General features: G+C 41.4%; 3 protein-coding genes across 3 annotated transcripts; 2 read left to right on the top strand and 1 right to left on the bottom strand.

Moving 5' to 3' along the window:
* The first annotated feature begins 37,599 nt into the window (after window positions 1-37,599).
* Window positions 37,600-45,319, top strand: MED4 (mediator complex subunit 4). The gene is made up of 7 exons (XM_075262846.1): window positions 37,600-37,699; window positions 39,045-39,111; window positions 39,346-39,516; window positions 41,076-41,133; window positions 42,474-42,560; window positions 43,728-43,859; window positions 44,699-45,319. The coding sequence occupies exons 1-7, from the start codon at window positions 37,629-37,631 to the stop codon at window positions 44,869-44,871; spliced, it is 759 nt and encodes a 252-aa protein (XP_075118947.1). The 5' UTR covers window positions 37,600-37,628; the 3' UTR covers window positions 44,872-45,319.
* A 2,581-nt stretch (window positions 45,320-47,900) lies between these two features.
* NUDT15 (nudix hydrolase 15) lies at window positions 47,901-52,891 on the bottom strand. Its single transcript, XM_075262845.1, has 4 exons — window positions 52,806-52,891; window positions 50,719-50,912; window positions 48,444-48,640; window positions 47,901-48,098 (listed from the first exon to the last, which is right to left on the bottom strand). The coding sequence occupies exons 2-4, from the start codon at window positions 50,880-50,882 to the stop codon at window positions 47,974-47,976; spliced, it is 486 nt and encodes a 161-aa protein (XP_075118946.1). The 5' UTR covers window positions 50,883-50,912; window positions 52,806-52,891; the 3' UTR covers window positions 47,901-47,973.
* An 8,733-nt stretch (window positions 52,892-61,624) lies between these two features.
* Window positions 61,625-115,957, top strand: SUCLA2 (succinate-CoA ligase ADP-forming subunit beta). Its single transcript, XM_075265499.1, has 11 exons — window positions 61,625-61,753; window positions 75,809-75,986; window positions 85,243-85,342; window positions 86,761-86,923; window positions 91,347-91,475; window positions 93,575-93,713; window positions 98,466-98,627; window positions 104,664-104,806; window positions 105,349-105,469; window positions 111,807-111,895; window positions 114,903-115,957. Exons 1-11 carry the CDS (start codon window positions 61,670-61,672, stop codon window positions 114,975-114,977), a joined length of 1,383 nt encoding a protein of 460 aa, XP_075121600.1. The 5' UTR covers window positions 61,625-61,669; the 3' UTR covers window positions 114,978-115,957.
* Window positions 115,958-144,179: the final 28,222 nt, after the last annotated feature.

Here is a 144,179-nt window from a genome sequence, read left to right as displayed (position 1 = left end):
AACCAGCCCAGTTTGGGCAAATTCATGGTGGAGGGAGCCTCTAAACAGCCCAGTTTGGGCAAATTCATGGTGGAGGGAGCCTCTAACCAGCCCAGTTTGGACCAATTAATGGTGGAGGGAGCCTCTAAACAGCCAAGTTTTGGGAAATTCATGGTGGAGGGAGCCTCTAACCAGCCCAGTTTGGACCAATTCATGGTGGAGGGAGCCTCTAAACAGCCCAGTTTGGGCAAATTCATGGTGGAGGGAGCCTCTAAAAAACCCAGTTTGGACCAATTCATGGTGGAGGGAGCCTCTAACCAGCCCAGTTTGGACCAATTAATGGTGGAGGGAGCCTCTAAAAACCCCAGTTTGGACCAATTCATGGTGGAGGGAGCCTCTAACCAGCCCAGTTTGGGCAAATTCATGGTGGAGGGAGCCTCTAAACAGCCCAGTTTGGGCAAATTCATGGTGGAGGGAGCCTCTAACCAGCCCAGTTTGGACCAATTAATGGTGGAGGGAGCCTCTAACCAGCCCAGTTTGGACCAATTAATGGTGGAGGGAGCCTCTAACCAGCCCAGTTTGGACCAATTAATGGTGGAGGGAGCCTCTAAACAGCCAAGTTTTGGGAAATTCATGGTGGAGGGAGCCTCTAACCAGCCCAGTTTGGACCAATTCATGGTGGAGGGAGCCTCTAAACAGCCCAGTTTGGGCAAATTCATGGTGGAGGGAGCCTCTAAAAAACCCAGTTTGGACCAATTCATGGTGGAGGGAGCCTCTAACCAGCCCAGTTTGGACCAATTAATGGTGGAGGGAGCCTCTAAACAGCCAAGTTTTGGGAAATTCATGGTGGAGGGAGCCTCTAACCAGCCCAGTTTGGACCAATTCATGGTGGAGGGAGCCTCTAAACAGCCCAGTTTGGGCAAATTCATGGTGGAGGGAGCCTCTAAAAAACCCAGTTTGGACCAATTCATGGTGGAGGGAGCCTCTAACCAGCCCAGTTTGGACCAATTAATGGTGGAGGGAGCCTCTAAACAGCCAAGTTTTGGGAAATTCATGGTGGAGGGAGCCTCTAACCAGCCCAGTTTGGACCAATTCATGATGGAGGGAGCCTCTAAACAGCCCAGTTTGGGCAAATTCATGGTGGAGGGAGCCTCTAAAAAACCCAGTTTGGACCAATTCATGGTGGAGGGAGCCTCTAACCAGCCCAGTTTGGACCAATTAATGGTGGAGGGAGCCTCTAAACAGCCAAGTTTTGGGAAATTCATGGTGGAGGGAGCCTCTAACCAGCCCAGTTTGGACCAATTCATGGTGGAGGGAGCCTCTAAACAGCCCAGTTTGGGCAAATTCATGGTGGAGGGAGCCTCTAAAAAACCCAGTTTGGACCAATTCATGGTGGAGGGAGCCTCTAACCAGCCCAGTTTGGACCAATTAATGGTGGAGGGAGCCTCTAAACAGCCAAGTTTGGACCAATTCATGGTGGAGGGAGCCTCTAAAAACCCCAGTTTGGACCAATTCATGGTGGAGGGAGCCTCTAACCAGCCCAGTTTGGGCAAATTCATGGTGGAGGGAGCCTCTAAACAGCCCAGTTTGGGCAAATTCATGGTGGAGGGAGCCTCTAAACAGCCCAGTTTGGGCAAATTCATGGTGGAGGGAGCCTCTAAAAAACCCAGTTTGGACCAATTCATGGTGGAGGGAGCCTCTAACCAGCCCAGTTTGGACCAATTCATGGTGGAGGGAGCCTCTAAACAGCCAAGTTTTGGGAAATTCATGGTGGAGGGAGCCTCTAACCAGCCCAGTTTGGACCAATTCATGGTGGAGGGAGCCTCTAAACAGCCCAGTTTGGGCAAATTCATGGTGGAGGGAGCCTCTAAAAAACCCAGTTTGGACCAATTCATGGTGGAGGGAGCCTCTAACCAGCCCAGTTTGGACCAATTAATGGTGGAGGGAGCCTCTAACCAGCCCAGTTTGGACCAATTCATGGTGGAGGGAGCCTCTAAAAACCCCAGTTTGGACCAATTCATGGTGGAGGGAGCCTCTAACCAGCCCAGTTTGGGCAAATTCATGGTGGAGGGAGCCTCTAAACAGCCCAGTTTGGGCAAATTCATGGTGGAGGGAGCCTCTAAAAACCCCAGTTTGGACCAATTCATGGTGGAGGGAGCCTCTAACCAGCCCAGTTTGGACCAATTAATGGTGGAGGGAGCCTCTAACCAGCCCAGTTTGGACCAATTAATGGTGGAGGGAGCCTCTAAACAGCCAAGTTTTGGGAAATTCATGGTGGAGGGAGCCTCTAACCAGCCCAGTTTGGACCAATTCATGGTGGAGGGAGCCTCTAAACAGCCCAGTTTGGGCAAATTCATGGTGGAGGGAGCCTCTAAAAAACCCAGTTTGGACCAATTCATGGTGGAGGGAGCCTCTAACCAGCCCAGTTTGGACCAATTAATGGTGGAGGGAGCCTCTAAACAGCCAAGTTTGGACCAATTCATGGTGGAGGGAGCCTCTAAAAACCCCAGTTTGGACCAATTCATGGTGGAGGGAGCCTCTAACCAGCCCAGTTTGGGCAAATTCATGGTGGAGGGAGCCTCTAAACAGCCCAGTTTGGGCAAATTCATGGTGGAGGGAGCCTCTAACCAGCCCAGTTTGGACCAATTAATGGTGGAGGGAGCCTCTAACCAGCCCAGTTTGGACCAATTAATGGTGGAGGGAGCCTCTAACCAGCCCAGTTTGGACCAATTAATGGTGGAGGGAGCCTCTAAACAGCCAAGTTTTGGGAAATTCATGGTGGAGGGAGCCTCTAACCAGCCCAGTTTGGACCAATTCATGGTGGAGGGAGCCTCTAAACAGCCCAGTTTGGGCAAATTCATGGTGGAGGGAGCCTCTAAACAGCCCAGTTTGGGCAAATTCATGGTGGAGGGAGCCTCTAAAAACCCCAGTTTGGACCAATTCATGGTGGAGGGAGCCTCTAACCAGCCCAGTTTGGACCAATTAATGGTGGAGGGAGCCTCTAACCAGCCCAGTTTGGACCAATTAATGGTGGAGGGAGCCTCTAAACAGCCAAGTTTTGGGAAATTCATGGTGGAGGGAGCCTCTAACCAGCCCAGTTTGGACCAATTAATGGTGGAGGGAGCCGCTAAACAGCCCAGTTTGGGCAAATTCATGGTGGAGGGAGCCTCTAAACAGCCCAGTTTGGACCAATTCATGGTGGAGGGAGCCTCTAAAAAACCCAGTTTGGACCAATTCATGGTGGAGGGAGCCTCTAAACAGCCCAGTTTGGGCAAATTCATGGTGGAGGGAGCCTCTAACCAGCAGAGTTGTGGGAAAGCAGGGTGGAGGGAGCCTCTAACCAGCAGAGTTGGTGGAAATCAGGGTGGAGGGAGCCTCTAACCAGCAGAGTTGGGGGAAATCATGTTGGAGGGAGCCTAGTATTAGCAGAATTGTGCAACGCTTATGGTGGATGAGTATGAGGATGCGGAGGAATTGGAGAGGTTGAGTACAGACATGGAGTTTCATGTTGGGGTGCTTTACACAGGTGGGCACAAAAATGAAGGCTCTATCCAGTGGTGGTTCATTTTTATCAAAGTGAGCCGGTCGGCACTCTCAGCTGACAGACGGGTGCGCTTGTCAGTGATGATGCCACCGGCTGCACTGAACACCCTCTCAGATAGGACGCTGGCGGCAGGACAGGACAGCACCTCCAAGGCATATAGGGCAAGTTCAAGCCACAGGTCCAACTTCGACACCCAATACGTGTAGGGCGCAGAGGGGTCGGAGAGGACAGGGCTGTGGTCGGAAAGGTATTCCCGCAACATGCGCCTATACTTCTCACGCCTGGTGACACTAGGACCCTCCGTGGCGGCACTTTGGCGAGGGGGTGCCATCAAGGTGTCCCAGACCTTAGACAGTGTGCCCCTCGTTTGTGTGGACCGGTGAGAACTTGGTTGCCTACTGGAGGAACTGCCCTCCCTGCCGCCAACGTCACATGCTGGAAACATCTCCATCATATTCTGCACCAATTGCCTGTGGCAAGCATTGATGCGATTGGCCCTCCCCTCTACCGGAATAAAAGACGAGATGTTGTTTTTATACCGGGGGTCAAGGATAGCAAAGATCCAGTACTGGTTGTCCTCCATGATTTTGACAATACGCTTGTCGGTTGTAAAGCACCCCAACATGAACTCAGCCATGTCTGCCACAGTGTTAGTTGGCATGACTCCTCTGGCCCCACCGGAAAGTTCAATCTCCATTTCCTCCTCATCCTCCATGTCTACCCATCCGCGCTGCAACAATGGGACGATTCGAAGTTGCCCGGAAGCCTCCTGTATCACCATCACATCATCGGACAACTCTTCTTCCTCCTCCTCCTCCTCCTCCATTAAACGCAGTGAAGCGGACAGATGTGTGGACCTACTCTCCAGCTGTGACGGATCGGATGCTATCCCTAACTCCTCTGTGTGATCTGAGTTATCCCTGATGTCAATCAGGGATTCTCTCAGAACACACAAGAGCGGGATTGTAAGGCTCACCATCGCATCCTCAGAGCTCACCCTCCTTGTGGACTCCTCAAAGACCCGTAGGATGTCACAAAGGTCTCTCATCCATGGCCACTCATGGATGTGAAACTGAGGCAGCTGACTTTGTGGCACCCTAGGGTTTTGTAGCTGGTATTCCATCAAAGGTCTCTGCTGCTCAACCACTCTATTCAACATCTGAAACGTTGAGTTCCAGCGTGTGGGGACGTCGCACAAAAGCCGGTGTTGTAGCACATGCAGGCGTTGCTGGAGAGATTTTAAGCTAGCAGCGGCTACTGTCGACTTGCGAAAGTGGGCGCACATGCGCCGCACTTTCACCAGTAGCTCTGGAACATTGGGGTAGCTCTTTAGGAAACGTTGCACCACTAGGTTGAAGACGTGGGCCAGGCATGGAACATGTTGGAGTCCGGCAAGCTCCAGAGCTGCTACCAGGTTCCGGCCGTTATCACAAACGACCATGCCTGGGCCCAGGTGCAGCGGCTCAAACCATATTGCCGTCTCATCGAGGAGGGCATCCCTCACCTCGGAGGCAGTGTGCTGTCTGTCCCCCAAGCTGATCAGCTTCAGCACAGCCTGCTGACGTCTACCAACGCCAGTGCTGCAACGTTTCCAACTCGTAGCTGGGGTCAATCTAACAGCGGAGGAGGAGGCGGTGGCGGAGGAGGAGGCGGTGGCGGAGGAGGAGGCGGTAGAGGAGGAGGAGGAGGGGGGTGTTCTTCTCGTGTCCCTGCCAGGAATGTTAGGCGGGGAGACGAGGTACACCGGGCCAGTTTGGGAAGCAGTCCCAGCCTCAACTACATTCACCCAGTGTGCCGTCAGTGAAATGTAGCGTCCCTGTCCGCATGCACTTGTCCACGCGTCGGTGGTCAAGTGGACCTTTGTGCAAAGCGCGGAACTAAGGGCCCACCTGATGTTGAGTGACACGTGCTGGTGCAAGGCGGGGACGGCACACCGGGAGAAGTAGTGACGGCTAGGGACGGCATAGCGAGGTGCCGCAGTTGCCATCAGGTCCAGGAAGGCGGGAGTTTCAACAAGCCGGAACGCCAATATCTCCTGGGCCAGCAGTTTAGCGATGTTGGCGTTCAAGGCTTGCGCGTGTGGGTGGTTAGCAGTGTATTTCTGCCGCCGCTCCAATGTCTGAGAGATGGTGGGTTGTTGTAAAGAAACGCCTGATGGTGCCTTTGATGGTGCAGGAGAAGGAGATAAGACAGGACCAGGGGAGGATGAGGTAGAAGTCAACAAAGTGGCGGAGGCAGATGAAGTGGTGTCCTGGCTCGTCCTCTGGAGTGCATCGCCAGCACAGTCAGCAGTGGCAGTGGCAGAGGCAGAGGCAGTGGCAGAGGCAGTGGCAGTGGCGTGAACGGCAGGCGGCCTTTGTCCTGCCGTTGCTGCCTGCCACTGATTCCAGTGCTTGGATTCCAAATGACGGCGCATTGAAGTGGTGGACAGGTTGCTCTTCTCAGAGCCCCTAATCAATTTCGAGAGGCAAATTGTGCAGACAACACTATATCTGTCCTCGGCGCATTCCTTGAAAAAACTCCACACCTTCGAGAAACGTGCCCTCGAGGTGGGAGTTTTTCGGGGCTGGGTACGAACTGGAACATCTTGGGAGATTCCGGGTGTGGCCTGGCTTCGCCTAAGCTGCTGACCTCTGCCTCTGCCTCTAGCTACCCTTTTTGGTGCTGCACCTGCCTCAACATCCACACTACTTTCCCCGCTTGACATCCCCCCTGTCCAGGTCGGGTCAGTGTCCTCATCATCCACCACTTCCTCTTCCAACTCCTGTCTCATCTCCTCCTCCCGCACAATGCGCCGGTCAACTGGATGCCCTGACGGCAACTGCGTCACATCATCGTCGATGAGGGTGGGTTGCTGGTCATCCACCACCAAATCGAACGGAGATGGAGGAGACTCTAGTGTTTGAGCATCTGGACACAGATGCTCCTCTGTTAGGTTCGTGGAATCGTGACGTGGAGAGGCAGGTTGAGGGACAATGAAAGGAGCGGAGAACAGCTCTGGGGAGCAGGGACAGTTTGGGTTATTGTTCTGTAAAGCTTCGGAATTTTGGGAGGAAGGAAGACAAGACTGTTGGGTAATAGGAGGAGAGGAGGCAGAGTCTGACTGGCTGCTGGACAATGTGCTGTAAGCGTTCTCTGACAGCCATTGCAAGACCTGTTCCTGGTTCTCGGGCCTACTAAGGTTTGTACCCTGCAGTTTAGTTAATGTGGCAAGCAACCCTGGCACTGTGGAGTGGCGCAATGCTTGCTGCCCCACAGGAGTAGGCACGGGACGCCCTGTGGCTTCACTGCTACCTTGCTCCCCAGAACCATTCCCCCGACCTCGCCCACGGCCTCGTCCACGTCCCTTTCCGGGAGCCTTGCGCATTTTGAATTCCTAGTTAGAAATTGGCACTGTATACCAGTAGTAAAAATTGTGGGTGCACGTAACCCCAATATATTCTTTGAATTCCCAGTCAGAAACTGGCACTATATGGCAGTAGCAAGAAATGAGGGTATTTATAACCCCAATATATTCTTTGAATTCCCAGTCAGACAATGGCACTGTATACCAGTAGTAAAAATTGTGGGTGCACGTAACCCCAATATATTCTTTGAATTCCCAGTCAGACACTGGCACTATATGGCAGTAGCAAGAAATGAGGGTATTTGTATTCCCAATATACTCTTTGAATTCCCAGTCAGACAATGGCACTGTATACCAGTAGTAAAAATTGTGGGTGCACGTAACCCCAATATATTCTTTGAATTACCAGTCAGAAACTGGCACTATATGGCAGTAGCAAGAAATGAGGGTATTTATAACCCCAATATATTCTTTGAATTCCCAGTCAGACAATGGCACTGTATACCAGTAGTAAAAATTGTGGGTGCACGTAACCCCAATATATTCTTTGAATTCCCAGTCAGAAACTGGCACTATATGGCAGTAGCAAGAAATGAGGGTATTTGTATTCCCAATATACTCTTTGAATTCCCAGTCAGACAATGGCACTGTATACCAGTAGTAAAAATTGTGGGTGCACGTAACCCCAATATATTCTTTGAATTCCCAGTCAGAAACTGGCACTATATGGCAGTAGCAAGAAATGAGGGTATTTGTATTCCCAATATACTCTTTGAATTCCCAGTCAGACAATGGCACTGTATACCAGTAGTAAAAATTGTGGGTGCACGTAACCCCAATATATTCTTTGAATTACCAGTCAGAAACTGGCACTATATGGCAGTAGCAAGAAATGAGGGTATTTATAACCCCAATATATTCTTTGAATTCCCAGTCAGACAATGGCACTGTATACCAGTAGTAAAAATTGTGGGTGCACGTAACCCCAATATATTCTTTGAATTCCCAGTCAGACACTGGCACTATATGGCAGTAGCAAGAAATGAGGGTATTTGTATTCCCAATATACTCTTTGAATTCCCAGTCAGACAATGGCACTGTATACCAGTAGTAAAAATTGTGGGTGCACGTAACCCCAATATATTCTTTGAATTCCCAGTCAGACACTGGCACTATATGGCAGTAGCAAGAAATGAGGGTATTTGTATTCCCAATATACTCTTTGAATTCCCAGTCAGACAATGGCACTGTATACCAGTAGTAAAAATTGTGGGTGCACGTAACCCCAATATATTCTTTGAATTCCCAGTCAGAAACTGGCACTATATGGCAGTAGCAAGAAATGAGGGTATTTGTATTCCCAATATACTCTTTGAATTCCCAGTCAGACAATGGCACTGTATACCAGTAGTAAAAATTGTGGGTGCACGTAACCCCAATATATTCTTTGAATTCCCAGTCAGAAACTGGCACTATATGGCAGTAGCAAGAAATGAGGGTATTTGTATTCCCAATATACTCTTTGAATTCCCAGTCAGACAATGGCACTGTATACCAGTAGTAAAAATTGTGGGTGCACGTAACCCCAATATATTCTTTGAATTACCAGTCAGAAACTGGCACTATATGGCAGTAGCAAGAAATGAGGGTATTTGTATTCCCAATATACTCTTTGAATTCCCAGTCAGACAATGGCACTGTATACCAGTAGTAAAAATTGTGGGTGCACGTAACCCCAATATATTCTTTGAATTCCCAGTCAGAAACTGGCACTATATGGCAGTAGCAAGAAATGAGGGTATTTGTATTCCCAATATACTCTTTGAATTCCCAGTCAGACAATGGCACTGTATACCAGTAGTAAAAATTGTGGGTGCACGTAACCCCAATATATTCTTTGAATTACCAGTCAGAAACTGGCACTATATGGCAGTAGCAAGAAATGAGGGTATTTATAACCCCAATATATTCTTTGAATTCCCAGTCAGACAATGGCACTGTATACCAGTAGTAAAAATTGTGGGTGCACGTAACCCCAATATATTCTTTGAATTCCCAGTCAGAAACTGGCACTATATGGCAGTAGCAAGAAATGAGGGTATTTGTATTCCCAATATACTCTTTGAATTCCCAGTCAGACAATGGCACTGTATACCAGTAGTAAAAATTGTGGGTGCACGTAACCCCAATATATTCTTTGAATTCCCAGTCAGAAACTGGCACTATATGGCAGTAGCAAGAAATGAGGGTATTTGTATTCCCAATATACTCTTTGAATTCCCAGTCAGACAATGGCACTGTATACCAGTAGTAAAAATTGTGGGTGCACGTAACCCCAATATATTCTTTGAATTCCCAGTCAGAAACTGGCACTATATGGCAGTAGCAAGAAATGAGGGTATTTGTATTCCCAATATACTCTTTGAATTCCCAGTCAGACAATGGCACTGTATACCAGTAGTAAAAATTGTGGGTGCACGTAACCCCAATATATTCTTTGAATTCCCAGTCAGAAACTGGCACTATATGGCAGTAGCAAGAAATGAGGGTATTTGTATTCCCAATATACTCTTTGAATTCCCAGTCAGACAATGGCACTGTATACCAGTAGTAAAAATTGTGGGTGCACGTAACCCCAATATATTCTTTGAATTCCCAGTCAGAAACTGGCACTATATGGCAGTAGCAAGAAATGAGGGTATTTGTATTCCCAATATACTCTTTGAATTCCCAGTCAGACAATGGCACTGTATACCAGTAGTAAAAATTGTGGGTGCACGTAACCCCAATATATTCTTTGAATTCCCAGTCAGACACTGGCACTATATGGCAGTAGCAAGAAATGAGGGTATTTGTATTCCCAATATACTCTTTAAATTCTCAGTCAGACAATGGCACTGTATACCAGTAGTAAAAATTGTGGGTGCACGTAACCCCAATATATTCTTTGAATTCCCAGTCAGAAACTGGCACTATATGGCAGTAGCAAGAAATGAGGGTATTTGTATTCCCAATATACTCTTTGAATTCCCAGTCAGACAATGGCACTGTATACCAGTAGTAAAAATTGTGGGTGCACGTAACCCCAATATATTCTTTGAATTCCCAGTCAGAAACTGGCACTATATGGCAGTAGCAAGAAATGAGGGTATTTGTATTCCCAATATACTCTTTGAATTCCCAGTCAGACAATGGCACTGTATACCAGTAGTAAAAATTGTGGGTGCACGTAACCCCAATATATTCTTTGAATTACCAGTCAGAAACTGGCACTATATGGCAGTAGCAAGAAATGAGGGTATTTGTATTCCCAATATACTCTTTGAATTCCCAGTCAGACAATGGCACTGTATACCAGTAGTAAAAATTGTGGGTGCACGTAACCCCAATATATTCTTTGAATTACCAGTCAGAAACTGGCACTATATGGCAGTAGCAAGAAATGAGGGTATTTATAACCCCAATATATTCTTTGAATTCCCAGTCAGACAATGGCACTGTATACCAGTAGTAAAAATTGTGGGTGCACGTAACCCCAATATATTCTTTGAATTCCCAGTCAGAAACTGGCACTATATGGCAGTAGCAAGAAATGAGGGTATTTGTATTCCCAATATACTCTTTGAATTCCCAGTCAGACAATGGCACTGTATACCAGTAGTAAAAATTGTGGGTGCACGTAACCCCAATATATTCTTTGAATTACCAGTCAGAAACTGGCACTATATGGCAGTAGCAAGAAATGAGGGTATTTATAACCCCAATATATTCTTTGAATTCCCAGTCAGACAATGGCACTGTATACCAGTAGTAAAAATTGTGGGTGCACGTAACCCCAATATATTCTTTGAATTCCCAGTCAGACACTGGCACTATATGGCAGTAGCAAGAAATGAGGGTATTTGTATTCCCAATATACTCTTTGAATTCCCAGTCAGACAATGGCACTGTATACCAGTAGTAAAAATTGTGGGTGCACGTAACCCCAATATATTCTTTGAATTCCCAGTCAGACACTGGCACTATATGGCAGTAGCAAGAAATGAGGGTATTTGTATTCCCAATATACTCTTTGAATTCCCAGTCAGACAATGGCACTGTATACCAGTAGTAAAAATTGTGGGTGCACGTAACCCCAATATATTCTTTGAATTCCCAGTCAGAAACTGGCACTATATGGCAGTAGCAAGAAATGAGGGTATTTGTATTCCCAATATACTCTTTGAATTCCCAGTCAGACAATGGCACTGTATACCAGTAGTAAAAATTGTGGGTGCACGTAACCCCAATATATTCTTTGAATTCCCAGTCAGAAACTGGCACTATATGGCAGTAGCAAGAAATGAGGGTATTTGTATTCCCAATATACTCTTTGAATTCCCAGTCAGACAATGGCACTGTATACCAGTAGTAAAAATTGTGGGTGCACGTAACCCCAATATATTCTTTGAATTCCCAGTCAGAAACTGGCACTATATGGCAGTAGCAAGAAATGAGGGTATTTGTATTCCCAATATACTCTTTGAATTCCCAGTCAGACAATGGCACTGTATACCAGTAGTAAAAATTGTGGGTGCACGTAACCCCAATATATTCTTTGAATTACCAGTCAGAAACTGGCACTATATGGCAGTAGCAAGAAATGAGGGTATTTATAACCCCAATATATTCTTTGAATTCCCAGTCAGACAATGGCACTGTATACCAGTAGTAAAAATTGTGGGTGCACGTAACCCCAATATATTCTTTGAATTCCCAGTCAGAAACTGGCACTATATGGCAGTAGCAAGAAATGAGGGTATTTATAACCCCAATATATTCTTTGAATTCCCAGTCAGACAATGGCACTGTATACCAGTAGTAAAAATTGTGGGTGCACGTAACCCCAATATATTCTTTGAATTCCCAGTCAGACACTGGCACTATATGGCAGTAGCAAGAAATGAGGGTATTTGTATTCCCAATATACTCTTTGAATTCCCAGTCAGACAATGGCACTGTATACCAGTAGTAAAAATTGTGGGTGCACGTAACCCCAATATATTCTTTGAATTCCCAGTCAGACACTGGCACTATATGGCAGTAGCAAGAAATGAGGGTATTTGTATTCCCAATATACTCTTTGAATTCCCAGTCAGACAATGGCACTGTATACCAGTAGTAAAAATTGTGGGTGCACGTAACCCCAATATATTCTTTGAATTCCCAGTCAGAAACTGGCACTATATGGCAGTAGCAAGAAATGAGGGTATTTGTATTCCCAATATACTCTTTGAATTCCCAGTCAGACAATGGCACTGTATACCAGTAGTAAAAATTGTGGGTGCACGTAACCCCAATATATTCTTTGAATTCCCAGTCAGAAACTGGCACTATATGGCAGTAGCAAGAAATGAGGGTATTTGTATTCCCAATATACTCTTTGAATTCCCAGTCAGACAATGGCACTGTATACCAGTAGTAAAAATTGTGGGTGCACGTAACCCCAATATATTCTTTGAATTACCAGTCAGAAACTGGCACTATATGGCAGTAGCAAGAAATGAGGGTATTTGTATTCCCAATATACTCTTTGAATTCCCAGTCAGACAATGGCACTGTATACCAGTAGTAAAAATTGTGGGTGCACGTAACCCCAATATATTCTTTGAATTACCAGTCAGAAACTGGCACTATATGGCAGTAGCAAGAAATGAGGGTATTTATAACCCCAATATATTCTTTGAATTCCCAGTCAGACAATGGCACTGTATACCAGTAGTAAAAATTGTGGGTGCACGTAACCCCAATATATTCTTTGAATTCCCAGTCAGACACTGGCACTATATGGCAGTAGCAAGAAATGAGGGTATTTGTATTCCCAATATATTCTTTGAATTCCCAGTCAGACAATGGCACTGTATACCAGTAGTAAAAATTGTGGGTGCACGTAACCCCAATATATTCTTTGAATTCCCAGTCAGACACTGGCACTATATGGCAGTAGCAAGAAATGAGGGTATTTGTATTCCCAATATATTCTTTGAATTCCCAGTCAGACAATGGCACTGTATACCAGTAGTAAAAATTGTGGGTGTATATAGCCCCAATTCTATTGCTAGGGGACTTGCAGGGTATTTCTGGGGTGAAGGTGGGGGGGCACACCGTTGGAACGGGTATCGGGGTATATATCGGGTATACGGGAATACACTGACAGTGTATTCCATTCAGGATCCTGGGAAAGCTGGGTTGCGGCGATTGAGCCCGTCAGTGCCACGTTACACTGACAAGCTTCTCCCTGGAATTTAGCTCTTATAAGAGCTGTTGGTTGTCTTCTCCTTCCTATCCTAGCCTGTCCCTGCCTACCCAGAATCTAAGCCCTAGCTAGCTGGACGGAAACCTCCGTCCTCGGTGAATTGCAAGCTCAGAATGACGCGAAGCTGGGCGTCGCTGTTCTTTTAAATTAGAGGTCACATGTTTTCGGCAGCCAATGGGTTTTGCCTACTTTTTTCAACGTCACCGGTGTCGTAGTTCCTGTCCCACCTACCCTGCGCTGTTACTGGAGCAAAAAAGGCGCCAGGGAAGGTGGGAGGGGAATCGAGTAATGGCGCACTTTACCACGCGGTGTTCGATTCGATTCGAACATGCCGAACAGCCTAATATCCGATCGAACATGAGTTCGATAGAACACTGTTCGCTCATCTCTAGTCACCATGAGCCTCAGGTCAGGCCTGGTGGATACAAAGAACTTTTTCTGTTCACTTTGACTAGTCCTCTATTGTCCTGAGATGAAAGCCACTGAACCCAATGATCCAGAGGAAGGCAAAACAAATTCCCCAAAAAGTTATACCTCAGGGGGGGCAAAAATTCCTTCCTGAACTTAGATATGACAATTGGATATCTCCTTGTATCATATTTTGCCTGCTGCCTACTGCTATGTGGGTATATGTATTATATGTGTATGGGAGAATCGGGAGGAATAGCTGTTGGCCAAATGCAGGTCCACAGGGTGCAGTAAATCTGATGTAGTGCAAAGAGGCGAAACGGTAAAAAGCCCCACATTAGTAACATGAATGAAGAACAAATTTTCATAGGGGCAGATTTATCATTTCTTGTTCGACAGTTTTCTAGCATAAAAAAAGTCACTAATTTTTTGAAGAAAGCTCGTTTTTCTGAAAAATTTGCAACTGTTTTCTGTTTTGCACTGTGTAGACGGTGCAATAGGTTTATTATCATTTACTCCAGTTTACTGACTTAAATGATACCTGAAATCTAGAAGATCTCAGTGTGCAGGCGCAAGGCCTAGTGGATGGCGCACCTGATTTATGAAGAGGCCTGCACCTCTCCTGCAGGGGATATGAAGGATGGCATTAAATACGCCAGTTTGTATAAATCTCCTCCGTATTGCCTTTTCTTCTTTCCGCAGATTGGCACACTGCTGTATATTATCCAGGTCCTTGGTCATCTTCATCTTTACTGTCCTCTTCAATCTGTCAAGGACACAAGATGGCTCAGGTTAAGAGCTGCACACATTCTACACCAAATGTGCCTACATGGCATAATATCCCCTTTACTGGACTCCACATGGTAAAATACTCCATTTGCTGGCCCTCACATGGTATAATAATTCCCCATTTACACCAGTTTACACAATGTTCCATAGTGGCCCCTCCATACACTATGACGTCTCATAGCGGCCTCTGTACAATATAATGTCCCATAATGGCCCTTTCACACAGCATAATGTCCTATAGAAGCCACTCCACACAGTATAATGTCCCATAGTGATCCCTTCATACAGTATAATGTCCCATAGTGAACCCTTCACAAGGTATAATGTCCTATAGTAACCTCTTCACACAGGATAATGTCCATAGTAGTCCCTATGGTGTGCATTGCAAATATTGCAAACATTGCAGGTTCAGAAAACCCCCAAATTTGGGGGGTTCACCACCCACCAACTATTATTATACTCTGGGATCTCTTCAGTCATGTCGGTCATTATCCATTGTAACGCCACCTTGACCCACATGACCACTGAGGCCCAGGGAAGGTGATGAAAAAAAATGTTTGAACAGCTCCCCTGGGCCTCCATCAATTATACTCTGGAGTCCGAAGAGACTCCAGAGTTTAATAGTAACAGTTTTGATTGAGATGTGTTCAGTCCAAACTAACCTCCAGGCAAACCTTGTGAGATTAACCCTCCAAATACTCTTGCCACAGTCCTACGTACTGACCGCCACTCCTGAACATGGCCTCTTCCCCTTCAGCTCTCCAGCAATGTGATATGAGATGCAAAGGGCCCCCTGGAGGGCTGGCTGTGGGCAGGAACAAGGGAACTTACAAGGATGATCAGGATCAAGAGAATGAATTAGGAAGATAATATCTAGGTAGCAGTCTGATCAAGAAAAGACGTCTGAACCAAGAGATGAGAGATATTATGATAATAAGGCAAAAGGTTGTTATCCAAGAGATCATGTCAGGGCCAGAATCAGTGCACAATTAATATCCAGTAACAATGCCAAAGGGTCGGTATTCCAAGAGTTCACGTCAGAGTTTGAGTCAGAAGACATTAGTATTCTGGTAACAAGCTAAAGTTTGGTTTCTAGGAGATAAGTCTGAAGTAATACACAAAGATTCAGGTCAAATTACCTTAAAGCAGCAGAGGTAGAACCGATACTCTGACAGTACCCCCCTTTTATGAGAGGCCACTGGATCCTTAATCCATTGACCAGGTTTTGAAGGATATTTTCTGTGAAAATTCCTAACTAATGTATCAACATGATCAGATTGAGTTGTCACTCAAGTCTGTTTCTCTGGACCTGTTAAATCTCATAATTTGCTGAACTTAGAGTGTGAATGGAGAAGGCCATGGAGTAGCATTTGTGTCCAGCATGTCATCCTTGACAGATGAAGGGGCTAGTGGAATGTTGGGTGGAGGTAGAAGAAGTCTCGTTACCAACAACAATACGTCAGTGTAGCCAAACTTAGGGCTATGGTCAAACAAGGAACGATCCAGAGTACATGGAAGGATCGTACCTACACTTTTCCTTATGGGGAAAAAACTTGGATGAGGGTAAAGCGTCCTCAGCCTTTATAAGCAGGCTTTGGTAACATGGGGGTAGAGCACTAACTCCACCTTCATACCAGCTCTCACTCTCTTCATTTTGACACTTGATATTTGTCATGCATATTCTATGTTCTTTTAACTTTGTTTAACTTTTGGACTGTAACCTATCTATTCGTTTGAATTAAACCTTTGTTTGCTGTTTTAACCACAAATTGGATTGGACTCCAGCTGCTTCTTGGTATCACCGAAGTACACCTCTTGTCTCATCAGTCAAGTGGTGTGGGACGTTATTTAACAGGACCAGATCAAGCTGTTACCCAAGTGTGTTTCTCTGACCCATACCCCTTCCAATGAACTAAATACTGTAGAGCACCCCTAACTCTCTATGCGAATCAATAATTCTATGAACCTCAAATTCAAGGTCTCCCTTGATAAATATTTATTGAGAAGAGATTTATGAAACACATTATGTATTTTGAAGAAAAGAGGAAGGGCTAAAAAAAAAGATACAGGATTAGCAACCTCAAGAATTTTGTAAGGACAAATATATTTTTGAGACAGGATTTTCAGTTGAAGATTTTTGAGAGCTAGACTATTTCCCTTGCCGCAAAAACAGGGTCTGTTGAGTGTCTTATGTCTGCATTTTTTAAGAAATTGATTGGAAGTTCTTCAGTTTTGACTGAACCTGAGCCCGAACTGTGAATAGTTTATTTGTTTCAAGTTTTACTTCAGGACTATCAGTAGTGGGACACAGTGAACTAAAATGAGGATGAAATTCATGACATTAGAAATGGATGATATTGTATTGAAAGTATTCAGAGAGGAATGATGATGTTTATGGCCAATTCTGCTAAATGCAAATAGGTTACTCACTCGGACTGATGATCAGTAACAGATATTGTTCCAGTGTGTTTTTGAAATGGTGAGCTTGACCATTAGTCTCAGGATGATGAGCAGAGGAAAAGGACAATTGAATCTTAAACAGTACAAAAGGCTTTCCAAAACTTAGAGACAAATTGAACACCTCTGTCAGAAGCTATATTATCTGGAATACCATGTAAACAAACAATATGGTCAATAAATAATCTGGACAGAGCCTTGGCATTCGGGATTTGAGATAATGGAATAATATGACACATCTTACTGAACTGATCTACAACTACCCAAATGAAGACTTCCCTCCAGAAGCTTTCAGATACATAAGGAAATCCATTGAAAGATGGGTCCAAGGTTTTAAAGGTAGTAGTAATAGAAGTAGTTCATCCACTAGATGGACCCGAGGGGTCTTGACCCGGGCACAAGGATCACAGGCAGAGACATAATTTATGATATCTTGAGACTTAGTTGGTCACCAGAACTTACTAGACACCACATAAAATTGAATCAATTAATTATTTCAATAATATTAGTCTAAATTGGTAAGGTACAAATAATTTACCTTCCAGGATATTTTAAGGGGCTAACTGCTGATTCTCTGTGATCTCAAAAGCAAGATCAGAAGAAATTTCAGAAATAATTATGCCATCTAAGATGACTGGTTCACGCTCAGGATCAGAGGTTTGAGAGGGAAAAAAACTTTGAGACAAGGCATCAGCCTTAACATTTTAAGACCCAAGTTTGTGTGTTATCAATATATGATAACCTATGTGATCACTATATGATACACTAAGTGATTAAAAGTATCCAGACACCCCCAAAAACATACGTTTTTCATATTAGGTGCATTGTGCTGCCACCTACTGCCAGGTACTCCATATCAGCGACCTCAGTAGACATTAGACATTGTGAGAGAGCAGAATGGGGCGCTCCGCGGAACTCATGGACTTCGAACGTGGTCAGGTGATTGGGTGCCACACATCACACAGGTCAATGCCAAACGACGCCTCACTTGGTGTAAGGAGCGTAAACATTGGATAATTGAACAGTGGAAAAATGTTGTGTGGAGTGACGAATCACGGTACACAATGTGGTGATCCGATGCCAGGGTGTGGGTATGGCGAATGCCCGGTGAATGTCATCTGCCAGCGTGTGTAGTGCCAACAAGGCGGTGGTGTTATGGTGTGGCTGTGTTTTTCATGGAGGGGGCTTGCACACCTTGTTGTTTTGCGTGGCACTATAACAGCACATGCCTACATTGATGTGTTAAACACCTTCTTGCTTCCCACTGTTGAAGAGCAATTCAAGGATGGCGATTGCATCTTACAACACGATCGAGCACCTGTTCATACTGCACGGTCTGTGGCAGAGTGGTTACATGACAATAACATCTCTGTAATGGACTGGCCTGCACAGAGTCCTGACTTGAACCCTATAGAACACCTTTCGGATGTTTTGGAACGCAAACTTCGTGCCAGGCCTCACCAACCTACATCTATACCTCTCCTCAGTGCAGCACTCCGTGAAGAATGGACTGCCATTCCCCAAGAAACCTTCCAGCACCTGATTGAACTTATGCCTGCGAGAGTGGAAGCTGTCATCAAGGCTAAGGGTGGGCCAACACCATATTGAATTCCAGCATTACCGATGGAGGGCGCCACAAACTTGTAAGTCATTTTCAGCCAGGTGTCTGGATACTTTTGATCACATAGTGTATATGCCCATCTAGACTGTCAGGATTGAGTCGGGATTACAGAGAGGTTAGATTCTTATGGTCAGTAAGAACTGTAATCTTATGTAACGCCCTCCAAGAAATGAGGCCATTCTTCAAAAGCCCATTTTATAGCTTAAAATTCACAATTACATATATCTTAATTCTTCTCAACAGGAGAGAACTTGCAAGAGTAGAAGGCACAAGGATGTAAGTTAGTCACGGAGGCAGAGCCTTGAGATAAAACTATGCCTGCTCCTACTTCTGAATCATCAACTTCAACAACAAAAGGAAATGAAAGATCAGGTTGAACTAGGACTGGAGTGTCCATAAAACTACATGTTAGAGACTCAAAGGACGAGACTGGATTTCATGGATTAATTCAATCAACTCCCTTTTTAGTGAGATCTGTTAGTGGTTTAGCTATGGAATGGAAATTACATATGAACTTCCTAGCAAAAGCCAAAAATCTCAGCAGCGCCTTTAGAGAGGTAGGGCGTATCCAATGCATGACAGCCCGGATACATGGTTGGATACATGCAAGTCACAGATCGAGACAAATGAGTTCCTGTACACCAAAAAAATTGTTCCATTTTAGCATACAAGTGGTTTCCCCTAAGTACACAGAGATCTGACCTTAAATGTTTGACATGAGAACCTTATTGAGAGGAAAACACAAGTATGTCATCAAGATATGCAATAACGAAATGTCTAATAAAATTGCAATAAATGCCATTGACTAAATTTAAAACAAACAGAACATTACTTAACTCAAATGGCATAACCAGATATCCATAGTGACCCATAGTGAGTATTAAAAGCTGTCTTCCACTTTTCCCCCTTATGAATATGTATACAATTATAAGCTCCACGTAGATTGACTTTGGAGAACCCCTTAACACTTAGTAAGTTGGGGAGAGTAGAAGGTACTGTTATTTAACTGTACTTTTATTTACATTATGGTAGTCAATAAATGGTCTCAATCTTCCGTCTTTTGTTTTTATTTTAGCAGAGAAAAACTCATCATCCATTGGAGATGTAGAATGATGATTATGACTTTTGCGAAGGCTATCTTTACCATAATCTTTGATGCTCTGTTTTTCACGATTGGAAAGATTGTATAAGCATCCCTTAGGAAGTTTAGTGTCAAAAAGAAGATCTATGATCTTCTAAGGGTCTATGAGATGGAAGCAGCTCAAGCCCTTACTAAGAAAAAACATCAACAAAATCTTGAATATAAATAGGCAATGATAAAGAAACAGAAACAATGGTCAGAGATATACAAGACTTAAAGATTCCTATTATTATTATTATTATTGTTTATTTGTATAGCACCATTAATTCCATGGTGCTTTACATTTGGGGGTTTACATACAATACACAGAATATACAGGTAGATATAATACTAACAATGACTGACTGGCACAGTGGGGTAGGGGGCCCTTCCCGCGAGGGCTTACAGTCTATGAGGGAAGGGGGGTAGAGACAGAAGGAGAGGGGGAGACTGTACAGATGGCAGTGAGGTGATAGTGTTATTGGAGGTTGTAGGCCTTCCTGAATAGGTGTCTTCAGGGCCTTCTTGAAGCCTGTGATTGTGGGGTCAGTCTTATGTGTCTTGGTAAGGACACAGTTATGCTGGAAGCAGGAGTGAGGTTGAAGTGGCAGAGTTGACTTTAGCAGGAGTTAGTTGTTGTGTTCATGTGGTAGAGACATACCAACAGAATGGAGTGGACAGGATCAGGTCCTTACTTTGGAGTTAGTAATGGAATGGGTAGGATAAGGACTTTACCCTGAAATCAGTATTCTAGCCATTTCATTATAGAACAGGCTAGAATGAGTTGATAGGATGAGGTATATATGTTATGTCATTTTTTAAACCAATTTAAGGTGTGATTCATACCGAACTTGTCTGACCCAAAACGAATCAGGGACCCGAACTAACTGAAGCTAAAACTTAACGAATCTTGAGGTTCATCCATATCTATTCATTATACTTGCCTTAATATGTATAGCTATTAATAACATTGTTCATTATTTTCTTCATTCTTTTTAAGAAGTCCCCATGACCAGTGATAAGTTGGGTGTGTTCAGAAGTGTTGGGTATTTGAAAATCTTAGAGATGATTGAATGTTACTTTAGGAACTGATGTGTATGCATGTTCATGATGTGGATCAAGACCATGGCTGTCTTTTAGGAGGGTCATACAGCTCACCTTAATCTCCAGAGGTAAGCACATTGCATTGTGCCTGTCAAGCTATTTAAAGGGTCCAGCCAGCAGGAAGAGGCAAGAGCTAAGGACCCAGGCTCTTAAGTGTCCTATCTATTGTAGATACTAAGGTGCAGCAGCAGAGTCCTTTGAAAAATTGGTTACTCATCTTTCTCCCCATAGAGACCATGGGACAAGTTCTTTTCATACATCTCTTTTAGTATTGTTTTATTTATACTTCTGTGAATTTTTAATATATACTATAAATATTGTTTCACTAGCTTTTCATCCTCTATCCACAACAGATTTAAGATTTGATGTGGCACACCAGTAAATTATACTGTTCCTTCTGTAGTCAATCTTCCTTTGTTCACTTGGATAAGAAAAACTTGAGTCCTGTAAAGATAAAACTAATTATACTGTATATGTATAGAAATTAGATACAGATTTCTTTGGTTTTTGCTTTTTCATATTATCAAACAAATTTCAATATCAAAGATAACTTGAGTATACAAAATACAGGTTTTCAATTATTTCATTTATTAAGGGAAAAAAACTATCCAAACCAACCTAGCCCTATGTGAAAAAGTCATTAACCCCTAAACCTAATAACTAGCTGTGCCAGCTTTCGCAGCAATAACTGCTATGAAGAGTTTGAAGAGTTTGTAATAATTGGAAATGAGTCTTTCACAATTCTATGGAGGAATTTTTCTTTACAGAATTGTTTTTAATTCAGCCACATTGGAGGGTTTTCGAGTATGAACTGCCTGCTTAAGGTCATGCCACAGCATCGCAATTGGATTTAAGCCCGGACTTAACTTAACTTGGCCACTCCAAAATCTTCATTTTATTTTAGTTTTTTTTCAGCTATTTAGAGATGGACTTGCTGGTGTGTTTCACCTCATTGTCCTGCAACAGAACCCAAATACACATGAGCTTAAAGAGGACCATTCATGTCCTCTGCACTTGATATGTTCTCCATAGTATCCAGTCATCAATCACTCTTGACATTTTCACTGAATACTTGTCTCAGGTGTTTTCACATGAAATAAAAAGTTTCTGGTAACATCTTATAGTATTTCAACCCCAGGCATACTTCCTACGTCTGTTCTCGTAAGCTTAAGGCTGCCATACACATGAGCTATTTATCTGCAGGCCGCAGGTAGATTCCACTAAATTTGTTACAATTTGTAGGTAATCTGATGTCTGCGGCGATCATATACATACAATTAACAACAGATTTTACTAAAATAAGCTATATCTGCCCATGATCTGCCAAAAATTATCACATGTGTATGGCCAGTTTTAGGAGTGTGCAGTCTGTGTGCATGTTCTATTATTATTGAAGATCAGCTAGAACCGTGTTGGTGAACCTACAGTATGTCATGCGTGCCAGAGAGGGCATGCAGAGCCCTCTATGCTGGCACACGTGCGATCCCCTGGATCGCTCACTAACGGGGAATCCGGTACAAGATTCCCAGTTGGTGAGCAGTCGCTGGTTTCAGTTGTATGTGCAAATGCAAATACAGTTGAAAGCTGTAAGTGTAGGTTAACGCGACCGCGGCCTACACTGACTGCAGAGTGAGACCCGACGCAGGCGCGATGACGTAAGTCATCAGCGCCCGCAGTCAAAAAAAGAGGATGCACGGCGGCTCTTCATGGGTAAGTTTAAAGGGGTATTCCCATGTACATAATTATTTTTAAATTTGTAGATAATTAAAAGTTAAACATTTTTGCAAATATAAGTAATTAAACATTTTGCAGAGTTTAAAGATTTTCTCCTAATATCTTGTGGTCACAGCCTGTTGTTTTGATTGGCTGCCAGTGGATATGACCATGAATGTAGGAACCTTCTAAGGTCAGAAAATCAGCCATGATTTCCTTATTGTGGCCGGGATATCTTCTGATACATGTAGTGTCCCTGCCTGATACCCCAGCTACAATAAGAAAATCATGGCTGAGTTCCTCACAAGTCCCAGACCATAGAAAGTTTCTGCATTAGTGGTCATAACCATTGGCAACCAATCAAGATAAAAAAAACTCTCACCACCAAGAAAGTTAGAGAAAAACTTTAAAACCCTACAGAATTTTTAATTACTTATATTTGCAAAAATGTTTAACTTTTAATTATCTACAAATATAGATATGCTTATGTACATGGGAATACCCCTTTAATAGAGAGTGTGAGTGTGTCAGTGTGAATGTCAGTGTCAGCGTGAGTGTCAGTGTCATACTGAAGAGCATATAATCCTGGGGGAGGGGGGGCATACTAAAGAGCATATAATACTGGGGGGAGGGGCATACTGAGGAGGATCTAATTCTGGGAGGGGCGTACTGAGGAGGATTTAATACTTGAGGAACGTACTAAAGAGCATATATTACTTGGGGGATACGTACTTAGGAGCATATAATACTGTGTGTGGGATGGGGGTGTACTGATGAGCATGTAATACTATTTGGGGGGTACTGGGGAGCATATAATACTGGGGGAGCGTACTGAGGAGCATATAATACTGTGTGGGGGAGTACTGAGGAGCATATAATACTAGGGGATGCATACAGTGGAGCATATAATACTGTTGGGGGGTACTGATGTGCATATAAAATTGGGGGCATACTGAGGAGCATATAATGCTGTGGAGGGTGTACTGAGGAGCATATAATACTGTGTGTGGGGGCACACTGAGGAGCATATAACACTGTGTGTGGGGGCATACTGAGGAGCATATAATACTGTGTGTGGGGGCCTACTGTGGAGCATATAATACTGTGGGGGGACTACTGTGGTACTGTGGAGCATATAATACTGTGTAGTGGGCCTACTGTGGAGCATATAATACTGTGTGGTGGGCCTACTGTGGAGCATATAATACTGTCTAGGGGCAACTGCAGAGCAGATAATACTGTCTGTGGGCCACAGCTGAGCATATAATACTGTCTGGGGTCCCCTCACTATTTATTTCACACAGTATCTGTTTTATAGCTGATGTGATATTAGTACAGGCTGTAATAACATTGTATGGTCATGATAAAACAGATCCTGTGTGATGTAAATATTGAACATTAATTGTTCAAAGTACTAAATGCAGAGACCTTTACATTTCAGCTTTACAGTACAAAGTTGTTTGTATTATTGAAAGCTCTGTAAAGCCCCATTCATATGACTGTAATTTGTTGGTCCGTAACTGTCCACTATTGTGGATCCGCACAGTATTAAGTTTAAATTGCCGTGTTGGCAATTTGTGATAATTTAGTGGATTTTGGGTTGCAGTTTAGACACTTGGTCTCTAAAAGGTTCGCCATCACTGACCTAGAATATGCATTCCCAGTTTCATATTTAGCACACAAAGTTCTTGGTAGTCAGGTTCACAAAATGGAGATTCACTCCATAGTTTATTTGGCAGCTGGATATTATTTAGGTATTTATTTGGCTATGTTATTTCAACACTTAAGGCTAATGCCCCACATTGAGGAAAAGCTGCTTTTTTGTTGCATATTTTGCTGTGGCTTTTTTTGAGCCAAACCTAGGAGAGGCTACAAAAGAAATGGAAAATATAATGGAAGTTCTTATACTTTCTTTATACTTTATACGACGCGTGAGGAAATCCGTATTCGATGTGAATCAAATACTTCCACTTCGGTAGCTTCAATTCGCTCATCTCTATTCATGGACATCAGGATTTAGAGTAATAGTCCCTAAGCATGGACAGAATATAAAGGTAAACAGGGACCTCAGTGTATTAATATTCTGCAGGACCCTTCCATCTATTCACTAATATCATTTAGCATTCTGTTGAAACATGCCCAGAAGAAACAGAAGAAAGGAAAAATCTCAATTGCTAAATTGCTAAAATTGACAATAAACAGCAGACTGGTTCAAAAGAACCGCACTTGTCTCACCTTTCTTGAACTCTTCAAAAACTGTCATGTCAGCAGAAATATTGGTGTATATAGGGCATACATGTGTGTAGGGTTGTCTTGTCATGGCCTGTTATTTTACTAATGGCTAAATCTATACATTTAGCATGTTCTGATTTGTCACAACTGTAAAATATATCCCTCTGGCACAAAGGTGTTGAACTGCATATCTTGTAGGAGGACAAGATAAGACTAATTTGTCTAACTCCCACATCCAGCAGCTGTAGCAAACACCTCCATTCATGATTCAACACTTAGACATTTTTTGCTCTGTCTAATTCAGATCTATTTTAAAAAGTTGGTAAACTGCGGAAGAGATCAAAAAGTGTTAAAGAGTAAATTGAGGGTGGAATATGTCAAAAATAAGGTTGCTGGTTTAATTTTTTCACAGGTCCTCTAAAAATGAAAATTGTGCAGCATCCCGAAGCAATGCTGCTATATGTTCTGTGTATGTTACATGTACCCCGGGGTTGTCTTGTGTGTCTTGTCTGTGTATGTGTCTGTGGTGAAGCACATTGTATCCACCATTTTACTGTACATACACACTTATCTTTGGACCTTCTTGTTGTTTGATTGATGCATACTACCTCATGGGCAATCACAGGACACAGGGTGGGGTTTAAGGAAAGGGTTTATATTATCTAGCAGCTGTAGGAAAGTCAGTCCAGCGGTTAGTAGCCCAGTCCAGCGGTTTAGAGGGTCAGCGGTTAGTAGTCAAGTCCAGTGATCCAGCGATTCAGAAGTATAGAAGTTCAGCACCAGACACCTTGCTGAGTGAGACAGCAGGAGAACTCATCCTAGAAGTTAAGATACAAGCCATCTTATTCTAAGGTACAACCGGAGACTGCCCCAGACCTAGTGAGAGAACTTTGGGGGTTCCCGAGAGACATTGTTGTCCGTGCCATTAGGAGCTACAGAGGTAACTTGGAGGCTTAGGACCCACAGCCCTTACAGTCCCCTATATTCTGAGTTAGGGAGTGATACGAGAGGAGGAGAGGAGAAAAGTATGTTAAGTACTACAGTGGGACATTGTGCATTGAACTTTATGCTGTAACCATCCTGCAAAGCTCCTGGATCATCTGTTGGTGTTGTTCAATAAAAGTTCATTTAGTTTACCCCTACAACTGTCTGGACTCCTGAGTCGTTACCTGCATCACCATCAGGGCATCTCCTGAACAACATCCACACAGCTCAGTATAGAGAGGCCCCTCTCCTACAAGGAGTGCCCCAGGGAAAGACAAGAAGTGCAGGCATCCCCGTTTATTGCACAGCATCGTGGAGGATTCGGAGTGTGTGAGTAGCGCACCAGGCACTATCAAGCAGCACAGCCCGTGTCGCCGTATTCCGCACTCTCTGATCCCCCTCCGCCAGGTTGCTGCAATCGGAATCTGATGCGCTGTTAAAGCAGATACTCTGTTTTTCCTGTTCACTGTTTTGATACATCTTCCTTTATGTGATAAATAAGAAACATGCCTATCAAAACAGAAGTGGCGTATGACTTTCTAAAGTAAAAGTTCTTATCACCCCCCCTCCCCAGAATACATGTAAAAGTTAAAAATTACTGTGTAACACATACACATTAGGTATCCCTGTGTCCGAAAATGCCCGGTCTACAATCTTATAAAAACATTTTTCCTGTATGGTAAACACCATTGTGGGAAAAAAAAAAAAATCAATAGTGCCAAACCGCCGTTTTTTCACTGTTTCGCCTCTGATAAAAATTTGAATAAAAAGTGATCAGAGCAATAGACATTCCCCAAAATGGTATAACTAAAAAGTACACCTGGCCCCACACATAAAGATGCCCTATACCTCCCCGTACATGGAAACGTAAAAAAAATTATGGGTGTCATAATATGGCAACCTAGAAACTTTTTTTTTTGCTAAATTTTAAATCTTTTAAAAGGGGTTAAAATATAAATAAAAGTAAATACATTTGTTTTTTTGGAATCATATCAAAACACAGGTAACATGTCATTTTGGCTGCAGAGTGAACACTGTAAAAACGAAGCCCATAAGTCACACAAATGCACTTTTTCTCCAATTCCAACCAATTCTGTTTTTTTTCCATCTTGGCAGTACATTGTACAAAAGAATAAATGGTACCGTTATGAAGAACAATTTGTCCTGCAAACATTTAAGCCCTCACATGGCCTTGTGAACGGAAAAATAAAAATGTTATGGGGTTTGGAAGGCGAGGATTCAAAAATGAAAATTGGACATCAAAAAATGTCACTGGTGGGAATCCATAAGACAGGAAATTAATTTTATAAAAACAGGGGTCTGACTGTTGGGACCCCTGCAGATCAGTTGTTTTCCCCCCGCATAAGCAAGCTGCAGTGCAGTACATTCTGAAGTGCAGTACTCACAATTGTGTCTTTTAAAAGTGCTATGAGTGATCACAGCAGCTTAAACGCTCACAGGTGAAACAGCTGATCTGCTGGGGTCCCAACGGTTGGACCCTTGCCAATCTAAAATGAATGTCCTGTCTTATGGATAGGACATCAATTCTGAAAAAAGCAGATAACACAGGGTCATCAGCACCAAGAACATCATGTAAGAAGTTTATAATGGGAAGATCTTATTCTGTAATACAGTGTTGGCCAAAAGTATTGGCACCCCTGCAATTCTGTCAGATAATACTCATTTTCTTCCAGAAAATGATTGCAAGCACAAACTCTTTGGTGTTAAAGGGGTTGTCCCATCACAAGGTTCCTATCTATACTGCTTGTTAATGTGGATGTAAGACTTTTCCTAAATACATTGCTTCAGCAAAACTGCTTTGTTTGTCCACTATATTACTTTATTCAATTCTTTGTGGCCACAGCCCTGACTCAGCTGCTCATGAGTCAAGTGATGTATCTGCTGCTCTCAGGGGGGAGGGAGGAGTGACTAAGTGCACGGGAGCGAGCCTGGAGGTGGGAGAGTAGTTTACCCTTTGGGGGAAGGGGCTGCCAATACAGGGTTAGACGCCGGCACAGGTGAAGCCAGCAACACCGCTATGCTTCTGCCCTGCATGAAGTCAGCAGCGGCAGAAGCGATGCTGCTATTCCGCTCCGCGGTCACATATGCAAAGCCAAGTGGCGAGATGCCGCCGGCCCTGCGTGCACGCTCATAGACCAGTCTAGCCTTCACAATGCGAATACAGACCCGGCACCCTTCAATGGGAGCCATTTACTTCTTTTTTCCGCTAGCTAGTAGTGAAAAAAAAGTAGTGAGATGACCTATCTTACCGCGGATTCCACCGCTGAGTCAGCCGCGGTGTGAGACTCCCTCCTGATTAGATCCATTAGTTTGGGCCTAATCCAGAGCGGTGTGCTACGCCGGGATGCTGGTGCACTGCATCAGTATTCCGTTGCGCCTACGTGCGCGGTATGTTCACTCGTGGAATCCATTTTCTGCTGTGTGAACATACCCTTAGGCTGAAGGCATGTAACACAGCTTGAACTTGTTTGGATGTTAGTCGAGGTTCTTTATCCACCATCCGCACAATCTTGCGTTGAAATCTCTCGTCAATTTTTCTTTTCCGTCCACATCTAGGGAGGTTAGCCACAGTGCCATGGGCTTTAAACTTCTTGATGACACTGCGCACGGTAGACACAGGAACATTCAGGTTTTTGGAGATGGACTTGTAGCCTTGAGATTGCTCATGCTTCCTCACAATTTTGCTTCTCAAGTCCTCAGACAGTTCTTTAGTCTTCTTTCTTTTCTCCATGCTCAATGTGGTACACACAAGGACACAGGACAGAGGTTGAGTCAACTTTAATCCATTTCAACTGGCTGCAAGTGTGATTTAGTTATTGCCACCACCTGTTAGGTGCCTCAGGTAAGTAACAGGTGCTGTTAATTACACAAATTAGAGAAGCATCACATGATTTTTCAAACAGTGCCAACACTTTTGTCCACCCCCTTTTTTATGTTTGGTGTGGAATTATATCCAATTTGGCTTTTTGATAATTCTTTTTGTGGTTTTCCATTGAAGATAAATTAAATGAAGATAATAATAGCAAAGAATTTGTGATTGCAATCATTTTCTGGAAGAAAATGAGTATTATCTGACAGAATTGTAGGGCTGCCAATACTTTTGGCCAACACTGTATACTGTATTGTCATAGCTTAAGTGGTTTCATGCTTTTGATGAAACAAATAATGCTTTCATATTTTTGGCAGCAAGAATCGCTCTCTAGAGTACACTATTCTTACCATCAAAATTGACAATAGCCCTGATAGAAACATAAAAAAGTTTCTTAAGTTCTTTGGAATGATAACAGCAGTACGGCTCTAGTTTGTAGTGTCTGGATAAAAGTTTTTATATTAAATACGAAAAACAAATCTGTTGTCTCCTCCATCTGCAAAGTTTTATTCAAAGTGTGAATTATGTCATCGGCACGTGCTAAAACTGACAAAAAGACAGCTGTAAAAGAAAGAAATAGGAGGCATACTAAATCGCAAATCTGTCTGGGCACTTGTGATATGATATACATCGCAAGCTGTTCATCTTCCTACAAATATTAGAGTGGAAAAAGCAGCTGCTTATAAGACTATTTCAACCAATTTCTTTGGAGACTGCCATCTTGGAATGGGTACTATGGGTACTATGACCTTTTGGAGCTAGAGTAGTTCCTCACTCAGGGATGGTGGAAAGTCACAGGCAGACATGGATGTAACTGATGAACCATAGATGGGATAAGGCATAACTTGGTGATCAGTGAGGGTCCAACCACTTGAATCCCTACCAGTCCTTAGAACAGGGCTCTCCTGTCCTGATGGAGCGTCACGCCAAGCATGCGCACTGCTGCTCCATTCATTCTCTGTGGGAGTACAGTGCTTCGGTTTTTCCACCTCTCTCATAGAGATTGAATGGAGTGGCATTGCTCAGACTTGGCTTACCGGTCTATCGGGATGGGAAAACTGAAGCCAAGACTTGATCAGACCTAAACCAATAACTTCATAACTTGATACAACCCCTTCAAGGCAAATGGGCTGGCTATAGGAAAGTTGAAGCCCTAGTCTCTGCTGGAGAGAATCCTGGAACAGTTCATGGCAGTCTGACTGCCTTGGGGAGGAAATCCTTTAACACTCAATAGATTTTATTTTTATACTGCCTCTTCTAATAACATATCTCTACTGGGCCTCAAACCCAGGATCTGCTGTAAGAGAGGCAGAAACACTAACTAGACCAACTATTGTTTTAGGGAGGATTTTCTCTGATTCATGCACATGTCCATATGCTTTTTAGTGTGCTAGTTGTGTTTTTCATTTATTTCTAGGGGCTCAATGACTGCAGGAGACTGTAGAGTCATGGGTGGCACATGGATGTCATCCATGTGCCGTCTGTGCCATTTCATCAGCCCGGCAACTTGCCTAACTTTGTGATCATGCAGCCTAAGGCTGCTTGTTTCAGACAGCTATGTTCAATTGATAAAATATGGACTGTATGTTAACAATACTTCCTTCAGTGAAATTACACATCCCTCCCCAGGTGTGCTGTTCTGTACTGTTTACAGTCAAGGAGAGTAGCCATATGGGAAAACTAGTAACTGCTAGCACCATAGATGGCTATGATACTGGGAGTCCAAGCCAATGGGTATAAAAAAGAAAACCTCATGGGACAGGGTGAAAAAGCTCTGTTTGGATCCCCCTCCTCAGCTTCTCACAGTCATCACCCATGCCCCATTTCAGCAGCACTGACATTTCATTTTTCTTCTCTATCTGGTCTCATCCTGTGGATAGGTCATCAATTGGATAAGTCCATTTGGGGCTGGAAAGCCCCTTTAATAGCCTGTCTTTCCCATAAATAAAGGTTACATTTCACATGAGTAGGTTTCTCAAGCAAATAAAATTCCTTTAGTTCCAGCATCAGTAAGGATTCAATATAATTACCTCTATGGTGAATAGAGTAAAAAGTAGAAGTTAATTTGACAGACACGTTTTACTCCCATACATAAGTTGGGATTCAATATAATATATTTAGTAATATTATCACCGGATGATTGAGGTTTCTTTTCTATAACATGTATCATTGTGTCTAATTAATGTCAATTTATTTAAAAGGTCATTTAAATCTAAAAGAAAAGCTGAAAAGAAGAAGTTTCAAAAAGAAGTAGGAAAAACTTAAAGTTCTTTCTGTAGTAAATTCTTCTCATTCTATAGTCAACAAGGAGAAGACAAATGGAATTTTGATGGTTTCATTTTGCTCTTTTTTTTGTTACTGTTTGCAAATGTATTATTGTATGTTCTCACTACCATCATTACAGTCCATTGTCTTAGGCCTCACTCAACCATACCCTATAATGTTCTTACCCCTCGTTCACATCTGCGATGGTATTCCAAACACAAAACCAAACACAATTGCGTGCGGTGTGCAGTGAAAGCACATGGATCCCCATAGACCATAATGGGGCCTGTGTGCTTGTCGCCAGATCTCCGCAGGGAACATGCGGACAGGAAAGTAGTTCACAATTTACTTTCCTGTCTGCATGATTCTTGCGGGCAGCACGCGGCAAGCACACGGACCCCGTTACAGTCTATGGGGTCCGTGTGCTTTCACTGCACAGCGCTTGTAAATGTGTTTCGTTGTCCATTCGGGGGGTCCCCATGCGGATTAAGAATGGATTACCAAATGCAGATGTGAACGAGGGGTTAGTCAGTTTTCTAATAAAGATTTCAAATACACTAAAGGGTGGAAGCGGGGCCGCCTTATTTAGATTCAGGTAAAACTTTCCACCTGTCCTATTGACTTGCAGGCTGTATTAATCCCCCACAAATTGCTTCTGATCAGACTAAGGGAAAGAGGTTTACATTCTGAGCCCAAACTTCTCACAAAATAATCTCCTATTAGCAAAGAACCAAGAGAACCCTGCAATGTGTCAGATATGTTCTCGGCAGAAGAATTTGTTGTAAACATTATTTGGATGATGATTTATGAGCTACACACAGTGTAGGCAGCCAAATATGGCCAATAATTTCTTGTGATGCAGCTGCCTAAAATTTCTTTTGGGCATAGTAAAAATAATATCTAAGGATTTTTTGAGCATACTTAAACCAGGGTAATATTGCGAAATAACATGCAAGTGTTGCATATTAACACCTTTGCTGCCAGGGATTTTAAGACTTTTTGCGCAGGGCAATTTTCACACTTGGATTAAAAAGTACAATCTAAGGAAAATAGATATGTGATTGATAAAGTATTATACAGTCTGCGCTTATTTATCAACATTTTGGCAGGCCGAACACAATTTTAGTATTTTAGGAAGACGTTTTTTACGTTCTCAGTTCTGTTTTGTCTTTAGAGTAACAGTTGTTACCAAATACTTTCTCATAATATGGTGACTTCTCCATAGGTTAGACTATTAATATCAGATCGATGTGGGGTACAACTTGTGGCACCCCTTCTAATGAAATGACTGAAGGGGAGGCACTTAGGCCATTGATGCAACCTTTTCCTTATTTTACAAGCAACAGCACCATCCATTTAGTAGTGGGTGAATCTGGTACTGCGGCTTACAGAAGTACATGTCATAGGATATTGTACAGATTATAGGGTCCGTGCGCTATAACTGGACAGCGCTTGCAGTTGCGCTGATAAAAAGTCAGCTCCCTCATAACAGCAAGCTGCCAGCTTTCCTGACTAGCAAGGACGTGTCTGCTGCAGAACCAGCGTTGATTTGCCGCAGGCTCGTCCTTGCTAGTCAGGAGAGCTGGCAGCTTGCTGTTATGAGGGAGCTGATTCTCTTTCTCATAGGAATGAATTGACCAGCGTTGATTAGCCAATGTACAGCATGGAGACTGCTGTGGTCCGATCTCACAGACGAGCCTCCGGCAGAACCAGCGTTAATTGGCCAAATGCTGTACACTGGCCAATCAACGCTGGTCAATTCATTCCTATGAGAAAAAGTCAGCTCCCTCATAACAGCAAGCTGCCAGCTCTCCTGACTAACAAGGACGAGCCTGCTGCAGAACCAGCGTTGATTTGCCGAATGCTATACACTGTATAGCATGCGGCCAATCAATGCTGGCTCTGAATCAGATCAATGTGATGCCACCATAGTATCATGTCTACACCCCCCCCCCCCCGATTGCTTCAACAGTTTCATGTCCCTCACTGTATATAATCAAAGACAAAAACAAACCTTATTGCTCACCTTTTTCCATTCCCCCATTCACTCTTGTCTATGGTACCAGACTCTTCAAGGAGCAACTCAACGGCATTCGGAGGAGACTGGACCTGCTGCCCTGGCCAGTGGGACAGAAAATACAGGCCTGTCCCGCTGTCCAAAGGGGGCCCCTGCTACCATAAGGCCTGTTGCAAGTGCACTGTTGGCCCTATGGTTAAAGCGGCCCTGGCAGCAGGGATTGGTAATCATCCCTGGTGCCTCCACACACCCACACACGAGGGCTCTTGCGCAAGCAGCAGGGACGACTGCCGATATCTGCTGCTGCTTAGTGTAAGGAATCAAGGCCTGGGAACAGCAGATGGAATGTGAATGTTTCTCCCTGCCGCTGTTAAAGTTGATTAAGTGTGGGGGTATTAATGGGGGATTATACCCTGGGGGGAAGGGGTACTGAGGAGCATACTGTATGTCCCATTAGAGCTCCCTACAATATAATGCTCCTTAATGCCCCACATCCACTGTATAATGCTCCTTAATGCCACCACCCAGTGTATAATGCTCCTTAGTGCTCCCGCACACAGTATAATGCCATGCTATGTTTTTCTAATGTTTCTTGTGCTTCCTATAGTCAGACGCGTCTTTGTCTGAGAAATACTGGACGTGATCAGTTGCTGTTCAGCCTTGTCCTTTGCCCCATCAACAGACTTTTACTAAAAGTAGTTGAGTATCTCTGTCCTACGCCAAACTCATAGCAAGCCTAGGAGGGTGACGAAGTGAAAATTACTCATACTTCAGCTAGTTAATCCAGCCATTATTAAACCTATGTGGTTCATCCAGCTTTTCCAGATTGGGAAATTTGCTCAGTTATACAGATGCAGGGGCACACACTGGTATAATTATATACAAGCATGCAACTTACTCAGGAAACCTGAGGACCACAACACCCTATGGGAGCTGTAATGGTCAGTATTTGGTTTACCACTAAGTTTTCCAGAAACAGATATTGACATGGATTTTGTAGAAGTTGGTGACACAAGGGCATGTACGTGTATACTGGGAGCATGTATGGGTTACTGTGATTCAATAGGATCTATTATACTCAGAGGCATAGCTATGGGGAAGGTCAAATATGTCTAAGTAGACCCCAACTCAGTTATACCGATATCACTATAGGGTGACCATTCAGTGGTAGATAGCGTCTCACAAGTTCTTTTATGTGAATAATGTCCCAGGCCCTGTGGCAGTTGTACCGCTGCAAACCCGGGAATTTATACCATTGTTATGCCCCTACATCCAGCTCTACCTTGTCTTCCCTGTAAGGGAACCAAGCAGCGCCGCACCTCCCATGAGGCGACCTGAAGCGACTGCTTCAGGCGGCGCTATGCCAGGGTCCCGGGGAGGGTGGCATTTTTGCTTACCTAAGCCAGTCCAGGACAAGCTGTCCTGGACTGGCTTAGCGTCACCGTGCGGTGGATTGAGGAGGCCCTGTGGATGCAGCGCTGTTCCAGCGGCGTCCCCTCACACTCAGGCAGAGAGCAGGTCCTCTCCCTGCCTGCTAACGCCGCTCCTTCACGCCCCCTTCGCTCCACCCCGCCTCCCGGGGGGGGGGGGGGGAGGCGGCTTTCTGTCGTCTGCCTCGGGCGGCGAAAAAGGTAGGTTTATCCCCGGTACCAAGTGAGATGTTTGCTGTCTTAGGGGCCGTTTGCAGGGCGGAAAATAGTGGAATTTCTCTATATTTTCCGGATGCCAGCTACCCACCATATGGTTTTATTTCCCCATAAGCAGCTGCTGATTTTTTTGTTCTTAAAAGCTGGATTGTCTTTAAGGTTGCGGTTACTTTTGATGATGCTTTTTAATTTAAATTCTGATACGACACACAAAATGAGGATACTGAGGGGGCATTATATAGTGAGGGACCCACTAAAGAGGTTCCATACTGTGTGTGGACAACCGAGTAAGGATTATACTGCATGTGAGGGGGCTTTTAAGGGAGGATTATACTTTGGGGACACCAAGAAGGTATTACACTATGCAGGGACAACTTTGAAGCATTCACTAACAAGCAAAAGTGTAACAATGTTTTGAACTTTTGACTTTCATACTCCATCTCATTAAAAAATTTGACTTGCAACTATTTAACCTATGATTTACCTGCATTGTTACTGTTTTGCTCCTAAAAATCTACATTTTAATTTTTTTTATAAAGCCACCTTGGGCTTTGAACACCACCTGAATTCTTCTGGGCATGCTATCAATCAGATTCAGGCATGTCTCGACCAAAATCTGATCCCAGGTCTCTTCTACATTTTTCCATTGTTGGTGCATACAAGTGTTGGGTTTGAATACATCTCTACCCACAAGTGTTCAATTGGCTTGAGGCCTGGGGATTAATCCAGCAGCTCTACTTGATTATTATGGAACCATTTCCTTGTAAATCTTGATGTATGCTTCAGGCTGTTGTCCTACTGGAACACTATGTCATCCTTTTCTTACCTATAGTACTCAAATGTACGAAGTAGCTTGTCTTGTAGGATATTAATCACATATAAGTCAGGTCAAGCATCTATCGCCTTTTGCTGTGAAACAACCTCATATCATCAGGCTTCCTCCCTTGTTTCTGACAGACCTACCAGTATATACACCCATCAGAGCCCAGGCTATCGACTTTCATCTCATCACTTCAAATCACTCGTTTCCAAACTTTTACTATCCATTTTTTTTGCAAACTCAAACCACTGCTTTTAATGATGATAGTGAACTTGAGACTTCTCATTTCTTCAGGCCCCCATTCCAGACTTGTGTAATGTGTGTCACATGGTGCTTGTATGAACATGTGATCTCACTGTTACGAAGCATACAAGCCTCCACCACTGGGTTTGTTATGCTAGAACTGATAGACCTAGTGATGAGCTGAATTGCTGATATTCTGCTGGGATATCCACCTCTTGGCTTTTCATTTGATGTATTCTTCCATCTGTTATGGCACTTACATGATGCAGTTTGGCAAATTTTATTGGCCGAGAGACCGCTATCAATGAACTGGATGCTGCTGATTCTCTTTTCTTGGGAAATCTTCTTCATGGCTGATCCTCGATATGAACCAGTGACCTTTCTCTTGGGAATTAACCTAATAATACACTGAACTATTAGGGAATGTAAGAACAGGTTGTAATTTGTAATATAAAAGAAGAAAAAAAATTCTGCACCACCAGGAGCAAAACAGTAACAATGTAGTTGCATGACAAGAATCTGCATAACTAATCATATGATAAATTGTTGCAAGTCAAATTTATATATGAGATAGCCAATATTATTGTCTATAAAATGATGGGAGTCTCATGTTTAAAGCTGTGGTGGATGTTGGAATATGGAGGCTGAAAGTCAAAAGTTCCAAATATTGTTACCCTTTTGCTCATGAGTGTATATACTGTGTGTGGGGGCACTAATGGGACATCATTCAGTGTATATACAGTGTGGGGGCACTAATGGGACATCATTCAGTGTATATACAGTGTGGGGGCACTAATGGGACATCATTCAGAGTATATACAGTGTGGGGGGGCACTAATGGGACATCATTCAGTGTATATACAGTGTGGGGGCACTAATGGGACATCATTCAGTGTATATACAGTGTGGGGGCACTAATGGGACATCATTCAGTGTATATACAGTGTGAGGGGCACTAATGGGACATCATTCAGTGTATATACAGTGTGGGGGGCACTAATGGGACATCATTCAGTGTATATACCGTGTGGGGGCACTAATGGGACATCATTCAGTGTATATACAGTGTGAGGGGCACTAATGGGACATCATTCAGTGTATATACAGTGTGGGGGGCACTAATGGGACATCATTCAGTGTATATACAGTGTGGGGGCACTAATGGGACATCATTCAGTGTATATACAGTGTGGGGGCACTAATGTGACATCATTCAGTGTATATACAGTGTGGGGGGCACTAATGGGACATCATTCAGTGTATATACAGTGTGGGGGCACTAATGGGACATCATTCAGTGTATATACAGTGTGGGGGCACTAATAGGACATCATTCAGAGTATATACTGTGTGAAGGGACACTAATGGGACATCATTCAGTGTATATACCGTGTGAGGGGCACTAATGGGACATCATTCAGTGTATATACAGTGTGGGGACACTAATGGGACATCATTCAGTGTATATACTGTGTGAAGGGACACTAATGGGACATCATTCAGTGTATATACCGTGTGAAGGGACACTAATGGGAGATCATTCAGTGTATATACAGTGTGGGGGCACTAATGGGACATCATTCAGTGTATATACAGTGTGAGGGGCACTAATGGGACATCATTAAGGGCCACTAAGGGGAGAGCAAGCTTGTGTAGCCCACTAATGAGGTGCCATACTGTGTGAGAGCCAATAGGGGGGGGGGGGAGTAACCTAGAAGGCATCATCACTATGTTACAAAAAGAACGGTATTATTACAGTTTGGGAGCACACATGGACTTGGTAGGAATTAGCGAGGTAAAAGAGGGCACAAGCAGGGTAGACTATGACTTTAGCAGATTTGTTGCTTTGCACTGGGGTAAATGTTTCATAAGTCCTATGCCATTTCTGAAATTACCCTGTTTATTTAAGACCCCTAAGTATAATGAAGTGGGCTAGTTACATTGCCCTCAAGCAGAGATGGGAATTCTATCAACAGATCTGGAGTTCCAAGTGCAACCATAATAATAATCCTCATGTTCCATCTCCTCAGAGCGCAATTACAGTGATCCCACCAGTAGGTGGCGCTGCAGTAACCGCTGATACTCCTCAGAGCGGTAGTCTCCTATCTTCCGGGCGGCGATTAGTTGCTGTGCACCCTGGGAGCGGAGAGCTGTAATGGCGACCACGGAGAAGAGCACGAAAGAGAAGCTGCTGTGTGTGCTGGACGATCTGGAGGTGCTGTCCAGGTAACGGGAGGCCGCAGTAGGTCTGTGTGTGGCTCTATGTACACTGTACCCGTCCCTGGGCTATGTATAGCCATAGCTAGGAGCGTCCATCCAGCAGCCCGCGCAGCTCTGGGTTCTGTGCCTGTGTAGAAGTGAAAGGAAGCAATGAATGAAGTTTATTGCAGTCATTAGTCCTTGTAAGGCCGTGTGAATTGTGCCTTATCCATGCAGCTTCTGTAGTTCTGTATAGTAAGGACTGTAGAGCTGCAAAGAGGCAGTGATCCCTGGCATTACTTATCACTATCATAGAAGGAATCCTGGTCTCCTTACTGGGTTTAGACTGGGAAATTTGGCCTTTCTGGTTTGCATGTGTTTTAAATGGGCTATGCAAGGTAAAATAAAGCTTAGAATTCTCTTCACTGGTTAGGCTTTTTTTTTTTTTTGGCTTTGCTGAGTTCAGCTGGGGACACTGAAGTTCTTCTTCCTCTGCCTGACCTGCTAACGCTGTCAGTTACATGACTGACTCAATTGTACAGACCTGCAACAGGTATAGCTCAGAGTCGGTGATGCCACAGAGGGCTAATGCCACAGAGGGCTACTGCAGAGACTTCCGGCATCCAGCTGCATTCTGCACATGTAATAGTCAGGGCTTTAGGACACCACCGTATATAATACTAGTAAGGCCGGGTTCACATCTGGGTTCCACATTCTGCTTTAAAAATGTCCTGCAAGCAGGACTTTTCTCTCCACATTTTTGAAACGGAAACCCAGTGGCCTCCTTTTATAGTTTATAGGGTACCTGGGTAACTGTCTTTCTACTTTTTAGGTCCCCAAGCAGACTCAAAGGACGGAAACCGCAGATGTGAACCTAGAGTAAAGCTTAGCTAGTGCCGGGAATGCACTGGTAAGCTTTATTTTTCCTTGCATAACTCCTTTAAAGGAATTGTCCAGGACAAAAATGGACAAGCCCTTTAACATTTAAATCAGCCAAGGGCAGTGAAAAACATCCAAAAACCTCATACTGTCTCTGATGCTCTGGTGTCCCCCTGTTGCGTTCTGATTCTTCTGCTCATTGTTTTTTTTCTGGAGTCCCACTGATTGACCTTGGCGGTCATAAGACCGCCAAGGTCAGTCAGTGACCTCAGGAAGAGACCCGTGATGTCACAGGTAGACAGGTAGTGACATCAATTGCCCTTCACTGAGGTAAGGGCTTGTTCATTTTTGCCTGGACAACCCCTTTAAGCTGTAGCACTATGTAGGTTGTATGTGTAAACTCATAAACTTTTTTATTTATTTTTTGTAGGGTGGGGGGCGGGTTCTCATGGTGGAGGTTCTTAAACCATTGTTTTTTTAAAATGTCTTTCAGGGAACTGATAGAATTATTGGCACTTTCAAGAAGTCAGAAATTAAGTCAACCTGGAGAAGAAACCCAAGTGAGTATCTCTTAACATTCTGATTGACCCTACATTCATATGAAATGAGTATCAACAGGGTGTCGCACGGCCGCATTCATTTTACAGTGTGTGAATGGGGGCTATTCATGTGACTGATATTTTGACGGTTCGTTGTAACTGCAGTGTATTAAAGCGCCCAACAGATGCAAAACTCACCCAGTCAAAATCATTTGTTTCTGTCTTAACATTTGTACGGGTTTCCTATCATTCCAGATTTTAGAGGTGCTGATTCAGAAAGATGGAGAGTTTCAGGAGCTCATGAAGGTGGCTTTCAATCAGGGCAAGGTTCACCAAGAAATGCAACTCCTAGAAAAAGAAGTTGAGAAAAGAGACAGTGATATCCAGCAGCTTCAAAAACAGTTAAAGGAGGCTGAACACATTCTGGTAAGGGTGGCCCAAACATTCAAGCCCCACTCTGTGAGCTCTATATTCTTCTTCAGCCTTCTCCCATTCATGTCAAAATGCAGTGTGAAACAGCTGAAATTTAGATGAAACCTAGTATTAAAGGGAGGTGATACGTTCCTTTTTTATTAATGACCGTATTGCATCCATCTGGGTTCAGTTTTAACTGATCCCTCATTGACTTGATTTTTGGCAAATCTGTAAACAGGCAAAAAGGACGTCCTGTATCTTTGATGGTCTGCAAAAACAGACTGTCAAAAAAAGGACACATTGTAATCAATGGTTTTGGGGAAAAAAGGCAGGATGATGGATTTTACAAAAACAGATAGCACATGTCTGTTTTTGACATTTGTGTGAATATGGGTTTAAGGAAGACCTTTCACGTCCTCTGGCATTCGCGATTTTATATACTGCTGTAAAGCTTGCAGTGCACTGATTTCAGCAGTACACTGAGCATTGACGTCTGCTCTTTTGATGGTGAAGTGACTTCATTGCCAAAATTAACAGCATCAATATTTCCAGCACCCGAGTGCGTACTGTCAAAGGCCATCAACACACAGCAGTGCTCAGGGAACAGGGATAACACTTCCGGTGCTCTATGCAGGTTAATTAACATATCAAGAAAACCGGGTTAATTAATAAGCGGTTGCAAGGATCAAGGTATGTCTAGAGCAGCCTTTCTAAAGGCTATGTGAATATATGCTTAGTTAAAAGAAACAAAACGATCTAGCTAATGATAGACTCCCTTTAAACAGTGTTCTCTGTAGTGTATACTGTGTGTCTCCCTGAAAACAAACCAGATATAACCCTTACGTAGCCAAGCATTAAATATTTAAAGGGATTCTACCACTAAAACACATTTTTTTCTAGTTAACACGTCGGAATAGCCTTTAAAAAGGCTATTCGTCTCCTACCTTTGGAAGTGCTCTCCGCCGCGCCGTTCGTTCAAAATACCGGTTTGTACCGGTATGCTAATTAGATCTCTCGAAGCGATGGGGGCGTCCCCATCGCAGGAGCAGCGATGGGGGCGTCCCCATTGCAGCTCAAAAACCGACCGCAGCGCCGCCTCAATTGTCTTTGGTATCCTCCCCTTCCTTCTTCAGCATCCTGTCGGACGCCTGCGCAGTACGCTCTGTTCGGCGAAGATTGCCCAACGTACTGTGCATGCGCGAAATTGCGGTGCCCGCACTATGGCTGGGACCGCAATTTCGCGCATGCGCAGTACATTCGGCAATCTTCGCCGAACAGAGCGTACTGCGCAGGCGTCCGACAGGATGCTGAAGAAGGAAGGGGAGGATACCAAAGACCATAGAGGCGGCGCTGCGGTCGGTTTTCGAGCTGCAATGGGGACGCCCCCATCGCTGCGAGAGATCTAATTAGCATACCGGTACAAACCAGTATTTTGAACGAACGGTGCGGCGGAGAGCACTTCCAAAGGTAGGAGACGAATAGCCTTTTTAAAGGCTACTCCGACATGTTAACTAGAAAAAAATGTGTTTTAGTGGTAGAATCCCTTTAATATGGTTGTGTTTCCTCTTTAGGCAACAGCAGTTTACCAGGCCAAGGAAAAACTGAAGTCAATTGATAAAGCGAAAAAAGGTCAGTCAAACTTTACTGAACTTTTTGTGTGTGTGTGTTAAACAGAAACTTGCGTGTCTCTTGTCCAGAATTTAATGGATATGAGTGCTGACAATTGCCCCATGTTTTATTTTATGAGTATTTGCTTACTTATAGACCACTAGAGTCAACATGATCATTGTAGCGTACATTTTTACCCGTGTGTACTAGTGTGATTTAGTTGCTTTACATTTATGTTTTAGGATTTTGTCTGTTATCCACTCACGGCAGTATGTATTGTACACTATTTGCGACCTCTGACTATTTGGTGCACTTTCTGCACTATAAACCAATGTATTTGGCATAAAGCTGCTGGGAGACATTTTGGAAACATCAAAAGTTTTACACTAAATTTTAAAGCGGTCAAACAGTTTGAACAGTTACTTTCATCCTGTAAAGTGATGGCATATTGCTATAGTATGTACATTTTTTATAGGAGGTGGTTTTCTGACATGTGGGTTCCTACATCAGAACTCAACCACAGCGCTGAATTAAAATTCCACTCCTAAAAGTACCCAACCCCCCTCGGACTCCTTTCTACATCAAAGATGTTAAGTCCCTGGAGTTTCTTACTGCCACTCTGAATAATACAGTGGAGAAATTTCGGACCATCTGGGCACCTTGGGACGCGTACTGTTCTATACGTGGTCTCTGATCCCTCCCATCCCCCCTCCCTTTCCTCCTTGTCTCCTGTCTCTAGTCCTGCGTCTCTGTCTCTCTTCGTTGTTTCTGTCACTTATTTTTCACCTTTTGCCCTACTGTAGCAGTGGTTTAATTGCATTATTGCTTGTTTCGACTGTTTTTTGTTGTTCTAGTGATTGATTCTAGTATATGGTGGTTTGTTCTCTTTTTTTGAAAAAATTTAATAAAAATAACAGTTGAAAAAAAAAAACTCCACTCCTTCTGGGTTTTCCACGTTGCCTGCAACTGTGTTGTGGCCCCTTCATTCTCAGGATTGGTGGGGGTCCCACATATCATGAAATGAATAACATATTAATACTAGCAATATAACATTGCTTTATAAGCTGAGGATACCCCTTTGAGGCCAAGGTTCACACTTCTTTTTTTTTTTTTTTTTTTTAGTTTTCTAACTAAAATAACAGGTTAATAAAGTTATTAGAAATATATAGTAATTTGCAAAACTCTACTGCTCATTGATATCTGTGCTAAAAAAAAATTACAGAAGTAAATGACTAAAGCACCCACAAACTATGTATTCAGAAAATGTGTAAATGTAGCATTTGTTTTTGTTTTTTTTCTTGATGAATAGCAATATTTCTTATTTGTGACTTTTGAAACTTTTTTTTTTTTTCCATGTGAAGGCTCCATCTCATCTGAAGAACTGATTAAGTATGCCCATCGGATTAGCGCAAGTAATGCAGTGTGTGCACCTTTGACTTGGGTTCCAGGTAACAGCCTTAACTATGGTTTCATTCTAGATTCTCCTCTATCACATACTTAAAATCCAAAATGAACAGTGTTTTTGTTTTTTTTTTTGATTAGCGACTTTACAAAAATTTGGAAACAAAGGCTTTCTGGGCTGAACATATTGATGATCTTTTGTCTTTATGTCCCAGTATAGGTCATCAATATCAGATTGGTGGAGTTCCAACACCCTCATGGAATAGCTGTCTTGAGCAGCTGATAATCAGAGAAATGAGTAGAAAGTAGGCGCCTCTTGTGTGTAGTGGCCACATCAGGTTACTGCAGATCAGCATATTTAGATGGGACCTTACACTACAAAGACTCCTCTCTCTTTGGGCCTAGGCCTTCACATAAATTCAGGGGAGGTATAGTTCAGCTGTATTGTGTCCTAATTTAAAGCTTTCTTAGGCAGATAGGCGATTTGCCAGTCTTTGTATTGTAGGGTCCTATCTAGAGAGGTTGCTTGGAGATGAGCTCTCATTTTATCAAAATGTGCACTACCGTTACTAACGTCCGTTGCTGTCTTCCGTCATGGGATGACAGCAACGGACATTAGGTGTCACCAAGAACGCTCATAGACTCATTCGGTGTCTGTTCCCATTGAACGATCTTCCCATGTTTTTTTTTTTACCTTTGTAATGGTAGGAATATGCCTGTGTGCAGGACTTTATCTTCTGTTACAAAAGTAAATAAACAACATTTTAGTGTCAAAGTGTACGGGCACAGAATCTGTGTGTGACAGCTAATGTCCATTGCTGTCATCCTATGACTGAAGTCGGCAATGGACATTAGTAATGGTACTGTGAACCCCCCTAAAAACCTATTTATCTTAGGCACATTAGAAATGGTTTTGGTGCTAGCAGAACACTAACAACTTCTTGCTTGATTTGTTCCGTATGTCCTGGCTTTCATGGGGAAAGCAACCAGAGTGAATTACTGAATAAGGTTCACAGGAATCCTCATTCTCCTTCTCTGAAATTCTCCACCATCAGGCATTATGCCAGAATTGTTTACCCCTTTAACAAGTGCTTTGGCTCATGCTCTGTTTCCTTTAGTACTGTGTGTATTATCTAGTATTCTCCCGATTTATACCAGTCTTTGTTCTATCTCTAGAGCTATGAATAACAGAAATATTTCTTTGTGTATTTAAGGAGATCCTCGTCGGCCGTATCCCACAGATCTTGAAATGAGGAGTGGCTTGTTAGGACAGATGAGTAACCTTCCAACAAATGGTGTCAATGGTCACTTACCAGGCGATGCTTTGGCAGCTGGCAGACTTCCAGGTAATTTATTTTTTTCACTTGAGAAACTTTTAATACTGACAGGATGCTTTTGAATGTGGTCTACTTGTTGGCAGTAAGCCCTCGTTTAATCTTAGTGATAATCACTATATGTGCCCCCTCCAAGTCTCATGGTCTGTGGGGGCCACTGTTTATCACAGATCATATGGATTGGTGGACACTATAATACCCTGCCTAATAATTTATCTTGAATATTCCATATTTGTGAAATCAGCGAATATGTAATTTTGACATCCAATAGTGTTATTTTAATTTCCTACTAGGAATAACCTGTTAAGCCCTAACTTATAGCACGCAATTCAAACTTATAGTATGAATAATCAGTTTGGAGCTAAATCCTTTATGTGACCTGTTGGGGTCTGTCACCCAGCTGTTCTAGCAGCCTCCGGGTGACAGAAGCCGGTAGTGGACAGGGAGAATGTGGAGCAGCACTCCTATATAGGAGCAGTCATGTCCACTGCATAGTGCTTGTTCTGGGGATTAGTAACACACCTCCAATTACTTGAATAGAATAGGAGCAGTGCTGTACCCTAGAGGCTGCTAGAACAACTGATCCATGCACTGTCTGGCTGTCAGACCCTGACTGATCACATACTGATAACATATGCATAGGTCATGAGTATGAAGAATCTGTTTGGAGCTGAAAAACCCTTTTAACTATATTTTGCAAGAGATCCACAAAAGAGATATCTGTGCAGGATCTGAATAATATTTGCTTATTTTAGTAAGTATGTAAAGCAATTTTTAGTTGTAGGTAGAGATGCATATAACACTTGTAATATTCTATATCTGAGTTTTATATCTGGCTTTTTACATTTTAGATGTCCTGGCTCCACAATACCCATGGCAGTCCAATGATATTTCAATGAATATGCTACCTCCAAACCACAGCAATGACTTCATGATAGAATCGTTAGGACCTAACAAAGAGAATGAAGATGATGTGGAAGTAATGTCGACAGATTCCTCTAGTAGCAGCAGTGACTCTGACTAATAATTCTTTGACATGTGCTTATTGTCTGTCTCTCAAAGAGGCACATGGAGCTCATCATCCATAATGTGATGTAGTATCTACCTCATTTATGTGGAACCTGCACTTGCTCATACATCCCTATAGACTTAGGATGTATCTAGTTTTGGTAAATTATTGGGGAAACAGGTGTGTACATGACAATAAATGTGTTGTCTCATGTCTGCAAATTGTAATAAGAATAGATTCATATAGTTTTGACATTGGTGTAAAACTCTCCCATATTACAGATGTTACTCACTATATTTTTGTTTGTGCCACTGTTCTGTATATACTTGTTCATGTGTTTGTATGTTTTTGTTCAGGTATGAAATATGCATATGTGCTAAAATATACGTAAGGACATGCATCATACCCATTCTGTTGTAAGACTATATTATGGTGCAGCAATTGCTTAATCTATTAAAGACTTTTTCCAGATTCTGAAATTTCTTTTGCTTTGCTAAGATTGGTTAAAGAGGACCTTTCATGTCCTCAGGCACTAGAAAGCCGACAATGCGCTGAATTCAGCGCACTATTGGCTTTCCAGTTCTGTGCCCCCGCTGAAGAGCTATCGGTGCTGGTACCGTAGGTCTTCAGTGTCAGAAGGGGTTTCTGACGGTCTTGCAGGAACACCTTTCCTCACAGTACTGTCGGTAGTGCTGTACTGTGAGAGGAGGCATTCCTTACTGCCCAGCGATGACGCTGAGCGGTGAAGTATTCCCCCCCAGTACTAGTCTATGGACGAGTATTATCAGGAGTAGGGGTCATATTCCTCACCACTCAGCGTCATGGCTGGGTGGTAAGAAAAAACCCCTTTCACAGTACAGCGCAATAGACGCTACTATGAGGAGGTGTGTTCTTGACTGACTGTCAGAAACGCCCTTCTCACATTGAAAAGCTATGGTAATGGCACCGATAACTCTTCAGCGGGGCCACAGAATGGGAAAGCCGATACTGCGCTGAATTCAACGCATTGTCGGCTTCTAGCGGTGTATTACATGTGCCAGAGGACATTTTGTAATAATGGTTGACCTATTCTTTGGTGCTGATCTGACTTTGAAGTACTTAAAGCTGCTGCTACACTTTGTTCTACAGCTGTGTAGGTGAAGTTGGGGGAAGAAAAAGTCTGACAATAAAATGCTAGATTTTTAATTGTATACAGTAATTACATGTATACTTCCGTTTATAGGAATTGAATTATCTTTTTACTGCTATATGACTGTTAGTAAGTTATGAACACTGTAGGGTCTGAGTTTGTGGTTTGGCGTACAGACTTCACTGCTCTGCTTTGTTCAGCGAGTGAGTAACATGGCTCCAGTCATGTAAACATTATCGGGAGTCGTGCTGTCTGTTCCTGGCTAACTATAGGCCATCAGTATTATAAAGGAGGATTACCTCTTTAAAGGGGAAGTATTTGCAAAACAAAAATATAAAATATGTCATGTATGATGTCAAGTTTGAAATATGTGAAGGTTCATGCTGGGCAATCAGTTTTATGGCTGTATATGCTTCCACACATGGTGTGACAGATGTGTGTACAATAAGGAACAGTCTGCACCCCCTCCTGTTTCCATTATAACTATTACTGGTAGTTACTGGTTTATTTACGTAATTCTGCCAGGAGTAACTAAAATAGCAAACAAATAGTTGAGAAAAGCCTAAGTGACCACAATATAGGAGATCCATAGACACCGAACTGCAAATCTTTGTTATGGTGCACCTATAAAGATCCCTGACACAGAAAGAGACCAGAACATAATATAGTAAGCTACTTACTGTTTATAACTAATATTCCATAAATAATAACACTTTAATCTCTCCAGAAAAGAAAAATTCCTGAACTTGGCTCAAATAGGAGGCTCCTGATGAACATTAGCCAAGAGAAATGTGTTGAATTTAGAGCTCACTCTTCATCCAGATGTTTATCAAAACTGATTACTTTTTGTCATTGTGACCGTAGACTGCTTGTTCCTACTCTAGTAATATGGTCTGCGTAGAGAGTAGACTGCAACTTCAGCATTGTGGCTACTCATCAGGGCTATCTAGAGACCTTGTACCTGAGTGGCTCTCTTGCTGCTTAATATTGGGAGAGGTATTTATTACTGTTTCATCTTACACTCCTTGCTTTAGAGAGGGAACATTATAGTTCAGGGAGTGGTACTCTAGGTAGGATAGTAGATACTCATCAGTATATGGATCTGGTTGTTTAACCCCTTCCCGACATCTGCTATACTAGTACAGTGTATGCCGGGTGTTTAACTATGGTGGCCGCCGTAGATGCCCGGTGTCTCCCGTTTTATACAGCAGACAATGTGTGTTAATGGCCGCGGTCAGTGCCAGGCATTAACCCCTCTGGCGCCTCAGTCAAAGCTGACTGAGGCACTGCATTCCCAGTGATCGCAGGCACTCGAAGCAAGCTCCAGGGCCCACTCTCCGGCCTGTCATTCAGTACTTTCTATTGCAGGCTACTCTTATTTTCAATACACTATCCATGTATTATGAGCGAACCACGTCCTCATTGTCTCCCCCCCACCCATCCCCACTATGGGGTTCCTCACTTTTGCCCAATTTAGGGCAGAGATTCAATTTTTTTTTCCCCAAGTAGGTGTGTTACATGGCAGCTAAAGGTGACCCCAGCTATAACGATGATATAAATAATTGGATTAAAGGAGTAATAAATATATGAAATGTAACATTTTAAGTATTGTTCTATTTACACTGTGATTTGTACTTCTTTGCTTTGGGAATCCCTAATTCACTATATACAGTAAATAAGGGGAAAAAATAAAAACTAGAATTATAAGCTTTAGATTTTGGAGACTGTACCAGACACAGGTATATTACAATGGAGGGTTCCGAGTGCTGGACTTTCACAGATCTGATATTGATGACGAAAAGCTACATGACCCTCTTAGTTCAGACTGTAATATATTGTACATGGATGCTTGAGTTTTATGTACAAACATTTTTAGTTCTTTAGCTTAATAAATAAAAAGTAATGACAAAACATATTTATACAAACAGAACATAAATATAATGTATATTTCAGAAAACAGCAAAATCTAAAATCCAGTAGGTTTGTTGCTAGACCTGACGTAGATGATCAAAATCTTCACTAAATGGGTTATAGCCTTGCTTTCTCAAGCAACATAAGGCCCAAAATAGTTGTTCATTTGGAGGAAAATTTTCCCACTTGACCCAATTCCAGCCTGCAAGATAAAAGAAAGAAAGTTACATAATGACTTGATCAAGGCCTCATGCAAGGCTGTATTAAACATCTGTATTGTATGGCTCTATAATGCAGCATTTATAATATCAATATGAATGGAGTGATACAGGGAAACACAATGTGGCTGACTGTTAGATGAAGGTACATCTACTTTAACCAAAAAGTCAACGGTGCACCTGCTCCAGGCCGTATGGCAGTGGCAAACCACTGTCATGTGTCCTGGGTGGTGACACATGGGTATCTCTATAGATTGACTGATGAGGCCTCTGTATAAAAATGTTTGAAAACCCTTAGATTATAATCCCCAAAGGGCAAACATCCTTACCTTCATTTTTCTCAGGCTCTAGGTTTGTAGGTTCTGATGGATAATCCATGTCTACTTCTCCTTTCATTAATATTGTAATATAATGATAATTATGTTCAATACTGATTGAATTCACCACTGAAGCAAAGCGCACATTCTTCAGGTGAAGTCCAGCTTCTTCAAGAGTTTCCCGTGCAGCACAAGCCTCCCAACTTTCACTGTGCAACAATAAAGATATGAAACATTGCATAATAGAATGGTAAGCATTGGATATGTACGGCTAATAAATGCAGAGTATTGCCTAGGGCAGAGGTAGGCAACCTTCAGCACTCCAACTGTTGTAAAACTACAACTCCCAGCATACATATTTGCGTAGCTGTTCTTGGAACTCCCATGGAAGTGAATGGAGCATGTTGGGAGTAATAGTTTCATAGCAGCTGGAGTGCCAAAGGTTGCTGACCCATGGCCTAGTGCATCATTACAGAGAACCTTTCATGTCCTTTTGAAAGTGCAGTTTTATATACTGCAAGAAAGCCGACAGTGTGCTGAATTCAGCCCACTTTTGAGTTTCCTAGTATATGCCCCAATGGTAGAGAGTGTTAGTTTCGGCACCAGTATCTCCCCACTGTCAGAAGGGCGTTCCTTATAGTTCAGCATCATTGCTGGGCTGTAAGGAACGCTGGCCTCCCCTGACTGCACTCGTCCATAGGCTTTTACTGGAGGGGGCTTTCCACACAGCTCAGTGTCATCGTTGGGCGGTAAGGAACGCCCCCTCTGACAGTACAAGGTTTTGTTTGGGTACAGTCAGGAGGAGCATTGATAATGCTGAGCTATGAGGAATGCCCTTCTGACAGTGGGGAGATATCAGTGCCTAAACTAACTGCACTAATATCTCCACCACTGGGGCACATACTGGGAAACCTGACAGTGCACGGAATTTATTGCACTGTTGACTTTCTAACGGTATATAAAACTGCACTTTCATGAGGACATGAAAGGTTCTCTTTATTACAGAGCAAAAAATACTCTAAAGGGACCTTTTTACACAAACACATTAGGGATGAGAACTATGACCCATGTGTCAACTCTATTTGTTGGCCCTCCCACAGTTCTCCTAAATCTGGACTTTTTAAAGTTTTCTGACATAGGCCCCACCAGTCACCCTGCTATAATGCTGGTACTCACCAGAAAAGAAATACTACCACTGAAGGCCAAACAAATGTCACCGTGATGTACATATAATACCCTCACTGGTGGTAACCATAGTACAGCACACATAATACCTCCTAGCAACACCAAATACCACATTGCAGCACAAAATACCAGCATTCTAAAGAAAATAATTCTCAAAAGAGCCAAACACAACAGTGCGGAACAATAGCTCAAACTAGTAGTGCCAAAGAAATATTTGGGAAACTGCATTGATAATGCAAGGCTGGCATGACCAGTAAAGTTCTGCTTTGGAGTCCCTGCTTTGTGCCAAAGCTGACACTGACTTGCACCTCACCAGCCAGTGAGGCCCACCTCATACTTTGTGAAGCACTGCACTAAACTGAACTCAAACCATTATATTGTTTTCTGATGTTGTGAACTTCAGAACTAATGTGGCTCTACTGTCCCTTACTCACAGCATCAAGTATATATGCAACAGAAGAGCTGTGATATTTCTCAAGCTCAAAACATCATAAATACAGTATGATGCAATGCATTCAGGAATGGTGGGGGTTCATAATGCGAGTATGATTCATTAAGTTACAACATGAAAAAGTGAGAACATAATTTATCAGCAAACTGCAGTTAGATAAACAGATTGTCCTACCGGCACTGAGTAAGTGACATCACTTGTCCTATCTCCCAGGTCCATGGTTATAGCAACGCAGTGTAAACAACGGAAGGAATAAGGTCACATTTCAGGCAAAGAAAGCAGAATTTCTAAAGCAATATATTTAGGAAAAGTCTTCAATTTACATAAGCTACCAGTATAGATAGGATCCTTGAGATGGCACAACAATGGGGATGAACTGCATGTGCAATGTATAAACCCAACCTAACATTGGGGATTGATTCAGAATAAAAATTTCTCTGAATGTTCATTCAGCTCATCTAAAAAGCTCTGAAAACTGGTGGTGGTGTCACAATCTTCATACAACCCATGCAGTCTTAATCTGCCCCAATTCCAATGATCTAAAATAAACCATTTTCCTCTAGCAGCTTTACTCTGCCTGGACTATAGCTTAGAGAATAGGTGATAACCCTGAGTCCTCATTAAAGAGAAAAAAGAAAAAAAGATCCATACCCAAACTCTAGGTGTCCTCCTGGGAGCTGATACATGCCCACCCCTGGCGAACCTTTTGCTTTCCTTTGTCCAAGTAAAACACAGCCTGGATAGGAAGGATTTGTGATCACAACGCCAACTCCAACTCCAGGTCTGCTGTTTGCTGCCAACCCCGACATTGTCATTCAGAAATGTAATAAAATATTGGAGACCCTCTGTAAGACAAAATGTGAAAGATATACAGTGAATATCAACTTTGCATTATATCCAAGAGAAAAACCAATTATTCAGTAACTACCTCCAAAACTAATTCACTGTTACATGCTACATAGAATCCATAGATGTATTATAAATATTATATTCACCTGTATGACGAAATAGCTCTTACATGCAGGAGGGTAACTTCTGACTTGAGCCCCCATCCACACACAGCATAGCGCCCCCTTTCCTGGTCTCCACACAGTATAATGCCCCATTTACACACACTATACTTTACCAAAGTGGCCTCCCAAAAGTATAGTATCCCATTGCAGTATAATGTTCCATAGTGGCCCCTCCACACAGTATAATGGACCCTGGCGGCCCCTGCACACAGTATAATGTCCCATAGTGGTCCCTTTACAAAGTATAATTTCCCTTAGTGGCCCCTCAACACTGTATAATGTCACATACCGGCCCCTCCATACTGTATTATGTACCATAGTGGCCCCTTAACACAGTATAATGTCACATAGCAGCCCCTCCATACTGTATTATGTACCATAGTGGCCCCTTCACACAGTACAATGTCCCACAGTGGCCAATATGGTGTTCGTTGCAAATATAGATCACCACCCACAAAGTATACTTGGGTTTCTTTAGAAACCTCAGAGTATAATGATCGGAGGCCCAGAGGAGGTGACAAACATTAAAAACTGTGTTACTTAACTCTCCAGGGATCCAGTATGACACCCTGCTATCTTCGACACCCTTAAATTACATCACAGACGTGGGTTACACCGGTGTTAATGTGCATCGCGATGTCAGTCTGACCCACCTGATGTCACTAAAGAGGACCAAAGGTTGCAGGGAGTTGTGGGACCCCCGTTATAGTCTATGGGGTCCATGTGGTTTCTCTTCTAACTGCTTTTTAATGCGTTCGGTATTCAGGGGGTCCCTAAGCAGACTTCCTGAACGGAATACCGAACGCAGATGTGAACCTGGCCTCAGAATAGATGACAGATCCTCCATAAAGTGAAGGTGCAGTGTAAAGCATTGGCACATATACTGCAATCTTTCTCATAGTAATTTATCATGGGGCAAAGACAGAAATTTGGAGAAGTATAAGCAGAGGTATAGATGGAAGCAGGGCAATTTGCTGTCTCACAGTAGGGACCAACACACTTGGACTGCCAAGATCCCTGACTTAACCAGAATTACTGCAACTGTTAAAATGTCCCCTGTCTTGGTCACTATTCATACAACCAGGTAAACACTTGCACCACTCCAGGCTCCTTAGGTCTCCCAAATATTGAGATTTCATTGAATATTTTATCATTTGATATCTTCTAACCATCAGATCTGCATTCATTGCCTTATGAAGGGTTTGCATTCTGTAACGTTGTATTCTCCTCCTGGTGATTCTCTATATACCTATGTGAAATACAACCTCAATACGCAGATAACCATTTGCGCTAGATTCACACTAGTGCTGTCTGTCCGTTGTTCTGGTCCATTGGAGGATTAGAAGAACAGATAGGCAGACCTTTAATCTATGGATCCCAGTGGTCCCCAATGACTATAATAGGGTCCATCAGGGGTCCGCTGTTTTAAAATTGAAAGAAGCATAAAAAATGTTTTGTTTTTTTTAAAAAAACAAACAATTTCAGGCAGACATTGTGTACATAGCCCTAAAAGTGCAGTTCCATTTCTTCTGGATTGTACTCCATACCCCCAGTCCTTCTCAGCCCTATCCATAAACTACTGAGACTGAGACCAGAAGGTTTTCGATAAGTACAGGTCTATAGTCCGGTGTGAATGCAGGTCTATACTGTTCAGTGGCCAATGCGAGCTAAAGACTATGGCAGAATAAAGAAGCAGCGCTGGGGACACGTGACCCCTCCACATACCTGCACTGCGTCTCCGAAGTAGTATCAGCCTCACTGCACATTACTTGCGGTTATCACAAGCAGATTACACCACTGACTCTTCCTGTAGCCTGTCCCATGTGTTGCACTGCGCGCATGCGGCTCTAGGGGGCGGTGCATGTGACGTCACTGGCAGCACAACGCTGAGAGCACGCCAAGTAGGACTGCAGTCTATGGAACAGCGCCCTCTGTACAGTGTGGGCATGTGACGTATCTGTGGAGACAGCGGGGAATGGTGTATATGGCAGCAGCAGTTCTCCAGCACTATATATAGGAGGGCTGCGTCTAGAATATAGTGGCTCCTGGTATGGCCTCCCTCCAGTCTAGTCACCTCACTAGTCAACGGACTAGGGAAGACCTGCTATAATGGAGGTGCTTACACGAGCTTCCCCCAGAAACCCCAATCTAGTCACCTCCGCAAATAAAACACTCTGCACCATCCCCATTAACCATTTTTTATTTATTAAAAAAAAAACCCAAAACACACCTCCACTGGTTATCAAATTAGTCTATTAAGTGTGGACATTAAACATGAGGCAGATGGAGGGGGACATTAAATTGGTGGCAGATGAAGGGGGACTTTAAACTGGGGGTAGATGGAGGCGAACATTTAACTGGGGGCAGATGAAGGTGGGATATTAAAGTGGGGGATGATGAAGGGAGGACATTACGCCGGCAGCAGTTGTAGGGGGGCATTAAACTGAGGACAGACGGATGGGAGGCAAACTGGGGGGCAGATGGAGAGTGACATTAAACAGTGGAGGTCACTGGACGGGGACATTAAAGGGGTTGGCCACTTTCAGACCAATATTAACAAACAAATGTACAATAAAAAGATATACAATTTTCCAATATACTTTCTTTATCAATTCCTCATGGTTTTCTAGATCTCTGCTTGCTGTCATTCATTCTGTTACTTCTGGAGGATAAAACTCTGACCATGGTCATGTGATTTACGGTCCATGGTCATGTGATGAGCACACAGGTGCACAGCTGATTACCAGGCAGATGTCTGATTACTGTGCTGTGACTGTAACGAGCGGCACCTGTGTGCGCATCACATGACCATGGACCGTAAATCACATGACCATGGTCAGCGTTTTATCCTCTAGAAGTAACAGAATGAGTGACAGCAAGCAGAGATCTAGAAAACCGTGAGGAATTGATAAAGAAAGTATATTGGAAAATTGTATATCTTTTTATTGTACATTTGTTTGTCCATATTGGTCTGAAAGTGGCCAACCCCTTTAAACTGTGGGCTAGTTGGAAGGGGATATTAAACCATAGAAGTAGCTGAAGGGGGACATGTCTGTCTCTAGTTGCTCCCAGTTTAATGTCACCATCCAGCTACACTCATGGTTTAATGTCGCCCTCCAGCTGCCCCAGTTCCATATCCCGCTCCAGTTCCCCCCAGTACCACGTGTTAGCCATCACCAAATCAGCAATGACGGGCGTGAAACTATGTCTCGCCACATTGGACGAAGAAATAGCCACTGCATATAATATATGCTAGGTGCTAACTATAGGAGGGCACAGAGGTAGGAGTTTCATCTCTGATACCTGCGGAGCTCCTCTGTTACATAAAATACACTAGTGTGCTTGTAAGACAAATAGATTTTTACTTAGTATATACTTATTACTATAGCTAGAATAAGGGTAAGTTCACACAGGGTTTTTTGGTCAGGATTTTGATGCCGTATCCGCCTCAAAATCCTGACAAAAAAGACGGCTCCCATTGAAATCAATGGGAGCCGGTCAGTTCTTTTTTCCGGGAGCCGTTTATTTCGGCTCCCGGAAAAAAGAAGCAAGATGCTCATTCTTCAGGCGGAGTCACCTTGTGACATCCGCCTAAAGACACTCCCTCTCAACTAGGCCCATTCATTTGGGCCTAATCCGGAGCAGAGTGCGCGACTGGATGCCAGTGTTGCAGCTACCCGTATTTTGGTCTCTGCCTCAGGTTCCAGACCAAAAAACCATTGTGAACTTACCAAAAAGTTAAAGGGGTTGTCCAGACAAAAATGGACTCAAAAATAATTTTTTTGCAGAAGAAGATGAGGCGGTGCTGGAGATTTTTCAAGCAGCATTAGGAACGCCCCCACTGCTGCTAGAAAAATCATTTGCATACTGCAGAAAAAAATCGGGAATATCACCGTAACGGCAGTGCGGAGAAGACTTCTAAATGTAGGAGAAGAATAGCCTTTCTTAAGTCTATTCCTACGTGTTAGGGTGCATTCACACTGAGTACAAGCAGATCCCATTCATTTCAATGGGAGCCGGCATACGAGCGCTCCCCATTGAAATGAATGGGCTGCTTTTTTCCCTATTGGTTTCAATGTGATACACGCGTATATCGGCACCCATAGAAATCAATGGGATCTGTTTTAACGTCGCTCACTCTGAACGAGTTTTTACGTTCAGAATGAGCGGAGCGTTTACTCAGTGTGTAGGCTCCCTAAAGATGCAATTGCTTCCCACTGTTTTTGCACTACAGTTTGCATTTTTGCCTCCCACCCCATATAAGTCTATGGAGAAAATGCAGCGCTTTTGCAGGCAAAATTAATATGCCGTATTTTTCAAAAGCACATGCGTTTTCTACCATATTTTTTCTGCAATATGGGGGAAAGATTAAATAAAATCTGATTCACTTTGATGGGCGTGTAAAACACAGTGGGGGTTTTTTCTACTGCGTTTTTGCAATGGCCAAAAGCACTTTGTTTCTGTGGTTTTCACAGATCATCCGAATTAAACCATTTCTTTCTGATTTTCTTGCAAAAATTATATCTACCACTATGTTTACACTACTTCTGGGTCTGCAAGCATGACTTTTTTGTCCTGTGATACCTGACGGACCCCATTATAGTCAATGGTGTCCCTAGGGATTGGTTGTCAGATATAACCTATCCTAAGCATAGGCCATCAATACCTGATCTCGGACAAAATAAATTTATTTATGTGAGCTAACTTTTGACTGACTTGGAAGAAGACACTGTTATGTAAATCTCTCCTCGGTAAACACAAGGAAATGAAGATTATACTGCTTTTGATAACAATTTCCAGTATCTGTCCCAGCCATAGGTAACCTGTTTCCTAGATGAAATGATTTGCCGGTTCTGTTTTTGGAATGCATGATTACAGACATGTCTTAAAGACGGGCAGCGCTATTGTACTTTCCTGTAACTATAGTCCATTTAGTAATACATTCTGAATTATTCAGAGATCATATCGTACTTTTCCATACAAACAGTGGTTGCTCAATAAAAATTATGCACATTAATTCACTGACCTCAAGCGTTGAGCAGTATGAATAGCCTAATTTTGTTAACAAAGACTATGTTGCGACAGTAAAGTCTGCAAGAGGAAATCAACACAGAACTAATGCGCATTGCAGTCTTATTACTGGAAAGTATTATTTCAGTCCTCACAGCAGGGACCTATGGTGAGTTGCAGAGTCAGGGTTGGATAATACCTAATGCATTAGGAAGTGGTGCAGTGGTCTCCATTCTGGGGCAGGGGGGATTTACCAAGACAAAACGTTAGTCTTGATAATCTGTGCGGGGGTGTATGCTTGCATTGAAAGCTATGCCAGCTCATAGCTGTCCTGGATTTGAGGCATCATCTATGCTAATAAACTGCCATAAATGATCATAAATCTGACTGAGCTAGTGGCCCCGCAAGGGCAGTGCAAAACAGTAAAAGTTACAACCCGACTTGCACAAAAAATTTATTTAAATAACTATTAGTAGTTGTGTGTGAGGTACAACATAGAAGACGTACCCAATCTGAGAGCTGTAATTGTGGCATTTGGTTTGCCACTCAGCTTTCCCAGTAACAGATTCTGTCACAGACTTTGCTGAAGTGGGTGACATAAAGGCATGCATGTGTAAAGGTGGCATCATGGTGACATTATGAACTGTCACACTAGATATAAACCAAACAGGGTCATTGCTGATTAAATTGAAGGTTTATTGGGATTTTATTCAGTTGTTCATGACTTCAAAGGGGGCACTATTTGAAACCCTGAAAATTAGATATCTTATACATTGCTTCATGTGTACAATGTATAACATTCTGCGACTCGGGAGTCCCTGCCAATCAGCAGAGGAAATCCGCGACAGAATAAAGACATATTTCTATCATATGTATTATACAGCTGCATATAGGTATGCTAATCGCGAATGTGTTTACAGCCAGTGATATCTCTGGAAATAATACAGGTAGCAATGCAACCTAGTGTCTTTTGAAAAAAAAAGTAATTATATACCTTTCATAGTGTCTGAGAAATAACTGTTTGAAGTGACCCTCCCCTCTTTTTCTCTATATTCTACACAGTCCACTACTCCATACACAGTTACTCAGTGAGAGGCAGGAGCAGCTCTCAATACAGAAGAAAGGGTAAGAATAAAGAGATGCAGGATTTCGTAGAAAGGATCCAAATGATTTGGTTTGTTGGGCAGCACAGAAATGGCATCTGTGATTGTATGTAGAGATGAGCGAACACTGTTCGGATCAGCCGATTCGAACAGCACGCACCCATAGAAATGAATGGAAGCACCTGTGACGCTGACTTTGCCGGCAGTGTTCGCTCATCTCTAATTGTATGTGATTTTCGCAAGAGCTATAGACTTCAATTCTGTAGTCCACAAAATAGAATAGAGAATGTCTCCATATTTTTGCACAGACCTACATGGAAAAAGAACTGCAACTCTGTTTAAAATTAGTAACTGCACATGCAATCTTGGTGTCTTTGGGACAGAGGTATTTCAAGTGAATATACTTTGATATACGACATTGTATGATTTGTTATTTTCCGCCAGTACATGTACATTTTGGGCACAGGATACTCTTGAGCAAGCAACATAAAGTCTGTCCCTGTGCATGACAGTTTAGTAACTCCATGCGCCTCTTATTAATAGCAATTAACCCCATAATGTCCCTCACATTAACCCTTGTGTAAGAGTTACTGATATGTGAGAGACTTGGAGGTAATAATTAAGTATCTTCATTATTGAGGTCTTTTATTAGTACCTCCATATGTCTCACATATTAGTAACCTTTATATGAGGCACAAAGGGGTTAATATGAGGGACATGATGGGGTTTATTCCTATTAATGTGAGGCACACAGGGGTTAATATGAGGGACATGATGGGGTTTATTCCTATTAATGTGAGGCACATGGAGTTACTAAGACTAAACTAATAACCCCAAATGCCTGACATTAATGAGAACAGTAATCCTATATTAATCCAGATAAAGGTGCACCAGCTACATCCAGAATGAAAATCACAGGTTCCGCAGCAGATGTATAAAATTTAACTTTTATTCATCATCTTCCGGTTAAAAAAGTTACATCGTAACTATGGTGGTACATCAACAATAAAGCGACGCGTTTCGAGACATGTCTCTTTCCTCAGTAATCCTATGTACCTGTGTGTTTTTCAGTTTCACTTTGCTAGCAGCTTCCTCTTCTCCTCGGGGAATGTTTGCAGGATGTAGACCACTATAGCAGGCACAGACCTGAGCAATTAAGCTCCACCCCCTGGGTTTCCTGAACCCCTCTCAAAGGGGAGTGTCCTTATGCCTCAGCTCTAGCACAGCACTGAAGACTCGGACTTCATTTAACTCTTGCAGGTCCTGGGCTGCTGGTGTGCCAGTGAAATATGGCAGGAGTGCCACTCTTGGCATGCTGACCTGACATGCTGTAGAGGGTAATATGAATTTTGTGGCTTGCTATGGTCCAAAGTGTGTGAGATTGCAGAGATAGTGATGTGAGTTTGGGTTTTGTGGGGGTCCTGGGAAAAACGTATGTGCGCTATTGTGACGAAAAGTAGCCTATTGCGCAATCGAGTGTAGTAACTATGTTTGTGGAAAATTTCAGCCAAATCGGTCGAGCGGGTTTTGCGTGATTGAGTAACAAACATCCGAACATCCAAACACACAAACTTTCACCTTTATAATATTAATAGGATTGCTGAAGGATAGGAAAAGTGTGTTTAACCCCAAAATGAGCCCATAGGGAAACTACGTTGGAAGTGGGTTAATTAAATATGGCACCTGCCGAAGAGTTGATCATACATCATAACTGCCACCACTGTCTTACACAGCAGAGACCTAGTGATAGTACCTATAATTAGAGAAATGTGCTTAATTGCTTAGATGCCATAGTCAGATGTGAACACAACACCACAGGGGCTCAGATCAGTTTTGATTTTACTTTCAGGGACCAGATGGTTTCCCCATTACAAGATCACTGAATTTGTTTGTTTGATGTGGAAGCCATGAGCCTTTTGGGGGAAAAAAAGCAGATTACCCCGCATTCACTTAGAATACATGTATGGCTGGGTTCACATCTGCACTTGATCACTGTTTGAGTGTCTGTCTCCCATTCCACTTGAAAAATATGGTGAGAACTTTTCTCTCTGCATTTTTCGGGTGGAAGCTGGGCAGACACCATTATCATCTATAGGGTCCAGTTAACTATTTTTTAAGCAGATTGGGTTTCCGTTCTTGGGTTTCCCAAGTGGACCCCAAGAACGAAAACCCTGATGCAGGTGTGAACCATTAGATATACTAATAAACATAAACACAATGAGTGAGGAAACACATTGGGCATCCCTATGTCATTGCATGGACTATAAAAATATAAAATTACTTATCGTGAATATCATAGCAAGAAAAAAATTTGTAATGTCCAAACCACTGTTTATTTTACCATTTTTCCAGCCACATTTCCCTGTTTCTAAGTCGAGGATTCTTCACCTTTTTTTGGGTTACCATTCCAGAGTTGTAGAATGGTAGTTGTGTGGATGTCTGTGATCTCACTATCACGAAACACATGAGCCACCTCCACTTCCATGTTTGTCACACCAGAACTGATAGACCTTGTGATGAGCCAACCTGTTGACTGAACGTCCAACTCTTGGCTTTTGAATGGGTTGACTTCATTTTGTATTCTTCCAACCGTCATGGTACAAAGATATATTTTTCCAACTGTCATGGCACTCACATGATACAGTTTGGCAACTCACTGCGTTAGATGATGCTGTTTTTCTTTTCTTGAGAAATTTTCTTCATGGGTGTTCTTTGAGTTGGACCAGTGACCTATTCCCTTGGGAAACCTAATAACACTGAGCTTTTAGGGATTGTGAGAACAGGTTGTAATTTGCAGAATACAAGAAGAAATGTCCCCTGTCCTTCATGAAGGCCACTGATTGGCCTCAGTGGTCATGTGTGGCGATTTCTTAAGCTGAAAGAAAATGTGGGAGCTGCAGGACCAGACCTCGCTGAGAGAAACTGGAGCGTATTTTTTATATATGTTTTGTTTTTTTTCACTTTCCTCAGCTTACAATAATAAAAAAAAACCCTGCACAAACTCCTTAAGGGTAGGTTCTGGACCAAAATACGGGTAGCTGCGACTGGATGCCGGTACAGTGCACCGGCATCCAGTCGCGCACTCTGCTCCAGATTAGGCCCAAATGAATGGGCCTAGTCCGGAGGAAGGAGTGTCTTCAGGCGGATGTCATGAGGCGAATCCACGTGAAAGAATGAGCATCTCGCTTCTTTTTTCCGGGAGCCGGAAGAAACGGCTCTCGGAAAAAAGAACTGACCGGCTCCCATTGATTCCAATGGAAGCCATCTTTTTGATCAGGATTTTGAGGCGGATACAGCCTCCAAATCCTGACCAAAAAACCCCGTGTGAACTTACCCTTAATTCTATGGTGTTGTGTATTTCAGGATGTACATACAATATACAAGTACAATACTAACAGTGACCAACTTATACAGTGGGATACAGGGCCGTGCCCGCAAGGGCTTACAATATAAATAGTATTTCGGGGGGACTTTTGTTTTTACATGTCAAGGTTTTTTGTTTGTTTTTTTACTAGTTTTTAAAACACATTCTCTGGCTATGGTGGTTTTTTTTTTTTTTTTTAGGATTTTTGTCATTGATTTCTATATAATAAAATAAAGCAGAAGGGTAAAAACGTGCATTTTTAGGCTAAAGCCCCATGGGATGGCCTTCAGCAATAAAGCCTTGTGGGAAAAACTGCAGTGGCAACGTATCGCAGTTTTTCATGCAGCGCTTTAAACAGAGAGTTTGCAGAGTTTTCCTCCGCAGACTTTCTGTTACAATTACATCTATCGGGAAACCGCCGGCGTTTCTATAGATGTAATTGACATGCTGCGATTTCCAAAACCGCACCAGTTTTGGAAATCGCTGCATGTCCGCCATGGTTTTTACCTCAAAGTGGGCATGGGATTTGGAAGAACCCATCCACTTAGCAGTTACTGTAAAACGCTGTGATTTTCCCGCAGCAGGCAAATTGCAGTGTTTCCAATCAGTGGGACCCCGACCTTAGGGAGCCTTCACACGGAGTAAACCCACGTGTATTTTTGCTAAATACACGTGTAAAAATAAGACTCCCATTGACTTCAATGACATTTTACAGGCGTATTTTTACACGTGTAAAAAATATCATTGAAGTCAATGGGAGTCTTATTTTTACACGTGTATTTTGCAAAAATACACGCGGGTTGCTCGTGTTTATTTTAATTAAAAGGCCATGAAAAAACTCTCTGTGAAGTAACCTAGACCAGCACCAATTTCGCAGGCTCAGCTGCCATGACTCATTGCACTTCACTTTGCCTCGGCTTTAACCGAGAACTTGTACTTGCTACCATAGAGTATGACCTTCCACCCACAATCAGAGATAGAGCGTCTTCGTCACTGAAAGATCCCCGCGCCGAGTGCCGTGTTATAGGCTGGCTGCTCTATGATACTGGCGGGTGCGCCTGCGTATTAAGTTGACTCCCGAGGCGTGTCTGTCAGAGACAACAGAGAACAACATGGCGGCCTCCATGATGTACAGCCGGCTGTCAGCGGGTCTGAGGAGTCGGGCGCCTCGAGCTGCCCTTGGCAGTGCTGCCCAGGTGACTGACATGTCAGAGGGATTGCGGCAGGGCATTAGTGGGCTTGGCGGTCACCCTGGCGGGTTGTCAGAAGACGGGACAGATATAAAGTTATTAAAACTTAGAACAGGAGACATGAGGGCCTGATGGGGAAGCTACAGCACACTTGTATGTGCAGGATGTGAAGCAGGTGGTCTCTGTGGGGGGACACAGCTGTGGTCCTGCTTTACGGCCTTGCTGCAGCAGCTGTCCTGTCATTGACAGTGTTGTGTGACATCACCTGCCTGAGTTGAGCTCACTAGCCTTCCTGCCATCTCCACTCAGGTCTGTCATTGAATTTGTTGGTAATTTCTGGGCTAAGTTCACACTGGATAGGTTTGCGGCAGGTTTCCTAATCTGGAGCTGTGACTATGAACTCCACTGTGTATATTAGTAGTAAGGTGCCTGACATTTCAGCAGATCACACTTATACTACACTGTATTTCTTGCTTCTATGGATAGTGTGTTATAAACTCTTCTGTTTTTACTTCAGGGGCTGGCTCTGATTTGCCAGACAAAATCATCTGCAGAAGTTTCCAGTATGGATGTTTCTATACACACAATCCTTAATTTTGGAGCTTTTATTCTAAGTATTTTTCTTAATTTCTGATTTGTGGAGAAACTAGGACAAATTTATGAACCGGTACATGAAGAATTTGGCAATCCATAATAGTAGCTTTCATTTTTCAAGGGCACTGTAGGAAATGAACCCTGCTTTATCTTTGCTTGCTATGGGTAACAAAGTTTCACTTTTTATAGACCTTGTCATACATTTACTTTTTGTGCTGTTTTGCTGAATCTGTCACTTCCACATGAGGGAAAGCTTTTACTTTCCTCTGCTCCATCATAGATTCCCTCATAAATTACTGCAAACAATGAACACCTTAGTGGAATCCCACAAACCTCATTGTGAATCAGTAGGGTTTGTCAGTAATGGCTCCAGCTATGCTTCACACTTGCTGTAATAAATGGAAACCAAAGCACAAGTGTGAACAGAGCTGTACTTTCAGCAGGGAATAATGTAAGCTTTTAAAGAGTCCTTGTTCCTCCAATAAGTGTCACCTTTCCTTAGCAGGTAGAGCTTTGCACATTTAATAGTGGCTGTGTTGCTATTATAGTTTAGTATGTTGCATGGTGCGAAGCTAGAATGAATTGTGATGGAAGACACAGGCGCTGCTACATATAAGGAGCTGTGCCTGGTTAGCACTGATCTCATAATGGCCTATTGAGTTTTAAGTCTCATCCAGATTTATTGCCAAAATTTATAGCGTTTGCAGCAGATTTCACTGTTGTCCTCAGTGTGTCTTTCCCTGTGTCTCAGAAAATGGCATACATGTTTGTTATTATGGCACTTGTTACTAGAGCTTGTATTGTGTTTTCTCAATCATATTTCAGACATTTGGTCAGTATATTGCTCACATTTCCTGGAGTGAATGTGGCCTGCGTTGTATAAGCTGTGAGGAGGCAGGGACTCCCAGTATTATAGATCAATCATGCAAGCAGTTCCCATCTTCTGGGTTCTGACCAGGAAATATGGCGGATAGATTGGCCAAATTTTCTGGCCCATATTGACCTGTGTGCAGGATGCCTGAAAGTATTTCATAGCTGTCCACTAAGTTAAAGCAAACATGTTTGTGCAATAACTGCATTAAAATGTAAGGACCCTTTTAGGGTGCATTCACACTGAGTAAACGCTAGCTTATTCTGAACGTAAAACACGTTCAGAATAAGCGGCGTCTAAAGCAGCTCCATTCATTTCTATGGGAGCGGGGATACGAGCGCTCCCCATAGAAATGAATGGGCTGCTTCTTTCACTCCGTGCAGTCCCATTGAAGTGAATGGGGAGTGCCGGCGTGTACGCTCCGGCATGAGCAGAGCTTGCCGTATACGCCGGCACTCCCCATTCACTTCAATGGGACTGCACGGAGTGAAAGAAGCAGCCCATTCATTTCTATGGGGAGCGCTCGTATCCCCGCTCCCATAGAAATGAATGGAGCTGCTTTAGACGCCGCTTATTCTGAACGTGTTTTACGTTCAGAATAAGCTAGCGTTTACTCAGTGTGAATTCACCCTAAGACTGCAATTGGTTTTATCCTCCGTAGAGTTTCTGGGAACCATAGAGGATTTAAAAAAAAAAAAACAAAACTTATGCGAGATCTAAATGCTTCAGTGTGTAGTCTGAGAAAATCTTGGATTGTGCATTGTGTCCTCTTCTGATTCAGGAAAACGGATCAGAATAATTTGTTCGTGAAAACTGAGGGTCCACATGTTCTGCTATTTTGATATCAATGTGTCATGTCCTGGCTTTCAGGTTGGGACTGCATAACTGATGCCACTCAATTTTCTGAGAGGGCCCTAAGGTTATGTTCATACATGCTGGTAGGGTGTTGCACGTTTTTATGAATGCCCTGAGAAGATGCATTTCTCCAGCAGTGGAAGCTTTCTCAGATCATAACCATTGGCTGCTGGCAAGTTTCAGTGTTGATCCGCATGGCTTATGAGTTAAGTTACAGACTCTGTGTATATCTTAAGAAAGGAAGAAATAAAATAAGAGGTCTGCAAGTCACTGTCAACTTCTCTAACATGAGGAATAGCTGAGAGCAGTTTTTTTTTTTTTAATGGGAGTCATCCTCATGTGGAAATGTATTAAACACTACAATGCAGTCAGGTAAGTTAGGCTCACCCGACCGTAACAACTAAGGGCGGGTTCACACCTGTGCCCGCTTTAGGCAATCCTGCTGTTTTCTGTCTTCTGCCCTGAGAAACTGGACAGGGGATGTGTTGGGACATTAAAAGGGTCCTCATAAGAGTATGTTGCAGAGTTCCAAATTAATAATTAACAGGCCTAGATGGGCTACCACCCATTTGGCCTGGAGAAGCCACACAGACACGCAGGTGATTGTGTATCAAGTGAGTTCTGATTTATTGTTACAGAAAAGGCAATATTTATACAAACAAAAGCAGGTTGGACTTATGACGTAACATACCAGGATTGGATGTGGAATGGTAGCCTCTATCCATTGGCTAAAACATTACATTCCACCAGGAAGCTAACCCCCTACAGTTACTGTATACAGTATGTGTATCTCAAGGCTCAGAAGACAATTACACATCAAAGACTTTTGTGTCACTTCTTGGATCTAACTTCCAGTGTTTCTATAGGCATCCTGTGTTACACACCCTATATTGACAAGACAGAGGTGCAGCCCTAAAGCTGATCAGATTCATGAGGATTCATTAGCATTCCATTTCCTTATTACCTAGAGAAGAAAAGGGTTTTCCTTCTTTGATCCCCATAGCATCTCCATGTTAATTAGTCTAACCACTTCCTTTTGAGACAAGACTTATCTTTGCTAGAGAAAAAGTTATGACAAAATACAAGATAGAAGATTTGATTCTAACAGGATGGAAACCAGCAGACAGTTTTCAAACCCATTCTCTTAAATGGATTTGCAAAGTGTGCGTTTTTTTTTTGTTTTTTTTTTTAACCGGACAGTCGGACATGCAGGATTTTGTCTGGTTAAAAAAAAAAAAAAAAAAAAAAAAAAGGTTTCGCTGTGGACAGACACAAAATGATCACAGGCGGTCACTTTGCAAAAGTGACCACTGCTTTCCATCCCCTGTCCAGTTTCTTGGGGCAGAAGACGGAAACCCAGCAGGATTGCCTAAAGTGGATACGGGCGCAGCTGTGAACCTGCCCTAAGAAGTTATCCTAGAAGCTTTAAAGAGGACCTTTCCCTGATTTGGACATAGGCAGTTCTATATACTGCTGGAAAGCTGACAGTGCGCTGAATTCAGCGCACTATCGGCTTTCCCGATCTGTGCCCGGTGTAAAGCGCTATCGGTCCCGGTACTGTAGGGCTTTACAGCCAGAAGGGCGTTTCTGACACTTAGCCAGGGACGCCCTTCTGCCCAGCAGCGCCTATCGCGCTGTACTGTGGAGCGGGGAGGAACGCCCCCTCCCCTCCTGATAATATTCATCTATGGACGAGCTGTGTGAGCAGAGGGAGGGGGCTTTCCTCCCCGCTCCACAGTACAGCGCGATAGGCGCTGCTGGGCAGAAGGGCGTCCCTGGCTAAGTGTCAGAAACGAGTCAATAGAAAACACCTCAAATTAAATAACATACATAGTCTCAAAACCAAATAGATACTCAAACCAAAACAACTTGAGACAGAAACAGAAAATACTTATAAAAATAAAAATATATTTATTAATTCACAAATGAACACTACAAAATACATGGGGAGACAACAGAAGACAATCTACCACAAAGTAGCAGACTATACTGAATCCTCTCGCTGATAAAATGAGCAGAGGGAAATCCCCCGGTGATACCAAACGCCCTTCTGACACTAAAGCGCTACGGTACCGGGACTGATAGCGCTTTACCCGGGGCACAGATCGGGAAAGCCGACAGTGCGCTGAATTCTGCGCACTGTCAGCTTTCCAGCAGTATATAGAACTGCCTGTGCCCAATCTGATGAAAGGTCCTCTTTAACTACTTGCTGAGTGTAGATTGTATTTATTTGGTAGGTAAAATTCATTGCTCATATGACTGCAGGTGTTCACTAGCCGAGTGTAAAGAATATGGCCTCAGTGAGTTTTTTTTTTTCAATAGTATATGCATGCAAATAAGACAAATCAGTGTGTAAGTGAATAGGGCATGTGAGGAAATGCGGTGAATGAAGGAGGGGGGTTGGTGGTTGTGGAGGAGGCATGTGTCCTTGTACTGACATCTAAGATCAGCTGTGTTGTAAGCACAAGGAGTCTGTTGCTTAGTAGTAGTACGCGCCACTGATCTGCTAGTTAGCTACTGTACACACTTGTACTCTAGACCTCATGTGACTAGTAACATTCTAGCTTTCTATAACCTTTACGTTATCTGATAACTATCCTTTTTTTGCCACATGGCCTTCTAAACATCGATCATATGTCACTTGCTCTTTCTTTCCGTAGAACTTGATTATTATTCCCTGACAGAACAACTTTAAATTAAAAAAAAAAAAAAAAAAAAAAGTGACGGTATACTACTATGTAAACAGAACATGAAAAACTTATGGCTTTTGGGAAGCAGAGCGTGGAGTAAAACACAAATGAACAATGGCTGTGTCCTGTAAAAGCAAAACATTAATATTTCCAGATCAAGTTACATATTAATATGAGACTTTCTTTGAGATGGCTTTAAGAATTCCGTTGAACTCCTAAATCCTGGTAGAGTTTCTGCTTGTATTTCATATGAGGATGCCAGGATTACCTCCAAGAGCTGCCGTTTTGAAGTATACCATGGGCCGCTCTTATAGATCTTCCTTTTAACCCTTTCTGGACATACCCATACTATTACGGTAGTTGTTGGGTATTTACATATAGTGCCATAGCTGCCTGGTCTCCACTGTATTAGACAACGGTGACCCGCACGGCAATGCTGTGATCAGTGCTGCCATTTTGGGGTGGATCACTGGCCACCAGAACCAGATCTGGAAGCAGCAATTCATTGGCATGACAAGTAGCCTTTAATAGATTCATAGCAATTTTACAATGCATTGTATTAGTGATCAGACCCCCTGGGATTCATGACACCCTATAGGGTCTAAAAATAAGTTTAAAAAATTCTGCTCAAAAAACCCTTTAATGGTTTGTACTTGTGGGACTAAAACATAGCTCAAGAAAATACGTCACGTTTGTTTACAGGTTCCCAGTGACAGTTTCCCTGCAAATTTCACCCTCTGCATTGTACTGTTTTTATGCAGCATGCTGCAAACTTTACATCACACCACAGATCAAGTCAATGCGGATATATCTGTAGCCTCTGAATGAGATTTTTTTTTTTTTTTTTAACCCCTTTCTGCTCTGTGCCATAAGTGTACACCACCCTGAGCGTTTACTTACAGCTCAGGCAAGATTGTTCACCCCTTGGTTCCCCTGAAATAATTGAAGGGTTGCCATGGCAGCTAGGAGGCCGAGCAATGGCCTCCTGAATGCCTATGCATAGTTCCCATAGGTAACCTAAGTGCAATGTCCAGTACTTCAATACTATCTAGTATTTGCAGTACATTGCACTGGACGCTGAGATTCCAGATCTAAAGCCTGGTTCACATCTGCATTGGGATAGCCATTTCTCCTCCCCCCCCAACATAAACCTATACGCATTAAAAAGCGGTTAGCTAAGAAACTACACGGTCCTAATAGACTATATATGGGGTCCATGTGGTTTCTGCACGAATCATGTGGAGAGAAAAGTACTGCAAACAGCACTTTTCTATCAGCATGATTCGTGCATAAACCACATGGACCCCATTATAGTCTGTGGGATCCTTGTGGTTTCTTAGCAAACTGCTGTTTAATGCGTATAGGTTTCTGTTGGGGGGGTCCCCAATTGGACTCTCCGAACGGGATACTGAACGCAGATGGGAACAGGGGTTAAGTCCCCCTGTAGGACATATAAAAAGTAAGTAATTAAGGAATACAAATTATGATACAATTGTGTGGGTTTTTTACTTTAAAACTTGACCTTAATTAGACATTAATAAAAGCTAAACAAAACTTATGTACCCCAAAATGAAAGTACAACTTATTATGAAAAGAGTAAGCCCTCACTTGGCTATATCAATAGAAATACAATGAAAAATTATACATTTTGAAAGGCAAGGAAGGAAAATAGAAAAAAAATAACCGAGCTTTAACGTACGAAATCTATCCTGGGTCCTTAAAGAGGACCTTTCATCACTTGGGTCACATGCGGTTTTATATATCGCTAGAATTCAGTGCACTGTCTGCTCTCCAGTTCTGTGCCCTCAGTGAAGAGCTATCGGTGTCGGTACTGCAGCTCTTCACTGTCAGAAGGGTGTTTCTAACAGTCAGTCAGGAACGTCCTTCCTCACGGCAGCGCCTATAGTTCTGTGTGAGCGGGGAGGAACAGTGAAGTGACAGTGAAGAACTACGGTACTGGCACAGATCGTGAAAGCTGAGCCAAATTCAGTGCACTCTCTGCTTTCTAGCAATATATAAAACTGCATGTGCCCCAAGTGATGAAAGGTCGTCTTTAAAGGGTTAAAATGGATGCATTTCTGCAAACCCCATTTAGATGATTTGGGCAGATGAAATAGTCTCTAAACTAGACAACCCCTGCTAATACAAAATCCATTGTGGGGAACCTGTTTAACGGGTTATGTGCAGATGGCTACAGACACACAGGCTACAAGTACCAGAAATATATTTCCCTCTTCTGGGGTGATTTGTCTTTTTGTTATACTATACTGATAACCTTGCTTAATCAGTGCATTGCGGGAATTTCTGAGCCAGACAAAAAGCCTCCCATTGATTTCAATGGGTTCCACGCAGAAAACGTTACCCATTGTCTTTTTTTCAGCGCTGATTCTGATGTGAGTAATCGTGCCAGAATTAGCGCCAACTTCCTTTGTGTGAATGCCCCCTAAGGCTTGTTAAATGGGTTATCATCAAAGGCAATCTGTTTAATGAGAGCTGATGCTGGGATCAGCTAGGGTAAGATTTAGCTGACTATACATCTCCCCTGTAGTACTACTTGGTAGTCGCTCAGGAAAGCATAGTGAGGTTGTCCTGAGCTGGCGAAGCCCCCCCCCCCCCCCCCAATCCTTGATAGCATCCTTATGCCATAAAGAGCATATGGACATGGGTTTTCTTATGGAATGTCCCCTGTGACATTTTCCAACCCATGTGTATATTATTGCAAAAGGAAAATGGAATTGCAAAGAACGATACACAATAGAATACATTTGGAATAACAATACACTGTATGTATTGTGTCTGTAAATTGGTCATACAGGATTAAAAAAAAAAAATACAAGTACATTTTTTGTTTCTCCCATGACCATACCAGAGAGGGTGGCATTGGTTGAACTGGCAGCCTCCATGTGTCTGGTCTGAAGATGAAATCTCTCCTCACTGGGATAAGGCTAGAGTCCTGAGGAGCAATGGCCTATCTGTGGCTCAGCCGTTGCCTTTCTTTCTGGTTCTGTTATAGGAACTGAAAAATCCAATTGCCGTAAATATTTTATTTATTTTCTAAAACCGCCCCATACCTGTCCATGGGTTGTCTGTCTGGTATTGCTGCTTAGCTAGGGGCTAAGCTAAAGTGCCACACACAGCATGTGGACAGGTGTAGAACTGTTTTTCTAAGGTAAAACCTCTTTAAGGCTGAGGCCTCACGGGACAATCCACATCACAGTTCTTCCTCTGGAGTTTTGATCAGAAAGTTCAAGGAGTTTTCCTCTGGACTTTGTTGCAGTTATATGTATGGTAAAGCCGCTGGGGTTTCTGTAGGCATAATTGACATGCTGCGATTTCCAAAACTGCCGGTTCAAACCAGTTTGGCCCTGGCCTAGGGCTAAGGCCCCATGTTGTAGAGACACCGCTTTTTCTGTTGTAGAATTTGCTGCAGTTTTTTAAGCCAAAGTCAAAAATAGCTACTAAATGAATGGGAAACATATAGGAAGTTCTTTATACTCCTGCTCAATCCACCCCTGACTTTGGCTTAAAAAAAACTGCAGCAAAATCTGCAACAAAAAAGCTGGGTTTCCACAACATGGACCCTTAGCCTAAGGCTGCATGTGGTGTCTCGCAGCAAAAAAATCACTGCGTGAAAAACCGTGGCAGCAAAGCATCGCTGCTCTTCCTGTAGTGCACAGAGGGTTTACTGACTTTTTCAGTGATCCCTATGGGGAAACTGCCAGCATTTCTGTATGTATAATTAACATGCTGTGTTTTCCCAAACTGCTCTAGTTTTGGAAATCGCAGCATGTCTGCAGTGTGGTTTTCACTGCAAAGTGGCCATGGGATTCGCTAGAATCCTATCAACTTTGCTGTGACTGTAAAACGCCGCAATTTATTCTGCGTCCTTTACACCAGGCATGTCAAACTCAGAGTACCCCGAGGGCCACATGAGTAACAAGAGGTTGTTGCGAGGGCCGCACACAGCAGCTAATGGCTAGGGCCTAGGGGACTGATCACTAATACCATTCAACGCAAAAATCCGGCATTTCTATTGCAGGCTACATAGAGTAGCCTGCAATAGAAAGTATAGAATGACAGGCTGGAGCCTCACAAGGCTCCCGGCTGCCATAAAAATGCATGCAGGCTCCAAATCTTGCTCCGGGTGCCTGCGATTGCTGGTAAAATGGCACCTCAGTTAAAGCTGGCAGACACCATTATTGTGCTGGAGAAGGGTTGGAGTGCTGGGGAAAGGGGGAGGGGGGCATCTGGATGTCTGGCCCTTCCTTGGGCCTGAGGACTGTTTTTTTTTTTTCCCACCCACTTGCAATTCTTGCACTTGGGGGTTAATAGGAGCACTACAGACTGTAATGCTCCAATTAACCCCCAAGTGAAAGAATCACAAGGTGGGTGGGAAAAAAAGGAGTCCTCAAGCCCAAGGAAGGGCCAGACAGACATCAAAAAGCCCCCCTCCCCCCAAGCACCCAATCCCCCAGCACTACAACTCCCCCCTCCCCATCATCATAAATCTAGTATTTATCCCCTATACGTAGGATAGGGGTTAAATACTTGAAAAATCACAATTTCTTCTGCAGAAGCTTACCTGCTTCTGCTCTTCAGCCTGCGCAGCGGTCATGTGAGACCGTGTAGGACGCAGGCACATGTCGGGTGCGGGCCTGATTACGTGGCCACGTCACCCGGCGTGTGGGGAGGAGGGGGCGGGGAGGAGGGGGCGGAGCAGGCAGGGAGACCTGCTCTCTGCGAAGGGTGAGGGGCGGCCGCTGGAACAGCGCTGCATCCAGCAGGGCCGCCCCAATCCACCACTCACTTTCCTTGTACATCTGCGGCCCGCATAAAAGTCTCACACTTTGTCTCTAAAGTTTAGGGACAAAGTTTGAGACTTTTGTGCGGGCCGCGGATATGCCTGTAAAGGGCCGCATGTTTGACATGCCTGCTTTACACCATGCGGAATCTCGGCCTAAATGTATTTGTAGAAATTGGTTTCTAAAGTGTTACATTGGCTGGCAGTATGGACAGTGTGTCTATACTGGCCTGAAACCTTTGGCCCTCCTTCAGTAGGATTTCTCATGCTTTTAGAGGAAGTGAAATATATATATTTGTGTGTATGTATATTATACTGTATATTAGTGTCTTTTACAGTGGTCATAAGGAAGAACGTGGCCAGTGGTGGCTCCTGTAAAAATTCAGTTTCCATATTTGTGCTGTGTGACGTATGTAAAGGATGTGCGCTGGTGGGTGACTTGTCTGCAGCTGGTTCTCTGGGGTGTGAGAATTGACCTGGATTATTAGAGGGCAGGACATGTAGGACTGCGTGTAAAATAACTGTAGAAGCAGAAACTGTCCAAAGCGGTTATTAATATTCCCCATGTCAGATGATCTGCACCATTCTTCTCAGCTATAATTGGGTGACTGGGAGGGAACGTTCCTGGATGTCCTCCTCTGCCCTCACAACTGTCCTTGATGGGAAAAGAAGGCTCTCTTCTTGTGTCTTGAGCAATGTGATGTGATTTGCTTTGCTTTCCTCAGTGTACTTGTTGAACGTTTCCTCTGAGCTTTCTGTTCCCATGCTTCGACAGACTCTGAGAATAATTGTACCTGGCTTGTTCCCCCTCCGTGCTTGCTTCTGTTATTTTTAAAGCTATAAACTGTGTTTAGCTGCTTTAGTATTTGCCACAAGTATAAAATCTCTAATACTCTTATTCATGTAATTGTTTCTATTTGATTCTTACCTGATCTTTAGCTTGCTATAAAGTGTGGTTGGCTTGTGTTTTTTTTATGTTTTTCTTCTAGTGGCTTTAAAGGGAAAAAACTAGCCATTGACGAGGCCCCTTTTATGCTGCATTTAGCAATAAGTTCTCAAAATAATCAGAATGAAGAAAAAAAACGTCAGCGCTCGCCACCCATAAAAATGGCTTATTTATTGCAAAAATACTCTGTAGTATGGGAGAATACAAGGTGATGGCAGTTTTGCATCTAACCATACTTCCTTGAGGCCTATGTGATGCCCTCTTTAGTTATACAAATGTAACTTTATTTAAACATCACAATAGATAAGATGGACAGATAGATATCGCTGTCGTAAAATCAATAAAGGGGTACTTTTGTTACAAAATGTCAATTCATACCCATCGATCCTGCCAGTGAATAGATACAATAAAAAGAAATAAACCAGGTCATTCAATAAACTTACCAAGATCATTCGAGGTATTCGGATCTAAAGGACCCAGTGCCTGTGTCTCCCAAATGATCCCTTGAAAGAACAGACACTGAGCAACCATATAGTGTAGTATGATAGTAAAATCCTTTTTAGGAGTGTGGAGATATGTTAGCTATTGATCTGATGGCCTGTCACCTGCTTGGGTGGTGAAATTCCGTTCACAACCACGTATAGGATTTTATAGCAGGTGGAGGGAGCCGCTCACTCTGCATTCACAGACTAGGACAAATCAGGATGGACAATGGAGTAGGAGGAACAGTAGACCCCGAGCTGTCGGGTCAATAGAAGTTTATTCAGACAAGACACACAACGCAAATACAAAATACCCTGTTTCGGGCCTCAATGCCCTTTCTCAAGTGCATACAACTCTCTTGGACCCGGACAGGTCCTAAGTGTGAACACAGGGCAAAGCGAGTTGTATGCACTTGAGAAAGGGCATTGAGGCCCGAAACGTGGTATTTTGTATTTGCGTTGTGCGTCTTGTTTGAATAAACTTCATTTACCTGAGAGCGCTGTGTCTAAAGTTCCTCCTACTCCCAAATGATCGCTGACCTCTTTGTAATAACCTGAGCCGATCTCCTCCAGGCACAGGCTATATGGTTACTGATATTCCGGCATAACAAAGTGCTAGTGGGTCAGAATTGTGCTGTAACCTTATATGCTCATTTAACCTTGGAGACCCTACCCGAGTGCAACTAGAGTGGATATGTTCTCCAAAACACACATACGATGGGCGAATAGTTTTCCCAATATAAAAATAGCCATATTTACAGAAAAACACTTAAACTGCAAAATAAATGCATGTAAATAACTCATTAATATAATATGTGCGATTTCCAGCAGTTACATTCCTTCCACTTTTTAATTGCGGGCAAAAGCTACATTGTCCACGTTGGTGACGTTATAGGATTCCTTATTAAGGTTTTAGGGTACTATTACACAGCACCTTTCACTGATCAAAATTCGCATGTTGTCAAAAATACAGATGGCACCCTTGGGCTCCTTGCAAATTATTAGTTGGTTTCTACTGCTTTACAGAGATGGGTGTTAGAGGAACTGTCTGCTCGGACTTGATTCCTCCCCCCATTCTCCTGATCAATGGGGAAGGAGGGGGGGGGGCAGCAGTCGGACACTTACTCCATTGTCCCATGGAAAAGGGATAAGTGTCCTTAATTGACTCCTTTAAGTCCTGCCCTACACCCTCGGGCAGTCACCCCCAGTTTGCTTACTGAATTTATTTTTATTATTTCTTTAGAATGGTTGGATTAAGAAAGTAATAAAACTGCAACAAAAACTCAAATATATACTCACCGGCCACTTTATTAGGTACACCTGTCCAACTGCTCGTTAACACTTAATTTCTAATCAGCCAATCACATGGCGGCAACTCAGTGCATTTAGGCATGTAGACCTGGTCAAGACAATCTCCTGCAGTTCAAACTGAGCATCAGTATGGGGAAGAAAGGTGATTTGAGTGCCTTTGAACGTGGCATGGTTGTTGGTGCCAGAAGGGCTGGTCTGAGTATTTCAGAAACTGCTGATCTACTGGGATTTTCACGCACAACCATCTCTAGGGTTTACAGAGAATGGTCCGAAAAAGAAAAACGGTTCAGGCTGGTGGTGGTGGTGGTGGTGGTGTCATGGTGTGGGGAATATTTTCTTGGCACTCTTTGGGCCCCTTGGTACCAATTGAGCATCGTTGCAACGCCAAAGCCTACCTGAGTATTGTTGCTGACCATGTCCATCCCTTTATGACCACAATGTACCCAACATCTGATGGCTACTTTCAGCAGGATAATGCGCCATGTCATAAAGCTGGAATCATCTCAGACTGGTTTCTTGAACATGACAATGAGTTCACTGTACTCCAATGGCCTCCACAGTCACCAGATCTCAATCCAATAGAGCATCTTTGGGATGTGGTGGAACGGGAGATTCGCATCATGGATGTGCAGCCGACAAATCTGTGGCAACTGTGTGATGCCATCATGTCAATATGGACCAAAATCTCTGAGGAATGCTTCCAGCACCTTGTTGAATCTATGCCACGAAGAATTGAGGCAGTTCTGAAGGCAAAAGGGGGTCCAACCCGTTACTACCATGGTGTACCTAATAAAGTGTGTGTGTGTGTATGTATATGTGTGTGTGTGTGTGTGTATATATATATATATATATATATATATATATATATATATATTGCACTTTGTGACCCAAACCTCAGGTTTTTCTGATGCAGGTTTGGACCAAAAAGGAGAGGATGTATAACGAACAAATGCTAACTTTTCTGCAGCTTCCAGTAAGCAAAAGAAGCCCAAAAGCTTCACATCCTAAAATTGTGTAGCAATGTTAACCACAAATGTAGGAGGTGTCTGTTATGTCCTTTCCAGATCTAGTATATGGTATGAAGTGTGAAATCTCTTCTGCGCTGCATAAAGTACGGATGTGTGAGGTTTAATTTTAGTGTGTCTATAGAAAAATTTGTTTCTATCATAAATACTGTTTTTATATAACTCCTACTCTGTAATGTAGGGAGATTGATGGGATTTGGCAGGTGTGAAAATCTCACTATTACACTGGAAAACTTGAAGATCCGCTGAGCTCTCCTGATGTTAGCAGTGTTATCTGCACAATATTCTTATTATTCACTCTGCAGATCTCACACATTTGCCCCAGAACAGCAGCTGGGCTTGGATTTCTGCCACACAAGGATTTTTCACTCTTTTTATCTTTCAATGTGTTCTTAGAAAACACTTCAATTTGCACATTTAGATTTTGCTAGGAATCCTGACTGTTGCTTGTAAACTATAAATATCTCCTTTTTAACCTCTATTCAGGTTCTCAGTGGATTCCCTGGCGTGTTCGGTTCTAATGGAGTACAAGCACAGCAACATAGGAACTTGTCGCTGCATGAGTATCTCAGCATGGGACTTCTTAGAGATGCTGGCATCGCCATACCAAAAGGTTTTGTAGCAAAGACGCCAGAAGAAGCATATTCAGTAGCTAAAGAAATTGGTATGCAGTTTATACACTTTGGGTTAATGAGATATCTTTCATTAGATTATTATAAAATTGTCTGTACTTACTATTTCCTACAGTATGCTTAAATGGCTTGTCTGTCCCCAAAAGGATCATCTTTACTCATGACCTAGTCACAATATATGATCTGTATGGTCAGACACCTGGACCCTGCCCAAATTAGCTCTTTTGGCAGCCCCCATGTCTTGGTTGTTACAGGGATGGAAATGGAGCACATGCATGCTCCACCTGTTCAGGTAGTAGAAACGGCTCTGCACTTCCCCAGAACCGCCACTATATGGTAAATGGGGCTGCTGTGTGAATGGGGGAAGCTTGTATGTACTCATCCACGGCCAAAACTGCTAATCCTTACAGATTATATATTGCTGAACTATCCTGTATTTAAAAAAAAAAAAAAAAAAAAAAAAAAAAAAAAAAAAATCCCGTTGGAGCCACACAACACCTTTAGGCTAAGGCCCCATGAGCTGCCATATTCTGACACCTGTAACTTTGTTATCTTTCTGTGTACGGGGATAGATGAGGAGTACATTTTATTTTTTCTTATTTTTGGGGAATGTGTGTTGTTTTGATTGCTTTAATTTAAATTGTCAAAATGGTTTATATATAAAAATAAAAAAAAATGGACAGCAGAACTTTCTGTATGGCAATTAAATAGTGAGTTAAAACTCAACCCTTTATTAAGTTCACACGGGGGGCAGATTTTGGCACCGAGTGTGACGTGGGGAGCCGCGTCACTCTCTGTTCAAAACCCGCCTGCCACGACTGTCGTGGTTTGCGGCTTCCCCCTTCAGAGTCGGCTCAAATGAACGGCTTAACGAGCCCTGAAGCCTCCTGAAGTGGCAACATGCCAATAGCGGAAAAAGAACGCTAGCGGTCTCCATAGACCACCATTGTGAGGGGGGGGGAAATTATGTTGTGGATTCCACGCCATAATCTGCCCCCTCTTTGCCCGTGTGAACGGCCCTTAGTGATAACACACACGTGCTGAGTGTTGACCCACTGCCGTAATCTAGTCCCAGACTAACATGTCCCTCCAGTACAGAGTCATAAATATTAGGGACCAGAAGCCTAGGTCAACTTTACACAAATGTTCACTATGACAGCCGGTAGTGTAACAAGATGCAGGCACTCTTAAATAGACTGTCTAGGGCAGTGATGGCGAACCTATTGCACGCGTGCCAGAGAGGGCATGCAGAGCCCTCTATGCTGGCATGCGTGCAGTTACCCGGATCGCTCACTAACGGGGAATCCGGTACTGGATTCCCTGTTGATCAGCAATACTACCTTCAGTTGTATGTGCAAATGCACATGCAGTTGAAAGCTGCCGGTGTAGGTCGCAGATCGCATGACTGCAGAATTTGACCTCTCCCCCGATGCAGGCATGATGATGTGAGTCATCAGTGCCCGCAGTGAAAAGGAAGTGGACGCCGGCGGCTCTTCATGGGTAAGTATAAGAGTGTGTGAAGGGCATATGATACTGGGAGGGGGGGGGGGGGGGGGTCGTACTAAAAAGCATATAATACTGGGGGGGCATACTAAAGAGCGCATACTAAAGAGCATATAATGACCAGCCGCAATAGTAATGTATACAATCTCCCATAAAATAGTGGGGGGGAAAAAAAAGCTTTAAAAAATAAGTTCTAAATCCCTCCTTTCCCTAGAATACATATAAAAGTAGAAAATGACTGTGAAACACAAACACATTAGGTATCCCTGTGTTTGAAAGTGCCCGGTCTACTGAATATAGGATCTGCAGTGCTCCTCTTCCGTCAGAAAGGGGTTAATAGGAGCACTGCAGATACCCTATAGTCAGCCGGGCTGAATTCCAAGTGGGGGAAGAAAAAACAGTCCTCAAGCTCAGGGAAGGGGCAGACAGACAACCAAAACACCTCCTCCCCTTTCCCAGCAACTACTGCACCCAAAAACTCCGAGCATTTTAATTTTTTGAAATTTTCCAGTAGCTGCTGCCCCCCCCCCCTCTGCTTATACTCGAGTCAATAAGTTTTCCCAGTGGTTTTTTTTTTTTTTTTTTTTTTTTTGTGTGGTAAAATTAGGGGCCTCGGCTTATATTCGAGTATATACGGTAATCTACTTTATGCAGATTATAAGTTTTATCCTGTATTAATGACGGGTATGTTGGAGAATTACTTTTCCTCTCATTTCTTAGGTCTTGTACATTCCTTGTCACCTTCTTTTGTCTTTGCTGCAGGCTGGCTATGGGTAATTTTGTTCCAAACATAAACACATTAAATATGGCCTGGAAGAAGGAAAGCTTTTGTAGCTCAAACCTTTTATACCCTTTCATTACTGTTAACCTCTGTAAGGATATGGTGGAGGTTTCATAATCAGTAGTTGTAACATATGGGGAGAAAAAGTTAATATGTATCTATTATAGGTTAATAAAGTGGTCAAGATTTTGTATGTTCTGCTTTTACCTTAGATCTGTGTTTTGTGTGACAGTAAAACCTATGAATATTAAAGGATTATCTTATTTTATCTGTATATAATAAGATGACTGGCTTAACTAGCGCCGGCAGGTGAGGGAAGCAACCCTGTCCATTAGAAAATAACATGGGAAATGCATAAACTAGCTGGTGCCCTCGTTTTTATTCTCTGCAACAGACCTTCCAGTTCCCATACCAATCTGCCTTTATCTACGTTGAGTGCCAGCTACTGACACTACTTTCTGCTGGACATACTTTGCCAGTCTGAGACAATCCCCTATATGTGGCCTGCTCTGCTGATGTGTTCAGTGATGAGTTTTGTGTGTATGACCACTGACAACCTTCCATGACACAGGGGATACTACCAAATACTTCCCATTTCCCACTATCCAGGGCTACTGAAAATGTCTTTTCAGGTTTGCATCTGTACTTTTGGACAGAAAATATTACTGACCTATTGATAATGCATTAGATCAGTGAGGATCTGACACCCCCACACAGCTGATACACAGAGAATCGAGCAGGTAGCAGACAGCTCTGTTCTCTCTATAGTGACCGGACAGGTTATTGCAGGTCAGCTGGTGCCATTCACTTGAGCTACTATGATATCTTTGAGTAAGTTGTAGCTCACATCTATACCTCCTCCAGGATTCTGACACATGATGATGAGTAAGTGGTGCTGATAGAACCCCTTCGTAAATTAGTTGTCTTAGTCTGGCGGAGGGCTATCCGCTACTGTTTTGACAAATCTCTCCATGTTGGTATACTTTGCCAAATCCCTTAAATAAAGCCTATTACTAGCACAAGTCACTTTCTATGTGTTGTGTATGTATATATAAGATGCCATTGAACACTAAATGGGTAATGCATTACTATTTCTTATTAACCCCTTCCCGACCCATGTGGTACTATTACCACATGGATGTCTAGTGCTTCACGACCGATGTGGTAATAGTACCACATGGATGTAAACAATCCCCGCAGCGCAGTGCGGGCGTTCTAGGAGCGGATGTTAGTTGTATCTGACACCTAACACCCTGCTCCATCGGACATGAGTGCCGATTTTGGGTTTTAACCCGTTGATTGCCGTGATCAAACATGATCACGGCAAACAACGGGTTGCCCGATCGTGTAGGGGTCCCCAGCACCCCCCGGTGCGAGATCGGGGGGTGCTGGTATCCCTACTAAGTGGCCAGGGGTCTGTTTAGTGACCGCAGCCAGCCCTGAGTCCCACTTACCTTTGTATCCTGGCCGGCGTCTTCTGGAAGTGAGTCTGTGCCGTCCGTACGACTCACTTCCTGTTTGCAGAGTGACACGTGCAGGCTGTTACTGCAGCCTGTGTCTCACTCTATGATAGTGGATCAGTGATGCAATCATCACTCCTCCAAGTGTCCTAAAGGGATACATGAAAAAGTTAAAAAAAAAAAAAAAAAAAAGTGTTTTGAAACAATTAATAAAGTTATAAAGCTCCAAAAACCCTTTTTCTCTATAGAAAATGAATTATATAGAAAAAAACCCTAAAAATTAATAAAAACAATACATATTTGGTATCACCGCGTCCGTAACAATCTGTACAATAAAACTGAAACAATATTTAATGTACACGGTGAACCACAGAAAAAAAAAACGGAAAAAACCCGCCGGAAGTAGTGATTTTTCGCCATCTCACCTTACAGAATGTGCTATAAAAAGTGATCAAAAAGTCAAATGCACCTCACAACAGTGCCAATAAAAAGCACACATTGTCCCGCAAAAAATAAGCCCTCAACCAACACTGTCAACCAAAAAATAAAAATGTTACGCCTCTCAAAATATGGCGATGCAAAAAACATTGATTTATGTCTCCAAATGTGTTTTTATTCTGCAGAATTAGTATTGCATAAAAAAAATACAAATGAGGTATCACCGTAACCGTACCGACCCGCAGAATAAAGATAATATGTTACTTATACTGTACGCTGCATGGCGAAAAATTTAAAAGGTAAAACGCAATACTGGAATTGGTTTTTTTTTTTTTTTTGTTTTTTTTTGTTTTTTTTTTAATCCAGCAAAAAAAGTTAATAAAATGTATTCGGTAAGTTGTAGGCACTCAAAAATGGTGTCATTACAAAATGCATCGCATCCCGCAAACAACAAGCCCTTATATGGCCACGTCACCAGAAAAATAAAGAAAATACAGCATCTAGTAATGCAAGAACAAAAGCCCGCAAAAACCGCCAAATTATTAGAACACGACTGGCTGCATCAGGTAGAGAATATATAAGCTGTGCGAGTGGATATCAGGGGACACCCCAGATTTACAGCTTATGAACGAAAAGACACCAGAAGTGACCCCCAGAGTGACTCCCCCAATCATAGGAGCTACTGGGACATAGTAGGCAATTTGGTGTTCCCAATGTCCTCCGCACAGCTTATATATTCCCTCTTCGCCATCCGCTGTGCAGTCACGTCTGGGATACTAATACTCACTACACCCCCTGATAAATTCTTTGAGGGGTGCAGTTTTCAAACTGGGGTCACTCCTTTGTGGAATCCACTTTTCCGGTACCTTACAGACTCTACAAACATGACATTGCGTCCAGATACCAAACATCTGAATCTCTACTCCAAAAGCCTCATCGCGCTCCTTCCCTTCTGCGCCCTGCTGTGTGCCCAAACTGCAGTTTATGCCACATGTATGACACATGTATGACACTGGTGTACCCAGGATAATGCACGTAATGTCATATGTGGGAATAAACTGATATTAGGGCACAGCCAGACACAGAAGGGAAGAAGGGTTATATGGTTTTTGTAGCACAGACTTAGACGGTTTGGTTTTTTTTTTTTGGATGCCATGGCACTTTTGCAGAGACCCTAAAATTGCCCTTACAAAATGGGGTAACTTCTTGGGGAATTCCAGTTCATTGGCATCTCCAGGGCTCTGCAAAAACAACATGGCACCCAGAAAGTCCCTCTAAATCTGTACCCCAAAAGCTAAAAAGTTCAGTGCTCCTTCCCTTCTGAGCCCTGCTGTATGCCCAAGCAGCAGTTTACACCCACATATATAATTTTTTGCCCCTCGGGATCGCCCACTTAATAGTTTTAGGAGTGCAGGTCTCTGACAATACAAAGTGGGTGCAACGTATTGGGCACCGAAATGACATATTTCTTTAAAAATTAAAATTTTCATTTTGTACATTAATTTTTGGGAAGCATTTTTTTAGGCTCAAAATGATAATACCCCTTGATTCATTCCTTGACGGGTGTAGTTTCTAAAATGGGGTAACTTTTGAGGGGTTTCCATTGTATTGGTACTTTAGGGGCTCAGCAAATGCGACATGGCACCTGAAAACTGCCCTCAAAAGCCAAATAGCCCTCTTTCCATTCTGAGCCCCGCCATGTTCCCATACAGCAGATTATGGCCACATATGGGGTATTGCCGTGTTCAGGAGAAATTGTGTAACAAACTGGGGGGGCTTTTAATTCTCTAACTACTTGCAAAAATTAAAAATATGGCGCTAAATGGACGATTTATTGGAAAAAAAGTAATTTATAAATTCCTTGAGGGGTCTAGTTTTCAAAATGGGGTCATTTTGGGGGGGTTTCCACTGTTCTAGCACTTCAGGGGCTCTCCAAATGCAACATGGTGCCTGAAACAGATTTCAGCTAAATTTGCCCTCCAAAATCCCAATAGAGATCCTTCAGCTCTGGACCCTACAGTGTGCCCATACATCACTTTACATCCACATATGAGGCATTTCTGTAGTTGGGAGAAAATGCTTGACAATTTTTGGGGTGCATTTTCTCTTTTAACCCCTTGTGGAAATGCAAAATTTGAGGTTAAAGCAACATTTTATAGCAAAAAATGTCACTTTTCCTTTTGTTGGGCCAATTCTGTTACACTCCTGTAGGGTCCAAGTGCTCACTATACCCCTTGAGGGGTCTAGTTTCCAAAATGGGGTGACATTTTGGGGGTTTCCACTGTTTTGGCACCTTGGGGGCTCTGCAAACAGGACATGGTGCCTGAAAAGTATTCTAGCAACATCTGGCCTACAAAATCCAATTAGCGCTCCATCCTCTCTGAGAGCGACCGTGTGCCCGTACATTAGGGTAACAGAACATATGTGGTATTGTCGTGTTTGGGAGAAACTGTGTAACAAAATTTGGGGAGCAATTTTTCCTTTAACCCCTTGTGAAGATGAAAAATTTGGGGCTACAGTGACATTTTATTATAAAAAGAGTAATTTTTCATTTTCACATCTCAACGGTAAAAAAATCTGTGAAACACCTGTAGGGTCAAAGGGCTCACTATACCCCTTGATAAATTCCTTGAGGGGTCTAGTTTCCAAAATGGGGTGACATTTTGGGGGTTTCCACTGTTTTGGCACCTTGGGGGCTCTGCAAACGGGACATGGCGCCTGAAAAGTATTCTAGCAAAATCTGGCCTACAAAATCCAATTAGCGCTCCATCCGCTCTGAGAGCGACCGTGTGCCCGTACATTAGGGTACCAGCACATATGTGGTATTGTCATGTTCGGGAGAAATTGTGTAACAAAATGTGGGGTGCAGTTTCTCCTTTAACCCTTAGTAAATGTGTAAATTCTAGGGCTAAATGAATATATTAGTGACAGAAATTGAAAAATGTAAATTTGACCTCCATTTTGTTTTAATTGCTGTGAAATGCTGAAAGGGTTAAGAAACTTTCTAGCTGCTGTTTTGTATTCTTTCAGGAGTGTAGCTTTTAGAATGGGGTGACTTTCGGGGGTTTTATTAGAGAGGCCTTTCAAGTTCCCTTCAGAACTGAACTGGTCCCTTGAAAAATGTGTTTTGGAAATTTTCTTGAAAATTTGGAAAATTACTGTTTGACTTGTAAGCCTTATAATATCTGAAAAAAAATGAAAGGGTGATTAAAATTTGATTGCTACATAAATCAGAGACATGGTTAATTATATTTATGAAAAAATTTGGGTAGTATGGATTTCTATTTGAAAGGCTTGCAATTTCAAATTTTGAAAACTGCATTTTTTTTCAAAATTTTCACCAAATTTCCTATTTTTTCATAATTAAAGACAAAACATATCGACTAAAATTTACTACTGACATGAAGTACAATGTGTTACGAAAATCTCAGAATCACTTGTGTAAGTTAAAGCGTCTCAAAGTTATTGCCATTTAAAGTGACACATGTCAGTTTTGAAAAAAGAGGCCTGGTCCTCAAGTCACTTTTGAGCTGTGTCTCTATAGGGTTAAAGAAGTTGGGAAAGATTTATGCTATTCCTCTTCACGTGCTCTCCAGTTAGCTGTGCCAAGTGAGATTGAACGACATATCCCCGTATTGGAAGGTCCTTTACCAAGTAGTTTGTAGGGTCCAGCTTACTTTGGATCGGCTGCACTTGCGTTTTGTTCTTTTTAAGCTGTAATCTGAAGGAGGCTCCTTGAGTGAGGCTTTTACAATGAAGCTGTTCAGTGGCTTACATTCTGCCCGTGTATTGTTCAGTAGCCAATTGTTGTGTACTCTTGGCACAAGTCCCAGGTATAAGCTGTTATTGATGGATTTACAAATGGCCTTAGCTGGAATCTCTGTTTGTGGTGTATGCTGAAAGCTGGTTATTTTTCTACACTATTGTACATTTCTTTTCATCTTATTGCTTTGTGTTTTTTTTTCTTTTTTTTTTTTTTTTTCTTTAAACCTTCTGCATGGATACTAGAAATGGTTTAGTTTCCATATCTCTAAGATTAGTAGTGATCGAGGGATAGTTTGTGTACAGTACTTGTAATCTTTCAGACTTTAGATATAGTAAAATAATTGTTTTCATCTATTAAAGCTACATTACACTCTGTGTCCATTGTGATCAATGTTGGACAATTTCAGAACCAGTACATTTCAGGACTGGGACATTTTAACTGATTGGGAAAATGATAAATAAAAAAAAATATAGTGTAATATCTATCTATCAGACAGTGTGTGTGTGTGTGTGTGTGTGTGTGTGTATATATATTCAGATCCAGGAAAATGTAAATGAAGCATTACTTCACAATTTTATTTTTCTTTTAAGTGCTACAGAATTTATTTTATCTTTTTTTTTGGATAGTTTACCTTTTCCATTATGGTAATTTTCATGTAGGTGACGGTGTTTCAGTGTTTTGTGCTGGGGGCTCGGCTAGAACCTGTGAAGTGGGCATATTAACATTCTATTCAGAATTAAACTTTATTAATATTTTTGTTTGCTCACCTCCCATGGGTATTTGAAAAAAAAACCCAGCACAGGAGACCTTTGTACAAACTGCGTGTTTATGCTGTGCATGTTACTTTACAGATAATTTTAGTACTTCTCACTCTCTCCTTTGCCAGGCACCATGGGGGCACGGGTCTTCACCTGGCAAAAGTGTGAGCCATATCTGTCTGCTAGCTGAACAGTCCATCCCCCCCCCTTTTTTTTTTTTTTTTTTTAAATCATAAAGGGGCAGCACACGTCTAGTTGCAAATGGTGTGAAGACTGAAAGCCTTGCCACCATTTACAAATCTTTAATTGTGTTTTTGGACCATTTTGGTTTGGAGCTTTGCATATGGGAGGTTCTGAAAACTTCTACCTGTACTTCTTGCACTGTACCCTTTCTGCTTATATACATAATGCACTGTACCACCCTCTATCTGTCCAGTCTTCTCCAAGTTTTCTATGTAATAAGCCTCCCCACCCCATATTATGAAAACCTCCCCAAATCTGGATTTGTTGGCCATGTCTTGCAATGACCACATCCAATTTAGTCTTTTATTATAGCAATTCTTCTCTGTATTCTTCCTAAAGGTTCCAAGGATTTGGTTGTTAAAGCTCAAGTACTGGCTGGTGGAAGAGGAAAAGGTTCATTTGAAGGTGGCCTGAAAGGAGGAGTGAAGATTGTCTATTCGTAAGTTTGTGATCCCTTTGGACATGGCCTATACACATACTTCAGTTACTTCTACCAATCATTATTAAATGAGTCAGATTATTTGTAATCTTTTATATTTGCCTGATTTACGGTGACCCTTTCATGGACACTACTAACAGTGACCACTAGGTTGCAGATTTATAAAGCGCCTTTTAAGTTAGAGGTCATATGACATCTGAAAAAAAAAAAAAAAAAGTTAAAGTATAAAAATAAATCTATCTAGCTTACCACTTCCATCCCCACCTATGTAGTACAGATAACTTTGCAGTCCTCCCAGTGTTTTGGCTGAAGTGGGCATATCTTGCCTGCTTGTGAACAATGGGTGGCCTTATCCAGTATGTGCCATTCTAATGCCATCATCTCTCTGCAGTGAGAGCCATGAAGCTTCTGTGGGGTATTGAAGAGGCAACAGTGTTTTTATTTTATATCCTATGGCGGTATTCTTTCCTCTGCATTATGGCTATTACCATAGGATAAGCTATAAATGCCTGCTAGATGCCTGCCCCACCTCTGGGACCCGTATGTTTCAAGAACAGGACCCAGTTCATGACTGCAAGTGGATGGAGGTTGGTCATGCATGCACAAGCTTCAAGCTTCTCCATTTCTATGTACAGGACTTCCGAAAATAGCCAAGTAGGTGGCTTTGGCCATTTTCTTCACTCCTGTGCAGGAGATTCATGTATGCACAGCTCCTCACCATTCACTTGTGCTATGAATGGAGTTTTTTTTTTTTTTTTTTAAAGATGGGTTTGTGTTCCTGTTATAGAAGGTCTCTCGTGGATATGAGCAGATGAAAGTGTATTTAGAAGTGAGGTTACAGCAAAAAGATTGGGAGAGAAAGAAATTTTAAGAAATAAATGAAACTGAGAAACATGGGGCAAAGAAATCTGGCAATGTCGGACTTTTCCACCATATTTCTATTAACCAGCCATCCAAACACTCCCTTACAGTAAACGTCATGGGAGAATTGTCATTATTATACATGTGACTTATATAGTTAACTCTCAAACTTTGGCCCAAGCATTAGGATTGTCCTTCATGTTGATATGTAACCCTTTTAAAGGTGATTTTTATTATAGGGTCTTTTTGATACCATATTTTGCTTATTGAGACCTGCCAACTCACAATTTGATGCCACTATTAGATATACATTGTAAAACTTGTGTGCGAGCTTACCAGTCACTCCAGTGCGGTGACTCAGTTCTGGCTGTTTCTACAGGCTGGATATGTCACAATTTATGAAGGTGACAATGCTGGGGATTCTTCTCATAATGTTTGTGTATTTATCCATCTGCGTGGGTGTATTGTACTGAAGACTGGTGTCACAGTGCTGGAACTTACAAGGCTCGTCTGTTGTTTACTATGAGTTTTCATTTCATTTTCTTATTTTATTTCAGTCCAGAAGAAGCCAAAGCTATTTCCTCACAGATGATTGGGAAGAAACTGTTTACGAAACAGACGGGGGAGAAGGGCAGAATATGTAACCATGTGTTCATCTGTGAGCGCAGATATCCCAGGAGAGAATATTACTTTGCAATTACCATGGAAAGGTCATTTCAAGTGAGTTCTTGAGTTTCTTGTAAAGTTTCTAAGCTATAGGGAATGTGCCTGCTGCAGAGAGCAATCATGACCAATTTCTCGCTGTGATAGGATTCTCAGCGCCTCATCCATATATAACACTCTGCTAAATCTGCATGACCGCAGTTCTCGTGATCCTGACTCTTTTTGTACTTCAATTTACATTTATTTTGGGTTTTTTCCCAAGTAGATTCACTACGGTGAGACAGAGGGGAATGAGATCAAGCACTTGTGGAAAAAATGTAGTATTACTTGTAGGGGTTGATTATTTTTGTTAAACCCTTTTTAAAGAGGACCTTTCAAATCCTCATAGATATGTGGAATTATATACCACTAAAAAGCTACACTGTCAATTTTCCCGATATGCGCCCCGGGACTGGAGATATTGGTGGCTTTAGTTTCATCATATCTCTCCAGTGTCAGAAAGGTGGGCCTTACAGCCTAATGTCACTACTGAACTGTGAGTGACACCCCCTTGACAGTACAAGTAAATGGAAGAATACTGTCAAGGGGCGTCCCTCACAGACCAGTAATAATACTAGGCTTTTTAGCAGTATATAGTACCGCATATGAGGACATGAAAGGTCATGGTTTTTTTTTTTTTGGTTTTTTTATACACAATTCAAGCTAGGTTCACACTAGCATTGCGTTTGTCTGCCCCTTTTTATCCTATGTCTGTCAGTGTAAACTCCTGTACAGTCTGTGACATAAAATTAGTTAGAGATATATAAAAATGGTCATATGGTCTGTTTTATGTAATGCCAGTCTTATATTCTACCTTGGTTCAAGTAGTCACCTGCATTCCAAGGTAATCTGTATATTAGCTTTTATTATATTTGTTTGAATTTGCTGTTTTGCAAAAGAAAGCACACACTTAAAAATATCCAGAAAAAAAGTGCTGCAAAGTATTCTGCAATGTTCCCTAAAAAGCTGTGTGTGAAATCAGTCTAAGCCTGAGGTCACACATTGCACAAAAACGGTGTCTGTTTTTTTTGTTTTTTTTTTGTTTTTTTTTTTTTGACAAATGCCAGGATTGGGTTTAACATAAGGTAAAATGACTATTTCCCATTCTTATTGAAGCTGTTTTTTCCTTTGGCTCGGAAAACCGCAGCAAAATCAAAAAATACAGCTTTCCATATGTGGTTTAGCCTAAAACTGGCTTCTTCTTCTCAGTATTTTACGCGGCTTTCCATAGTGACATCATTGGGTACTGTACAGAAAATTCTAATGAACAGAATACAGTGTACGACTATGAGTCCTAATATGCTAACTATGCGTACCTTGAAGTCTGTGTGATGTAGGAGTCGTTCCCCAGAGCCGAGCCAATATTTCATCTCTTCATCTCTCTTTAGAGGAAGGCTGCAGTGATTTACCACACTGTCAGATGTTTAGCAGCCAATATTAACATGCCCTGGAGAACAGATACCTCACATTTATTTCCAGAAATCTGCGAGAGTTGTGAATCACATCACAACAAACATTTAAAGAATTCCCCATAGGTTCTGCACTCATTGCCTTTTAAATGTTAACCGGGTTTTTATCAAAGATGTGCTGAAAATGTGTTGGAAGTTTGATTAAAATTTATAGGAAAAGTATTTCTGCTAGTTAAATGCCATGGTGCAACCCCCTCTTCCTCCCAATCACCAGAATGGTGTTCCCATAGCCACAAGACTACAGACAGGAGTTGAATGGATCACTATTGAGTGCACTTGCTGCTGCACTGTAACCCTGAGGGTCCGTTCACACAGAGGAAAATAGTGAGGAGTTTGGTGTGGAATCCACATCAGATTCAGCGCTGAAATTCCTCACTGTTTTCCTCCATGTGAATGGACCCTAGTAATTGAATGGAGTGGCAGTGTGTATGTTCAACTGCTCCTGACCACGGTCTTACTATTGTCCCTTGTTTCCCCTTTAGCAGTCGTGGAGAGTTCCTGCAGTCAAATCCTCACCATTGTTCTCTCTCCTTTAAATGGGTAGTAACTGTTATACACTTTTTTAATTTGCCTTTTTCGTCATCTTTTTCCACCCATTTTTGGTATTATCAGAAGTTTATGGTTGGTGAAAATGATGGCTTCAGACACTTAAAAGGGAATTCCCATTTCCAGAATCCTATTTAACCACTACTTTGCTGTTTTTGCCAGTTACTGCTGAATATGTCTCCATGTTTACAGCTCATTGCCTAGGTTTCAGACCACCTCTGCTGTCTAGGTGCAGTGGTTGGTGATCAGTGACTGTTCACAGCTATTTCTGTTCTCTGATTTTCTTAGCGATTTGATAGCAGACGGAGCTTTCTGTTAACCCTGCAAAGCGATAAATGGGAGAACAGTACTTGATCAGTTACTTTCTCTGTGTGGCGTTCTGTCAGAGCGCACTGCTGGCCTGAGCTGTCCATCACACAGGCTATGCCCACCCACCAGCTTGTTACTAAAATCTGGAAGTGGAGGGAAGAGGTGAGCAAGTGAAAACTTTAGATGGTAAAGCCCATTCAAGGGAAATGTCTCCCCTATAAATCAATGGGAAACCAGTTAGAGTACTAGCATATAGGTACACATTTACCTTCAGTAGCTGTTGACCAAATACTTGTCCAGCTGACAGATTTCTGTATGACTTTGTCAGTAAGCTGCTGTTACTGCTGAAATCTGTGCATTTGTCTGAATTTTCTCTCCTCCCTCATGTGAGGTCCTTCTTGGCCTATTCACATCTGCCCATGCTATACTACCAGGCGTCCTGCATCGTAGAGAAACAAATACTGATTTCATAGTTCCTTCTAGAGGCCATTCATTGTGCTATGTGACATTGGTTTAGAGATATGTTAAAGGGGTTTTCCCATCTCCCTGTTTCAGGAAATGAGAAGAGACAACAGGTAAACTTCTGAATCTCTTCTCCCTCCTCCCTCGCTTAGTGAACAGACACACAATACTTGTGTAGATTGGATAAACCGCACATGCTTTTAGAGAACAGACTCTGTGTTATCTGTGTTTTCACATGGAGATATAACAGATTTGGCTTCATCAACAAACTGCAGTTAGCTGAACTGATTGTCCTGCTGGCAGAGCAGTGAGTGACGCCATTTGTCCTATCACACAGGTACAGCGTTATGGAAACGCTGTGTAAACAATGGGAGGAATAAGTTGACATAGCAGGCAAACAAAGCAGCATTTCTAAAGCAATATATTTAGGAAAAGTCTTCAGTTTACATAAGGTTCCAGTATAAATAGGATCCTTGAGATGGGAATACCCCTTAAATGTCATCTTTGTGTTTCAATAACTTATTTTCATTTTGGTTCTGGAGATTTTGGACTTCTGTTTCACCCACTTTTGTGTGAGGCTGAAAAACTGTGAAGCGAGTGTGGGAGTTATAGTTTTTACTAAAAGTGGAAAATTGCTTTAAGATATTTAGCTTTGCCTTATCACATGACTCACAGGAACATTTCCATAAGAAGATTACGCTATTGCATATTTTCAGATAATGCCTTAGAAGTGTCTGGTTTTGATGCATTAATATAGCAATTTCTGCATTACAAATCAAAGTCTCATGGTTAACCACAAGGTGGCAGCAGTGTACCATATAACCATACCAAGCCATGTTATACATTGAGGTATGGTTTGTCTTGTCAGTATCAAGCACACTTACCTTTCATGTGGAATGTGTGTAACTGACAGCAGCTTTATATTCTGCTTGACCTAGCTTGCCTTCTGCTGGGTTTCTGGCAATGGGTTTTGTCTTTTAAAAAAAAAAAAAAAAAAAAAAAAAACTTTCTGAATTCAGGGTTCATTTGATGTAGTTATGTACATTTTGTGAGCAAATAACAGTCAAATTTTTACAGTGTTTTATTTGTCTTTAGACAATTTTCTTTCATTAAAGGTAATGATCAGAATTGTGCAGTGACATTTATCAGCCTGTGTTATTTGATGTGTATAAAATAGAATTATGGATTGAGCTGCTGGAAGAGACTTTTTCAAGCTGTTGCCACAAACTTTAAACTGTACAGCTCTTCAGAGTGTCATTGTATACTTTAGTTTTAAAGGGGTTGTTCATGTACTTTGGTTATCCTGTATCTCACTTGCTGATCGTTGGGGGTCCGATCACTCGCACTCCCACTGATCATAAGAATTGGTTTGTGTGCTCACAACTGATATGATTGGCTGGTTACACGTGTAGCCGCATCATTCACTTCTATGGGAATGTTAAAGATAGTCTAGTGCTCCACTTGTTGAGTGGACATGAATTTGGAGGGACACACTGGGTGACCATAGCAATTCAACCAGAGACCCTTGGATTCAGATGCAAATAGTTTTATGTGTAAAGTCAAAACCTACTAAATTGCTTTGGGTGACAAGTTAAGTAAATGTACTTGTACAGGTTTTGGTGCTCATTGTAACCACCTCTCTCTCTTTACTACAGGGTCCAGTGTTGATTGGAAGTTCTCAAGGTGGAGTTAACATTGAAGATGTTGCTGCTGAAAATCCTGACGCCATTGTGAAAGAACCAATTGATATTGTCGAGGGCATCCGGAAGGAACAAGCTGCTAGGGTAAAATATGTTGTTTTCCAAACATTAAGGCTAAGGCCCTATGGGACTTCCAACAGCAAAAAAGCGCTGCGGACAAAAACGCTGTTTCCATAGGTATAATTGACGTCCTGCGATTTCCAAAACCACAGCTTGTGCCCCCACCACAGTTTTACCGCAAAAGGGGCATGGTATTCGCTAGCATCCACTTTGCCCTGACTGTAAAACGCTGCTATTTTTTTCCGTGGAGTTTCTGCCGTGGGCAAATGACAACATTTATGTCCCATGGGGCCCCGGCCTAAAGGGGTTTTCTGGGACTAAAATCTCAATGACTTATCCTTTGACTAGATCATCAGTCTAAGATCTGTGGTGGGTTCTACACACGGGACTTCCACAGATCAACTATATTTAATTGACAAAGGTGCTTGTGATTGCCTCCCTCCTCTGAAATTGAACAGCCCCTTTAGTTAAAAGGATAGCACACCTCCATGGACACTGTAGTTTCTTGAAATGGCTGATCGCTGGAAGTCCTCCCCCCCCCCCCCCCTCTCCCAGTCTGAATCTGATATTGATGACCTGATAAATATATATAAATTATATATATATATATATATATATATATATATATATATATATATAATATTGCGCAGTAATCAGTATTGTAGAAGTAAATCCGATTGCTTGTTATATATTTACTTTTATGGGTATTCAATCACTACCTTTTCCTCAGTTAGAGGATCTTTTTCTTCTGTCTGACCTTCTTTGCCAGCCTTTTATGAAGGAGCCGTGTGTGTGGGTACTAGCAATCCTGCAGGAGAAAGGTGTGCCCTACTGTTGGGACTAGATCCTCTGGTCCTTATTGTCAGCTTTTCCCACCACATCTGTTGGGTAGATCCCTGGGGGGCTGCGGGTAACGACTGTTTCAATATTTCGGATGTCTTTCTTTGCCAGACATGTTTCTTTTGTGAAAATGCAATTAAAAAAACCCACACACACACATATATATATATATATATATATATATATATATATATATATATATATATATATATATATATATATATATATATATATATATATATATATATATACTTTTTTTTTTTTTCTCTGCATTGTAAAAAAATACAGATTTTAGTGTTGTATGAAAAAGCAGATTTGTATCTTTCAAGAGAGACTGAAATTGATAACTACTATTTCGAGAGGTTTTAACGAATTTTACGTTCAGAATGAGCGCAGCGTAACATCGTGTCTTGTTGAAAATAGTCAGGATTTGTATTCAGCTGCATATCCTACACTGTTTCTATGTTTTATAAGTCCGAGATATAACTGTTTGATGTGACCCACCCTCATTTTCACTTCATTACACACACACAAGCTTGCATCCAGTGAGAACCAAGGAAGGATTACACAGAATAGAGCCAAAATTTAACTAAAATGTATTATTAAATTTGTCACAAATGGTGCCAGAAAATCAGGAAGCTCAACTTTTCAGAAAGTTGTTTGAAAGTTTAATTACTCTAAGATTTCTTTCATGGTGCAGCAGAACCTGTACTGTAATCCATTGAGCATGATTGACTAATATGGTTCCTAGAATGACACATGCCTACACTTTTTGAGCACCAGCAGATTCCATTACAAGAAGACTATTGTGGTATTTATGTAAAGAAACTTTGTTTTATAACCTTTCAAAGTTACTGTAAAATTAATTTTCGGTGTCCTTTATTGCGATTTGTATTGATACAACTCCTTTAAGGTGGGAGGACTTGTATGTACTGTACTTTCCCTATCCATTATGTATGCATGCAATTTTCTAGGTTATTAAAGCAATTCTTTAGCTTATTACACAAGAGAAAGGGTAGCATGTTACACTCTAAACATTTGGATGTGTTTTTGGTGTAAGAAAATTATATGAAAACAATCATTTGTGCTTTTACCAGAGTCTGTATATTTTGTCCTTGTGTTTAATACGTTGTTTATGGCCCATTTGAAACTTCAATAATTCCATGAACCATTTACATGGGAACAATAGTAGAAAGGAATGGAGATAATGAGCGTATTTTCCATGGGAATTTAGCAGATTAATCTGACCACCATTGTTTGTTTATTGTCTCTCTTGTGTTTAGCTTGCACAGAAAATGGGCTTTCCAGAGAACCTTGTGGATGAGGCAGCTGACTGTATGATCATTTTATATAATCTGTTCATGAAGTACGATGCCACAATGATTGAAATCAATCCCATGGTAGAAGATGCTTCTGGAGTGGGTAAGCGGCATTTCTGCAAAGAGTTTGTGAAATATTCCAAGGACTTTCAAAGAAAGGGAAAGCTCTTGGAAATTGGGAAGAAGTGAAACACAAAGCAGATAAGAAATTTGACTTATTTTTCATTATATGATTTATAACCCTGCAAAAATAAACACTTCAGTGGAGCAGCGCCTGTAGCCATCACTATAAATCGTACAGTGAACAGCATGGCTCTTGGCACATAAACATTACCGGGAGCTGTACTGTCTTGAAGTAGTTGATCTGTAGGGGTCCAGGCTATCAGACCTTTGCAGATGTAATGTTGACCAATCTTAAGGATAGAACATCAATATTTGAATATGGATGACTCCTTTTAAGTGCATGGAGGTCAGTGGTTCCTGTTGAAAAAAGGATCATTCTAGGTAATAGTGAAATGGTGGTGTCTGATGTGTTATTTAAAGAGGACCTTTCATCAAATCGGGCACATGCAGTTTTATATACTGCTGGAAAGCTGACAGTGCGCTGAAATCAGCGCACTGTCGGCTTTCCCGATCCGTGCCTGGTGTAAAGCGCTATCGGTCCCGGGACCGTAGCGCTTTAGTGTCAGAAGGGCGTTTCTGACTGTTAGCCAGGAACGTCCTTCTGCCTCGCGGCGCCTATCGCGCTGTACTGTGTGAACTGGGAGGAACACCCCTTCCCCTCCTGATAATACTCGTCTATGGACGAGCTGTGTGAGCAGAGGGAGGGGGCGTTCCTCCCCGCTCCACAGTGCAGCGCGATAGGCGCCGCGAGGCAGAAGAACGTTCCTGGCTAACTGTCAGAAACGCCCTTCTGACGCTAAAGCGCTACGGTCCCGGGACCGATAGCGCTTTACACCAGGCACGGATCGGGAAAGCCGACAGTGCGCTGAATTCAGCGCACTGTCAGCTTTCCAGCAGTATATAAAACTGCATGTGCCCGATTTGATGAAAGGGAGGGAAGTAAGAGGATCGGATTATGGAATATGTAAGGGGGTGTTCACACTACTGTCTGTGTCCGCTGCTAATGTCCGTTCAAAATCTTGCGCGGACACTAGCTGTGTCTGTGACATTTTGAGCGGACATTAGCAGCGGACACTAGCTGTCAGACACCAACGGTAGTGTGAACGCTCCCTTAGTCTTAGATCATTGGCAGAACATAGAGCACAGATTGGAGGATGGACAAAGATGAGGGAGAAAATATAAGAAAGTGCAACATGAGCTTTGTGGATGAGAAGTTTTGCTGTTTTTGTTATTAGTTGTGTTGGATAACTTGAGTAAAGATTGGTACAGAGTAGAGGTATTGGTGTGGTAGTTGTCACGTTCATTGTGAATGGTATTTTTCCAACTAAACCCTCCCTTCTCCAGTTACAGGTGAGTTGTAGATGAGAATGTGTCAGAGCAACAAGAGTTTTTGTTTTTACATTGAAAAATTATTACAATCTGATTGCAAAACAGTTAGTAGTAATGGATTTCAGGTCATGCTGGGAGTTGTAGTCTTACTACCACAGGTGGTAGATTATCATCTAGACCCACATTGTTACAGCGAGGAGATCAATATTACCGTGTTTATGCACTTTTCACCAAATCTCATAAAGGTAAAATTTTTTAGTACATTGGTGCTGCTGTTTTGGACTTCAAGTGGTGTTCAGATTAAGCTTCTATAATTTCCAGTGCTTTGTAGTTTTTTTTTTTTTTTTTTTTCTTCCCTTTCCTTACCTAACCATGATTGTTTAAAATCCCATCTTTACTCCTAGCACTTTTATTCTAGTGTCAGAAATAACGGCACTACTTGATGGTTGCTTATTACATAGCTTGATATGTGTCTCCCTGCCACTGTTTATACCTTGTTGTTCGGAGGCCTGAGTGGCTTGCCTGCTGAGCTGCACGAGTGCCTCTGACTCATACTCTGCTGCGGAGCATGGTACATGGCTGAAACTGATAATTGGAACATTTCATGTCACAAAGCAAGTCTTATGAAGCAGAAATGAAATGTATTTCATTGTTGCAGCTCATTCTGATAGTAGCCATTTATAGACTGCTGGCATATTCTGCTAGTGAAGCCAGTCTGCTTTGTTTCTTAATGGATGAAATGTCTTTCTTGTCTCACTTCTGGCTGCTTATTCTGAGTTGCTTCTTAAAAAAATAAATAAATAAATAAAATATATATATATATATATATATATATATATATATATATATATATATGGGTTCCTTATATATTCATGCTTTATTGTGCCACATTATTTCATTAGACTTTTATTAAAAATTAAATTGTATCAGAATACAGATCTACATTTAGTAACGACTTAGTTTCCTGGTACTGTTTGTGTAAAGGCATTTACAAAGTACAAGTACAATAAACTGAGCTAACTAGATAACTAATAACTAATAGGAATAAGGATCTTGTCTGCAAGGGCTTAAAATCTAGAAGTGGAAACAGTGGGTGAGGGTAGGAGTTATTCATATAGCACAGTAGATGGTTAATGTGCTCAGTTTATGACCAGGAGCCTGTCTTCTCATAAATCAGATGCATCCAATGATCAGGTATTTATGCTCTGTCCTATGGATAAATGGCTGTCGTGGTATAACGACTTTTAATTGGACAAATAGTTTGTATATTTACGTTTCTAGGAGTTGAACGATCTTGAAGGAGACTGAGCAGGAGTCGGACTCTGTAGTTTAGCACCTACCTACTCCACAGTCCTGGCTTAATGGTAGGAAGTTGTCTAGCCTCTCTGGCAGTAGCATATAAGTGACAGGCTGTTCATTGAGGGCAGTATAACGGAGATGATGGATAGCTTTTTAAAGTAAATGGCCCCCTTTTGAACTTTTTTTTTTTTTTTTTTGTCTAGATGTGGAATTTTTTTTTTTTTTTTTTTTGCATAGGATATATTTTATCTTGCATCCGCTGCAGACTGAGAGCTTCTGGTCTACAGATCTATTTACAATGCTGCAGGCTTCTCTGCTAAAATATCCAGTATTCCTGTTTGCTTTCTGATCTGGGAAGTATAAATAGGCCAGACCTTTACATAAGAGTATGGCCTTTACTTTTACACTGCCGGATGTAAAGACTATAAGCAGATCATGTCACCGTGTCTACTCTCCTTCTCGGGTTTCCTCATTGGTGAGTGATGGAAGCACCTGTATACAGTATCTGTGGTCACTCACATGGGAGGGCAGGAACAGGGCTTTTTTCCGTTAATACTGCAGTCTGCTGCATATTCTCTAGAAATTACAGAAACAGAACAATATATACGGTATATATCTTTGTGCCGTTTGTCCTATGAACCTTTTGGATCTGGAGGTGTAAGATCCACTTTAAATGCTGTATGCACAAGTGGCTAGATTGTGAATCTCCTGTTGCTAATTCATTAGAAACCATGTAAACATTAACTAACTAACTACTTTTATTTAATGCCAACATATTCCGCAGCACTTTACAAATCGTAGAGAACATGAACAGACGATATTTAACAATACAATGTGACAAAACTAACGTATCAAACAATAGGAATGAGGACCCTGCTCCCTAGAGCTTACAATCTATGCGGAAATGGGACACAGCATGTCAGAGGGATTGTTTATTACAATGCTCCATCCATGTATTAAAAGATATGTTCATATAAGTAAAGTGGTATGAGTGCAGGATGGGAGTGATCAGGTTCTGAGGAATGGAGTAGTAGGAAGGATAGTTTAGGATAAGCAGAGGTATAGAACAATGTGAACAGATTGTGTGATAAGCCTGCCTAAAAAATGTGTGTGCCTAAAAAGACTACATTTTTGATGCTGTTGTAGTTGGGTAGTATTCTGATTGTCCGGGGTAAAGCATTCCAGAGCGCCGATGCAACACGTGAAAACTCTTGGAGAGAACTCAAGTGTAAGGCCATTGGCAGAACAAAGAGGACGGTTAGGGTGATGGACCGTGACAAGTGAAGAGATGTAGGGAAGTGCAGTGCCATGGATAGGTTTAGAGAGTGTGATATACATATAATATAGGAACATATAATGTGTTCTTACAGTCTTCCAAGACTTATTCTTTTAACAGCGATAGTGTTTTTCTTCATTATCTTGTAAAATTCTGTACTTGCATGTACAAGCACTGCTTACCTGTTGTGATTTTTCTCTAATACTAAATCCTGACAGAAGGCTAGTGGCGCTCTTGGAGTCATGTCACCTTTCCTTTGCACCGCATACAGATGGCTAAAAGGATATCATGCTTCAGTGTAAACTGCTTGCATTGGGTCCATTTGTAGTGCACACTGTCAGTACTACAGAAATCCTAGTGTCTATGCAGAGGGCAGTCACCTGAAAGATGGAAAGAAAAGAAATCCTATTCTAAAATCTTACCGGGCATAACGTTACTGTGACCTTATGTTTTAGGGTTTGACTTGTCATCAGATTTATACAACCTGGCCTCTATTTATTATTCTATATAGATACATGGTGTGTATCGTCCAGCCATACAGCAGTTTTGTGTAATGTGTTATTACGTCTTTGTTTAATTCTTTGGTAATATCAGATTGAAGTTTAGATTGGAAATTAATTATCCTAAAGACTTCCTTTCTTCTTTTTTTTAAAAAAAAAATATGTATATATATATATATATATATATTCTCTAGCATAAATGAGGAGTGTGCTAGTATACATCCATTTGCATTGGCTGTGCTCTTTATGTGGGCAGTTTTGGCAATTATTTATATTAAATCTATCTGTAATATCCATTGTCTAATGTCCAGTGCCTCTCTTTCTGTAGTGATGTGTATGGATGCCAAGATAAACTTTGACTCCAATGCTGCATATAGACAAAAGGCAATTTTCGATCTGCGAGACTGGTCACAAGAAGATGAGCGAGACCAACAAGCTGCAAAAGCAGATCTTAACTACATTGGCCTAGATGGCAATATTGGATGTCTTGGTAAGTCAATGTACAGAACTTCTGTTTTTACATGTATTCTATTTAGTGGTGTTTTGTCTAACTGCATGTACTGTGCCTACAGCAAATAAATGGTCACTAGGTTTTCAACAAACTTTGCATAAGTGAATACTTCCATAGATTGATATAGAGAGCTATATAATTTTTTTTTTTTATTTCTTTTTTGGGTAATGCTTCTTTGGAATCTTATCAGGGGTTTTCTCTGCTCTTTCACCCTCTGCTAAAATAACTTTCACTCTGAAAATCCCTGCTATATCCATCTCAAGATGAATTACAATTCACATGTCTCTGTTTACACATGTCTATATAGGAATAAGTAGTGAGCAGGAGATGTGACATAATCAATGTGACTTCTGAGTAATGTCATTCCAGAAATCCCATTGATATCTCTTAAATTTAGTGTAGATGATACACTACAGATATAGCATTCAGAGAGGGGGAAATTGCAAAATGTCATGTACTAGCCAGATATAGCGTTAATTCCTCATGGACAGTCACTATAGTGTTGATTGTTCAAGAACTCCGTTGATGCCATTAACATGTAATGGGTTCTGCCTGGGTTATGTTTCAGTGGGAGCAAAACAATTTGTACTGTACTGTACTATTCTTCCTGCCTAAGCTGATGGAACTATCAAAAGAGGCTCAGGCCCGGTTCACATCTGCATTTGGGCCATTCCATTCCCCTCTCTGCAATTTTTTTTGTCCGGAAAACAGTCTATGGTGTCTGCGGTTTTCCTTAGGTAACCACTTTTTTTTTTTTTTTTTTTTTTTTCCCCCTCCTTAAATATGGATTGGTTTGATTTGCTTACGCAGAAGCATTTTTTGTTTTTTAAAAAAGGGGGAAAAAAATTGGCCATTTTCCCTAGTGTCAGATGCTGTGATCGCTATTTAACATTGTCAAATGTTGTAGACACACCCTCAGCTATGTATTTATTAATTTCTTGGAGGAATGACAGATCAGACTTCCAAGAAAAGATGCTTTACAAATGATTTTTGGATAAATGCAAGTATTTACTACAATAGACATATCAGTAGATCTGATGGGTGCGCTTTAAGCAGTTGATTGAACATCATCGCTGACATTCAGGGGAAAATGCTTGTGGAACATATCCATATGAACTGATGGCACTTCTGGAATGTAGGTTATTTTTGAATGGTACCTGAGTTTTCATCAGAAGTTGAAATATGTGCAGGGTCTTGCTGGGCTATCTGTTCTACATGGTGTCCTATCAGTTTTTCTGGTGCTAATAGCCCCATTATAATGCCTGGGTGACCATAATATTGGAGAACCAGGGACACTAGACCCAAATCCAGGTTATGATGTGGCTAAAAAGATCCCTGACCCAGAAAGAGAATTCTGAGCTCAACCAGGAAACTGCCTACTGTCTGTGACTAATATTCCATCTGTAATAACAAAAACTGCAATATGTGAGGAGTTCATACATACCACACATGTATTTATTTACAGGGCGGGTGTTAAAGAAACGCCAAAAATCGCAGAAATGCGCCAACCCATTTTGTGCATACAAATTAAATAAGTGTGGGGGGACACTTTAAAGTCCTATATTGCTGGGCTGCATTAAGATATCTTGATGCTTTAAAATTCATTTTAAAGGGGAGAATCTCATCTCCTCTTTAAAATGGATACCAAGCACTTGATGATAGAACTTTTGGAGCGATTCACTGTTGAAATGCAGTCGGGAATTGAGATCTGCAGTTGGATCTCAATGCCAAATAGCGGTTTCAATGGTGAAATGCTCCAAAATTACAAATTCTATCATGAAGTCCTTGATATCATTTAAAGATGAGATTCTCCTCTTTAGAATGAATTTTAAAGCATCAAGATATGTTCAGGCAGTCCAGAGATATCGCCTTAGTAGGGAGGACGTATTAACTACGTCCTCCTCTACTGAAGTGCCACCCTGGTAGGATGTAGAACTGACGTCCTCGGCAGGGTAAAGGTTAATAAAAGTAAATTACGTCTTGACTCAGTGCCACATGCTCTACTTAATGTACGTTTTAATAGTGACCACTCATAGTGAGTCTTGCAGCAGTTGTCCTGTAACAGTAGGGCAAGTCGGCAGTGTAGTTTACACCAGCATAAGAAAACCTCTAATCTACGGACCCCCACCAATCTAAAATTGTCGACTAATCTATTTTAACACAGAGAGCCTGACAGCAGAGAGCTGAAGCCACTCTGAAAATGAGTGGGAAACCAAATAAGGGAAACCCTTGACTTTTTTTTGCAATACAAACTTAGATGTTGAATAAATTGGGACAGGGGCTTTGGGTATTCAGACTGTTGTTGCATTTAAATTTTGTCTGCTTCGTTCAGACTGGGGAATCGGGACTCCAGTCCCAAGATTGATGGGGATAGGTTATAACATGCTTGCTATTGTGGTCCAGGCTTTCTTTTTTTTTTTTTTTTTTTTTTTTTTTTTTTAAATTAACATAGGGGGCAGATTGTGAACCTACCATACTATGGAACTAATTTGGCTTGGGGACACTTCTATTCGTATCCTCTAGCAGACTTTAAACCCCCATAAAGTGATCTGATGTTTACTGTGGGGAGTCCATCAAGCCACTGGAGGCTACAGGTTATTGCAGAAAACGCAGAGCTTACGGATATATCAGATATTCCAAAATCCTAGGGCCAAACAAGTTGCAAAATATAATAACAGGTATCAGAGGTAAAAGACACAACAGGACTAGCAAAGGTAATAAAACATCTAAGCACCATGCATACATGGATCACAACTCATTATTCACCCAAAGGGGGCAGACTTGTATGCATACAGAGACACTGGGATAGGCTGGGGGAAGTAAAGAGTTTTTTTTTCTTTTCACTATTTAGTACTTTAGTAAATTCTCCACAGATTGGTAGTTGAAAGCTCCTTAAAACCTTAAAGCAGAGTCTTCAGTGTAAGAAAATACATGTAGAAAAGGCATCATTGTAATAAAACATAGCTATTCAGGTGTTTGTTCCACCATGCCATGTCCAGCAGGTGACAGAAGCAGCTGGAATGTGGTCCTTTTAGTTGCTCTTGAGGTTCATAGCGCTTTGCATGAGAAAATAAAGACTTAATGTATTCTGTTTTGGTTGAGCTGTTGAAGCTGGGTTTTTTCCAGTGCATCCATTCCAGAATTGACACATTTAGGACTTGTTCATGCTATGGAAAATGAAGAGGCATTTGAGGTGGACATCCGCATCAGATTACTCTTCGTTTTCTGCTCCCCGTGACTGAAAGCGGAGCAGCAACACTTCCGCCTTGGATTAGACATGGATGAATGAGCCAAGGCATCGGCGAGTCTGTTGCAGAAATCTCAGGGCAAATCTGCATTGAAGTCTCCTTGAAACGCATGCAGTTGTTGCTGGAGATTTGGAGCCATTTCCCCTGTGTGTGGCCCTATGATGATTGAGGGCGTATTTGGTTTTATTTCTCAATCGCGAAGTGCTAAATGTTTATGCAGCCATTTGTCAGCACTGCTATTTGTAATTTATTATATTGTCAGTGTTCTTCAAACACACTCTTGCTATTTACATAGTATATTAGGTATTGTTTCCGGTAGTTCTAAACATCACTTGCAATAGTATCCCATTGTACGGGGTTTAATCATCTTTTTCTAAATATCTGCTCTACACTATCCATTTCAAGCGCCAGATTCTAAGCTGGGTGTATGGGTATCCCTTTCCAGAAAACTTTGGTCAGAATTTCTGTCCTGTAGCAGAGAATATAACTATTCTGTGTTTTTTTTTTTTTTTTTTTTTTTTTTTTTCCCCTCCTCCATTACAAATACTATCCTTGGTATGGTAAAGCATAACTCCAGTATTTTGTGTACACGAGTATTTCTGGGCATCATATATTAAAGTTTTTCATTTCTTAGTAGTTTTCCCCAATTTCTCTTGTTCGCTTCTTCCTGTTATGAAGGGTGTAGACTAGTTTCTATAATTGCCAAAAAAGGAGAGCAGAGTCGGTCACTTAATCCACTTTCACTCAAAGCATCAGCACGTTCAAATAGGATGTTATAGAAAAGTATTTATGTGAATAACACACTTGGGGTGAGATAGAAACTTACTATTTAGTTCCAGCAATCTCTCTCTGCCTGTGTAAATTTGTAATACAACGTCTATGTGAGCTGCAGTATATCTTGAGTGAGCAAGATAGATTAAAGGGGTATTCCCACGTCGCATACTCACCGGTCTTCAATGCTGTAAAATCTTCTTTCTTCCTGGTTTCTTGTGTCATTTGGTGGGCGGGGTTTCATAAGCAACCTGCCGTTTAGCTCCCCCCCAAATTAGCATGTAGCTCCGCTCATCACATAGCATGATCCTATGGGGCGGCTGAAGGGCCTGTGATGTCTTCAAAGGTCCTCAAATAACACTATGCACAATATTGGACTATGAAGTACAGGCAGGAGCAACTCCATTCTGAGTTAGAGACTGCCTGTCTCTGCCATAATGAACACAATTGAATTGTCTTCTGTTCTCCCAGTTATCAGGCTAGCTAAGTTCAGAAATGAAAGTAGCTCAGTAGTTCAGGAAGCTAGGTCACGTGGTGTAGAGACAGGAATAGCTAGAAACCCAGGCTCGCTCCTGTGCACTTAGTACCTCCTCCCTCCCCCCTGAGAGCAGGCAGCTACATCACTTGACTTTTGAGCAGATAAGCCAAGGGCTGTCAACAATGAATTGAATAAAGTAAGATAGTGGACAAACAAAGCAGTTTTGCTGAAGCAGTGTATTTAGGAAAAGTCTTACATCCACATTAACAAGCAGTATAGATAGGATCCTTCTGATGGGACAACCCCTTTAAATAAAGCTTTCCTGGTGAATACCAATTTAGGAATGAAGAGGGAGCAGGAACTGAGGCAGAGAAGTGAGGAATTGAGCATTTTTCTTTGAAAAGATATTACAAAGTCTGCCTGTACTATTGATATAGAATAGTGTATAGTTAATGGCAGGATGGCATGGGTGTGAAATAATCAATGTCAACAAGTTGCCATATATGATTGAGCTGACTTTTGGTTATTTTGTGATGAGTTGCCCAGACGGACACAGTCATGTTCTTTTTGCATCAGTTATCGTTACTGTAATTATTAAATAAAAATAAAACTAGTGAAAGCTTTCTTCCATCTGTATTGTTTATTAACCTGCAGATAGTCCTGTGTGCGGGCGCCATTTTCTCTTCCATCTATATCAATGACCAGACAGAAGAAAGCTTATTGTATTTTACATTATTGATTGACAGACACATACAGACTGTGCACCATCTGCATCTGTCATTACATTAATGTTTTTTTTTTCAGTCCGTTGCCCTTATTCTATGACAGATAATAATGGACTTAAAAGAAGCTGCTGTCATTAAAAACTATTCTTCAAAGAAACCTTTGAAGTTTTTGTTTCATCCAGTGCTTCTATAGGATGCTCATGATATTCTGATTTTCTGAGCTGTTCAGGACACTGTATGCTTATTGTGGCATGTTTTTCTGTAGAAGTGCTGTCCCTTAAAGATCCATATCTAGTTTTGGCATCAAAACTGCATCAACAAAACCGGCAAGGCTGACACCTCAGCATTTTATTGTGGTCTGTTCATTTAACGGTGTGGGAAGAAGTATTTGTGTCCTGTACAAATGGAATATATGGGATGTTACTGCTTTCTATTATAACAAAGTGAATTAGCTGCAGACATGAGAAATTAACTGGTGGCTAGACCTCCCCTCCACAAACAGCGCTACTGTTGGTCATAGGCTGGAACTGGTATTGCATCCTCATTTAAATGAATAGACCAAAACTGTAGCGCTTTTTTTTTTTTTTTTTTTTTTTTTTTTTTTAATAAAAAGCCATAACACTGGGTAACACTCTTCGTTGTAATGTCTTTTTAATAAGCTGCCCTATAGATTGCTTGTGCGGCCGCAAAAATGGTTCAGACTTCTCTCTATCTCCGCTTGGTGATCTGTTTGGTAAATCTATGATCTTAGAAATGGTTTTACCAAATGTAATTGTGTTCTTGTATCTTACAGTCAATGGTGCTGGCTTGGCCATGGCAACAATGGATATCATCAAGCTTCATGGGGGAACTCCAGCAAACTTCTTGGATGTTGGCGGAGGTGCAACAGTCCACCAAGTAACAGAAGCGTTCAGGCTTATCACATCTGATAAAAAGGTACCAGCCACATTATCGTGTAACTTTAATCTGCTGTCCATTGATCTTGCTGGCCTGGACTGAGGTTCCTTGGGCTCACCATGTAAAATGAGTATTGACGTCCTCAGCATTCCCTAGGAAATAGACCATAGTACCCTTCAAATTTGTGTGTCTTCTGCTGACTCCTTATTTGGTCCACCAACACCAATGAGTAGCTGAGTGAGTTAGAAAGCGGAGGACGCATGACTTCCATGGAACGTGTAGATTTTGTTTCCATTCATCTGTTTAATGTTAATAACTTTGTGCAGTATTGATTTAGACTTTTCATTGTTGACTTTCCTATAAAACTGGATTGTACAAGACATTAAATTCCAGATTAAATAGAGCCTGAAGTAATTTTCTGAATACAAAATAAGTGCTAGATGTTTAGCCCAGTTGTATAGTATTGAGCCTGACGCATGCCTGTGTGGTCATGTATCACATTTCTGTTTCACCCCAAAAGATTTTCATGCCTTGCATTTCCTTTTTGTATGCGTAACACTGTAAATATTTTTCCTGTTCAGGTTCTGGCTATCTTAGTGAATATTTTTGGAGGTATTATGAGATGTGACGTTATTGCACAAGGCATTATAATGGCTGTAAAGGATCTGGAACTCAGGATACCTATTGTGGTGCGTTTACAAGGTAAATGACTAAAGTGACTTTAGTTTTTGTGTATTTCTTCTGTGTGTAATTTTTGAAAATTTTACTGACCAACTATGTATACGGGCAGACCTTTAGCTCCATGCTGCTATCCGTGTATAGAGCCATCTGAGCTCCCACCGTGCATGATCTATACTAATAAGAAGGGTGGGCTGTTCTATATCGGTGTTTAGAAGTAGAGCTTTCTTCAGCAATAAGACATCTGCTATTTACCTAATAGCAGGACACATTCTCTGAAGGAGCCACTTAAAGCAGCATAAACTTACTGGTTTGACCTAGATATGTCTCTTCCTCAGCATATGCACCATTGTAAATGAATTAAACAATAGGTTTTGTTTTTGGGCATGTGATCACCATGATGGGTAACCATGAAGTTGGTTTGAAAGCAAACTTTGGACATTTTCCTGTAATGCTCAGACTCTTACACGCTTCTATCTGCTGGAGTTTGAAAAAACTGTGGAGATAGAAAAAAAAAATATATACTTTTTTTTTGTCTTACACATGGGAATGGATACCTAGTTTTTTTTTTTTTTTTTGTTTTTTTTTTTTAAATGTCTGGGCTTTTAAAACTCTTTAAAGCCAATGCATTAATGAAACTGAGAAGAAAAAAACCAAAACTTGTAAAAAAAACCCCAACAAAACAAAACAAAAAAAACAACCCACAGTAAACATATAAAATGTACATGCTATTTTTATATGGCATATACCTTATTCCATAACGTCAGCTGTGTTTTGAGGATGTAACCGCAGGAGATGCGCTTCTCAACAATGAAACCACTTGTAAGATTAGTCTCTGTGGTGGATCCTGATTAGATCCTCAAACTTTTCAGGTTCCACTCATGGTCTTTTCCCACAAATTGGGTCTTTAAGACCTGGGTTGCCATTCCATAACTTTATTTTCCTTAGATCTACTTCCATTCCACTGTAGGGGTATATAGGTGTAGAATCTCTTGTTATGTGTTGGTGTAAAAACAAAGCCCCTCCCAGCCCAAACCCAGAAACGCATAGTACAGCCACAGTTTCTGTAAGCCCCCAGCAGTCATCTTTGTTTCCTTCCTTTCCTCCTAAAAGAAATAAAAATGATGCAATAAAATATATGTACCCTAAAATTTTGCCTAAATATTATTGTTCCTCACATGTAACTAGCCTAAATATCACTGCAATAGTTAAAATAAGCTCTTAGGGAGCCTTCACACAGAGTAAATGCAAGTGTATTTTTGCAAAGTACACATGTAAAAATAACTCCCATTGACTTCAAAGACATTTTACAGGCGTATTTTTAAACGTGTAAAAAAACATCATTGAAGTCAATGGGAGTCTTATTTTTACACATATATTTTGCAAAAATACACTTGCATTTACTCCGTGTGAAGGCTCCCTAAGTTCACATGGTGGAAAAGGTTTTCTTCATGTGACTTTTCCTCATGGCTAGTCGCAACATGATGCTGATGCAATCATGACATCCCATTAATGAATGGGCCTAATCAGGAGTGAGTCTCGAGCTGCGGATGCCACGGCTTACTCAGCCACGGGAAGATAGGACATGTCGGTTCTTTTTCCCGCTAGCTGAAGAAAATTGCTCGCAAGAAAAAAAAATGAAATGAATGGGAAATGGTTTTTCAGGCAGATTCGATGTCAAAATCCACCTGCAAAAAAATCTGTGTGAACCTACCCTTAAAAAGCTGCTACCATTATGTTTCTGGAGCTCTTGCAGACCAAGCATATTCATAGTAACAGACTTTAAACAAGCCCTATGTAGTTTTATTCTGCAGCCATATCCCCCTCTACTTCTTTCTAATATACTTATTTGCAAATGAATAAGGTTGTTGTTTGTTGCAATTTGTGGATTTGCTTCATTTTCACGTTAGATGCATTGAAACAATAAAAAATGGTTGTGAAAGTGTAAAACTTTTAAGTATGTAGACCTTATATTATGGTGGACTGTTTGGACAATTTAAATGCTATGAACACTTTTTTTTGCAGCAAATTGTCTTTAATATTAAATTATGTTTGTGGATGAAAGTCGTCAATTTTGTTATATGGTTTAATTACAACTCCTTTAGTTTGGCATCTACATTATGCATTATGACACAGTGTGCAGTTTATTAGCTAGTCCTTTAGACTGCCCAGTATCTTGTTATTGAAGGCCAGTTCTTGTCATGTTACTAGCCGTCCCTACACTGATTCTGGCACAGTTGGAGGGTTTTTTTTTTTTTTTTTTTTTTGTAACTCCCACTGTTTCTGAGCGATCAGTGCAGTTAGTTTTGGTGCCAGTCAGGAATCTCTACTGTCGGGTAGGTGGTCCCAGAGAGGGACAAAATGCTCCAGTTGTTGGCAGCCAGTATCAGAATCCCACCCCTTGCCTGCCCCTGCCTGACATTGAGCTGTAGTCAGTGGATCAGAGCCTGTTAACAGATTCTAAGAACATGAGATTGTGGAGGTGGTGAAAACTCCTCTTTAGGCAGATATATGTGCATGGACTTCTCCATGGACTCCCAGCTAACACCCTCGCCCCCCCCTCCGGTCCACCTTAAACTGCGCTGCTCGCTTAATCCACCTCACCCCCCGATCCTCATCAGCTGCCCCCCTCTGCCAGTCCCTCCACTGGCTACCTATAGCCCAGCGAATTGAGTTCAAGCTACTAACGCTAACATACAAAGCTATCCACAACCTGTCCCCTCCATATATCTCTGAACTAATCTCCCGCTACCGGCCTACATGTAACCTCAGATCCTCCAATGACCTCCTGCTCCGCTCTGCTCTCATCCGCTCCTCACACAACCATCTCCAAGATTTCTCTCGTGCATCCCCAATACTCTGGAACTCCTTACCAAGACACATAAGACTGACCCCCACAATCACAGGCTTCAATAAGGCCCTGAAGACTCACCTTTTCAGGAAGGCCTACAACCTCCAATAACACTATCACCGCACTGCCATCTGTACAGTCTCCCCCTCTCCTTCTGTCTCTACCCCCCTTCCCTCATAGATTGTAAGCCCTCGCGGGCAGGGCCCTCTACCCCACTGTGCCAGTCGGTCACTGTTAGTATTATATCTACCTGTATATTTTGTGTACTGTATGTAAACCCCAAATGTAAAGCACCATGGAATTAATGGTGCTATATAATATATATATATATATATATATATATATATATATATATATATATATATATATATATATATATATATATATATATATTTAAATAAATAAATAATAATGTGCATACCAAAGTCTAACTTTTCTCTGGTCATACATCAATATAAAAGGGTGCTCAGAAGAGTACTATATAGTCTACAGAGCAAGTTGTTATGGAGTCAGTCCGATCGATGACGCCCTATTTACATAGCCATTTTAAAAACCGTGGCGGTCCGTGGGTGTATTCACATTTCTATTATTTTAATGGACTGTGAATATTGTCTGTGAGAAAAAACAAATCTGTCCTATGCTGAACTTCACATAGTCAATCAGGTCAGTTTTTAATGGTCATCACTTGGGAGGCGGTCTTTTTTTTTTTTTTTTTTTTACAGTCATTAAAAACAGATCAATACGTCAGTTTTGCAAGTGAGAAATGGGACAATCTTATAAGGCCTTAGCAAAAAAAAAAAAAAAAAAAAACCCCACAAAGTCCACAACTTGTATTGCAGTGCTTATACTTGTCAGCCAAAGGAAACAATTTTTTTTATTTTTAAGTAAATCCAAATTTATTTATTTTTTTTTTATTTTTTTTAAACTCTAAATATACAATTCAACAATTAAGTCATTAGCATCTAATCAGTGGGAGTCTAACATCCAGACCCCAAATAGATCAGGCTGCCTCATGGCATCAAAAGCTATATGGGAGATAGTGCCAGAAGCAGAAGGCATTGACTACTGTGTCGCAGCCGTGGTGAGGTACTGTAGCTCTGATCCTATTCAGTTCAATAGGGGCAGAGTTGCTATACAGCTTCTGGTGCCTTCAGCTTCTGGTCCCATTCTATGTATAGCTGAGGGCCACAGCAGTTGTTTGGTGTGTGTGTGGTCCAGATGTTGGTTCTCTACTGATCAGATTCCAATGACATATCCTGAAGATCTTAGGAGGTTGAAAGTTGCTGGGAACAGAAAACCACTTTGGACTGGGGATTCGTGTTGCTCTTTGGAGCTAGGAATAGATTTAGCAGGATGGAGAAGTATAAGCGTTCCTTTATATTTTCCATTCCATGGGAAGCCTCTCTTGGCTTTGGCCACAAAAAATACTGAAAAATCTACAACGAAAACTACAGCTTTTGCATCATGTGGCCCTTTGACGTATAGGGAATCTGATGACTTGAAAACCCTTCCTTACTGTAATGTGTGCAGAGATGAATAGAAGCCTGTAGTCTACAGATGTCATTATTATCCCTGAACTGGCACACTCTTGTGCAGTAAGACAACTGGTCCCTGCTTTTCATTATACTGCTTCCCTGGCCTTCTGGATTACTGGGATGTTGAAGATGAAAGTGCGTTCCTAGATGATCACATCTTTGGAAACAGTCTTTTTAGTCATAGATGTGCTTTAGTGTTTTTTAGGAGAGGTGTCTTGGTGACAGATTTTAAGTTTTTATCTCTATTGGGAAAAAAAAATTATCTTGTATATTTGGTATATATTAAATCTATTCTCTTAGGACCTCCTATTGAGTTTGTATTTACTACATACTGAGTTACACAATATGTGATCTATAAGCCTATACAACTGATAAAGCCGCTAAGCCCAGTAAAATACCTAAATAATGTGGTAAGTGATGAGCTGTTCCTCGTGAATTACATGACTAAAATGTATATGAAGGTTTCATAAGCACATAACGATTGCTTCCATTGAGCATCAGCAAAACGGTCCAGCTCAATAAAACAAAAATATCACCAGTATAACATAAAAGCATTATATTCAAAATGCAAAAATGCGCCCTTTATTCTCACTTTCAGTGTCTATTTTCATCATTTTGGCACAAATAGATTATTTTTTCTTTCTTCTAAGTCCTAAGACATATGGCACAAGTTCATTCTGCATTCAGGATACATTTACTCTCTGTGTGATGTGTGCAGGAACACAAGAAGCCTCTCTAAGATGCTGGGTTTTAATGTTCCGCCAATCTGTGCACCTAATCATATGACCTTTATTCTGAAGGCTTGTGTTTGTCTGCACAATGGGCAAGCACGCAAAAGAGAAGACGAGATGAAGTCGAAAGCGAGCAAAGATTAATTTGAGGGGGTGTAGTTGGCGGATAGAATAGAAACGTCAATACAGAATGTCAGAAAGATGAGTCCTGTGCACAGAGATAAGTCGCCTATAAGATTTATAGACGTATAAAATATGGGATGATCTTGTACATCGCTAATAATAAAATTAGGGCAGCCAAAGAAAACAGCCAGTCTTATCTTTTATCTTCCAAGACTACTTGGATGATTTAACATTTTGGGGCAGACTTTTTTTTTTTTTTTTTTCTTCTCCTCCCCAGTTTCCAAAAAAGGGGAAAAAAAAGCTCATCAAATCGCAAACCCTGAGAAAACTTTCGTTGTTTGGCTATATTAATGAAGTGCAGGTCTGGCCGGCATTGGCAAAATGTCCGATTAAAGCATGACTTTTATGAGTCCATCTTAAAAAAACAAGATCTAGTGTCCTCCAATTTACTTACGCAGTCCAATCTAAGTGTGACTATTGTAACCGCTTCACTTGGCTGAAAACGAGTCATTGGAATTTGATGCATATCTTGTCTTTGAGATGGCGTAGTAAGTAATATTTTACCTGGATCCAATACTACTTGTGCTGGACCCACTTCTAATCTGAATGTGCCAGATTTCTCACACTGCTAGATGATAAGTTTGGTGCATCTTAAGACTTTTGCTTAGCAAGACTCCACCTATCGCTTGGCTTATGCCCCTTTGCTAGTCTCATCCCATTGTCCGACATGGCACAAAATATCTAAAATGCCATGTGGTGTGTCGCACCTTTATAAATGCCTTAACCTCCAGCTATAGGCTGTATTCAGGTGACCTTACTGTATGGAGGCAAGGAAACTAGCTGAACTAGCAGCATGAATGGGGATCATTAGACCTCTGGTTGGAACGGGATTTGCATCTGTAATACAACCTGTATGATCTACAGTCCTAGTGTGACCTGAGTGGCTATTGCTGTTAGGGATCCCTCACGTACCATTTTCCATTATACAAGCTTTGCATATGATAGTCTGCAAAATTTTTACTTTTAGCAGATTTTACGTTGTGAAATTGTATAACTTAGAAATATACTTCACTTTTTCCAACTAAGCTAGTTTTCCTTGTCTTGTCTTGTCTTTTCTTCAGGTACTAGAGTTGATGATGCTAAAGCACTGATAACTGCCAGCGGCCTGAAAATCCTTGCATGTGATGATCTGGATGAAGCTGCGAAAATGGTAATTAATGAGAACTTTCTACCATTGACAGCTGTCTGAGAAACCTCTTTAGATTTTCTGTCCTCTGAACCCTGGCCTATCCCACTAGATATGTACAAAGGTCGCAATGAAATTGATCTTACTGTTTGATGCTCTATTGGCCTGAACACTTGAAGACTGTGTTATACTTGTACAGTAATAAGCAATAGTAATGGTTATTGCCCTCAGCAAAAACAATATTACTTATATTCCATGGGCAATATTCAATGTGCTTGTATTACAAACTGTGCATGATCTGCCATGGCTGGGGGAGAAATAGAGTAATATTGCTATATAACATTCACTATTTGATCACTCGGTGGAAAAGGAGTGTTTTTGTTTGTCCCCCCCCCCCCCCCCCCCCCATATTTCTAAATATGTCTAGCATAGAGTTAAACATGCACCCCTATAATGCGGTGGGAGCAATCTCAGCAGGCTTCACAAAAAAATCCCTCCTTGTGTTTTGTATTTTTCCATCTCTAAGTGGCATGCAATTACTTTACAGGTAATGTTATTCTGGAACATTCAAGTGCATCATTTTTCTTTCCAAAAGCATGCTGCTTAGACACTGGTACACAAAGACATTACTGTCTATTCTGTCATACAAGTATTGCAGAGCCATCAGCCGCAAGATAAAGTCTAGCTTTACAAAATGTATTCTAATTGTATCCAACACCAAGTGCTGGATTTTACTGTGTAGAAATGACTCTTCAGTTTGCAGATTGTACTATACGAAACAAAAGGTCCAACATTTTGTACTGATTAATTTGATATATCTTTACAGGATTTGAAGCTCTATTATCTCCATTCTATTATGTTTCAAAACATCAAATTCCCTGTTGCATGATAAAAATCTTTGCTGCCAACACTAAAGGGAACTTGCTTAAAGTTTAGACGGATCTGTGTATGGAAGTTGTGAAGGGAAAATGTGCAAACTCTTCCCTGGCATGTTTAGCCTATAGAAATATTTGGAAAGATTTGTGTGTTTTGTTTTTTTATGCTAAAAATGTAGTAAAAGGCAGTGCAAGTCCAAACTGCTTTGTTGTATTACTAAAGGAGAGTCGGCTTCATCTAACAGTGTCCTAAGGACCAGACAGATCTCTTCTCCACCAAGGCCAGGATGAACAATGTGTGGCCTCCCTGCTGAGCAAAACATGACCAGGAGAGTGGAAATAAATGTACAGATCAAAAAGCTGCCTTTTATCAAAGGACATTTGAAGTCTTGAGGTTTTTACGTGATTTACCAAGCTTCACAGCCATGTCAAGGTCGATGGTGTTTTGTTTTTTTTTTCTCCCCTCTGTTATAACCCAGTCATATGTGGAAAAAGACAATGCAGTGGAACATGGGAGAGAGATGTTTTCTGACTTGGTGACCTAACCTTTTATTTTGTTCGCACTGACTTCTTAGCTAGACATTTCTATGCCTTTTTTTTTTTTGTTTTTAATATATCCATCTCAATCCACTCTTTCACCATATTTGAATGTAGATTTAAGCAGCCACTTTAAGTTCCTTTATACATACTAAGCACTCTCTATCTCCTGTGATCTATAAGGTTGACAGACCTCAGCGCTGTCAGTACATAGTATAACACTGTGTCCAGAGTATGTTGATCTCTTGCATGCTACAGATCCTTTCATTTGTAATGTTCCATTTCTTCTGAGAGTAAAAGACAGGTTTTGTGAGGATTAATAGTTTGCATGGTGGGTTCACTTTTGAACCCCTTCTTAAAGGGGTATTCCCATGTACATAGATTTTTTTTTTTTAATTTGTAGATAATTAAAAGTTAAGCTTTTTTGCAAATATAAGTAATTAAACATTTTGTAGAGTTTTAAAGATTTTCTCTAAATATCTTGTGGTCACAGCCTGTTGTCTTGATCGGTTGCCAGGGGATACGACCACGAATGCAGGAACTTTCTAAGGTCAGAAAATCCAACATGGTTTCCTTTTTGTGGCCGTGATATCTTCTGACACACGTAGTGTCCCTGCCTGATAACCCAGCTACAATAAGGACATCATAGCTGGGTTCCTGACAAGTCCCAGACCATAGAAAGTGTCTGCATTAGTGGTCGTATCCATTAGCAACCGATCAAGACAACAGACTGTCACCACTAAGAAAGTTAGAGAAAATCTTTAAAACTTTGCAGAATGTTTAATTACTTATATTTGCAAAAATGTTTTAACTTTAAATTATCTACAAATATAGATATGATTATGTACATGGGAATACCCCTTTAAAGTTTATATAAACATACGTACTAAATAAGCCACTTAAATATATTGCGTTTCCAGTTCATAAATTGCACTCCATGGTATTTGGTACAATGTCTATCAATAAGTATTTGGACACCTTTGGTAGAATAGAAAAAAATGCATTCATATTCAATAGTTGGTAGAGCCTACATAAGCGGCAATTACAGCCTCAGCCCTCCGGGGCATGCTTTTCACAAGTCCTTGTATGATGGCTAGTGCTATTTTATTTATTTTTGGCTTGGAGAAGACAGGTAAGTTTTTTTTTTTTTTTTTCACCGATTTTTGGATGGCTACGGAACTCCTCAGTTCAGCAATCCAAATCGTCCCAGAGGTGCTCAAAAAAATGATTGCTACAGTCCCTTAAAATAAACAGACTTATTCCGCTGACTGATCTGCTTTAAAGGTTATCGTGTATATGGATTAATGTAGAAGCTGTGAAATCTGGAGACAAAAATTGTAAATGCTGCATGGCTTGTGAGATCTGTTCCAAAAAATTCCCAAACTGTACAAAAATAGCACATATAAACCAAACTGCAAAGGTCTTAATTTAGTGTTTGGGCCTCTTATTTCTATCTGTAGGATTAGTTTAACATTTAAAATGCACCTTGCATTGTATCGTACATAGTGATAGTAGCTGAAGCTTCCTTTCCTTAGAATTACATGTTTGTCTGTTAAGTCTTAGAAGACGAGTCATGAGTTACATGGATTATAACATTTCCATCCTTTTCTCCTCTCTAGGTTGTAAAGCTGTCAGAAATCGTAACGCTGGCGAAACAAGCTCAAGTTGACGTGAAGTTTCAGTTGCCAATCTAATGCTGCACCAGCGTTTTGTTAGCTAGGAAATTTGTGTTTATTTTCTCCTTTTCTTGTCTAGGTTTTAAGTTGATGCTTCAGATTACTTAAAAAAAATGGTTGGTGTTTAACCAAAATGCTGCTTTGGAAATCAGCGTCACGTGTATGACAGTATTTCTCCATTCTGAGTTCCCCACCACAGCCTGTCTTCTGTAAAGAATTACTGAAATTATAGCTTACATACAAGTTGTTTCTCCATGGACGGGTATCCTGTAGTGTTACAACCAGCAATATACTGTATATGGAATGTGAATGCCCTATAGGATTATTCTGTAAGATGTAATTTTCATTGCATCCCATGATGCCCTTCTTTCCTTCTTTGTGTCTTGCATAGTGTAAGATAGAACTGTACAACTTGTATCTTAGCTACAGTTCAGCTTGAAGCCATAACTATGCAAAATGATAAATGAACTTGCATAGCCACAGTTCTACCATCTATTATATACGTTATACCATGTCTGGCAGAACAGCCACTATAGGAAAATGTTCACTGTACATTGTCATTTTCTGATATACAGGCAGCATATTGTCAATATCAGCAATGTGACTTGTTCTCGAGAAGTTGGATTGTATCACTTAAGTTATTCACCTTAGTCTCAATTCCTGCTATTGTAAAAAGTAGTGATAAAGACCCTTGCAGTTTCCTCGATATTCTGAACATGCTCTCTGTGTACAAGTAGATCAAGGCAAGGCAACCATGTAAGAGATTCTGCTGGTCACCAAACCATTGCCTATTAGGATGCATAGTGCACCGTGTGCAGCTTGTGTTTTATCTGCTCTTTTCTTCTTTGTTTTTCAGTGTATTTCTCCAGTCACCCTGTGTATATACAACACATGTATAAAATGATTCTGAAATCAGTCCTGAAACCTGTTTAGCATAGGTGCGAGATGTTACATTGTGACAGAATTGAATATCAACCAATAAAACCCTAAACTTAAAAGCTTTTTTTTTTCTATTGTCGACTTATTAGAATGACTTGTATATGACTATTTGTGGCAACAAAAAGCTTCATTTTATTTTAACTTGCAATGTGAAACGGTGAACAGAATTTATCAGCTTTTGGATACCGTACAAAAAAAGAAAAAGTACAAGCAGAATAATAGCTCAATAGACTAAGGCTATAGGACGAAAAACGGCGCTCAATTGACACCAAGGCGGTAATTCCAGGACATGGTACAAACTTTCAAACTATTACTTTGTATTTAACAGTGAAACAGAAAACATATCAAACATAACGTTGTGCATAGGTGATGTCCAATAAAAATTATAGTAAGATGAAGCGGCAATATTCTCTTTAAAAACTGAAGGGGAAATAATTTGACACCTGAAAGTACCTACATTGTGGGACTTCTATATTCTAGGATATCCCAGCCCCCAGTAGGAGAGTGGGAAGTCATACCATGCATCCCAAACTTTTGAAAACTTTAGAGGGCAACCTCTGTTCGTACACTAATGTGTCATATCCAAGTGTTATTAACCTACTTCCATTGTCTCTCAGTTGTGAGCTTTTCTCTCATCCATCAAGTTGCTATAGCCTTCCTAGCGTGCTATTGAGACTTGCGGTGTGGCGAGGCAGATTCTTCCAAAAGGCTTGATAAGCGGACTACTTGTATAGCTGGCACTGGAGGACTAAGGATACAAAGCAATGTAGCTAGGAGTTCCCTCCAAAACAATTAGGACATTCCTACACAACATGCCAAAGAGCAGCATGTGTGCTAGCACATCTATCCATCTACCTGGCATCTGTCATCCTGGCGTCCCATTGTGTGTAGTCTCATTGAAGATGGAGAACAGTGATGTAGAAAGTATAGCTGGATCATGAAGTTATTAATATCTTGGAACAATAGAGCTTCCTCCCAGTCCTCCTATGGCTGGTCATGGAGTTGTGGTGTTTTTACTACTGCAACTGAAGTGGTACATGAAGATTTAGTTAACTGTTTTAAAGGAAATTGTCTACACAGTTTTCATAAATCTGCCCTGCAGATTTTTTTTTGATTGGGGAAGGGATTATGGGTTTATATTGATGACTTATCCTTAGGGTCATGGGTTCATATTGATGATCTATCAGTGGTGTTGAGCGAGTAGTGTTCAATCGAATACCCAGACAGCATAGAAATGCGTGTAATTGGCCAAACACCAAGGGGTTAAAGCATTCAATATTCGAAGCGTTTAACCCCTTGGTGTTAGGCCGATTACAAGCATTCCATTCAATTGAATACTACTCGCTCAACACTAGTCATCAGTATCAAAAACCGCTCCAAGACCCGAAAAAAACCCTTTAAGTAGTTTTAAAATCTTGTGTGTATTAATAAGCTCCTCTGCCCACCTGCTGTGTATGGCAGTTGACTCCCTGTATGGTACCACGCCCAGCCATGGCTTCCATGTGGTTTACAGGAGACTCTAACTTATGATGCTCTCTAGGACATTGCATCGCATTTGTGTTATCTGCACACTGTCACCCTCAATCATTGGAGTCGTGTCTGTAACTACAAAATCTGCCACTAAGTGCAAGCTTGTCTATTGATAGTGATCTTGCTGTGAGGTGATTCTTGCTATTTGATATTTTTTCCCTGATGATCCAATATTGGTTTTTGGTATTGACATTTTTTCTATCAGTTGAAGAGCAATTTGCTTGCTCATGTCCCTGTATGAATTTCATCTGGTATGTGCCACTGTCATGAGGATTTTCAGATAGTATAGATACCGTTCTGTCTGAAAATGTTGTGTTGTGCTAGTCTCTGGCAATATTTCTGGAGCGAGTTTAGTTTATATTGAGTTTGACTTTTAAGTATGTTTAATAAAAGGTAAATGCAGTTTATTACAGAGGGTGGGCAGGGGGACAGCAGCTCATTTATAGTCATGTCTTATCTGGCAGCAGTGGTGCAAGGCTTCAGAGCAAATTCTCAAAAAGACTTAGCAATAGTACGCATGTGACAGACCACAGAAATCCATGTCTGTCACCACTTTATGCTGCCTGCGGTGAGGGCAAGAATAAGGGAGATGACAGGTTCTCTTTTAAGTGTTAAGAGCACCTTCATACATATTGATAGTGGTACAGCACACAGGTGCACCAATTCAGTTCAGGAAACCACGTGTAAATAAAATGTCTAAAATCTACAACAATCTAAACCCAGAGACAAAGAACACTCAAAAATTTTGTTTTAGGAAGATAGCTTCTTGAAGCCTTATTTGATGTGGAGGAGTTCATACTTCATGCACGTACGCTAGAAAAAAAAAAATGAACAAAATACGCTGTATTCTTTATTTCAAATGGAAAGACCATGCATTAGCCTCATTAAATCATGAAAGGTACCTTGTGCCACGGGAGCTTTATAAAGTATACCCTAGGACAATTGTGCTACATTGTTTACGTCCTCTCATCTCTCATACTGTCAATAAATGGAAAGATCAGGGGCTTTAGTCTATATTACAAGTCCAGAAGGGCTTTACTTCTGACAGCAGAGATTGTAATAGAGTACCCAAGCACTTTTTATCAATCAGAAGGATTTGTTAATGTGTGTGTGTAAATGGGTACGTACATATATATATATATATATATATATATATATATATATATATATATATATATATATATAATTTTCTCTCAAAATCTCTAGTAGTCTGCCCTATACAAATCCACAGTTCTTGCCTGATTTAGCTGAAATTTGGCACACCCCCTCTCCACCCGCAGGAGCAGAATACTGTGCACGTTACATATTGCTAGCGCCCTCCCCCCATCATGAGATTGGGGCCCCCAAAGTTAGGCCGTATACATATAATGGGGAAAACAGTTGTGACTGACGGACGGATTATAGTGACAGCGCCAAAGAGTTGCTGCTAAGGGGGCTGCAACACCACACACAAACATTTCACAAACCCCATATAAACATCACAGACAGCACACATACACCAACCCACAAGCACAACACCACACAAATGTCACAACACACCACACAAACCCCAGACCACTCTAATACACACACACAACACAAACACCACCCCATAAATACCAAATGTACAGCACGCACTCACGCTACCACACTCAGATGGATGCACACTACACACATACACGAACAGAGCACATGCGTACTCACACACAACTACCGCACGCATGGACACTTGCTCTGTGCAGCAGAAACACTTGGATCACGTGCACATACATACATGCATACATACACACGGACCACACATGTGCATGTACACACGCATACATACACATGGATCACACGTGTGCAAACACACAAATACATGCATACATATACACGGACCACACACACATGCATGCATACATACACATGGATCACACACATGTACACGCACACATGCACAGACAAAACATGTCTGGTATCCTTAGTGGCTGCTTGCACACTATAGTATTTTTGACTGGCCTCCAGGCCATGGATTTGGCCATGGTCAGGAGAAAACTGCCTCATAGTAAGATTGTCATTATTGCTTACTATACAGGGAGCTTTTCATCACTGAAGCACTACAATATACTGTAGTTGTATAACTGTAAACCAATTTTACTCTTGTCAATGACTTACTTATAGATTACACTGGGGGGGGGGTACTATGTTGTTAATTGGGTGTAAATCAGTGGCATAACTAGGAATGGCAGGGCCCCCCTGATGCTGAAGACTCCGATGGACCCGTCCCACCACATTCCTGCGCACACTATTATACCCCATAGTGGCCCCTGCACACAGCATTATACCCCATTGAGCCTCTACACCCAGGATTATGACCCACTGTGGACACTCATGAACAATTATTATACTCTGAGGGCTTTTCAGACCACAGAGTATAATAATCAGAGACCCAGGAGTGCTACAAACATAAAAAATAAACACTGTTACTTACCTATCCCTGGCTTCGCTGTACTTCCCGAAGATGGTGGCCATCTTCAATGACGTCCGGGACGTCACGTGACCGGGGAGGGCCTGCGTTGCAATGCAAAGGACGCAGGCCGTGGTCATGTGAAGTCAGGGATGACACACACCTAAGCCCGAAGCCTGCCCGGAGAGGTAAGTAACAGTTTTTTTTGTTTTTTTTTTTTGTTTTTTTTAATATATATGTTCCCTTACCTCTCCTGCCCCTCCGGTCATTATACAAGGGAGGGGGGAGGGTGTCTTTTCAGTGGGGCCGCTGCCAGGATCGGTAAGTAAATAGGGCCTGTTACCATGTGGAGTAACTCCAGCCAGTAACAGCCTATAAAAAAAACAACCCCAAAAAACAGCGGTAGAGGCTGTTGCTAGGCCCCCTAATGACCTGGGCCCTGTGGCAGCTGCTACCCTAGTAGTTACACCACTGGTGTACATGTTTTATGTTTGTGTAAGGTGCATCAATGTTAATTTTTAATAAGTACAATTTTTAACTTTTTTTTTTATACCACATAATATGTATTGAATATGTAAAATCAACAAGAATGCTGAAATGAAAAAAAGTTGTTAACCTCAATGTTAAGACAAATTAGTAAAATGCCAAAATACAAATTTAAAGTGGCAAAAAAAGATTTACTGTAGCTCTGAAAATGTCAATTTCACTGTGACACTGAAAATTTTACTTTAGCATAACCAATAATTAAACATATTTTCCGCGAGCAAAGCCGCAGGTATTCTACTAGTTTGTAATATAGACAAAACCATAAACCATGGAGAAAGGGAAAGGAGTATAAAACTCTCCCTTTCCTTTTGGGCTTCTCCTTTTTAACCCTATAGAGACACAGCTCAAAAGTGACTTGAGGACCAGGCCTCTTTTTTCAAAACTGACATGTGTCACTTTAAATGGCAATAACTTTGAGACGCTTTAACTTACACAAGTGATTCTGAGATTGTTTTTTCGTAACACATTGTACTTCATGTCAGTAGTAAATTTTAGTCGATATGTTTTGTCTTTAATTATGAAAAAATAGGAAATTTGGTGAAAATTTTTAAAAAAATGCAGTTTTCAAACTTTGAAATTGCAAGCCTTTCAAATAGAAATCCATACTACCCAAATTTTTTCATAAATATAATTAATCATGTCTCTGATTTATGTAGCAGTCAAATTTTAATTACCCTTTCATTTTTTCAGATATTATAAGGCTTACAAGTCAAGCAGTAATTTTCCAAATTTTCAAGAAAATTTCCAAAACACATTTTTCAAGGGACCAGTTCAGTTCTGAAGGGTACTTGAAAGGCCTCTCTAATAAAACCCTCCGAAAGTCACCCCATTCTAAAAACTGCACTCCTGAAAGAATCCAAAACAGCAGCTAGAAAGTTTCTTAACCCTTTCAGCATTTCACAACAATTACAACAAAATGGAGGTCAAATTTACATTTTTCAATTTCTGTCGCTAATATATTCATTTAGCCCTAGAATTTACACATTTACTAAGGGTTAAAGGAGAAACTGCATCCCACATTTTGTTACACAATTTCTCCCGAACACGACAGTACCCCATATGTGCTGGTACCCTAATGTACAGGCACACGGTCGCTCTCAGAGCGGATGGAGCGCTAATTGGATTTTGTAGGCCAGATTTTGCTAGAATACTTTTCAGGCGCCATGTCCCGTTTGCAGAGCCCCCAAGGTGCCAAAACAGTGGAAAACCCCAAAATGTCACCCCATTTTGGAAACTAGACCCCTCAAGGAATTTATCAAGGGGTATAGTGAGCCCTTTGACCCTACAGGTGTTTCACAGATTTTTTTACCATTGATATGTGAAAATGAAAAATTACTTTTTTTTATAATAAAATGTCACTGTAGCCCCAAATTTTTCATCTTCACAAGGGGTTAAAGGAAAAATTGCACCCCAAATTTTGTTACACAATTTCTCCCGAACACGACAATACCCCGTATGTGCTGGTACCCTAATGTACAGGCACACGGTCGCTCTCAGAGCAGATGGAGCGCTAATTGGATTTTGTAGGCCAGATTTTGGTACAATACTTTTCAGGCACCATGTTCTGTTTGCAGAGCCCCCAAGGTACCAAAACAGTGGAAACCCCCAAAATGTGACCCCATTTTGGAAACTATACCCCTCAAGGAATTTACCAAGGGGTATAGTGAGCCCTTTGACCCTACAGGAGTGTAACAGAATTGGCCCAACAAAAGGAAAAGTGACATTTTTTTGCTATAAAATGTTGCTTTAACCCCAAATTTTGCATTTCCACAAGGGGATAAAAGAGTAAATGCACCCCACAAATTGTCAAGCATTTTGTCCCAACTACAGAAATGCCTCATATGTGGATGTAAAGTGATGTATGGGCACGCTGTGAGGTCCAGAGCTGAAGGATCGCTATTGGGATTTTGGAGGGCAAATTTAGCTGAAATCTATTTCAGGCACCATGTTGCATTTGCAAAGCCCCTGAAGTGCTAGAACAGTGGAAACCCCCCCCCCCAATGACCCCATTTTGAAAACTAGACCCCTCAAGGAATTTATCAAGGGGTTTAGTGAGCACTTGGACCCTACAGGTGTTTCACAGATTTTTTTACCATTGAGATGTGAAAATGAAAAATTACTTTTTTCCAATAAATCGTCCATTTAGCGCCATATTTTACATTTTTACAAGTAGTTAGAGAATTAAGAGCCCCCCAGTTTGTTACACAACTTTTCCTGAACATGGCAATACCCCATATGTGGTCATAATCTGCTGTATGGGAACATGGCGGGGCTCAGAATGGAAAGAGGGCTATTTGGCTTTTGAGGGCAGTTTTCTGGTGCCATGTTGCATTTGCAGAGCCCCTAAAGTACCAATACAATGGAAACCCCTCAAAAGCGACCCCATTTTAGAAACTACACCTGTCAAGGAATGTATCAAGGGGTATTATCATTTTGAGCCTAAAAATGCTTCCCAAAAATTAATGTACAAAATGAAAATTTTAATTTTTAAAGAAATATGTCTTTTCGGTGCCCAATACGTTGCACCCACTTTGTGTTGTCAGAGACCTGCACTCCTAAAACTATTAAGTGGGCCATCTCGAGGGGCAAAAAATTATATATGTGGGTGTAAACTGCTGCTTGGGCACACAGCAGGGTTCAGAAGGGAAGGAGCACTGCGCTTTTTAGCTTTTGGGGTACAGATTTAGAGGGACTTTCTGGGTGCCATGATGTTTTTGTAGAGCCCTGGAGGTGACAGTGAAATAGAATTCCCCAAGAAGTGACCCCATTTTGTAAGGGCAATTTTAGGGTCTCTGCAAAAGTGTCATGGCATCCAAAAAAAACCCCCAAACCGTCTAAGTCTGTGCTACAAAAACCAAATAACCTTCTTCCCTTCTGTGTCTGGCTGTGCCCTAATATCAATTTATACCCACATATGACATTACGTACATTATCCTGGTTACACCAGTATCATACATGTGTCATACATGTGGCATAAAATGCAGTTTGGGCGCACAGAAGGGAAGGAGCGCGATGCGGCTTTTGGAGTACAGATTCAGATGTTTGGTATCTGGACGCCATGTCATGTTTGTAGAGCCTGTAAGGTACCAGAAAAGTGGATTCCCCAAAGGAGTGACCGCAGTTTGAAAACTGCACCCCTCAAAGAATTTATCAGGGGGTGTAGTGAGTATTAGTATCCCGGACGTGACTGCACAGCGGATGGCGAAGAGGGAATATATAAGCTGTGCGGAGTACATTGGGAACACCACATTCCCTACTATGTCCCAGTAGCTCCTATAATTGGGGGAGTCACTCTGGGGGTCACTTTGGGGGTCACTTCTGGTATATTTTCCCTCGTAAGCTCTAAATCTGGGGTGTCCCCTGATATTCGCTCGCACAGCTTATATATTCCCTACATGACGCAGCCAGTTGAGTTCTAATTGGCGATTTTTGCGGGTTTTTGTTCTTGCATTACTAGATGCTATATTTTCTTTATTTTTCTGGTGACGTGGCCATATAAGGGCTTGTTGTTTGCGGGATGAGATGTATTTTGTAATGACACCATTTTGGGGTGCCTACAACTTACTGAATACATTTTATTAACTCTTTTTTTGCTGGATTTAAATTAAAAAAATCAATTCCGGCATTGCGTTTTACCTTTTAAATTTTTCACCATGCAGCGTACAGTATAAGTAACATATTATCTTTATTCTGCGGGTCGGTACGGTTACGGCGATACCTCATTTATATTATTTTTTTTATGCGTAACTAATTCTGCAGAACAAAAACACATTTGGAGACATAAATCAATGTTTTTTGCATCGCCATCTTCTGAGAGGCGTAACATTTTTATTTTTTGGTTGACAGTGTTGGTTGGGGGCTTATTTTTTGCGGGACAATGTGTGCTTTTTATTGGCACTGTTGTGAGGTGCATTTGACTTTTTTGATCACTTTTTATAGCACATTCTGTAAGGTGAGATGGCGAAAAATCACTACTTCCGGCGGGTTTTTTCCGTTTTTTTTCTCCGTCATTCACCGTGTACATTAAATATTGTTTCAGTTTTATTGTACAGATTGTTACGGATGCGGCGATACCAAATATGTATTGTTTTGATTAATTTTTAGTTTTTTTTTATAATTCATTTTCTATAGAAAAAAAAGGGTTTTTGGGGCTTGATAACTTTATTAATTGTTTCAAAACACTATTTTTTTTTCCACTTTTTTTCTTAACTTTTTCATGTGTCCCCTATGGGACACTTACATGAGTGAAGATTGCATCACTGATCCTGTTTACAGAGTGAGTCACAGGCTGCAGTAAGAGCCTGCACGTTATCACTCTGTAAACAGGAAGTGAGGCTCGGCTCGTGCAGACGGACGGGACAGTACAGCTCCAGAAGACGCCGGCCAGGATACAAAGGTAAGTGGGACTCAGGACTGCCAGGGGTGACTAATCAGACCCCTGGCTACATGGTAGGGATACCAGCACCCCCCGATCTCGCAGCGGAGGGTGCCGGGGATCCCTACAAGATCGGGCAACCCGTTGTTTGCCGTGATCATGTTTGATCACGGCAATCAACGGGTTAAAACCCAAAATCGGCCCTCATGTCTGATGGAGGGGGATGGAGCAGGATGTTAGGTGTCAGATACAACTAACATCCGCTCCAAGAACGCCCGCACTGCGCTGCGGGGATTGTTTACATCCATGACGTACTATTACTTCATGGGTCGTTAAGTACCAGACATCCATGAAGTAATAGTACGTCATGGGTCGCTAAGGGGTTAATAGAATTACATTGGAAGAATATACTGTAACATTAAAAAATAACATTCATTCAATTTTCATTAAAAAACATTTTGAATATTCATGTTTTTATCATTCAGTTTGCTAGTAAAATATTCCATTGTACTGATATTCAGGGCACTGACAACTACAATGATAACATGGACTTGTATAATAGAAATTTTGTAACCTTCACTTAAACTTTTATGGAACCTTAAGTAAGTGTTACCTGGGGAAAAGTGAAATGCCAAGTAGCTTAGTATAGATGTAAGAGTACAGGACTTTTGTGGAAAATAGAATCTTTTTTTGCTCCGTACAGTATGGGTGAGAACGGGAACAACTTTCAAGGCCCCTTAGATGCTTGATCTAAGGCAAACCTAGGAAAATGTCAGAGTGCAAATCTCTCTTCCCAGAAACTGATAAGTAAAACCTAACAAAAGGCTAAAGACACAAGGTATTCCTTAGGGATAGAGAATACTTTTTTCATAAAAGGCATTAAAGGTTTCCCCTAAACCCTGTTAAGAAATGCTATTGCAAAAAAAAAAAAAAAATCTAGAAAAGAATAAAGGCTGTATTTTATAGCTGCTATTCTGAAGAACGGATGAGTTTCTCTGTGTTGTGCTTTTCTTTTTGACTTCTAGTATGTCACCAATGTATTCACTAAACGCCCTTTTAATATATGAGAAATCACATCTGATCAGTCTATTCCATTGGTAAAGGGTTTTCCCATGAATGCAACCACATTTAAATGGGCAGAGAAAAGCCAAACCATTTTGGAAATAAAAGTAATTGAAGACTTTGCAGAGTTTTAAAGATTCTCTGTCTTAGTGGTGACATTTGCCTTCTTGATCAGCTTCCAATGGATACAACTGTAATTGTAGAAACTTTCTATGGTCTGACATTTGTCAATAAGTGGCATAGAACAGGGATGCCATGGAAATCCTCCAGGGGGACCATGACACTCTGGTTGGAAAGATGGCCACATACTTTCATGCAACATTATCTATATCCTTAGGCTAAGGCCTCAAATTGCGGAAACACAGCTTTTTTTTGTTGCAGATTTTGCTGCGGTTTTTTTCAGCCAAAGTCAAGAACGGATTAGACAGAAGAGAGAAGTATAAGAACTTCCTATATACAGTACAGACCAAAAGTTAGGACACACCTTCTCATTAAGAGTTTTCTGTATTTTCATGACTATGAAAACTGTAGATTCACACAAAACTATGAATTAACATATGTGGAATTATATACTTAACAAAAAAGTGTGAAACAACTGAAAATCTGTCATATATTCTAGGTTCTTCAAAGTAGCCACCTTTTTGCTTTGATTACTGCTTTGCACACTCTTGGCATTCTCTTGATGAGCTTCAAGAGGTAAAAGGAAAATGTTTGTTTTGGTACCGTGTTAGCCAGTGGTTATAAAATATAAAAAACAAAAAAACTTTGCAAGTCTTCAGTAGGTGATACCTTTTTTAATGGCTAACTCATAATGATGACAGAATATGACGTTTCGAAGCTTCCTCTGAGCTTCTTCTTCAGATATAACTAAAAACACCTTCTAGAGGCTGCATATTTATAACTGGACACAGGGGTAGGATTACAGGAGGGAGGGGGGCGAAGAGGCTTATTACTATATACTTATAAAAACAAACAATCAATTGCCAGATCCCAGGTTCTTATCTTAATGGCTGTCTTAATGATTTGTATAAAAAGACATAAACCCACGTGAGATGTTCATTCCATTGTCCAGCGTCTGGAATAAGGTCATGGCCTTGTACTCATAAATCAGTCGCTGTTTCCTTGATTTAAAGTATCCCTTTTAAGATCAAGATTTTCATGTCATTGATGATATGATCTTCCTGGCAAAAATGATTTGGCACGGGAAGATCAGTTCTCTGTTGTTTGATTGTATGGCGATGTGAATTAATTTTCATTCTGAGTTTCTGTCCGGTCTCTCCAACATACAGATTTTCAGTGGAACATTTGGTGCAAATGATCAAATACACCACATTAGGTGTGTTACACACCTGGGATTTTATATTCCCTGTTAGAGTTTGGTATCTCTATCTTGTCAGTGGTCAGTATGTGGAGGCAGGTCTTGCACCTCTTCTGTCCACATGGAAATGTTCCTTTGTTAGATGGAGGTGACAGTGAGCTGCTAATAATCATATTCCTGAGGTTTGGTGGCTGTCTGTAGCACAGGAGAAGGGGGGTCTGAAAATATGGATTTTAGACGGTTGTCTTTTTGCAGTAGTGGATGTAATTTGCGTGTGATTCCTCTCAGCGTCTCCAGGTGGGGGTTATATGTGACGACCAGGGGATGGGATAGTTTTCATCCTAAACACATAAAGAACTCAATTGTATACAGCCAGGCCATCAGATACCATCGCATATGTTCAAACCCTGCAGATAGAGACGAACACCTTGGGGGCCTCAAAAACACATTCTTGAGGCAGGGTTACCATCCAAGAACAATTGATAACCAAATCACCAGAGCCACCAGGTTACCAAGATCGGAGTTATTAAAATACAATACCAAACAGGAGAACAATCGGGTGCCCCTGGTCGTCACATATAACCCCCACCTGGAGATGCTGAGAGGAATCACATGGTGTGATCACCGGAGGTGTGATGGTGTGGGGGTGCTTTGCTGGTGACACTGTTGGGGATTTATTCAAAATTGAAGGCATACTGAACTAGCATGGCTACCACAGCATCTTGCAGCGGCATGCTATTCCATCCGGTTTGCGTTTAGTTGGACCATAATTTATTTTTCAACAGGACAATGACCCCAAACACCTCCAGGCTGTGTAAGGGCTATTTGACCAAGAAGGAGAGTGATGGGGTGCTACGCCAGATGATCTGGCCTCCACAGTCACCAGACTTGAACGCAATTGAGATGGTTTGGGGTGAGCTGGACTGCAGAGTGAAGGCAAAAGGGCCAACAAGTGCTAAGCATCTCTGGGAACGCCTTCAAGACTGTTGGAAGACCATTTCAGGTGACTACCTCTTGAAGCTCATCAAGAGAATGCCAAGAGTGTGCAAAGCAGGAATCAAAGCAAAAGGTGGCTACTTTGAAGAATCTAGAATATAAGACATATTTTCAGTTGTTTCACACATTTTTGTTAAGTATATAATTCCACATGTATTAATTTATAGTTTTGATGCCTTCAGTGTGAATCTACAATTTTCATAGTCATGAAAATACAGAAAACGCTTTGAATGAGAAGGTGTGTCCAAACTTTTGGTCTGTACTGTATCTCCCATTCTTTTTTGTAGCTATTCTTGGCTTTGGCTCAAAAAACCTCAACAAAATCTGCAACAATAGAAGCTGCGTTTCTGCAACGTGGGACCTCAGCCTCAGGATGGTTTTTTTTTTTTTTTTTTTAAAAAAAAATATTTGGTAGGATTGCCCTAAGGAAAGGTGTGTTTTTTTGTTTTGTTTTTGTATTGTTCCTGGGGTGCTTTGAGTCTAAAAAAAATTAGGAGACTGTCATAGAAAGTTCCTGCATTCATGGTTGTGTGCATTGGTAATCTATCAAGACAAATACTGCGTCAATAAGATGTTTAGAGAGCACGTTTAAAAATCATCAAAATGTTCAGTTATATTTTCAGTCTTTAGTTGCCTTACACATTTAAATATAGTTATGTTCATAGGAAATCCCATTTAATTTCCACTTTTATATTTGACTGCATCTTTCTCATTCAGGATTCACCTAGGACCGTGATGGCGAACCTTTGACACGGGTGCCAGAGGTGGCACTCAGAGCTCTCTCTGTGGACACCTATCTGTGGAACAGAATATACTGTGCGTGGGTCACTGGAGCAAATTGTAATATGTGGGGGCCACATTGCAGCAGATTTTACTGTGTGGAGGCCACTGTGGAACAGCTTGTACTGTGTACGAGTCACTGTGGAGCAGATTGTACTGTGAGAGTCACTGTGAAGCAGATTGGACTGTGTGGGGGTCACTGTGAAGCATATTGTACTGTGTGGGGGTCACTGTGGAGCAGATTGTACTGTGTGGGGGCCACTGTGGAGTAGATTATACTGTGTGGGGTTCACTGTGGAGCAGATTGGACTACGGGGAGTCCTTCACTATTTATATCACACAGTATCTGTTTTTATAGCAGACGTGATATTATTACAGGTCATAACAACATTACATGGTCGCTATAAAACAGATCCTGTGCGATGTAAATATTGAACATTAATTGTTCAAAAGTACCAAATGCAGTACAAAGTTGTTTGCAGTATTGAAAGCTCTGTAAAGCCCCATTCTCACAACTGTATTTTGCTAGTCTTAATTGTCCACAATTGTGGATCTGCACACTATTAAGGTTAAATTGTCGTGTTGGCATTTTGTGATAAATTAGTTGGTTTTGGGTTGCAGTTTGGGCACTCGGTTTCTAAAAGTTTTGCCATCACTGACCTAGGAATACTTAGTCTGTGAAATCCAACCATATCTTGGCTGTGTTCTAGACTAAACATTGTCTGAGACCTCAGTCTTTCTACATCCTAGTCATCTGTGATCCCTTGAGTCGCTGTCTAACCGTTGGACTTCTAACCCGTTTTCTAACTGTGTTCAGTGCCAGACCGTAGTCACACAGTGAGCTCACAGCATCATAGATGACGAATTCTGTGAGAGGGTTCCCTGGACAGTGTTCAGACAGGTAATAGAGCCGACATAATTCAGAGACTGAATACTCCCATGTAAATTAGTCCATGAGTCATCCCATCAAAATTCAAGAGTAAATCGTTACAATGTAGAATTTGATACTTACAAAATTCTGACCTATACAAATAATCAAGGAGGCGCTACAGAGGTGATACATTTTTCTCACAATCTCTGTTAATCTGGTTAACAGTTCTTAAACCCCCCCCCCCCCCCCCAAAAAAAAAACAACTTGCTCAACCTGAAAAATAGACGGCATTTCATTTTCTTCAGACTGTCATGTTAGCACATCATACTGGATTTTGCAGGATGACACTACTACCTAATTGGATTTCATTACATTGGTGATAGAGGCATGCCTGTATTCTTTTCCTACAATTTCCTGTTTTCAAATGCATAATGTGCTTAAATATTAACATATTCAGTTCAATATGTTACCTACAGATAACTTCTTCTGTGCTGGAAGTATATTGCAGAATAAAGCAGAACTATCCAAGAGAAATCACTTTATTCTTTACATCACATAGAGTTGTGATGTGAAACGGGATTTGAATGGAATTTCCAGCAGTTTGTAAATGTTTTATGCATTTTTGTTTGTATTTTTAGCTATAATCTTATATTTGCTGAGATATAAATGGTATATATCCGTTAATATTTATTTGTGCTAGCACATTGGTTCAGCCATTGTGTTTCCCAGCCGGAATTCCATGGTAGATTGCAATGGAGAGAAGAGCCATGTACATTAAAGAAAGGGATTCTACAAAGGATTAAAGGGAATCTATCATGGCTATAGTGATTTTCAACTAAATATATATTTGCATAGCCTTTAGAAAGGCTATTCCACACATACCTTTTACTTATTAATTCTCCCAGCCATTTTTGAATTAGCCTGCTTTTATTGATATGCTAATTAGCCACCAAGGTGCACCCGGAAGTTCACTGAGCACTATGTGATATGTGTAAACAGGGGGAGGTGAGAGCAGGAAAGGCTGATGAGTTATCAGCAGCAGCCTCCCTACTCTCACCTCCCCCTCTTTACACATATCACACAGTGCTCAGTGAACTTCCAGAGTGCTCCGAGGTGGCTAATTAGCATATAATTAAAAGCAAGCTAATTCAAAAATGGCAGAGAGGATTAATAAACAAAAGGTATGTGTGGAATAGCCCTTCTAAAGGCTATGCAAATATATGCTTAGTTAAAAATCGCTTGAGCCAATGATAGATTCGCTTTAAGCTTCAACAGCTCCTTTTAGTTCTTCACATTTTGAGCATCCCATTGTAGTGTTATTGGGTTCACCTGTTTATGTGGAACTAAAAGGCCCATTTAGCTGGGGGTTTGTCAAACAAATTTGACCCAATACTTACTATATGTTCTGGATAAGAATCTGGCTTCGAGTGGTTTGACGCATGTTCATACTTGAATTTTCTTGTGCCTACACATTTAATCCAGATATATCTTTAAAGGGGTTATCTCTTGAAGACAACACTGTCAATATGGACATAATAGAGTGGGGCCATCAACTACCAGTGACTTCTATTCTGGCAGACTTCACTGAATGGTCAGTATGTAATAATAATAATCATCATCATCATTTTATTTATATAGCGCCAACATATTCCACAGCGCTGTACAATTTGTAGGCTTCAAGTACAGACAAAAAAGATACATTACGAAGCAATAGTCATTTCACACAATGGGACTGAGGGCCCTGCTTGCAAGAGCTTACAACCTACGAGATAGAGGGGGTGACACCAGAGGTAGCAGGGGCGGCATCGGATGTAGCATTGCTTATACAGTGGTCAGACAGTTTTGTAATAGAGGTTACTGTCATTACACACACACATAAAACTGTATGAGCCGTCACCAGTAGAGATGAACGAACAGCGTTCTATGGAGTAGATGTCCTATCGGACATCACGCTGTTCTCCATGTTCGATTCGATACGAACACCGTGTGGCAAATGCACTTAAAATTCAATTCCCCTCCCACCTTTCCTGGTGCTTTTTCTGCACCAATAATAGCGGAGGGGAGGTGGGACAGGAGCTACGACAATGGAGGCCATGAAAAAAACTAGGAAAAAGCCATTGGCTGCCGAGGACATGTGACCTCTGATTCAAAAGAACAGGCGGCATCATCTCCAATTCATTTGCAGCTTGCACTTAGTTAGAGAGAGACATCTGCTGAGGGCTAGATAGGTTTTAGATTCTGCTAGGCAGGAAATCAAAAGAAGAAGAACCACAACAGCTCTTTTAAGAGCTACACTAAAGGGAGAAGCTCAATCCAGCTTTGTGTACCCACAAAAGCCAAAGTGGGATACACAGCAATTAAGCCAGGCTACATCTGCTCAACCCAGCTTTCCACAGTGTGGAATAAACTAAGTGGGATACACTGAAATTGTCAGCCTATATACGCTTAATCCAGGGTTCACCGGTGTGTATCCCCCCCCAAACTAAGTGGAATACACTGAAATTGTCAGCCTACATACCCTATATATGCTTAATCCTGGTTTCAACAGTGTGTACCCCACCAAAACTAAGTGGGATACACTGAAATTGTCAGCCTATATACCCTATATACGCTTAATCCAGGTTGTAATGGTGTGTGCCCGGGGGGCATTAACATGTACCAAACCTTGGAGAGTGTTCCGCTGATGGTTGTGGACCAGATGGCAGTTGTTAGCCTCATGGGGGAAATCTCCTCTCTGCCGCCTGAGAGGGTTTCCGGAAACATTTCCATCATACTCTGCACCAGTTGCTTGTGCCGATCAATTTTTCCTTTCCCCTACTAGAACAAAGGACCAGATTTTTTACTTATACCGGGGTTCGAGGCTTGCAAAAATCCAGTATTGTTTGCTCTCCATGATGTGAAGTATGCCTTTGTCTCTTGAAAAGCAACCCAACATAAAGTCAGCCATGTGTGCCAGTGTGTTATTTGGCATGACATTGCTGCCCCCAACTGTAAGGATCACTCTCCATTTCCTCTATTTTACACTTCCCTTCACACCATCCATGCTGAAGGAATGGGATACACTGAACTTCACCCTCAAGCCTCGGGTGGGACAGTGACATCAAATGCCACTTTATCCCCCTAGTCTTCCTCCGTCAGCCAACGGTGCAAAGATGACAGGAGTGTGCTCTGAATGTTTTCAGCCTAGCAAAGGCTACTTTTCACTTAGGAAAATGGCCGCACTTTCACCAGTATATCAGGCACAATGGTGTAGCCTGAAATGGCATCATATCGTGTGGGGTAAGGTGGAAGCGGGAACAGAGGAGGGTTTGTTTTAGGGATTCTAATTATGGTACAGAAGGGTTTACATTAGGAATTATGATAGGCCTGTGAAAAGATGTGTCTTTAGTTTGCGCTTGAAGCTATAGAATTTGGGAGTCAATCTGATTGTACAGGATAGAGCATTCCAGAGAAGTGGTGCAATTTGGAAGAAGTCTTATATACGATTGTGGGAGGTTCTGATAATAGAGGATGTAAGTATTAGGTCATTGAGTGAGCGGAGAGCACGGGTTGGGTGGTAGACAGAGATGAGGGAGGAAATGTAGGGAGGTGCAGCATTATGGAGAGCCTTGTGGATGAGGGTGATAAATTTACATTGTATTCTATAATGAATAGGCAGCCAATGTAGTGACTGACACATTTACCCAGCAGTACCTGCTGCAGGTGAAATGACTGACTGGCTGCAGCTTCCACTGCGAAGTGAGCTGTTTGCAGGGGAGCTGGGTAAATGCCCCACCAACTGGATTTTGGATAGGGTAGCCTGATGACTACAGTGGGTTTAATACAGCAAGTTTGTTCATGGATGCTATATGTGTAAACACACATTCATAAGAAATAGTGACATCATTGGGTAGATGTTAAATATGCGGATTTACTGAAATTAATGGTGTCGTCACTTAATTGTGACTTCACCTGGATTTATATTTGTATATGAAAATTGTGATGACAGTAATGGTGGCTGTCCCAACTCCTAGATCACTCCCTAACATCTGTCATGAACTAAATCTATCTATTCTCTTGTCATGCACTAATCCTCACACTATTATCTGTCTGTATTTATTCTATGATTTTTCTCTGTCTTCTGGCTAAGTTCTGACCCTCTCCTATGTTTGCTCTATCTCCACCAAATGACAACGTATTTATTGTGCTCTAATATCCTGATATATATGATGACATTTGTGTCCTTTGGAGAAGGCCACATAGACCTAGAAGTCATGTGATCCTTCTTTACACTTCTCCTCTTTTGGCGATGGCCATTTTAAGCGATCCATCCAAACAAATCTCAAAAGTCTCAGATTTGGTGAAGTTTGAAACTTCAAAAATTTGGGTCAAATACGACTCCTTATAAATCAGTTCACTCATTTTTAGTATACAAGCCTACTAATAGTCTGGCCTTATAAAGAACACCCATTACTATCCCAGAACCCTTTTAAGTATGTTGATATTTGGAATACCTTTTACCATAGTGGAGTGAATACATATTTCGCAGGGATGTGCGGACTGTCAAACCCTGTGTATTCTGATCTTGAAGTCATATTCCCATCTGTCCCATTTTTTTTTTTCTTACATACAGTTAGTTAGCTAGATTTAGGGTACAGATTGCCGGCTATATACTGTAAAAACAGGATCAGACTACATAGAGTTTGTAGTTTGTTACCATGGAGAGACACTATTATTCGTAGGAGTTTTAGACGCAGATTTTCTAAGTTCCTTCATTTTCATTATGGTTGCATTAGAACATGCAAATAGATGCAAATGATGGTGAAGTGGTCAGGACATTTGGCAACACAGTAATCCATATAATGTAGCTATCAGAGAATAAAAGAACAGGATTCCTAAAAATACATCTACTATTGATGTTCTCATAACCACATCTCATATGAGCATTTTCTTGATTTCAGGGTGTTCTGTTTAGGTTGAAAGCAACGATGTAGCTATAACTATACTATACTACGACTGATTAAACTTCTTTGATCTCCTTTCTGATTTGCTTTGATGACTGGAAGTGTGTGCTTTGTAAATGTATTACCCTTCCTTCTGATGCACATCAGTGAAACACCAGGATTAAAATGTATGATACACAGCCTTTCACTGTCAGAAAGGAGACAATGAATCTTTTAATGCCAAAAAGTAGGTCTGCATATAGTCGAATAGTGATTCTGTGGAAGAAGTTATGGCTTAAAAAGGGAGGATAAGTACTGTACTGGGACATTGACGTGGTGAGAATGATGGGAAGCTTTTGGAACACAGCCAAATCTCGATAGTGGCCTGGGCCCATAGAATTACTGCGAAACACATACATATTAGGTATCCTGTGTCTGACACTGCCCGCTCTACTGAATATAGGGTATCTGCAGTGCTCCTGTTCTGTTGGGAAGGGGTTAATAGGAGCACTGCAGATACCCTATATTCAGCCAGACTGAATTACAAGTGGGGGAAGAAAAAACCCAGTTCTCAAGCTCAGGGAAGGGGCAGACAGACAACCAAAACACCCCCTCCCCTTTCCCAGCACCTACTGCTACCAAAAACTCCGACCATTTTAATTTTTAAAATTTTCCAGTAGCTGCTGCATTTCCCCCCCTCGGCTTATACTCAAGTCAATAAGTTTTCCCAGTTTTTTGTGGTAAAATTAGGGGCCTCGGCTTATATTCGGGTTGGCTTATACTCGAGTATATACGGTAGCTGATGATCAAATGAGGACGTCAAAGACGATGGACAAAGCAGGGCATTTGTGCCAGGATCTGGGAACCTTAAGTTATGCCGCTGGTTAGAGATTAGTATAACTTTTAGTTTTATACTTTTACTTTCTTTGTTTTCCAAACATCTGTTAGTTTTTAGTTTTTATTCATTTTAATAAGTACCACTATCATTAACGTTAATCAAATTATCCCCTAAAGTGTATTTCACAGATAAATCACTTTATTTTTATTTTTTTTCATTTCTTTGGCAGAAATAAATGACACATAACACAACTATAACCCATATTAGCTTCCTTTTAAGTTCTTTCTAACTATGTCTCGGGGCCAGATTATTTATGGGTTGCGTGCCTTGGAACTTTATGATTAGCCTTGTCAGCTTGTTTTGTTTGTGCATAATGATAAGTCATAAATCTCCATGAAATTATTTTTTTAAACATTGGTCTCTATGGGAAAGAAAAGTGCCTTGGTAAACACCTTAAATATATTATTGCCTCAGTAGCAAATATTAACAAATTCTGATGATACGTATTTCTCGATACACTGGAAACGCACTACAGACGGCCAAGTACTACCACCCGTTAAATACTGGGTAATTGGCATGTTTATGTAGCGAGCGGTTGCTTTCTGGATGAGACACAAAGCTCTTTGGTTGCTACGTTACAGTACATCAGATAATGGACATCTGATTTCCTTGTGCTGAGGAGGAGATGGTTTTGTTCATTGCTTGTGATTTAGTTTAACAGCTTCATCAGTGTATAGATTAGAGATGGGATTTGCTATTATCAAGCCCATAATATGGATTAGCAACGTGATATTTACATACAAACCCTTAACTTGCATTCATGGCATAGGACAAGTAAGGTCAGGATTCAGAGGGCGGCCGCCTTTCTGGACACTTTTACACGTGATTTAGTATATAGAAAGTAGGACGCAGTCATTGCAATTACTTTCTTAATTATACTCTGTATATTGCACCTGCACTATATGGGTCTCGGGAGAATTACACTGCGGATTTTCCTATAAACCTTTGTAAGCTGAAATAGATTTTGTTAGAGCTGCTCTTTTACGTTCTTCATTATAATTGCCAGTTAATATACAGTAGAAGTGCGTACCTGGGGTGGAATTACGGGTCCCTCTATACACCTTTACTTTCTAATAGAGCAGTGGTGACAGTCTATGCTTGATCATTCGCTTTCCATTTATCAGAAAGCTATATATTCTTAGGCATGAGCTACATGGAGAGTTTTTGTAGTGCTAGTGATTCATTTTAACTCTGAATCCGCAGCTGCAGTCCAATGTTGAACTGTATACAATCTTTGGACTGCAGATGCCATTTTGATAGTTAAATTCGAGCAATAGCTCTACCAAAACTCCATGAAGCCCGTGGCCAAAAAAGGAAAAATGTGTTTGTTTTAATGTAGAAGGAATACGTAATTGTAGAAGAAGAGATACAACAAGTCATCATTATAATTCATCATAGAGGAGTTCAATATACTGTAGCTGAAATGTGAACTTCGTATATGTCAATGAGATATTTCTGCATTACATTCATCACAAAGCTCATTTGCTTCAGCTAACACTTGTCAGTGAGTGTTGCAGGTTGTGCTGAGGTTTCACAGAAGTAGTTTGGATGGATTTATGAGCTAGGCACGTGAAATCTGGGCACCTGAGTTCTGTAAGTGTGGGTGACCCAATATTTTAAAGCAAAGGTATGGTTGACTGAACTATATATAATTCACAAATGGAGTTATTAGGCTTGGTTCACATCTCCGAACGGAAACCTAATCCGCATAAAAAAATGGTTACCTTAGGAAACCCGCGAACCCCATAAACTAGAATGGGGTCCGTGTGGTTTTCATTCGGTTTCTGCTTGAAAAGGGCAAAAACTGCAGAGAGGGCAACAGAATCCCCATATGGAGACCGGGCACAGATGTGAGCCAAGCCTTAGTAAGTTGGCATCTTAATATAGTACCACTTTATAAGTCACTGAGATTCATGCTAGTGCTTGTCTATGGAAATTACATGATTGTGTTAGCAGTGGTTATAGCAGTACAGCACTTGACTATCTTCGGAAGTCCCATAGAATTTGAATGGAGTGGCAAAGCACATGCTCAATGTCTGCTCCATTCATACACAAGATCCCCATTCTCATACTTGGTGAGAGTCCCAATCCCATACTTATCATATATCTTGTGGCTAGATGGTAGGTTGTAAGTTACACACTTTTATCCAGGTAGCACATCTTTGTCTATCCCTAGTATTTCATGATAAAAGGACCAATGGAATTAATGGTGCTATATAAATAAATAAATAAATAAATAATAATAATAATAATAATAATAAAATGGATATGCATCATAGTTATAGTTTATTATTTGTTAGTGTGGTGAAAATTATTAAAACCAATATTGTACCAGTATACTATTGTAACTTAGCAGTTAGTCCATTACATAATACTTTCTTCTGTTTGCCCTTATTGCCAAAAGTTTGAAGCCATCCACAGGTTAGTTACGACTTGTTATTTGTTATAATGCCTGTTTTTATCTTATAAGACATCAAAACTGTCCCTGTCTTTTTAGAGTTGACCGCTCACCGCAGGCTGAGACCAGGACCAAGAGCTTTTATCTGCACAGCTTCACAGATCACAGAAGGTGAATGAGAATCGATAGAACATGCCTGGACTTTATTAAAGCAGTCTCGAGTGATTAGAGAGAAAAACCCAGGATGTGTGTTACAAGTTATATCATAAAACTGCTTGAAGAAAATCTGGTGTCAGACCTGTATTTTATAGGCTATTGTTCTGCTCTTTTTACTGCTCATTTTTTTTCATATAAATGTTTTTATTAAATATTTTCTTTTTTACCAAAAGCACTCATTACTTCTAATGTCATATCTCCACGTAGCAAAAAATAAATCACAGCACACCCAATAATACAACATATATATCATCCCTATTCATTTACAAAGTAATGCACATATAAATCACTGCAAACCCAAGACAGAATGACCCCTAAAATGTAGATCAATATCCCACATAAATAGCCTCAAGAAAATATACATGTCAATATACGTAAGATGCAGCTAGAGATGAGCGAGTAGTATTCGATCGAATACCTCTCTTTGCATAGTTATTTGTGTACTCGGTCGAATACCATGCAGTAAATATTCGATTCCCCTCCTACCTTCCCTGACGCCTTTTTTTTACACCAAAAACTATGCAGGGGAGGTATTCGATCAAATATACTTGCTCATCTCTACATGCAACCATTAAGATGCATAGCTATATTAAAGTGCATTATATAGTAGAGCAAGCAAAAACAAAGGGGATACAGATCCCAACACAAACATGATATATATTATGTATTATTCTGTTATTATATGTTCATACAAGTACTGTGGACACTTATGCTTGAATGCTGAGCACACCACTGACAAAAAGACGCAGATTCCTAATTCCGGTGTTCGTTGCAAGGCGCAGTGTCGGTCATTTCTTGTTCTACTATTGTCACGGTTATGAAGATGCCCGACAACCGTGGTACTGAATGACGATTGCACTACTAGGGAAACAGGGTAGGAAAACCCTCCCTGGCGCTACGACGGCTATCTAGGCCCTGCCTGAGGGTGTTGGTCAGCTGTTCCTGAGATAAGCTCGGCCCCGACAACTACTGGCTTTCTAAACGCGAAGCCCTACAGACAGGTAGGATGAGAGCTGAAAGAGGTTATGGACTGGAAAACCAAAGGCAGTCACCCCCTAGCGAAAGGAAAAGTGCAGCTGCAAACAGTACAACCTAGCATGGAACGTGCTGGAGAACTAACAGGTGCAGCACGACCACTAAACACACAACAAGAATTGAGGAGAGGAGGAGTGGCGTAGTGAGGAAAAGTATCACAGGACAGGGGCAAAACAAACCTGGAACCCAAAACAGCTCCAGAAGCCAGAAACCACTCCAACAAAACTCTCCTTCTAGACTAGACCAAGAATCCTAGCTGAAAACTGGCGAAGACTGAAGCCAGCAGTCAACCTAATACGGAAAGATCTAATAGGTTGATGACAAAAACACACACAAGAGCTTGCATCCACCGAGACACAAAGCAAGCTCAAGAAGACACTGAGGCAAAAACCCAAACACTATCCCAACAGCTCAGTGCCAAAGAGAATCGTCCACAGAACACCGGCTCAAATCCGAGGACAAACACCACTCAAAAGCACAACCACAGTTGCAACCATTTTATATATACCTCAGATCCTGACAATTATGCCCTATGGTTATTTGTGGGACATATTTGATCATAAAGCACAATGACTTACTAGTGTATCAGTGCCATTGTGTAGGTGTATGTTTTTTAAAGTATGCTTGATCTTTAATCCAGAACTGACCCCTCACCCTGGCATTAAGGTTGTGCGGTTCAAGGGGAGCATAGCAAGGGTCAAACAGACAGGAGATACCTGCAAGTCAAACCACATAGAGAGATCATAGTTTCCAAGTATTTCCAAGCATTATTATAGTGTCCAAGGATTTGTTGTAGGTTTGGACCAGTTGGAGTGGAGTAGAGTGTACTATGGTCTATAAGACGGCTGAAATAGATGAGAAGACACTTAACTTTTGAAGTAAAACAGCGTTTCGACAATATTCTAAAATTTAATACCGGAATGTCCATAAGTCCATGGAAGCGTCAAATGTAGGTGCCATGGAAAATATTACACAGGCATATTAGTTCTTGATACTTTGTAAAGTTTTATATGGAGAGTGGATTATTATTTTCCTTTTATTTTACAAGTAACAGGTTGGTTATGATGTTTTCCTATATCAAAAATAATTTTTCAGTTTTCTTTGGATGGTGATTCCACCCTGTCAATTTTAAACAAATAGGACAATTTGCCCAGGAACATCTTTCAGGAAGAGACATGCAGGACTTTCTATAATTGTAAATTGCTTTTAGGGTTGCAGCAGGGACCTTACAGTATCTGTAGGAAATTTATGCTCCTAATCAAAACAATATTTTTAGGATCTATTCAGCCAAATAGACGCCAGGGTATATTGAAGGGCATGGAAATTGTAGATTTGACCTGAGTAAAGTCTTTGACAGCAGGCAGAAATGTTTGGACTATCCCACAATTGATAGCAGAAAAAGATCCCATGGTCCATCTGGTGTGTTCTTTTATATTATTTTAAATCTATCTTAAGAAAGACCTGTATTTATCCCAGGCATGCAGACATTCACTTACTATAGATTTCCCAACTTTGTTCCAATCCTCGGCTACTCTTAAAGTGAAATAATATTTCCTGACATTGCTTTGGATCTTCCACCCAACTAATTTCAGATTGTGCCCTCTATTTCTTGTGTTTAGTTTTGTAGTTAGAAATACATGATCACAGTCAATGGATTGTGTCCTTGTGAGGAACTCCAGAGCCGAAGCAGAATTCTGTCCAATAAATGGTAGTTATATGGAACATTCGGAGTGCCATTTCCATATAGCGCGATAAAAGGAGTGTTATCAGTAGGTATTCTAGGATATTTAAAAAGGCCATAAACAACCACATCAGGGAGGATGGGTAACCAGGATGCATGGCTTCTTGGGGAAGATCTGAATTCTAGCGATAAGTGTAGATGCTTGTTCACAAAAGAAACTTGGCCCTTTGTGTTTGAGGATCATATGGAACATAGTGCCCCATATCAACATAGGAAGTGAGAGAGAGAGTTGATGATTTCTGCAGAATCTTTAATATGAGGTTACTGTCCTTCCAGGTCATTACTTGGTTTGCATGGTACGTGGGCTTGGTTTATAGCACATAATGGGAGACATGAGGGATGTGCCTATGTGGGTGAAGAGGGCTAAAGAGAGAATACACTAAATTCAGTGGAACATGCTGAAACGATCATACTGGCTTATAACTAGAATAAGGTCTGCGAGACTAGGCTGATGACCCCTGAGATATCAAATCTGAGACTCTTAAGCTTTATAAAAATATGTAACTAAGGCAGCATGGTGGCTCAGTGGTTAACCTTGCAGCGCCGGAGTCTTGGATTCGAATCCTGCCAGGAACAACATTTGCAAGGAGTTTGTATGTTCTCCCTGTGTTTGCATGGGTTTCCTCCCACACTCCAAAGACATACTGAAAAATATGTAACTACACAAACAGATTCTTAAGCAATACAAAATTTTCTTTTGTCTTTTCTTAAGCCTTTCTACTACACTGCTCTTGTCACTCTGCTATACTACATTATCCTATCTTATTGCTGGACGGTGGCTGATGGGTAAGCTTATTTTCCACCAGTCTGGTTATATTTATAAAATGTTAATGCTTTAATGCATTGTTGGTTTTGTTTTATTTTAGGAAGACTATTTCATCCATGACTGCATATAATGAATTGTACATTTACAGAGCAATGCTAAAAGGTGTAAGATTAGATCTGTATGTTGTTATGCATCTAATGGTATATTCCATAGGTTAGAATTAGTGAATCAATAGATGGGTGGTTGGCAATGAGTCAGACAACATTATGGTTATATATGATAGAGATCCATGTAGATTCAAGAATTCTAATGAATTTGAAATTTGACCAAATGTTGACATATGATAATATGGGTTTGGTAACTGGAAAAACACCAAGCTTAAATATGTACATAAGATAAGAAAATTAACTGTGCTATTTTAATGGAATCCAAATGTCAAAAGTCCGAGGTACACCAAAAATTCAGGAAATCTAAGAGATTCATGCAGAGAAGTAACATTTCTGGTATGGCAGGCAAAAATGTTATGTAACTTTGGTGAAAAGCAACTACTATATTATTATTATTATTATTAATAATAATAATAATAATAATAATAATATAATAACAAGCAATTTGTTATTAAACTCACAATAGCCACGTCTTTGTAGGGCTGAAGTTTTCTGCAATTGCAGTGCCAGAGCCACCAACAATATGCCTACAAGAAACATACAAAAATTCCACATTAAATGAGAATGAAAAAGATATACATTTAAAGGGGTCATCAGATTCTTACAATAGGTCATCAATATTAGATCATTGGTGGGATCTGAGTATTCACTTCTTCGGCCTCTTCAATCCTTATCAAGAATATTGCTATATGTGCATAGCACTTGTACTAAGGATTGACGCTCAGCCACATTCACTTAAATGGGACTGAACTCAGTCAGGTCAGATGACCAATGAACATGAAGTCACATGGTCTGCAAATTGGCTGATCTGTGGGATTCCTGTGTGTCCTAAGAACAATTCTTCAATATTTTAGCCCAGGAACCTCTTTTGATATCCAAACTGTGATGGCTTTTAAAATAGGTTAATGGCAAATGAAGTTGACTGTATAAACTGTAGCCAGGGGCGTAACTTGAAGGGGTACTGAGGGTGCATTCGCATCGGGGCCCAGGAGCCTTAGGGGGCCCATAACACTGGCATCAGTATTCAGATTGCATCTTCCATATGGCGCATAAGCCAAGGAGACCCACAGATTCCCCTAACCACACTGAGGTTCATTAAACTCCTTAGCTCCTATAACTATCACTGTCAAGAATTTGCTGTAGGGATGAGGTAGGGGGCCCTGGACAAAAATTTGCAGCAGGTTCACAAGACTTTAGTTACACCACTGACTGTAGCAGTAGGAAGAGATATTACAGGGGTTTTCTAACCTCTACCAATCTGGGAAAGATTATTCTAAGTAACGGGGTCCCACACTGTTTGTTTCTGTCATTGTGGGATGATTTTGCCCATTTTCATGTGCCCATGGCAGCCAATCCAATGACTGGTCAGAGCAGCAATAACGCTAAGGATTATCACAACTCTGTTCATATTGGACAAATAGTTATTTTACTGCAATGACAAGACAAGATGAGGAGCTATGCTGCTGGTGGCATAGCAATGGTGAAGAATTTAAATGGTAAGTATATACAATATAACAATTTTTTTGCTTACTCAAATAGACTCGCTTCCATATAATGATGGGACTTGGGAATACTGTCTTAGCCATATACCTCAGGATGTTTAGTTTGATTAGTTAATTTTTCATTTGTAGCCTAATGTTATCTTCTCTCTGCTTCTTATAACTCCTTGTTTTCTACTGGAGTTCATCTGTTAAGGTGCCCATACATGAGTAAGAGTAATGCTGGACAACAGTGGCGTATCTACCACCATAGCAGCAGAGGCAGCTGCCGCAGGGCCCGGGACATTAGGGGCCCGGTGACAACCGCTACCGCTGCTATCATTATACTTGGGGGTCTTTTCAGACCCCTGAGTATAATGATCGGCGGACCGGGAGAGGTAAGAAACATAAAAAATACTGTTACTTACCTCACCACGATCCTGCCAGGCCTCCTTCCTAGTTGACTGACGTCTCTGACGTCATATGAACCCGGCCTGCGTCCCGGGTCATGTGACGTCCGACGTCATTGAAGAAGGACGGCAGTGGAGGCCGACAGCGTAGGAGCCGGGGGACAGGTAAGAAACAGTAGTTTTTTTATGTTCCCCTGGGTCTCCGATTATTATACTCTGGGGTCTGAAAAGACCCCAGAGTATAATAATTGTTTAAGGGTGTCCACAGTGGAGCATACTACTGAGTGCAGGGGCCACTGTTGGGGATAATACTGTGTGCAGGGGCCACTATTGAGGATAATACTGTT

The sequence above is a fragment of the Leptodactylus fuscus genome, chromosome 2 (assembly GCF_031893055.1).
Source record: "Leptodactylus fuscus isolate aLepFus1 chromosome 2, aLepFus1.hap2, whole genome shotgun sequence".
Lineage (NCBI taxonomy): Eukaryota > Metazoa > Chordata > Amphibia > Anura > Leptodactylidae > Leptodactylus > Leptodactylus fuscus.
This window is presented reverse-complemented; position numbering and strand designations above follow the sequence as displayed.

Coding starts and splice junctions, on each gene's coding strand:
- MED4 (XM_075262846.1), top strand. CDS start 37,629: ATGGCGACCACGGAGAAGAGCACGAAAGAGAAGCTGCTGTGTGTGCTG. Junction 39,517..41,075: donor AGGAGGCTGAACACATTCTG/GTAAGGGTGGCC, acceptor TTTCCTCTTTAG/GCAACAGCAGTTTACCAGGC. Junction 41,134..42,473: donor AATTGATAAAGCGAAAAAAG/GTCAGTCAAACT, acceptor TTCCATGTGAAG/GCTCCATCTCATCTGAAGAA.
- SUCLA2 (XM_075265499.1), top strand. CDS start 61,670: ATGGCGGCCTCCATGATGTACAGCCGGCTGTCAGCGGGTCTGAGGAGT. Junction 61,754..75,808: donor CCCTTGGCAGTGCTGCCCAG/GTGACTGACATG, acceptor ACCTCTATTCAG/GTTCTCAGTGGATTCCCTGG. Junction 91,476..93,574: donor GGAAGGAACAAGCTGCTAGG/GTAAAATATGTT, acceptor TCTTGTGTTTAG/CTTGCACAGAAAATGGGCTT.
- NUDT15 (XM_075262845.1), bottom strand. CDS start 50,882: ATGACAATGTCGGGGTTGGCAGCAAACAGCAGACCTGGAGTTGGAGTT. Junction 48,641..50,718: donor GGAGGACACCTAGAGTTTGG/GTATGGATCTTT, acceptor ATTGTTGCACAG/TGAAAGTTGGGAGGCTTGTG. Junction 48,099..48,443: donor AGAGCCTGAGAAAAATGAAG/GTAAGGATGTTT, acceptor TTTATCTTGCAG/GCTGGAATTGGGTCAAGTGG.